The 144,179-nt window shown below is 31.8% G+C and overlaps 1 protein-coding gene across 1 annotated transcript; it reads left to right on the plus strand.

The window, feature by feature from the left end:
- Positions 1-14,909: 14,909 nt before the first annotated feature.
- On the plus strand, positions 14,910-120,183 carry LOC123659083 (lachesin). The gene is made up of 9 exons (XM_045594350.1): positions 14,910-14,982; positions 39,000-39,127; positions 53,668-53,875; positions 83,883-84,056; positions 94,382-94,510; positions 102,029-102,167; positions 112,028-112,176; positions 115,316-115,372; positions 119,576-120,183. The coding sequence occupies exons 1-9, from the start codon at positions 14,910-14,912 to the stop codon at positions 119,677-119,679; spliced, it is 1,161 nt and encodes a 386-aa protein (XP_045450306.1). The 3' UTR covers positions 119,680-120,183.
- The last annotated feature ends 23,996 nt before the right edge of the window (positions 120,184-144,179 follow it).

Below are 144,179 nucleotides of genomic sequence, written 5' to 3' on the forward strand. Positions count from 1 at the left end.
GAACTCATGTGTTTTGCCCATAGTCACCACGCTGGGCAGGCGGGTTGGTGACCGCAGTACTGGCTTTGTCGCACCGAAGACGCTGCTGCCCGTCTTCGGCCTGTGTATTTCATGTGTTATGTCCTTGAATCCTTGTAAATATTATAAACCTAAGGAAGTGCGAGTAAAACTTCCCAACTTTCCCATCATATATAGTCAATAGTAAATAAAGCAATATATATTTTTCTTAAATACTTGCTCAACTACCCGCGCTCTAATACATTATAAATATTCATAGTCATAAGTAGCTCCCGAGCCACCTAACGCTTAACTTATCTATCGTAACGTGATCTACCAAGTTTGGTAAGATTAGGGGAGAAGTGTTCCAAGTTAAATTGGTCGCGTTTACGTTCCTCGTTGGGGATTTCGATACACATTATAGGCACGATATTTCAATAGTGTATTTATATTTCCTCTGGAAATGACAAGACGCTAAATCTGGGTGTGATATTGTTTTCTGGTATATATACGTTTGCTTTGTTTGCTCTCAGAGTCTTTTATATCATAAGCGCTCAATTTATGTACTTTATAGTATTTTATATTCAGGAATACGAAACCTTCATCACACTATATTGGTAACTATTTCATAGTTCAAAATTAAAAATTGCAGAAGAATGACTAAAACGATTATAAATAGTTGGTGACGGGATTGAGGCGGATAAAGGTATTGAGGCTTCAGAATTAAATTTAGACTCTCTTGAGAATCTGTAGACATTTTTGGAATCGATCTCTATACATTAAAGTAATTTATATTTGCATAGAATATAGGTAAGTATATTAATGTTATCTTATTAAATCTGTCATTTATATATTACTAGCTGACCCGGCAATCGTTGTCTTGCCGCTAAACGCTATTAAAAATAGGGGTTGATGGTAGAGGGTTGAAAATTTAGGGTTGTATGTATTTTTTAATGTTGTATCATAAAAAAATAGAAATTAAAATTTTTGTCTAAAAAATAAAAAAAAAAATTAGGGGTGGACTACCCCTAACATTTAGGGGGATGAAAAAAAGATGTTGGCCGATTCTCATAGATACCGGATAAGCACAAAAAATTTCATCAAAATCGGTCAAGCCGTTTCGAGGGAGTATGGCAACGAAAACTGTGACACGAGAATTTTATATATTAGATGTTATTCGAGCTCTTTAAAAAAAAAACAGCTAATTTAAATGTTTTAATTATTTCGCAACACTTACACTTTGTAAGCATATAATTATTATCTACTGAAATAATTTGATAAAACGAGAAGATACTTTTAATAATACACTTTAATTAAACTTACCTTACTACTCGCATCGACAGGATTAACATCATCTGGCAGATGTACGTAAATAATATTTCCAACATTAAATTATGTCAAAGCCAATTGAACCTTATCAAAACCTTTATGAGTTCAAAGATTAAATATTCTAATAATTTCTATAAAAGCGTAGGTAGTCGCATTCGAGGGTGTATATAAATGAGATCACATCCCCTCTAGAACTCCACTTATTTTTACCCTCGAATCGAATCTGACAGAAAATTGATGAAATAAAAATTGTCATTAATATACATTCCGTCATTATACATATAATTTTTTGACTATTTTTTTTTTTCGAAATAATCTTCCCGTTTATTTTTATACATTTAAAATAATTTAGGTGATATGTGTAAAAAAAACTTAATAACTTGTACTTAAAACTTACTAACTTGTAAAAAAGACTTAATAACTTGTGGATCCCTATGTCCAGCAGTGGACTGTGATAGGCTGATATGATGATGATGATGAAATAAAGAGACATTGTTAGACAAACAGAAAGCGTTAGAGTTAGCTTTTTCTTATTCCTGATAACCATAATATTATTTTCCATTGAAATAACTAAATAACATAAATGTTTTTCTTCATATATGTATATACATATTGTATATTATGTGCACATACACAAAATACACCAGTTGTCACCTTGCAAAGTTTCATCTATCAAATGGTAGACATAACTTGCATACTAAATATTAAATACAACATTCTTAAAATCATAAAACATTGGTATTATGCGTAAATTATTTTCAATACAAAAGGAAAAAATATATTATCTATGCTAAATGTTACTAAAAGATATATAGAAAAAAACCTTTGCTTAGTAGATTCAATACACTTTTACAAAGACTCACGTAAATGTAGCCAGAGAGTGAGATAATAATAAAACAAAACACATGCAACCGGTCTGTTCGTTTATTTGAAGGTATATATAAACACAAATATTTGATTATCTAAAGACGATTTATAATGAGAGTGAACGCACCAGCGTTGATGCAAGATGTGATAAATAATAAATAAATGTCTTAATGTTTATGTCCACTTTCCCGCTAACCGTCAAAGAATAATAATAAATAAACTTCAAAAGTCTGAGAGAAGTATACAAAATAATAATAATCATATAACCTACTGAAGAGTCATCATAGGCTTTATTTGTATGTCCATTGTATACTTATGACCATTATCAGCTATACGCTAGTTATTCCATATTTATCACTACTAAATCAAATAGACCCAATAAGGCTTACACTTTAAGACTTCCATAAGTGAATACATATAACGAAAATCTCCAATGAAACTTGGTTTGACATAACAGCTGGAACTTTGGCAGTCTGCACACCAACATACTTTGATTGGTTTAATTTGTACACTCGAGCGTTGCAATAACTTTTTAACTAAATACATCAGAACATTTATCAAAATAAATACACGAGTAACCAAATTATGCGAATCTGGTGGTATCAGTATATGTCAGTCCACAGACCTTTCTATATTCCTATGTTACAAATCTGATAAACGAGCTTCCTGTAAAATATGATTAACGAGGATTTTTCTGTAATTTCGAGTTGAGAAAAACGAATAGATTAGTATATAGCAAGTATCATTGTAATGTTTGTTAACTAAATAGATAAACCACAAAATACAGATATATATATATATGCCGTTCTGAATACGAACAGGCTAACCACCTAGAGACGGTCTACGTTTTGACGACCGCTTTGGTGTAATGGTGCATATGTCGTGTCGCGGTTTCGATTCCCGCCCAAAGTGAATATTTATTGTTAGTCCTTGTGGGTTTCTCCACCGTGCCTCGAAGAGCACATTAAGCTGTTGGTCCCGGTTGTAATCATGTACACCTCATAGCGATCGTTACTCATAGTAGGGAATATGTTCGCTAACCCGCAGTGGGACAGCGTGGTGGATTAATTTCAAATTCTTCTACTACACGGGGAAAGGCCCTATGCCAGGCCTATTACAGGCTGAAGCAAGTGTTTTTCTTTATTCTTCTTAATTTATTCTTTTTTTTTCTCAATGTATATAAATATTCACAACGATGAACATCATTGGCAAATAATACATGTTATAAATTTACGTTTGACAATTGTTCTCACAAAGCTGAGGATCATAGCTAAATGACACCACTCTCAAGTAATAATATATTCCCGCGGTTAGATGACTAGAGATCCTGGGGAGGTTCGGAAATAAGGTCAGTAACGTGCATGCAATGTTCCTGTCATTACAGGCGTTCATGGGCTCCGGCATCCGCTATCATTTATAAAAATAACATTAATCCTTTAAGTAAAAGAATTATGAATACACAATAAGCTTATAACTCAAATCCAGTTGTATTCTACCTGCCCTGTTTGGTGGATATAACGGGCTTGCACACTTACCAGCCCACTCCTAATGGCCGAAGTTTTGGCAACTTTGTACATGCGTAATTACCTCACCATTTGTACTATATTGTTGTTCAATGTACGTGATTCTATTATGGGGACTCCATTACGGCCAATAATTTATGATAAAACTTAAATTTCTATCTTAAGCCTGAGGGCGTTACGTGGCGACATAGGAATCTTTATAACTTTTAGAACATTCGCGTGACTGCTGAATATATATATTTTTTTACTAGAGTTGTTGTATGGAAGATCATACTGCTTATTTAAATTACAAATATGTAAATGAAGTAAAACTGCTTTACACTCGCTTAACTTAGGGATTAAGCTGGTGATTGCTTGACGAGAGAGTTACGAAAAGTGTGACCGGGTGAGGCGATCGGAACTTGAGAGGGAAAATAAGTTAGTAAAGATAGAAAGAGAGAGATTTACGTTTCGTAAGTTTTACTTCAGTCGTGTGGTCAAAAACACTCGTTCTTTTAAATATGGCAGTATGCACACATACGTATAAATTAATGTCTTCATCAATCTAATAAAATGTTATTTATTGAAATGAAGTAGTCCATACTTACGAAATTATTAACTAATCCTTAAATAAGTCAGTTTGGTTTTTTTACATCTGTTATATACTCATACTCAACTGAACGTTAGTGAGATTCAATGAGTGACTATGATGCTCTTTGAAATTAAGCGAAATGACTTAACTATTTTCATTCCTTAGCCGAATATGTAGTGTGGACCTTCCCTATAACTAATGTGTTATAGTAAAAATTAGATTGATTACTCATAACCTGTTTACTTTTTAGCACCATAACAGATGTAGTTGAGGACATGTTAATTAAAATAAAAGTATAATTAGTCATTTGATCTTTTAAATATTTGTCTCCTCTTACCAAATTAAGGGAAATAAATTGAGCTCAATCCCCTATACTTTTGATCCGTAGATTAAGAGATGAGTTTGAACATGTCTCCCGATCGGGCTGATTTTATCAAAATGTTTTCCTTTACCAAAAGATGACGTGAATTTAAAACAAAAGCTTATATAAGGTAAACATTGGCTTAAATGAATCATTTTGGCTTATTTATCACCAGTATCAAACCGAATATCAACCAACTAGTCAATGCTTAACAACCGCTTTGCTGTAGTGGTGAGTGTAAGCGCCTAAACACCGACGGTTTGGGGGATCGAATCCCGCTCGGGATCAATGTTTGAATTTATACACTTATTTCTTTCCGGTTTGGATGTCTATCCGTATGGGTCTCCCCACAGTGCCTCGGAGAGCCCGTTAAGCTGTGGTTCCGGTTATCATAAACACTTTATACCGATTGTTATTCATAGTACGGAATATATCAGCCAAACCACTGTGGAGCAGCGTGGAGGATTAAGCAACAATCCTTATGTTACATGGAGAAAGAGGCCTTACCCAGCAGTGATATATTACAAGCAGAATCGTGATCGATCGCGAGTCAATTTTTAAATTATAATATAAAATATATTTACTTAAGTTGGATGGTAAACAAGCGTATGAATTATTAGCGGCTATCACAGCCAATAGATGCCTGAAACATCAAGAGCATCACAGGAGTACTGACTACTTTGTCTATCAAAAGAAGATATATAAATACTATAGATACGAAGATATATAAATATGTATTTACTAATTAATAATTTATATGACTGAGGTAATGTATGACTACTATAAAATATAATATATATTTCTATATTTGATTGCACGATCCTAATAGATTAGGAAATGTGGAGTCTTGCCAACAAATGACACGTCTGCTTAAGTACAATCCACAGGGTTTCTTGCGGTGGTCATAAATCAAAAACACTGGCCCCGAATCTCCGACATCCATCCAACTTTGTGTAATCTGTGTAATCTTAGCTTAAAGTCCTGAGATTTAGTTTTGTTTCGTTTTTCAATGTTTGGCCTTGAAAATATATATTTATTATTTTTAAGGATGATCTATAAAAAATATTATAGTACGTCCGGACGGATTACAATGGATTAAGTTTAAAATTTCTTCATACTAACTCTATATAACCTTAAAAAAATACTTACGCTTTTTTTAATACACAACTAGGTTGGCAAACAAGCGAACGGCTCACCTGAAGGTAAGCAATTACTGTAGCTTATAGACTTCTGCAACACCTACTTCCACTTCTAAACTGATTAGTAGGTAGATAGCTGCAGATCCAGAATAACATATAGGTTACTTTTTATCCCAACATTCCCACGGGATAAGAAATTAAATGGATGAAATCGCAAGGGGCAGCTGAGTTACATATATAAATGTGCCACTTTTTGTAAAAGGTTACTGGATTAAGGAAATGGATTAAACTATTAAATTGTAAACTGACACAATGCTCTTTAGCAGATAGGATGAACCTGATTTTTTTTTTTCAATGAAAAGCACAAAGGACCTATTATATCATTCTTTAAGGAGTAAGATCCAATAAAAATATATACCGCTTCAGCTTGTAATATCCCACTGCTATATAGGCCTCTTTCCCCATGTAGGAGAAGGATCAGAGCTTAATCCACCACGCTGTTCCAATGCGGGTTGGCGGATATATTCCCTACTCTGAATAACGAATCGCTATCAGATAAGTACATGATAACAACCGGGACACCAGGCACGGTGGGGAGACCCACAAGGAATGCACAAGTACCCAGACTACTGCAAACACCCGTATGGCCCAATAAAAATATGATAATGGCACACAATTAATTATTCGAATTAGTACTTGCTTCACCTGACACGATTGGCTGTTATTGTGTAATTAGTTATTTTGAAAAGTTACTATAAAAGTGTTTTTGACACCAATTTGCAGAAAATATATTGTTTGTAATTTTATTCGATAAACACGAAAGCCATTTTGATTACAACTGTCTATTGACTACAATTGGTGTACTATTACAGACTTCATAATACATTTGTCTGGGGGCAGGTTGCACCACTTGTGAATAACGCTATTTAACGGATGACAGTATCCAACAGTACAAAGTATTTGATTCATTATTCATTTTACCACCGAATTCTACTATATTTACGAGATACTTCTATTCGCATATATTAATCTTACGGTTATAGTTCATTAATTGAGGAGATCCTACTGACCTATTCCCCCCCCCCCCCCACTGTTAAAGTCTATTTGTATCGTCATCCGTCAAATAGCGTTGTCCACAACTGGTGACAAAGGCCCTGAGTGCATATAATATAAACATATAGTAATCGTTTTAGGTCAACGAGTTATGATGATGGATAATGTTTTTATTGACAGCAAAATTAAATATTTACTATCGATAAAAGGCCGTATCTATTACTTGTGATGTCTATCGTCAAATATAATAAGCTTCAAATGGTGTTTACTTTGGAAACTATACAATGAATTGAGGAAAATTCGTATTTCAGTATATGTTTGTATGGTGTAATTGAACCGTATTATAAAATATGGAATTACCGAGGCGGGGTTATTTCAGGTCAACAAATGAAGGTATGGAAAATTTTGAAATGGTGTCTTATTTGTTTCATATCAACTACTCAGTGTTATAAAAATAAATTTTGCTGTTCATCATCATCATTACAGCCTATACAGTCCACTGCTGGACATAGGCCTCCACAAGTTTACGCCAAAAATAACGTGAACTCATGTGTTTTGCCCATAGTCACCACGCTGGGCAGGCGGGTTGGTGACCGCAGTACTGGCTTTGTCGCACCGAAGACGCTGCTGCCCGTCTTCGGCCTGTGTATTTCAAAGCCAGCAGTTGGATGGTTATCCCGCCATCGGTCGGCTTCTTAAGTTCCAAGGTGGTTGTGGAACCTTGTTATCCCTTAGTCGCCTCTTACGACACCCACGGAAAGAGAGGGGGTGGCTAAATTCTTTAGTGCCGTAGCCACACAGCACTTTTTTCTTTTTTTTTTCAATTTTGCTGTTACTTAATATTAATTAAAATAAAAATTAAAAAATAAAATAAAATAAAAATATTGCTGTTTAATTGATTGCTTAAAATTAAAATATTGCTGCAAATTGCCGTAGTGATATAACATAATATTATTTGTTCAGTTTCAAAATAATAAAAAAACTCAATTGATGTCATGCAACATAAATTAAAAATAAAATAATGACGGGTATTGTATATCAAAATGTATCCTTTTTCCACTCTGTCACGTTAAATTTTTTAAAACTTTGTTCTGTGTACTGGTGGAATAAAAATGAAGAATGATTGTAATTGTTTTAGTGTTCCTCGCTTTCTACTCCAGGGGTTGAGGGATCGATTCCTGCTTTGAAACTGGATGTAATGTGTATTTATCGAAGTAAAACTTCTTAACGCACGCTTGACTTAGGAAGTAAGCAGGTGAATGCGTGATGGGAGCGTTACGAAAAGTGTGATCGGGCGAGGCGAACGGAAGATAACATATAGATGGAGCTAAAGAAGATTTACTTTAGTCGTGTGGTCTAAAGTACACTCTTATATTTTTCACTTACATTCATTATAAAAGATTTGTAGCTGTATAAGCCGACCATTATCTAAAAACAAGCTTTTTAAATATCCAAGCTTAGAAACAGACTACCATGTGTCTATGTTAATCATATTTATTTGTTCATTATTTTTTAATCTGTGCTTCCTATGATAAGTGATATAAGTCGAAGTATACTTTATAGCTTTTGTCGTTTTAACGTGAAATATCGTTAATACCTTTATCTTTGTTTTTTGTGTTTGAGGAATATTCCGTTGGGATCAACATTCTAGAGTTTACACACAGAAAAGTTATAGGTGTAAAGTAATTTAATTGTACAAGTATCACTTATCACATAATTTAAGCACTTAATAATTAGGAAAAAAAGATGCAAATTAAAATCTACTTTCGCAAACTACCTTTAAAATTATATGTTTACCACACACACTCACACACACACACACTTCAGTTTATCGCAGTCCACTGTTGGCCTCCACAAGTTCGCGCCAAAAATGGCGTGAACTCATGTGTTTTGCTCATATCACCATGCTGGGCAGGCGGGTTGGTGATCGCAGGGCTGGCTTTGTCGTACCGAAGACGGTGCTGCCCGTTTTTGGCCTGTATATTAAAGCCAGCAGTTGGATGGTTATCCCGCCATCGGTCGGTTTTTTAATTTCCAAAGTGGTAGTGGAAGTGTGTTATGCCTTAGTCGCCTCTTACGACTACTCTACCTTACTGCCTTAACACACAGCATGCTTACAAAAAAAAAGCTCAAATGCATGATATGGAAATAAAATCTTTTAATTCATAAAAGAAGATACTTCAATTGAATTTAGTCCACTTATGGACAAAAATTTTTGATACCTTGCTTTTACTCTCTTGAAAATGACGATTTTTGACAAGCATCACTTATTGTGATAAGTGATGCTTGTCAAAAATCGTCAGGAGGCACATAAATATTCTGACAATAAACCCTCAAAGAACTTTAATTAAATTAAAATACGAAAAACTATTTTATTATAAAGCTTTCAATAAATTGAAACGGTAAAATCTTCATAAATTTCTGATATTGAAGATATAATATGAAAAACAAAAGCGATGGACTATCCGTTATAAAATAATTAATTATAACATTACTATAGTGATGAAATCAAAAGTTCACGACTTTTACCGAATCGGGTTTTTTATTGAAGACAGTAAAACTTACATTTCAATGGCATGTTACTGCTTATTTATTACGTGACGTTACTTCTGGGTACATTTATAATAGTTAAGTCATATTGTTTTCAGTTTTTTATCACGACATTAAATAGTTATTATTTTGGACGTTTAATATTTTAATTGACAGGGCGAGATATATTTATTCTGTGTCACTGAGTTGAGTTGTCACTGAACTTTGCTCTTAGTTTTGTATCTGTGTTGCATATGCAATCGCGGGTTCAATTTACGCTTTAGGCAGATATTTATACTTATATATAAATATTTGTTTGTGCTCTGAGTGTGTGATTTTTATGGATCTTTGATCCCCTGTTTGTATTTTCTTGTAAGTCTGTCTACCGTCCCTTAGAGAAAACGTAATGATGTCGATCTCGGCTGCTATCTTAGACGGCTAATAGCGATCGTTACTCATGGTAAGAAAATTATTTGCTAATCGGCAGCCGAACAGTCCAGTAAATTAAGGTTCGATTCTCGTTCTATACGATCAAAGGCACAGAAAGTGGACAAATAGGCTGGTTCATTTCAGTTCAGTGAATGCTTCTGTGTATAATTATGTAAAATCTTAATAATATTTAAAACATAACAGCGCTCTGATGTAGTAGTGCGTGAGCCGTGTGGGCGTCTAAGCACCGGTGGTTGTAGGTTCGATTCGCTCTCGTGACGCATATTTGTATTAGTACTAATATTTATAATCCAGTTTGGTTGTCTGTGCTTGTGGATATCCTCACCGTGTCTCAGAGTATACTTTAAGTTTACTGTCCCGGTAGTCATCATGATACCATCACACCTGATAGAAATCGTTACTCTTATAAGGAATATATCCGTCATCCCGCATTGGAGCAGCGTGGGTTACGCTGTGGGCGTGTAACAACATGCTGAATCAATTAAAATATAGCGAGAATTAAGAAACAAAATTAGAATTTAATTAGAATCTAATTTTTCCTCACTATATGTCCGAGTTTTTCCTTAATCACTTTAAACCGCCGTATCTTACGTCTTTGGATTAATTTCCTTAAAGAAACCTTTCATTGACTAACAAAACATTGTATTAAGTAGACAATAGCCGGGACACTTGCTGGCTTCCTTGGCACTAATCTTTATATAATAGATAAAGTGGTTTATGTTATTTGAACGATCACAAGATGACACATAATACGTTCAGTCTTATTACGTATGTTGAACGATAATTATATATTTACAGGAAAAAAGTAATCAGCTTTCATTATACCTGTTTATTCGTTTATCCTAGATATACATTTATTATACTATACATCAGAATATATATAAGGAAATATATATAAGGAAAGTTCATTACTTGAAATTGTATATATTTTGTAAAAATATTGTATATATATACATATTATGTTCGGGGATAACTCCGTCGTTTATACCGATTTTGATAATTCTTTTTTTTTTGTTTAAAAGGATATCCCTAGTTTGGTACCACGATAAGGAAACCAGGATCTGATGATGGGATCCCAGAGAAATCGAGGGAAACTCTCGAAAATCCGCATAACTTTTTACTGGGTGTACCGATTTTAGTGATTTTTAATTTAATCGAAAGCCGATGTTTATAATGTGGTCACATTTAAATTTCATCGAGATCTGATTGCAACTTTTGGAGTAATCTTTGATAATGCGTATTTACTTGACTATTTTTTCGTCTACCTACGTTGTATTACTTGTCGATATAATTGAAGTTGGTTTTTCTTCGTTTGCCTGCAAACACAATTATAAATAATGTCTTTGTGTTAGTATTATTATATAAGACATTGTTTTTGTAGTGTTGCGTTACATGTAATTAAGAAATCAATTATTTATAAACCTAGCGTGTAATATAAATTTTATACTTGTTTTCTTCTATAATTTTAATCACTAAGTAAATTTAAAAAAAAATCACAAATATACTTATGGATATTTCACTTAAGTCGATAATAAAGAAAGATCACAGCTAAATAATACTGCTCTCAAGTAGTGTTGTGATCCTGTAATAAGGCTATAGTAATCTTTTACCAATAATTATATATATCTGTATATATAACTAAAGTTTTAATTTATATGTAAGCTCTTTCTCTACCACGATTTTTGAGTGTTCCTCTCGATTTCTCTGGAATTCCATCATAAGATCTTGATTTCCTTATCATGGTACCACGCCTGAGATATCTCCTTTCGAATAAAAAAAAGAACTATATAAATTGGTTCATTAACGACGTAGTTATCCCCGAACATACATAATATATATATATATATACGGTCAAATTCTGTAACCTCCTCCTTTTTTGAAGTCGGTTATAAATCTTGGTTAGTCAACTGGAAAATAGCTTTAAGCTTACATAACATCACAGCCGAACAATTTTCCCCTCGATTAATATTATGTCGTTGTGGTAACTAAGGCAAGAGCACCAGTAGATGAGCTATGGTGACAGCAATCGTAAGGCTAGGGTGTAGTCGGCAATGCACTTGTGGTGCTCCTAGTATTCCAGGCGTCTGTAAACTAAGGTCATCGCTTATCATCAAGTCTACCAGAGTGTGTTGACCAGAGTTTCGTTGGAATGTAAATTAAATTCGAAGTTTAAAATTAATACACTGAACTATTGTAACAGTTTCTCAGTCTTCGAACCTTTGAAACAAGATATTAATATTAAAATTTGTCCGAAAAAAAAATTGTTAACATTTTTGTCAAGTCACCTATTCCCGCGAACGGGATTCTTGTAATGCTCGAATTCAAAAAATGATAATGTAAAATAATACTCTCGAGATTTTACTTCCTGTACCAGCTTTGTTTTTAATTGTGAAGGACCTATTGATAGGTCGGAAGTTTGCAATCGACATCAAATTTTTAGTAGCTTTTGATCAAATACGTTAGTTACGTTATGTATACGCCTAAAAAATGTAAATTAATATTAAGTATGGTATTTTTCGCACATAAAAGTATATTTTAATGCATTTTATTAAAATAATTAAATTTACAATAAATTCTGGTATTTTGCAATTTTAAACTCGTGATTTATGTTAGGGATAATATCGTGTTGAATTTATTACAGCATATTCAATATTACCAGTTAAAACCAAAAAATGAAAATAAATAAAATGTTTATTTCATCAATAACCAACACATTAGAATAATAATACAAAGTTTGACTTCTTTTGGGTGCAATAAACTCCCGTACCAGAAGGAGTCACTCTTTCTTAACACACTCATACTTAATAGAAATTAATAAGACGAAGCAAACTAAGCTTTACAGAGAATACAATTAAATAAAAGAAAAAGAAAGAAAATTGTTAGTAATAACCTGTGTGAATGTGTGTGTGAGTGTATGTGAGTGTATGTGAGTGTGTGTGTGTGTGTTTGTGTTTGTGTGGTTTTTGTATATAAAGTCTAATTATTTAGATATCCGAACCTGTTAACATCATTGTGTTTGCAGGCAAACGGAGAAAAACCGCCTTCAATTATATCGACAAGTAATAAAACGTAGGTAGACAAAAAAATTGTCGAATAAATACGTATTATCAAAGATTACTCCAAAAGTTGTAATCAGGTGTCGATGAAATTTAAATGTGACCACATGATATAAACATCGGCTTTCAATTAAATTAAAAATCATCAAAATCGGTATACCCAGTAAAAACTTAAAAAGTTATGCGGCTTTTCGAGAGTTTCCCTCGATTTCTCTGGGATATATATATATATATATATATATATATATCGATGATATACGGTCGAATTGAGTAACCTCCTCCTTTTTTTGAAGTCGTTTAAAAATATGCCCAAGTAAAACAATAAATGAAAATAGATTGAGTCAAGACAGTATAAATGTCATTTCTCTCCATTTATGTAACTGTAAATTAAATTAAAAAATACTTGTATTTATTTGAAATATAATTATTTATTTTACTTGCAATATGCACTAGGATGCAATAAAACCAATCACGATTTTTTTGTGATATCAACTGCGATATTAGCCGCCTATATTTATGAATAAATATTGTTAAATGTATTACAAAAAATAAAACCGTAGTAAAAAAATTAACAATATTTAAAATTATCCGCCAACCCGCATTGGAGCAGCGTGGTGGATTAAGCCCTGATCTTTCTCCTACATGGGGAAAGAGGCTTATGCCCAGTAGTGTCATAGTGTTGAAGTATATTACAGGCTGTAGCGTAAAAAAATTAAACGTATACCTTGAATCAATTTAGAGATAAAAAATAATGAATAAAATTGTATTCAGTGTTGTAACTTGTTCAGAAAAAAGTAAGCTTTTATTCCGCTACATCTCACTCAATTATTTTTTACCTGTCGACAAAGCAAACGACAGACATCGAGCCTTAGAACAGAAGAAGACCTCCCCGCGGCGTATAAAAAAAATACAAATAGCCTTTACGTAAGGAAATCCAAACATTCTTTGTTTTCTAAAATAGAACACCAGGGAAAGGAAACAAAACACATTCGTATTCCTATTCACGCAAAAGGCGCAAGGTTTAAACGTTTGAGCGGTAACCTTTTCATGCAGCGCTACGTAGGGCTACGTAGCTGTGTGCTACGCCGTGATCAGTGTGCTACGCGACTCGGAGCGGTTCAGACGCGTCTTTGTAGCGCGATTTAACCGATTCTTGACTTGTTGCGATGTTAGTGTATAAAGAGAATTATTTAAGTGAATCTGTTTCGTGTAGGTTTTAATGGTAAATATTGAATCTAGTCAAATCATACTGTTCTTTACAAAAATGTTTAATTTGATTTCAAAACAGATGTCTATTTTTAATGATATAACATTATTGCTGATTCCCGTGTAGTCTATGCATTGTTATGAAAATTTTGGATTGCAATTATTTTAAAAATTGATATAACATTTTATTAAAGTCATTTTTAGTACAGTATTTTAAAAGTATTATTCGGAAATATATTTTAATCTTTTTATCTACCAGTGCAATCTGTATTCAAACTGTCACTGCCAATCTTTGAAAATTTATTCGAAAAATTGTATCCATATTGAAGAGATTATAAATATTGATAGCCTTTGGGAGCCAACAATGGATTGGTTATTAAAATAACGGAAATGGAAACAAACTAATTGGCTACAATCAATCCGATCGTACAGAAACAATGATTAAAATGAAATGTTTTAACAATACACGCTTCGTTTTATTCGACATTAATTTGCCGATACATTGTTTTATGCCGTTGTTCGTTCTTAAGTCTGAATCACAATAGATTAATACCGTATAATAATACTTTGTTTTTTATTTCTTTTATCAAGTATAACATTTAATTATCGTTGTGAATACTTACTGTTTTTATTGTTTTGAACTCTAATTAAACATTGTTTTGAACAATTTCCATTTTAAATGAAGTCTTGAATAATTATTTACGTATAAAATTAAATGAATCCGCAGGAAAATAAATGAACCGACAGTGAAATAAATGAACGTACTTGTGGTTGTGGACATAAAATGCACTGTTTTGGATGATACTGTGAATAGTTGATGTGGGCGGAATGAAGAGCGAGAGATCTTGTTTTTTGTATATGCTTCAAGCTCTGGCCTTGCTGCCTACGATGGCTTTAAAAGGTAAGCTATTATGGTTACGTTCATTATTGATAAATCAGTAAAAGTTGTATCGAGATTCTATATCTAAGTATCCAAATCCGGCAGATTGATTATACGATTATATTTCGTAATGACCATTAGAAAGTAATAAATAAATTAGCCGATAATTTTAACGCATACAATTTGTACTAGTACAAAATGTACAATGTCGGGCAGGGTTTTTAAAAGTTTGGTTGCTATTGAAATTATTATAAGAGAAGCTGCTTTTGTTCTGTTCAAAAATTCACTATTTATTAATAAAAAATCATAAACCTTAATTCTAAATTTAAAGATCCTTTGGTGCAGTGCTAAAGCTATCCTTCCTGTACATGACAAATATTTACATACTAGACCCATGGCATAAGATCGACATTTTGATTGAGGCCTTTGAAGCCTTAGCTTATTTAACTTAAATATTAATATTTAAAGAATTTTAAAATATTATTTCAAAAATCGAACCTGCATCTCCGACTGACCGTTTCGGTGCTTTAGCCAATTAAGCTATAGAACGATGTACGTGTTAAATCGAAATTTTTGATATCATATGAAAAATTGTTGAGAATTCCCTAATGTGTGGGTAACACAAAAACAAATCGTACGAATTAAATATTTAAGTTCCAAATCTACAAAGTGTACCTATAATATCTATCTGCACTAAATTATATGGAATTAATTCGGAATAGAATGGAATTATTAATTAATTTATTGATATAACAGTTACATAAATAAAACAACACTCGACAAAAAATAATATTTCTGTCTTATAACATTGTTGAGTAGGTCATTGAAAATTTAAAAGCACGTATTTTCGTTATTAATACTACTCTCATTTTGTAGCATTCGTTCACATACATGCATTAAATATTTCATTTAATTAATTTAAGGTACAACTTTTTCAAAGCTTTCAATTTTTTAGAGTACTATTATTTACTATACGAAACATTCCTTGAAGTATCACCTCGTTCATATCAAAGTTGAAATCATATACTATATGCTAACGCCTACTTTATTTATAGCTATATATTATATAGCCTATAGACGACTTCAAAGTACGTTTTTTATAAAGCCGAATAATTCTGAAGCACTGGATCACTGGATCCTTTATAAACAAATGAACAAAGAATCAGATATCTTTGAATAAATATTATATATGAAAGAATAATAATATCAATTTTTTTCTTAGTTTTGGGAAAATTAATTTAACAAACCTAACTTAGAAACTAATTTACAATATTAAAAATTACATATAAAAGATTTTACAGAATTTAAAATGTAATTGTAATTGGCAATTTTTGCAATTATCTAAGCTGACTTCTCAATTCGTCTCACTCATCCGTGCCATCTAAACTTTTCTCTAAACAATTATTTCATGTTTCACGACACTTATTTTCAATTAAATTAAAATGAATATCATTTTTCAAGTCCATAAGTGCTTGAAATTAATTTTATATTCTAAGAGGAAAACTTCGTGAGGAAAATTCATATTTCTGGCGAGTATAGTGAAGATACGGTGAAAATGCATTATAGTTATAAATATCCCATTAAAAGGACAATTTTACCATTAATAGGACATTCAATGCCAGTTTAGCCGGAGGTCGAGTTTTGACATTGAGTCAATAAGAACAGTGACAGAAATGTATCGTTAGTATGTGAAGTGAAGAACGGACCGATTATTTAAACTCAGACGTTGTGCAATAAATTGTTTTGTATAAATAATAATAAATAAATATCTACACAATACACACACGGTCGTCTGTTCCTAAAGTAAGCAACTTGATGCTTGTGTTATAGGTAATAGGTAACAGCCGACTGTGATAGCTACATATATTTTTTTCGATAAACATACTTATAAATAATACATATATGAATATATAAATAAATATTTATATTACACCCAGACTCAGGGTGAGAATCGAACCCACAACCCTCGGAGCAGACAGCAGGGTCGCTACAAACTGCGCCAACGGGCTAGTCTAAATGTATTTTCACACAACCGATGCTGAAGTCATCAATAATATAATCTATGTAAATAAAATTGAACGCCAAGTGTGTGAAAATTGCTTAGATCACTTCAGAAAATGTTACGATTGCTTCAACTGCACACGTTAGACAGTATGTAAAACATCGTATGTTGACATCGTCTGTCGAGTTCACAGGTCCTAAGTAAAAGTGTACGCAAATATTATAAAGCATCGGATTTTACGATTAAAATCATAACAATAACACCATTTATTTTTACTTCCGTTCCGTAGCATTCGTATACAAAAGAGGTCGTTACGTGTCGTGTTATTACATTTAAACGAAATGTAAATGAATATTTAACGTCCAAAAACCGTTTCAGAAGATTTCACGACAACGGTTATGAGAGATTATTAATTTATATATTGTAAATTTATTGTTTATGATTGTATAAATATATTTGTTGATAGCTTATGTACATAGATTTAGTAAGTATTTAAATTCAAAATAACAATAAAATGGTCACAAGATACAATATTCAGCACATTATCATCCAATTTTATTTCTTTATGTTATAATACCGATTAGTTCGTTGACGCAGCCTGCATTTATCCTATTTCTCTGGTTGTGGGTCCACTTTGCACTTATGTATATTTATATATGTATTTGTACATGTACCCTTATTACAACTAAAACATATATGTTGCCTACCATACCATGGCTGTATATTGATGAAATGTATAAAACTTATACATATTAATAACCTCATATTTAAATACAAATAATATCCTCATATTTAAATGCTTTAAATTTTAATATATAACGCATATTTCAACAGAATTTAGTAAATTTAAAAATTATAAGGATGATAATAATAATATAATTGTTTATATTTATATATGAGTATATGTGTATATTTGAATGTATGTAAGTGTGTAAGCATGTGTATGTATGTATATATGTATGTATAGTTTTATAATCTATTGTGATGTATTCTAATTTCTATAAAAATTATTTGTACACTTCCTAACCGCTTTTCTATACGCTGTCCTATACCCAGAGGTTGTCTGGAAGAAATCGCACTTTTAGCGATAAGGCCGCCTTTGTACATCTTCCTCTAATTATACTACTTTTGTTTGTATCTTTTAATAGTGTGCAATAAAGAATATTATTATTATTATTATTATTTTAAAATAAAATATAAAAAAGCTAAACATCGTAATCAATATATTTATACTTTGATGATTCTCCTGTTGACCAGGTTGCGCTTAGAAGTTTCTATGTGGCGTCATATCCGCGGTATCTTATGTACCGTAAACATTTTACGAGGAAACAATATATCAAACCATTAAGGTCTTATACATTAAGGAGAAAAGTCAGCGTAGAAATCAACACCCATAAATCACAATTCCCATAAGTTACATGTGAAATAAAAATATATTTTCGTAGGTATAAAAATATCATACATAATTTTATATTAAGGAATGGATTACGAGTAATTCACGCTTTTTTTAATTTTTAACAAAATAATAGTATGAAAAATATATCAAGGACTATTAAAAACTTTTTTATTTTAGACTTAGTCTGTTGAAATCCTTCAATGGCTGGATAGTTTAAAATTTTATATTAGCCGTAAAAACATTTATGGAATTTCAGAAAACTCATTTCACAAATTTTGATACGAAACGTAGAATAATAGATGAAATTTTTTGACAAACAATAATTACACGTAATTTACTCAAAGTAACATCTGGAAATAACTTTCATAAAAAAAAACAAAAACGCAATACGTATTACTTAAGCTGTAATTACAGTTAATCTAAAGCAGTCTTGGTAAGCTCAAAGCAAAACTCTTGCAACCAGAAACTGTAAATCCTTATAACATTAACAAGAAGTTAGAACTTAGCGTACCATTAGATTTGGCACAGTTAAATTTTTTAACAAGAGTTATCTTAGAAAGCAATAGGAATATAATTATGTTATACTAGTTATACAGACATCTGAAATAATAAAAGTAAAACAAAATATTTCTGACATCCACCGCAATTAAAACTTGCATAATAATCTGTGGCAAAAATTTACATGGTGTATATTAATATATAGGTAAAAAAATCTAATCATAACACTTTCATGGTAATCATCTGTCACTACTTCTATTAAAATAACAATATAATTTTTCTATAGTCTGTAGCACCTCTTTAAATATAAACTCTCGCCTCCATTAAGGAAAATTATTCCACGCTCAATGTAACCTTTGAGTTCACGGATGTTATATACATCCAGGATTTCCGAGACGGTAAAGGTTTGATTACGATGTCCTTGTCTCACCTTGAAATAAAATGAAGAAAGAAAAAAATGTTAGACGCACATAAATGGGCTTATTGAAATTGATTTATGTTGTCTGTTATTTTGTTTTTTTTTTGTTGTTGTCTAAGTATATAAGTATATAAAGTACATAAATTTAAGCAAATAAAGTCTTGAATATTTGAACATAATATAATACTCTAAAATTCAGGGGTGAGCAACCTTTTTTAGTGCCGAGGGGGCCGAGGGCCGCAAAATCTTGAAAAATGATATTCGGGCCAAAAGCACAGAACGATGGAAAATAATAGACTTGATGGTACAAGTATTGAATTTTAGTGTGCCTTATTATAATAAAATTGACATTTTTAAAACTTTGAAAACTAGCGGGCCGCACAAAAATCTCTATTCGGGCCGTATGCAGCCCGCGGGCCGCGGGTTTCTCACCCCTACGCTGAATAGTAGTCTATACTAATACAAAAAAAAAAGGATTAAAAGTTGGTTTATTTGAACGCTCTAATCCCTAGATTTTCAAAAAAAAATTTTTCGTTACAAAATAATATTTATATAGAGAATCAAAGATTTCGCAATAAACAAATCAACAAACAAATTTCTCACCTTATTGTTTTTAGTATACATATATTGGTACAAAAACGTAATTGTACGATTTTATTTTTGTGTTACCCACACATTAGGAATTCTAAACATTTTTGAATATCATATCAAAAATTGACCGCTCCAGCGGGATTCGAACCCGCGTCTCCGACTGACCGTGTCGGAGACGCGGGTTCGAATCCCGCTGGAGCGGTCAATTTTTGATATGATATTCAAAAATGTTTAGAAAAACGTAATTGTAACGTAATTCGTAATGTTTTTATTATATGTCACTTTGTGTCATGTCATAAAACCTCGCTTACAATGTTTTCTCTACTGAAAATACGGCGATCACTTTTGACAGTTAATTATTTATTATCTGTATCCTTTTTCAGTGAATTTGACGTAATAGATATTGTCACATGATCGTAAGCGAAAGATTGTGGATTTGAATTCTGGCAACCGATGAAAAATGCATCTCATCAACCAATGAAGAATTTTTTCCATAAAATAAGTTTCTGTTTAGTTGTGCAACATTCTCAGACCAACCTAAAATACTTCTTCTTATTTTACTTTGGCTCCCTGAAGGATTTGCCAACAACCTGAAATATCAACAACACAATTTATCAAGTGTCATCAACCATACAAAAACCACTATGCTATATCACTAGCTGTGCCCCGCGATTTCATCAGCTTTAAAAATCATACTAAAATATTTTTAAACTACTAGCTAACTTCGCAAACGTTATTTTGCCATATATGTTATTATCCCTTAATCTCCCCCCCCCTTAGGGGTATGAAAAATAGATGTTGTTCGATTCTCAGACCTACCCAATATGCACACAAAATTTCATGAGAATCGGTTAAGCCGTTTCGGACGAGTTTAACTACACGACACGAGAATTTTATATATTAGATTACTATGCAATTCGAGCGACTAACAAGCGCACGGCGTGACGCGGCATTGTTCATTTGATTTAACATTATCTTCTAAATTATGCGTTCAAATTAAATAACAAACAAACAACAAAGACAAAGTTTATCTTCATAAAATTGCCTTGTCGATGAAGTATTCTTCATTAGTAAGGATTCATATGTCTGATTAATAATAATGCAATAACATCACCTTTTCGTTTTTTGTGATCGTTGATTTGTTGCAGAGCTATTTTAAAACTGTTATATCTTCTACAAAATTATATGGTTTCAAGGACAAGTGGGTTCAAAAAGAAACACTTGTGACGAATAACATTTTTATTTGGATAATGGTTTTTATCATGTCTGTAAAACTACCTTCGCAAATAATGAATTATTTTAGAACAAACTTAATTACTGTAAAAGGTTATAATGAATTAATCTAAAAAGTTAGACATATACTGTCATGGACTTATTTTAGAACATTAAGTGGCGATCAATCCGTAATACATAATTTTAGGTAGCTTTAAGCGTTTACGCAGTGCACGCAACGTAAGTTCTCAAAACGGAATATTTTTTTCGTTTACGTAAGATTTCTTATGAATGCTCAGCTCCAATTGGCTGTAATGTAATGCTATATAGCCTACCTTCTTGGGTAAATGGACTATCACTTCACTTCAGCCTATCGCAGTCCACTGTTGGATATAGGCCTCCACAAGTTCGCACCAAAAATGACGTGAACTCATGTGTTTTGCCCATAGTCACCACGCTGGGCAGGCGGGTTGGTAACCGCAGGGCTGGCTTTGTCGCACCAAAGACGCTGCTGCCTCTCTTCGGTCTGTGTATTTCAAAGCCAGCAGTTAGATGGTTATCCCGCCATCGGTCGGCTTTTTAAGTTTCAAGAGGTCGTGGAACTGTGTTATCCCTTAGTCGCCTCTTACGACACCCACGGGAAGAGAGGGTGGCTATATTCTTATTAGCTGTCGTAACCACACAGCAACCGAATGAAATGGACTATCATACAAAAAATATTTTTTAATTCGAACTCGTAGTTTCTGAGATTACTGCGCTTAAATAAAAAAACTTTTTAGCTTTTTAATATAGATTTTATATCTACAAAAAAAGTCCAGTAATCACAAATACATCATTAAAACTTTTCAATTAAAAATAATCATTAATTCACTTAATGATTAGAGGTTATTATAATGTTCTTTTTTCCAACGCTTGGTCTGAGCTGGTGACCTAGATTAAATTGCACACTTACGGCACCAGATGTTCGATAATACAGGACTAAGGCACCGATCTGTTAGCGGACCTCATTTCCTTGAGAGCAGGAATCAATGTTATGAAGTTTCGTGTTATTATTCATTTGGAGTTCGATTGAGTTCTTTCATCGTATCTGCTTAAAGTTTTTTTTTTTACAATATTTAAACAAAAAAATATTTTATTTGATGAATATTGTTATTGTATTTGTACAAATATTCCTTTCCCGTTTAGATGTCTGTCCTTGTGGGTCTCTCCACCGTGACTCGGACAGAAGGTTAAGTTTTCGTTTCTGGTTGTTATCTTAAATACCTTTCGTACACCAATACAAAGTTGTAAGAATACATGACATTAGAAAAATACAAGTTGCATCAGTTTCAACAGGCAGCCTTACCGCTAATACAGCGATCTCTTACTGGCAACCTTTGGGCAGAGGAAGATTATTTCATTCATCACGGACGTAAAAAAAATTGTGTTATAAGTTTGACGTTAATGTCTGTCTGTGTCTGTTTGTAGTATCATAGTTCTCGAACGAAATTTTCCATGTGGTGGATCTTAGGTATATTTGGTTTAAAAAAAAAGATTTAGCAGTTTAAAGATTATCAGCTTATTTCCAAATTGAAGTAAGGCATTTTCAGTGTTACACTACTTAGAATAGAATAAAGCACAGAATTACATAACGCTGTTAAAGATGTATATATAGAGTACTTTAGTTTATCACTTCGCTTGTAAAAATAATAACAGCTTACTCTATATAAAAAATCAAAAATGTGTTCTTTACTATTATCAAGCTTACCCCACATAAAACACTTTCAAATCCCTCGCATATGTGAAAGTAAATCTTATAAAATAGGGCGACGGAACAGACGGCTTAGTATGCTGATAGCTAGCTACTATAATATTTCAACAGATTTATATATTTTCAAAAAAAGGTCTAAAAATAATTGGTATTTTCTTTCTTCAAAGTATTTAAGAAAGTTATATAAAGATTTTTTGTAACGAAAATCGTCTTAAAAGCTTCCGAGCTTGGGAAATGTTCTTGAAATAAGTTTGGCGGAAAAAGGAAAAATATGTAAATAGTTCTTCTAACTTCTTAAACTGTTGTCCATTTCCAATTGGATTCGGTTAGAAATGCATCAAGATCTTTTACGAAATACGTTTTTATTGGACTAAACTCTCACTAACTTTAAATTTTACAGATATATAAGATAAACTTTTTCTTTACTTTATTTTTCATTATATATCTCCTCGGTTTCACACGCGTTAATATGAGGAAAAAACTAGTCTATAGCCGTCCTTAGTAAATAGGCTATCCAACACAAAAAGAATCATAGAAATTATTATAAAAGCATTTTTTTTTTCTAAAAATAAATTTTAAATAACGGATGTTTTTTTAGAGTTATGCAAGTTTAAATCATCTTGAAAAATAAGAAACAATTGGAGTGTCTGTTTGTAATATTAAAATAGTAGGTTTTTACTGAATGCATATGGATATACAACACGATCATCATTTCAGCCTATTGCAGTCCACTGCTGGACACAGGCCTCCAAAGGTTCGCGCCGCGTAAACTCATGTGTGTTGCCCATAGTCACCACGCTGGGCAGGCGGGGTGGTGGTTGGTGGTACAACACGATACATATACCAAAATAACATTTATTACAATTTTTGTCTATTCGTCTGTCTGTCTGCTTGTTCCGGCTAATTTCTGAAACGGCTGGCTTGATTTTGATAGAACTTGCACTGGTAGATAGCTGACATAGTAAGGAGTAACGGCTACTTTTATTTTAGAAATTATCTATTTTATAAATCTGTGTACTGAACAAAAACTTTTTTGTTAAATTCCACATGGACGAAGTCGCGGACACAGCTAGTAATAATATAAAGAAATATTTTTTTTTAATATCAATGAAACGGGCTTTATTGGATAGAATTTTTTATTACATTAATGTCTAATTATGGTTTCGGCCATGTGGCCGCTACAGCTGGCGTGTACAATGCGCAATTTGGAAAACCAATTTTCACTAACGTTTCGCAACATTACGGTATTTTGCCAATAACTCTTCAAATGTTCATTTCCAGGTGTTCAATTTTCTCTAATTTATTGACATAGACAAGTTACTTTACATAACTTCAAAAAATAACCCAATGGGGTTAAATCACACGATCTTGGTGGCCAATTAAGTGGTCCAATACGTGAAATACTTTTTTCTTCAAGTTTCTTCGAGTAAATCAATTGCCGCGCGGACTGTATGACACGTGGTTCCGTTCTGTTGGAATCACATGTCAGCAATATTAATGCTTGCAAATGGAGGTACGAAATAGTTTGTAATCATGTCCCATCTTGTTGATTATCCTCACGCCAAATGCGACAGTTCTGATTATTTACGAATCTATTCGACTAAAAATGGGGTTGATCGAAGACCAAAATTCAATACTTATTCGCCGAAATGGCGGCGCATACGATAGTCATTTGGCTTTAATTTCTGCACAAGTTGAATCTTGAAAGCTTTCAAACCAATATCATTTCGTAAAAATTTCCACAAAGTAGAAGTTCAGCCTCAATTGCTGAGAACGGTGACGGATTAATTGATTAGGTTCTTTTTCAATGTTTTCCTGTACAGCTTCTTCAGTGCATACTGTTCAACATCTCACTGGGTGCACATTATCATTAAGTGTAAACGTGGTCCGAAAAAGATCCATTGTTATTCGAATTAGCCACTCTAAAGAGCGAACATTTACGCCATAATGGACGAAATGCGTAATAGGTTTGATGACCAGAAACATTATTTTGATGAAAAATTTCTATAATGAAAGGTAAAGGTTTTCTATAACAAGAAGCACTTGACATCTGTTAAATGAGTTGTCAAATAAAGCAGTATTGCTAACTGTAACAAGTTGTGAACCTCTAAAAAAACATCCATTATATCTCGAACAATAGGATAGCTAGCAGCTGTATAGCATGATGTGAAATTTGTAATTCATTGCAGTCTATTACTTAAAATTTACTGTAAGTAATAGAAGATCATTGATATATGTTTTTCAAAAGGTTATTTTAAAAAATCAAAAATGTATGTAAAATCACTTCAAGCTGAAGTCTGTATTCATGGTTTAGCACAATATTTATGTATTTTTTGTATTCCCTTCCGTATTATCAAGAAAAATATAACAATCTTACTTCTTCGGACAGGTGAAGTAAACAGTCCATTAGTGTCTCCATTTTGGTCATTATTTGTGATACCTTTTGTTAAGAAGCTACCTCCTACTCAATCTTAAAGTATTCATTGTATTTATCAATGAGGATTAAATAAGTTAGTGATTAATTTTGATCGACCATTTTTTTTTAATTATTCATTAATACATATGTGTATTAAATAATTGTACTTGCTTTAAAACGAAAAAAAAAACGATTTCAATTACATCGACCAATACAACAATACAACGTAAGTCAACGAAAAAATAGTCAAATACGCATTATTAGAGATAGCTTAACCTTTAATTAGGCGCGAAAAAACTCACGTTGGTAGTCGCGCGGGGTGGCCAGTTACCCCAGATAGCATTAAATAAAAACTATACGTAATACATAATAAAATTTAATAACTCCTAACTTATTTATTAGCTATTATAATTGTAGAAAATAGTGAGGGACATTTGACTATATAACAAAAAAAAGTGACCTTATATCGTCATCAAAAAAAATAAGAACTATCTATAATCTATAATCTATAATATATATAAAAGCGAAAGGTCACTCACTCATCACGAAATCTCCGAAACTAAAACACCTACAAACTTGAAATTTGGCAGGTAGGTTCCTTATAAGAAGCAGTCATCCGCTAAGAACGGATTTTACGAAACTCGACCCCTAAGGGGGTAAAACGGGGGTTGGAAGTTTGTATGAAAGTCCTATGTTTTTGAAGTAAGAGACTTGAAATTTAAAATGTAAGCTCTATAGATGGTGAAAAGGTGTCCAAATAATGTATCTTTAGAAATTAACTCCCTTTTAGGGTTAAAACGGGGTATGGTAGGCTGACTCACTCATCGCGAAATCTCCGAAACTATAACATCTACAAACTTGAAATTTGGCAGGTAGGTTCCTTATAAGACGTAGGCATCCGCTAAGAACGGATTTTACGAAACTCGACCCCTAAGGGGGTAAAACGGGGGTTGGAAGTTTGTATGAAAGTCCTATGTTTTTGAAGTAAGAGACTTGAAATTTAAAATGTAAGCTCTATAGATGGTGAAAAGGTGTCCAAATAATGTATCTTTAGAAATTACCTCCCTTTTTGGTTTAAAACGGGGGATGGTAGGCTGACTCACTCATCGTGAAATCTCCGAAACTATAATAGCTACAAACTTGAAATTTGGCAGGTAGGCTCTTTATAGGACATAAACATCCGGTAAGAACGGATTTTACGACACTCGACCCCTAAAGGGGTAAAACGGGGGTTAGAATTTTGTATGAAAGTCCTATATTTTTGAAGTAAGAGACTTGAAATTTAAAATGTATGCTCTATAGATGGTAAGAAGGTGTCCAAATAATGTACCTTTAGAAATCAACTTCCGTTTGGGGTTAAGACGGGGGATGGTACGCTGACTCACTCATCGTGAAATCTCCGAAACTATAATAGCTACAAACTTGAAATTGGGCAGGAAGGCTTCTTATAGAGCGTAGACATTTGCTAAGAACGAATTTTACAAAATTCGACCCTTAAAGGGGTAAAACGGGGGTTGAAAGTTTGTGTGAAAGTCCCATGTTTTTGAAGTAAGAGACTTTAAATTTAAAATGTATGCCTTATAGATGATGAGAAGGTGTCCAAATAATGCATTGTAATCTATATATATAAAAGAGAAAGGTAACTAACTCACTCATCACGAGAACTCAAAAACCGCTGGATGGTTTATCCATCCAAGTTGGACAAAGACAAAATTTGGCAGTGAGGTAGATTATAGTTAGCAGGCGTCCGCTAAGAACGGATTTTACGATACTCCACTGCTAAGGGGGTTTAATTGGGGTTGATAGTTTGTATGAACACATACAGCCTGAAAATAAAACTAAAAATGTGGTGTATAGAGAGGTTTTATTAAAATAACTATTAAATTATACTAAACTGTGCCTTTTAAAAAGTTACTCAGTTTGATAAGCATTTTAAGTGACTGAAATAAAAAAATAATTTGCGTTAAACATCTTAATAGTAATGCATGACTTTATAACCACGCGGACGTAGTCGCGGGCAACAGTTAGTGTATTATAAAACAAAGTCCCCAAAAGTGTATGTGATCGATTCGCTCAAAATCTTCTGAACGGATTTTCATGCGGTTACACCATTAGAGAGAAGGCTCCACCATTGGCAAGAGGAAGGTTTTCAGAACGGCTAAGCCGATTTTGATAAGAGTTTCACTGGAAGTTTGCCGCGAAAACTTTGTGACACACTAATTTCAACGCGGGCGAAGCCGCGGGCACAGCTAGTCAATTTATAATAAACTTAAAAAATAATATTAGAGTTGTGCGAATGCCACATTTCTCTAGACACCCTATCCCCCTTTATCATATCTCATCACGCTATACAAAGCCCTCCCTATCCTTGTTTATATATATATATACGTTTGCAAACGTATTTTATAGACGACCTCTCTCTCTCAGATGTATAAAAATTTAAAATAAACGCTCTATTTAATTTTATCAGAATATAACTGCCTGCATGTGGTATTAAACAGCTTACTCTATCGAAATTTATAAAATTAAGAAGACTGGTCCAAAACCATAATATACACAAATATAGTAAGTAAATTTTAACTATACTAGTAAACGAGCGGGGTCTCAAAGACCCCAAGTGGGAGAGACTATACTAAATAGCTAAACAAATATCAATAACTAAAAACCAAATGGGGTCGCAGAGCCCACGCGGCTAATTAAAGTATATAAAGTACTTGTCAGATCTTAATAAAATTGAAATAGGACTAAATGACAAGCACTACTTTTCGATTAAAAAAAGAATCATATTAAAGACTGCGGTTGAATTAAGAAACCTCCTTTTTGAGTCGGTTAAAAAACTTAAAAAAGAGCCTAAATGAATATTTAAAAAAAAAATATATATATATATATATATATATATATATATATATATATATATAATTTGACTGAATTTAGTGCTTAGAAAGTTCTAATTACGTAAAAATGCATGTAGAAACTAGAAACAGTAAGGCCCAGAATATATAGCTGGTATTTTTCAATAAAGTCCCAACAGTTCGATGGAGCGTAGTTAATACGTTCGCCATATCGGCAGGTACGAGTAAGAACCGTTAACTAGAACGAATGGTTGGCGACAAATGACGCTAGCCAAATGAATGATCGAGAGCATTCGAGGTTATGCTACTACGAAGTGTTTTATACTTGTATTTAGATGATTAGTATAGTCAATTTGTTCTGATTGATTTGTTTTGTATATTATATATAATATTAAGTTAAGTTTAAGTAGCTATTTTATGTAGAATTCATGTTTGACTCTCTATAATTACATCTCATCCGCACCTTGGACACCTTTAACGCCTTTTGTCTATGCCGTTAACACAAATATCTTACAACATTTATATGTAGTTGTATAGTTGTTACTATTGCTAAAAAATCTACAAAACTCAGCGGAGTAGTATGATACATTACAAGAGTGTCTCTACTATTATGATATTTAAGAAGAAGTATAAGATTTACAGATACAGATGTAATTTTACAATCTTCATACACGAAAAGAATTCCCATAAAAACTCTTAATGGATATTTTAGTATTGCTATTAAATTCAAAACCGGATTTAAGCTTTCAATTTGCGAGAAATTAAAAAGGAATTTTAGACTCAGTTTTAACTCTACTCGTGGATCTGATTCGATTTTTATCGGTTTTGAAAATTCGAAATAGTTAAACTAGAACGATCAATCATCTCACGTCTGAATTTTCGTCGAACACGCTTTCAACTCACATTAACTTGGATCAGGTGCACGCGAAACTGACTTTACAATGACATGCATGTCCGTTTACTTTTGCATTTACCTTCTACATCTATCTCTTTCTATAAAAAACTGAATTAAAATTTAATTGAAAAAAAATAAAAAAAAAACACGTCTGCTTTAGACCACGCGACTGAGGTGTAATATGTATATACCGCTTCAGTCTGTAATATCCCACTACTGGGCATAGATCTCTTTCCCCATGTAGGAGAAGGATCAGAGCTTAATCCAACACGCTGCTCCAATGCGGGTTGGCGGATATACTCCCTATATATGGCGGATATTATGAGTAACGATCGCTATCAGGTGTACATGATAACAACCGGGACCGACGGCTTAACGTGCTCACCGAAGCACGGTGGGAAGACCCACAAGGACTGCACAAACACCCAGACCACGGTAAACTCCTGTATGGCCAATACAAATGTTTGCAAAACTAAGGATGAGAAGGTCGAAACGAGTGAAATTTTGAGATATATCTAGAATATATTGCTTGGCTAGTAGTTTTATGAGTTTAGCATAATATTTATTTCTAATAGTAAATGCTCAAAGTTTATCTTACATAGCGGATGAAGTTTGCCTTGTGCAAATGTTTACCTGTGCAGAGGGGCGTAAGCTAAATCCTAGATGCTTAATTGAAATTTATACGATGTATAATAATGTTTTAGAAATTAATTTATTTTGAACTAGCTGACCCGGTGAATTTCATGCCGCTGGTTTATACGTGAATCGATTATAATTTGTTTTTATACGAAAGGTTTGTTACAATAATTCTTCACAATATTTAACATTAAAAAAAATATATATCCAATTTGGTATACATCAAATATGGTTATGTTATTTTAATAGTAAAAGAAAAAATTTCAATTTCGTTTTATTATTTTAATTTTTGATTTGCTGTGTGGTTGCGGCAGTAAATAATATGGTTACCCCCTCTCTTCACGTAGGTGTCGTAAGAGACGAATAAGGGATAACACAATTTCACTACAACCTTGGAACTTGAAAAGCCGACCGATGGCGGGATAACCATCAAACTGCTGGTTTTGAAATACACAGGCCGAAGACGGGCAGCAGCGTCTTCGGTGCGACAAAGCCAGCCCTGCGGTCACCAACCTGCCTGCCCGGCGTGGTGGCTATGGGCAAAACACATGAGTTAACACAGCACGCCAAAAACGGCGCGAACTTGGAGAGGAATATGTCCAGCAGTGGACTGTGATAGGCTGAAGTAATAGTAGTAATAAAAATTTTAATCGTCGATTTAGTTAAATTAACAATATTGGTTACTTTACTCCTTTACTAACAATTTAAAAAGAGATGTTAAGTTACCGCATTTTGCATTCACATAATATCACGTATTATCATTGCGCCAGCGTGAGTGAGTGTGTGAAAGTGTTTGAAGCTGCGCTGTAATGCAGTATATTCTAAAAAAAATTCTAACACAAACACGTCTGACACAAAACTTGCAACTTTATTAAAAAAATAAAATACAGCCTATAACTCAGGAATAATCTACTGACCAAAAAATTTTGAAAATCCTTTCAATGATTCCATATAAAAGCTCCTGTACACCGATAAACAACTATAACTTTTTATGATATTAATATAGACAAACAAAGCTAAAATAAGACAAGCTTCCGAGAACATTGTTCTTTGACTTTTATGAAACCAAGAAAGATATTTAATGTACTCATTTTGTACCCTTTAGTTATTTAGAATAACGACTAGGCAAATATTTTTTGGAAGAAAAAAGTTTAATAACCGTATATAGTATGATTTGCTACTTTTCTATCTTATTTTTAACAAAATGTTCGATGATGAATGTATTGTGTTATTGATGACAACTACTTGAAAAATATTTTATAGAAATAAAAAAAATGGTTTACTTTTGGCGATTATAATTATCGAATGAAACTGCTCTAAGTACAAGTACTAGTACTAGTACAAGTACATTTAGGTCGCTGTAAAACTAAGGAAAACTCCTCTGTACAGCCACGTATACAAAAACACAAAAGCAATATTAACTATAATTCACCGTCTAAACTATTATGGCTAATGTAAGTCAAAAACATTAATAGGGAATTTTAATTTATTTGACAACTTTTAGTAATAAAAGTATCGTTAACGTATTCAAAGGCTAGGTTTCGTATCGATTCGTTCAAGAGACGGTTAGCGCATTAGCATTTGGTGACAGGTGCGAGCAGCGCCGAATTGTGTGACGATGACGTTTCCCTGCAAGCGACACGTTAGCAACTTAGCAATCTATTTGTGACATTTTAAATATTTATATTTTTAGAGGGACGAAACAAAATTAATCAAAGACTAGTTATATTTATCTATTATTATTATTATTATTATTTGTTGTTTCGTGTACGAAATAATGAACCAATTATTGGTAAAAGTTAAGCTTCATAATGACTCATTACTCTCGTTATATTAATTATTTTATCCATCGAAAATGGTAGGTTTATTGATAATGATTGATAACAAATACATTGTTAAATAACGTAACGTGTATCATGTCAAATTGTAAAATATGATTTACACTTTTTAAAAGTTATTAGTGTATTAAAAGGAGTCATTAAAACTCAGTATTAGGAAAAATGTTTAAAGGTTTAACTTCTGTTTTTTTTTATACATTCAATACTTTCCCTTTTTTTATATATACGCGTCGGTATAGAAAGACGAGCAATTTGTACATATATCCACCAGGCTGCTTCAGTGTGCACGGACAGGTAAAAATGTATTTCTCAGAATTCCTTCTACCTCGCAGCTTCTTTAACTTTTCTACAATGTTCAGTATGACTTTTTTTAAAGAACACTTGAATTGAACCTTACATACACTTTGGCACGGTTTTGAACATGCAGTTTTTTTGGTTAAGATCCACCGCTCATGACGACTGGTCAATTTTATCATTTTAAGTATAAACAGATAGGTAGAGTTATAGGCTGGTAAATTTTACGCAATCATAGCCTACTTAATTAATGACCACGAAGTCTAAGAGTGACATTATTAAAAGTGATTAATGATTCAAAATAACACAAAGTAGTTTTAACGATGAAGTTTTAAGAGACAACGCTTTTCCATTACGCTACTTTGTTACAATACATTTTAGTAATAACAATATAGCAAGTTCGTCATTGTGAAGTTTTACGGACTTGTATATTGTTTTTACTTAGTAAATTATGACAGAGAACACGAAGGATAAAGTCAGTGACATTATAAGAATGATAATGTATTTTTATTTTTTTTTATATCACTAGTTCGGCAAACAAGCGTACGGCTCACCTGATGATAAGAGATTACCGTAGCTTATAGACGCCTGCAACACCAGAAGCATCGCAAGCGCGTTGCCGACCCTATACCCAATCCCCCCCAGGAGCTCTGGTCACCTTACTCACCAACAGGAACACAATACTGCTTGAAAACAGTATTATTTAGCTCTGATCTTCTGTAAGGTCGAGGTACTACCCCAGTCGGGCTGCTCCATATTTTGAGCAGGAAATTCCTGCTGTGCCCTACCTCAGTTAAAAAAATATAGTAAAAAATGTATATTTTATTTTATAAAATATAAAATGCATATGAATAAAGAAGAAGAAAACTTACTCCCAAATAATAGTGCTCTCAAGAAGTATTGCGTCCCTGTGGTAAGGTAGTCAGAACTCCTGGGGATCCTCCCCAGCACGGCAAAGTCAGTAAAGCTCTTGCTATGATGTTCTTGCTGTCCTTACTGTCCCTGTTAACACGGTATCTGCTTATCCTCAAACGGACTTTAAGCATTTATTTTATTATATTATTACTAGCTGACTCGGCAATCGTTGTGTTGCCGCTAAACGCTATTTAAAAATAGGCATTGGTGGTAGAAGAGTGAAAATTTAGGGTTGTATGTATTTTTTAACGCTCAAGCATAATAAAATAAAAAATAAATAATTTATCTAAAAATTAAAAAAAAGAAAAGGGGTGTACTATCCTTAACATTTGGGGGGATGAAAAATAGATGTTGTTCGATTCTCAGACCTACCAAATATGCACACAAAATTTCATAAGAATCGGTTAAGCCGTTTCGGAGGAGTTTAACTACAAACACCGCGACACGAGAATTTTAAATATTAGATTTTACTAAAGGGTTGTTTGCTATTTTTGCGGAATAAAAAAAATTAAAGAGGTTCTACTGTTTCTAAGTTTAGTAAGACACATCTATTAATATAATACGGTGCGCACGAGACAAAATTATAAATATTCTTTGATAAATAATGAAAATTATAAATTTCAGTAATAGAAAGGAAGTAGCGTTGCAATAATTTAAAATCGCTTAAATCCATTACCAACTCTGCTATATCAATCATCTTTATAAATTTGTTGAATATTTTATTTCTCGAGGGCGTTATGATCTGCTTAAAGTTTTATACAAATAATATATGTGTCTGATTGTGTTAGTTTTTGTATACGTAAGCATGTTCATTTATTTATTTATTTGTAATCATTGACTTACAATAATTATTTAAATTTATTTTTAACAGACTTCAAAAAGAAGGAAGTTCACAGTTCGACTGTTTTTTTTGTGTATTTGTTACCTCATAACTTTTTACTGTGTGTACTGATTTTATTAATTCATACTTTTATCACAAGCTGGTGTATATCATATAGTTTCGTTTAAATTTAAATGAAATCTAACGAGTACTTTGTGAGCTATCAACCGACCTACATAGGTTACCTATTACAACCTAGCGCTGAATCGATACATTCAAAACTTTTTTTAATTTTATTTTTTTTATTTATTTATTTAGTGTTAATAATGTTTAAATAAATAATACTTACAAAATATTAAAATCGATTGTCCACGTTTTGTTTACTTTTTTAAGAGCATAAAAATTAACGAGATTTTGCTGTATATTCAATTTATTTATAGCTCTGAGGCTACGGCAGTAAAGAATATAACTACCCCCTCTCTTCCCATGGCTGTCGTAAGAGGCGACTAAGGAATAACACAGTTCCGCTACCACCTTGGAACTTGAAAAGCCAACCGATGGCGGCATAACCATCCAACTGCTGGCTTTGTAATGCACAGGTCGATGACGGGCAGCAGCGTCCTTGGTGCGACAAAACCAACACTGCGGTCACCAACCCGCCTGCCCTAGCGTGGTGACTATGGGCAACACACATGAGTTTGCACTATTTTTGGCGCGAACTATGATGGAGACCTATGTCCAACAGTGAACTGCAATAGGCCGAAGCGATGATTCAATTTATAATATTTGCACCACTTTTAGTTACTGCAAGTAAAATATTATTATTAATAACATAAGAACATAATAAAAAACCGAGTTATTTAAGTAGATAATATTGAAACAAGAGACAATTCGATATTTCTACACATAAGTTATACATCGCTTCAAAGTAACTTTAAAACTTAGAAGCTGTAACAAAAGGGCCAAAACTTGAATACGGGCTTAGAAGCAACTTAGAAATTGAAACCTTAAACAAAGGGAAACTAAAGTTGATAATCAATTGTCAGTTCAAAATTCACTATCTTTACACAAATGTTACTATAAATATCAAAGCACGCTATGTTATAGTTTAGTGCGGAGTTCGTAATCCGTATTTGAACTTTACTTAACTATTATTAAAGATTAGCGAAATTGTGTCACCCCATAGAGGTTGTTATACTTTAAACCAGGGGTGAGCAACCTTTTTACGAGAGGGCCGTATAATTTTGAAAAATTGATATTTGGGCCAAAAGCACAGAAAGATGGAAAATAATAAGACTTGATGGTACAAGTATTGATTTTGGTGTTATTATTATTAATATTATTATTTTACACTTATTTTATACTACTAGGGTAAGCATCCTATACTCATAGCCTGTGAACTCTTGCACCACCAGAATCACGCTAGCGCGTTGCTGACTCAATACCGACCCTCCTCAGGAGTTCTAGCTACCTCACTCGCCACAGGAACAAAACATTACTTGAAAGCAGTGTTATTTCGATGCGTAAGTTTGAATTATTTACTCAATCGGGCCGCTCCAGACATTGAGCTGAATATTTCCTGCTGTGTTTTACCTTTACAATAGTACACCAACTCAACTTATCATAGTTATACATTTTGACTAGCCCGTTTGTAGTGCTTTCTGCTCTGGGGGCTGTTGGTTCGATTTTCACTATATATATATATATATATATATATATATATATCACTAGGTCGGCAAAGAGGCGTACGGCTCACCTGATGGTAAGAGATTACCGTAGCTTATAGACGCCTGCAACACCAGGAGCTCTGGTTACCTTACTCACCAACAGGAACACAATACTGCTTTAACAGTATTATTTAGCTGTGGTCTCCTGTAAAATCGAGGTACTACCCCCAGTCGGGCTGCTCCATATTTTGAGCAGGAAATTCCTGCTGTGCTCTACCTCAGTTAATTGTATAGATTACTAATATTGGTAAGAAATATTCTCCTCTAGGTGAAAAATATAAATATACCAGTCGGCTGTTACCTATAACACAAGCCTTAAGTTGCTTACTTTAGGAACAGATGACCGTGTCTGTATGTTGTATTTATTATATTATTATTATGTTATTATTATACAGATGAGCTTCTTAAAAAATACAGTAGTTAATTGCTAAATCACTACAAACAACTTAATAAATTTTACACATTATGAGCTGACAGTAGTCATTGAAACACATAATAATAAAACATTTATCGGTAGTTTACCATTGTAAAAAGAAATAACACATAATAGTCTATGGCATCGTTACTATGAGTCGGGTATTTGTATTTGAGTCCAATTTTTTAAAGAATAATAAAACTGTCTCACAAAATAAACATTTTATTTTCCCAATGAATCGAATATAATAGAATAATAATAATAATAATAATAGTCTTTATTGCACACCATTATATATTAGAAGACATTTGTATACACATAAAACACAGGTACGATTAAAAGAGATCTAGAGGTCTCAAGTTTATGACCTATTTATATCTATCCACTAAACAAATGAACAGACTGAAATAGTTGATGTATTATTAACAAAAAGCTCGTAGTGTTGTAACGTTAAATAGATGAACGCTTGTCCGCTACTCCTTATATTTCTCTGATTCGTCCCATTAGGAGATTTTTGGGTTCGTTTCCGGAATAATTTTAATTTACACTGCGAAAAACTGTATTTTTTACCAATATTAGTAATCTATACAAATAAATAAAATTGTAGTGTCTATTTGTAATATTAAAATAACCGCTTTTAACTAATCATATGGATGTACCAAAAATGTATTTATTTATGGATGGTCTGTTTGTTCTGGCTAATTTCTGAAACGTCTGGACCGATTTTGACGGGACTTTCACTGGCAGATAACTATTTTGTTAAATTACACGCGTAGGAAGTCGCGGGCACAGCTATTATATTCTAAAAAAACTGATATAAATACGTATAATGGATATCCTACAGCGTTCATGGTTTAATTTCCTAAAATATAATAAAATTCCTCATACCGAGATAATTTGATTACTTATATTAATATTTTAGGTCAAAAACATTGCCTTTTTTCTAACAGAACCGATATCTTCCATGAACAAATTTATTAATTTTACTTTCTTCTACGCCCTCCCGTCAAAGAAAATTAGGTCCCCACAATTTTTTACTGATTTCAATGTAACGAAATTAAAATATTATAATAAAATTATATTAAGAATCAATAGAAGGTTTGAAGATGATTTCGTCTTCGCGATATGTCTTAGATTCATCACATGTTCAAAAAAGTACCTTAACTAAGGTGTACAAATGAATTCAGTCCGTTTTCAAAAAATGGCTTAAACTGTTATGTATTTACCTATATATGATGATGATGAAAAGATTCCAAGTTTTTATTTTTAACCGACTTCCAAAAAAGGAGGAGGTTCTCAATTCGACTGTATTTTTTTTTTTATGTATGTTACATCAGAACTTTTGACCGGGTAGACCGATTTCGACAAATTTTGTTTTAATCGAAAGGTGGTGTGTGCCAATTGGTCCCATTTAAATTTATTTGAGATCTAACAACTACTTTTCGAGTTATATCTAATAATGCGTTTTTACTTGACGCTTTTTTCGTCAACCTACGTTGTATTATACCGCATAACTTTCTACTGGAGGTACCGATTTTGATAATTCTTTTTTTGATGAAAAGGGGATGTCCCTAGTTTGGTACCGTGATAAGGAAACCAGGATCTGATGATGGGATCCCAGAGAAATTGAGGGAAACTCTCGAAAATCCGTAATAACTTTTTACTGGGTCTACCGATTTTGATAATTTTTAATTTAATCGAAAGCTGATGTTTATCATGTGGTCACATATAATTTATTATATTTTATCGAGATCTGATAACTACTTTTTGAATAATCTTTGATAACGCGTAGTTGCTTGACTATGTTTTCGTCGATCTACGTTGTTATTACTTGTCGATGTAATTGAAGTCGGTTTTTTTTTCGTTTGCGAGCAAACACAATTATATAAAGAAAGTGTCATTGCTTATCACTGGGTCATTTAGAACATGTAACAATGTAGTAGCAAAATATTTTAAAGACAAAGGAGGCAAGGAGTTTAAGGGTGGCAAGGTTGTGGCCGAAAATAATTTATTTAATGTAACATCATCATGATGACCTATAACTATAAATTCATTCAAGCGTGACTTTTTATAGTCTATAAGGTCAATGTAAACTATGGTATAGGTCAACAAAATTTAGATATTTCTTTGTTTTATAAAGACAGGAGCTTTTAATCGAAAGAACAAAATCACACACATATTTATTATTATTTATTTATTTTACACTTTATTGTACACCAAACAAATAAAATAAGCAAGCAACATTAGCAATAATTTGTAGAAAAAAAAAATGTACAAAAGCGGCCTGATTGCTTAAGAGCAATCTCTTCCAGGCAACCTTAGGGCAAAGGAGATGATATATTGACGGTGTAGATGTAGAGTTTAATTTTATAAAAAATAATAGGAAACAACTCAATAAATAGACATACATACTTACATAGATAGTTTGTTTAGATACATACAAACATACACATACACACAGACACACATACATATACACACACATACACACAAAAGTTCATACTCGATAAATAAAAATTTTTTAAACAAGATTAATAGTGACAGAAGAAGATAATCATAAGACTGGAAACCTAAAGCAAAGAATTAAATCCCAGCTGCCAGCTGCCCACATACACACGCTTGCTCGTGAGGACACATTCATATTCTATTATTCATAGAAATGATTTAATTAGCAGCACTGTATAATTACAATAGGACGCAACACGGTGCTTTTGCGCAGCGTCTGTACGTGAGACCATTACGTTTCAACGTACAACACGCACCACATTTGTACAAGATGTCCCATATATTCGTGACCAGACTCATATAAAACAGTTAAATTATGACCTCTATTTAAAATAATCAGTCGAATACGCCCCTGTCATTATATAATTATTTGTATAAATTATAGTTACTCATGAAATAATTATGGTTATATGTACGTGGAAAACAATGAAAACAGATTATATCATTTTTATTTTTTAACTAATCAAAGGAAAATACCAGATTTCAGCGTTAATTTCAAAAACTTGCAAATTGTCGCTCCTGCAAATTATATAAATTCTTTTAAACTATCATATCAACAAACAAGACATTTTAGAATTTTCTTATCCTTTTAGGTATGGAATGGAAGTCCCGTACTTTCATTCCATACCTTTTATTAGTATATAAGAAACTTATATTACGCATTATACAATATTTGCGATATGAAAACTATGTCTTAGATGTTCTCAACTGATTATCTCGTATATGCCTAAGATAAAGTAAATTATACGATTTATGGAGAAAATGTTACCTAAATATATATTTATTATCGTTTTTTATTTTCTTATGTAACAAATTCAAAAAATGATAATAACCTTTTAATGTTATATATTGTTTTAGATTCTCAAAGTACAACAAAGAAGTTTTCAGAAGAACCAGCATTCGAGAGACCTATCGGCAACCACACTTTCTTCCTTGGTAGAGAGGCAGTCTTAGGTTGTGCTGTCACGAACCTTGGGAAACATAAAGTAAGTCTAAATTATTTAATATCGAAACCCACAAACTAAAACAGCTTATAGGTTACCTATTGATGGAAGAAAGCTTATGTCCACACAGGAAAAGCGTTGGAACTTAATCATGATTAATGGGCATGATAAAATGGGTTGCTCCATTGCAAGTTGCAGGATATATTCCACGTAACCCGGGGTAACAACCGTTATCAGATATATGTGGTTACTACCGGAACAGACGACTTTACTTGCTCTTGAATCATGATAAGAAAACCCATAAGGACATAAGCAGGCCAGAAATAAATGTAGCACGGGATCGTTTCCACGATTAAAGGTTGCTTCTTGGACAATAACACAAAATTGATTGTCAATTATAAATACTCGTAGATATAAAATTTTTAGAAACTAGTTAGATTTCTAACTATATATAGTAATATTTTAACGAGGTTATAAGTAATTTGAAAATATTTTCGTTTAATTCAAGTTCTCCATTTCTACAAAAGTTAATTAAATATTTTTAAAAGACATGGAATTGCATTCAAGACTAATTGTCACAATGAATGTTCAAATATAGACGTGTTTAAACATGTAGAGGCAATCTGACGTGAAACGGTTTTCTGGCTCGAATATAATATTTAAAACGCTACCGGAATTACGATGTTTATTTTTATTTTTAAATGAAGTATTTATGCAAATGATGATTACGTTTCGTAAGCTTTAATACAATTATTTTTTATTAATATGACAATTTTTGCTTTTTGTCCCTTTATATTTAGATGTTTTTGATTTTTTTTTCTTATTTCCACTGTGATATTCTGTCATTATTACATAATATAAATGAGCAAAGCCTGTGTTTTTTCTTAAGACTTATATCGTACATGCTGTTCCTTTGTAGGTTGAGGTTTTCTTATCGAATAGCTGTTGTACGGGTCAACGCACATTGAGCAATATGATCGCCTTACAAACTAATACCCTCCTTCATTTAGCTTCTTTGTTACGAGATTGTTATTTACTAATGCAGATTTCTCATGAAATGGTTATTTGTTTGCTGCGGATGACGTCTGTACTTCTGCCTATATACTCAAAGTAATCTTGATAAACTGTGTTAGATCGACTTTCTTTAGGTTTGCTTTCCCTCATGACCTTCTCTTACATGTCGTCTGTCACTCAACCAGAGACTGTAACATACAGCTGTAAAATAATTTCTGATTTTATTTTTTAAAGAATAGAGAGATATGGTATAACTACAATAGTATTTTATAAAAATATTAAAACGATAGTCTTGATTTTCTTACAATTAAAGTTAGGTTAAAATGTTCAAAATGTATCCTATTAGTTCAGCCTTTTTGTTCGGATTCTTTATTTTTCGTTCCCAATAAAGACTTTTTGATTTTGAAAACTGGCTCGCCTTGGATATTTACAAAGTGTAGGTAGGTTCATAGGTAGGTCATTTCATGGTATCATTACATGGAATAATTTTTATCAATAATACAATAGTAAGCAAATATCATTACAGCCTATACAGTCCACTGTTGGACATAGGCCTCCACAAGTTTACGCCAAAAAATAACGTGAACTCATGTGTTTTGCCCATAGTCACCACGCTGGGCAGGCGGGTTGGTGACCGATAGTAATATATATAGTAAGTATATAGATAGTAAGCAAATATAAAAAGTTAAAATTATTTTCAGCCAAAGTTTGTTTTTTTTTTTTTTTGGTGAATTTAATCATTTTGTATTCAATGTTCCTATTTTATAAAACAAAATTATTTGTATGTTCTGCTGAAAAAAATAAATAATTTTTGTAAATAAAAAATAAAGTATAAAAAATTTCAAGCACTTTTTATAATTATATTTTAATCTTATTAGTAAGTTTATAACTACAAAATTAATAAAAATAGGTAAAAAAACTTTTTAAGTTAAACGGTTTTATGTTAAACATACATTGCAATGTTTAAGATAAATGTACTAAAAACCAAAAAATAATAAAATAGATACAGTCGTGGGAATTATAAACATATGCATAGACTAGACTAAAATAAAACCGTGGGGCACGTCAATTGTCTACAATCGTTGATTAAAATGTTTGTTTTCTAATGTTACACTATAATTAGGCAGTTGTTCAACCGACAACGATGGACGTGTGATAAGTAGGGCTAGAATGTGGAAACAAGCTAGCAAGCTCGATTATAAGCGAGTTTTAGGGTTTCATAGTGGTGAGCGAGTAGTACTTTTATCATATGTTTTGTCGATTAAAGACAAACTACGAGCAGTGAAACGATTCCTCGCCAGCCAGCAGTGTGAATGTCCAACGATAAACTAGTTGAAACATCTCTTTTATTTACATGGAGTGTATAACTATTGGAATTTCCATGAGCAAGAAAATAGTAAGTAATTTCCTCACCGTCTGCGGGCCAACTGCCTATTTTAACGACGAATTAAACGATTCTTCTATCGCACATTAAGTCGATAATTTGTAGACAATTGACGTGCCCCACGGTTTTATTTTAGTCTAGTCTATGCATATGTTTATAATTCCCACGACTGTATCTATTTTATTATTTTTTGGTTTTTAGTACATTTATCTTAAACATTGCAATGTATGTTTAACATAAAACCGTTTAACTTAAAAAGTTTTTTTACCTATTTTTATTTTATAGTTTTTAGTTTTTATTTCGCATTCTGTTTAATTCATTTAGTGCTTCATTATTGCAAGGCCCATCTTAAATATTGAGGTTGTATAGTGCACTGTATTCTTCTTGTCAAGCCCTTTTATTTGATACCCATATTGGTGGGATTGATAAAAAATTGTTATCAGACATTTGGTAGCGGCGGCCAGCTTAGATTTCAATTTTGCATCGTAAATTGTATTCTACTTGTTGAGACCTTTCATTTGATACCCATGTTGATGGGATTGATAAAACCTAAGTTATCCGCCATTTTGTAGAGGCCCCATCTTGGATTTTAATTTTATATAGTACATTGATTATACTGGTTGAGCACTTTCATTTGATACCCATATTGATGGGATCGATAAAACCTACGTTATCCGCCATTTTGTAGCGGCCGCCATCTTGTATTTCAATTTTTTATAGTATATTGTATTCTGCTTGTTGAGCCCTTTCATTTGATACCCATATTGATGGGATTGATAAAACCTACGTTATCCGCCATTTTGTAGCGGCCGCCATCTTGGATTTCAATTTTTTATAGTATATTGTATTCTGCTTGTTGAGCCCTTTCATTTGATACCCATATTGATGGGATTAATAAAACATAAATTATCCGCCATTTTGTAGCGGCGGCCATCTTGAATTTATAATGATAATGAATAAACATAATTGTATTGTCAGCAAAATCCAAAGTGTATACAAAATTTCAGATTAATCGGTTGACAGGAAGAGGGTGAAATTTGAATTACTAAATTTGACCCAAGAATAAAAAATAAAACAAACGGGGTGAGCTAAATAAAACCGTTTAATATATGTCTGTTATCGAGAAATAAATTACATAAATAAATAAACTCATAAATTTCGTAGTAGACATAAAAATAGAATAGAAAATAAAACAAAAATAGAAAACATAAAAGTCCTAAATCACATTTTTATTTGTTCTCTACGGACTTCATTGCGTTTTGCGATTGGTCGTAAATTGAAGGAGTTTTTACTATCTGCAATTCATCGTTTACAATTTCTAACATGGATGAAAAGTTCTTTGTTTATTTATTTATTTAGAATACTAAAATTTACATATAATCACTATACATGTAAAGTTCACCGATATCAATTATTAGCGTACACAGCGTTAGTTTAAGCATGCAAATATTGTTGTTTTAATTCTTCTAAAAAAATTTTCAGTCTCCCATTTTAAAGTAGTTTTAAGTCTGTTCCTAAGATGACAACTAAATGCCTATTTAATAGGTAACAGCCGGCTTATATCTATACTTCTATACAAATAAATAAATTTGGACTGTCTGTTCGTAATATTAAAATAACCGATTCTTACTAAATGCACGATGCATATACCAAAATAACATTTTTTACAATTTTTATCTGTATATCTGTCTGTCTGTTTGTTCCGGCTAAAACGGCTGGACCAGTTTTTAAGGGGCTTTCACTGGCAGACAGCTGATGTAATAAGGAGTAACTTAGGCCACTTTTATTTCTGACATTTATTTAATTTTATATAACTGTGCGAACTGAACAAATCTTTTTTGTTAAATTCCACGTGGATGAAATCGCGGGCAAAGCCAGTAACATAAATATAAGTTTTGTATTGACAAGCTAATTGTCGCTTTTGAATATGCAGGCTTTATTTAAGTGTGATTGCAATTAAAAATACTCAGCAGTCTTAACTACCCATTACATACTCATAATATTCAAAATCACTAGCCGCTAAATCATTCCTACTCATCTTATAGTATACCAGCTGTGTCCGCGACGTCGTTTGCGTGGAACTTAACTAAAAAGTTAGTTGTTCAGTTCGCAAATTTATAAAATAAATAAATTTCTAAAATAAATAAATTTCTAAAATAAATAAATTTCTAAAATAAAAGTAGCCTAAGTTACTCCTTATTTCATCAGCTATCTGCCTGTGAAAGTCCCGTCAACATAGGTCCAGCCGTTTCAGACATTAGCCGAAACAGACAGACAGACTGACAAAAATTGTAAAAAATGTTATTTTGGTATATATACCGTGTATAAATCCATATTATATAGCAGGACTACTGGAACAGATTCCATCATGGGATAAGTAGTGCCTTTGTACCAGCATTGTTTATAAGAGCTATTTCCTTTTGCTATCCTAATGTACATAAATTGTTAAATAAATAAATTATGCATTTAGTAAAAAGCGGCTATTTTAATATTACAAACAGACACTCCAATTTTATTTAATTGTATAGATTTGCTTTAGTATGATGTCGCATATATGTGAGGGACTGTTTTTTACTCAATACGGTTTAAAATAATATATATTTTTCGTATCGTAAAAGCTTTATACGCCACCAGTCAGACTGCCTCGGGTAACTTTTAAAAGAATATTGGTTGCAAATTGACATTCCGCCTTTTCGGAAAGCGCTGTCTGTTTTCGAAATATGTCAGTTTAGGTTAAATTTACTGAAAAATAAGTTGGAAATTTGTTTTATTTTTTATAATCACAAATAAAATATTGACTTATTGATCCGTTTTAATTTTTAAATAGTGTTTAAAAAATTATTTTATATTAAATTATTTTATTTTGTTTGACATACAAAAGGTAAATCAGTTTATTTTTATTTGATTAAATACTGTTTATGATTTAAAAAAAAATGCGTCATAAAAGTGAAAGTACTTTCAATGTAAATAAAGTTAAATCTTAATCATATTTCTACCCAGCCTACAAGTTACTTTTGCATCTATATTATTTACTTTGTTAAGTATAAATTCTTAAATAACATACACATTATGGATATGTAATATTTTTTACTTCTCAATTAAACCCTCAACGCTTCAATCTCAGCGGCTCAAATTAAAATATAAATCCTCGGACATCTGTAATGTGCGGGCATCGAATCCCCAATCGCAAGCGCGTCAACCATTGGTTATGATCGCTACGATAACTTGTCCTCGTTTATTCGTATGTAAATTCTGTTTTAAATTATATCTAACAATAAAATTTGTGATGGAAACTAAGTATATATGAACTAATAATGTATTCAGTATATATTTATGAACTAATAATAAGTTAAGAAAAGTCTAAACTTATTTAACTATCCATAATTAAGAATTTGAAAAACATCCTTACATATATACTTCTTAATACAAACGTCTTAAGCTGTTCCATCTACATAGGAAGGAGAAAGCCTTAAAATCTAAATAATAGACAATTCGCGGAACATACTGCACTTGCTAACGTGTAGGTCCCATTCAATACCGATGCTTGGACAAAACAAATATTGTACGTACATCTGTGGATTTAAGTGATTCCAAGTGAATTCAAGTTAGCATTGTCTGCGTACGATACGCATGACTACCCCTGAAACAAATTAAGCCGGCAAGAGATATTTCCTAGGGACAGGTCTGTTTGTTTCGGAAATTGTCCAATGATGTGAGTAAGTTACAATTGATATGTGTATTGGGATTATTGAGACTGGAGCGAACTCGTGGATGAGATCTAAGTAAATGTTTCTCTTTTAAGTTAAGATCCTTTAATACAGGAGAAAGGTTGGAACTTTAGCCCGTTGCAATAATGAGGATTGTCGTATGTCATAGAATTTATGTCGAAATGCTTATTTCATAAGATATATCAAAATAATAGTCATAAAATTGTTTTTTTTTTTTTATATCACTAGGTCGCCAAACAAGCATACGGCTCACCTGATGGTAAGAGATTACCGTAGCTTATAGACGCCTGCAACACCAGAAGCATCGCAAGCGCGATGCCGACCCAATCCCCCCCCCCAGGAGCTCTTGTCACCTTACTCATCAATAGGAACACAATACTGCTTGAAAACAGTATTATTTAGCTGTGGTCTTCTGTAAGGTCGAGGTACTACCCCAGTCGGGCTGCTCCATATTTTGAGCAGGAAATTCCTGCTGTGCCCTACCTCAGTTAAAACCCTGATACCAGTGTTAGCCTAATTTGGACCTTCTATTGGCTAGTATCGATTCTCACCTATACCACTGAACGAGGTCGTGTCTACGAGTTTATTTTGTTCGATGAAGGAAACAATAGTATTTCCTTTGGTAGCAATACAGATTACAGCTACAACTATACTTTACTTTTAAATCTATCATATAATATTGCGATTTTTTTTCTAAAATTTTTCAACAGTATATGTCATCGTCATATGTCTGAGTTTTACGGCGTTCAAAATCAACTAAGAAATCACCTAAATTACATTTAGACATATAATACTCACTGTTACACTTGTAGATATATTATTCTGAAGTAAATTAATAAAATAAATAATAAATATAATAGGATTTACTCAGGAGCGGTTCCACCGTTGTGGGTACGGTGGGTATGCCCAGAACGTTGAGACGAAACATTTACGAGTTATTTTCCCTTGACTCCATTATATTATAGAATTAAAGAATGACTGGCATAAAAAAGGGCAGCCGAATAATTTTATTTTATTTGCCCTTATTTCATGGGGCAGCAAATCGAAATGACCCGGGTTTGCCCACGTACAATGATTATTTCCATACCTAAGATTCGCGGTATCTCTTACTATCACATGTATCATTATTTGTTTTATTAAGCAGATCTCAATATTACTGGACAGATTTTTCACCATGAAATTGCTCCGTTATTACTGAGTGACACAAGCTTTATTTTTTGGGCGAAAATAGAACAGACAAAATTATGTAACGCGGACGAAGCCGCGGGTAAAAATATAGTGTTATATATAAGACATTATAAATAAATATATATTGTTATATAAAAATCTTATATAAACCATTCTAAAAAGTTTCACGGGTAAGAATAAACAAAACAATAGCAATTTTTAACCGACTTCCAAAAAAGGAGGAGGTTCTCAATTCGACTGTACTTTTTTTTAGGTATGTTACATCAGAACTTTTGACCGTGTGGACCGATTTCGACAAATTTTTTTTAATCGAAAGGTGGTGTGTGTCAATAGGTCCCATTTAAATTTATTTGAGATCTAACGACTACTTTTCGAGTTATATCTAATAATGCGTTTTTACTTGACGCTTTTTTCGTCGACCTACGTTGTATTATACTGCATAACTTTCTACTGGATTTACCAATTCAAACAATACGGGCTATTCATACTCGTAACGCAAACTCACTAAAGAAAAAACTAACCCGAAATAAAATAAAAACAGGCCAAATAACGAGTTAAGTGGATTGAAATAATAAATTATAATTTAGAATATTCATATCGATACTTTTTAGTTTATAGGTACTCGTAGTTTGAGTGGAAGCTAAAAAATAATGCTACGACATATTTTAAAATTTTTCTCTTAATTAAAATTATTATATAAAAAAATATTTTATTGCATTTCGTATCCACAAGTCTCTTCAGAATATGAATTGTGTACTATAAAATTCTTATTTTGCATTCAAAATTATTTTCGGATGCTTCATTTAATTGATGGTAACAACAAGCCTTGTTAAAATAACGATTTTTATTAAAATGCATAACATAATTTTTAGAAAGGATTACGTGAACTTATTAATATAGTAACTTTTTAAAGGTGCATATACATTTTAACTTTGTTTTTCGTTATCTCGCGAGAACCTCTTTCTAAAAGAAAATCTTAATATATATAAATTACGCATCTTGCTGTAAGTCCGCGATGGATTCCTAAACTACTAAACCGATTTTAATCTAATTTGCACACCGTGTGCAGTTTGATTCAACTTGAAAGATAGGCTATATTTTATTTTGATATATTTAATTATTATATTCAAGAAAAAAAAATAAGGCAGGAACAAATTCGCCAGGTCAGTTAGTTAATAAAAATATCAACGAACCTACATAAGTTTTACATATAGTTAAATATTGCCGTCGCTAAACTATTTTCAACTTATACAGGTCACACACTACCTTGTTACAAAGTTAAATTATATTGACACAAAAATGTTATGACCGAGGAGCAAAGCGACAAAATTTCGACCAAACTTCAAAATCAAACAATGAACTATTTCACGCCGGTACAGAAGTTTCGTACGGAGTTTGACCGCCATTGTAAACAGTGCTCCGGTCCTGTCCTTGTGGGAACAAACATTTGCGTCCCACATCGACACCGTTACTACGTTTCCGTTTGTGTTTGTACGTTTTGTAGGTTGTTAGGATATTTGACACGAATTTGAAATTTGATAAATTATTTTATTCGTATAAATACACAATACTTAAGCTCTTTCTGATCTACTGTAGACTGCTGGTCTTGTAATAACAGTGAAGATTTATAAGGTAGGTTACAGTAGGAAATATCCAGCTCAAAAGTACGTTGACCTTACAGAAGATCACAGATAAATAATACTGCTCTCAAGCACTGTTGTGTTCTTATAGTGAGTAAGGCGACCAGAACTCCTGGGGCTCAACACAAATGGGCATTTTTTAATATTCTGTCTAGATACTCTTCGCTTTTAAAATCCAGACCGTCGCAGGTGAAGCAAAGAAGAAGCAGATAAAAGCTAGTTACAAATATATTTATATAGAATCGAAATCAAACCCATAACCGCCATCGTTCAGGCTAATACTCGTAGAGCCTTACACTACTCGTCCCGCTACATTTAAGCTGTTAACATAACATTTATAAAATAAAATTAAATTTTTTATTTTATTTGAATGCGTCAATCCTATTTCTGTTAAATGATTTTCTGTAAAAGGTATACCCTATAAAAGTTTTACGCTACAAGCTATCATTTTAGAATAGAGGTTATAAAACTAAACAAAAAAGTGAAAAATATTTATTGATATAGATATTCAATCTGCAAGGATGATGAGATGTCTAGTCTAAGTCGTCAATATAATATCAGTATTATGATTTTATATCTAAAATGGTAATATAATTAGATCTTCGTTAATATAGGTACTCCTACATGAAGACAACCGCTTATGGGCTATACCCAGAAGTCGGATGTCACAGAATGAATCAATAATATCGTAAATATAAATAGAGTTCTAAAATAATTTTAGTTTTTTTATTAGTAACTAGCTGCCCGGACAGACTTCGTTTTGGCAAAAGTTAATAGGTAGTTTTTTTTTTTTTTTTGTTGTATTAAAACTTTCCGAGGGCCTTAAGAAATATACCAAAAAAAAATTAATTATCCGAATTGGTCGAGCCACCTTAGCAACATTCATTTTTATTTATACAGTTAAAAGGTCTATAGGGATAAAATGAATGAAATTAGACAAAACTGAAAACAATTCGGCTCAAATTCCATTACTATCCACAAATAGTTTTAATAAATCTCGTATAATACTCGTATATCCATACAAATAAAAAATATTGGAGTGTCTGTTTGTAATATTAAAATAACCGCTTTTTAACCGACTTCAAAAAAAAGGAGGAGGTTACTCAATTCGACCGTATATATTTTTTTTTTTTTTATGTATGTTCGGAGATAACTTCTTCGTTTATGAACCGATTTTGATAATTCTTTTTTTGTTGGAAAGGAGATATTCATAGTTTGGTACCATGATAAGAAAACCAGGATCTGATGATGGGATCCCAGAGAAATCGAGGGGAACTTTCAAAAATCGTAAGGGTGACTAGTAAATTTAATCATGTTTTCATTAAGTACTATAAAGCACTACTATTTGATAAAGGTCTGGAGTCGATCTGATGATGGAGAAGAAAGATAATCGAGGGAACTCTTCAACAATTTATAGCAATTACCTGCTTTTTGAACTTAATTCGTTTCTATTGGTGAGAACTTTGCACCTGTATGAGTTATAAGTGCCATTACAGTCTGATGATGGAGACAAAAGTTAGTCGAGGGAACTCTTTAACGATTTATAGCAATTACCTGCTGTTTGAACTTAATTCGTTTCTATTGATGAGAACTTTGCAAATATATGAGTTATAAGTGCCATTTCAGTCTGATGATGGAGACGAAAGATAGTCGAGGGTACTCTTCAACGACTTATAGCAATTACCTGCTGTTTGAACTTAATTCGTTTCTATTGATGAGAACTTTGCACCTATATGAGTTACAAGTGCCATTAAAGTCTGATGATGGAGACGAAAGATAGTCGAGGGAACTTTTCAACGATTTATAGCAATTACCCGCTGTGTGATCATCTGTGTCGCAGGATCAGGTTTGATGTTGGAGCCCATAAAAACTCGAGGGAATTTCTCAACAATTTACAGCAGTTACCTTTTGCTGTTTGACGACCGCTTTGATATAATGGTGCATGTGCCGTCTCGGCGGCGCCTAAACACCGCCGGTCGCGGGTTCTATTCCCGCTCGGAGTGGATATTTATGTTTATATAAATATTTATTTTTGGTCTAGTTGTTAATCCTTGTGGTTCTCTCAACCTAGCCTCGGAGAACACGCTAGGCTGTCAGTCCCGGTTGTTATTACCTACACCTGATAGCGAACTTTACTCATGGTATGTCGACGCGTTAGCGCAGCGGTCACAGCACCGGCTGTTGCGCTGGCGTTAGTGGGTTCAATCCCCGCGCACGCTAGACATTTGTATTGGCCATATAGATGTTTGTCATGATCTGGGTGTTTGTGCTTGTGTATTGTGTATGTTTCCGAACCCCCGACATAAGAGAAAAAGCATCCTTGTTAGGTCTACCTATCACTAAAAATTGTAAAATAAAATAATTTTTAACAAAAAAAAAACCGACTTCAAAAAGGAAACTAAAAAGTGAAAAATAAATTTACTTAGTACAAAGTAATTCGTATTTTGATTTAGTTAATCAGAAATTATTAAATAAATATTTTATAATTTTGAAGTTGGTGCCAAGTGAATACTACAACAATCTGGCTACAATAACAAATACAAACAACACACACACAACAAACAAGTACAAAAAATATTATTAGATATGTCAAAACAATAACAGAATAATAACAGTATTCAAACTAATAGTCAATGAAACAAATTATGAAAGAAAACTGAATACAACTTATGAGTAGATACTAGAGTAGTTATTGTTTTACTTGGCACCGACTTCAAAATTATAAAATATTTATTTAATCATTTCTGATTAACTAAATCAAAATACGAATTACTTTGTACTAAGTAAATTTATTTTTCACTTTTTAGTTTCCTTTTTGAAGTCGGTTTTTTTTTTGTTAAAAATTATTTTATTACTAAATGTATTTGGATGTATACACGGTGCATATACCAAAATAACATTTTTTACAATTTTTGTCTGTCTGTTTGTCTCTCTATTTTTTTCCGGCTAATATCTGAAACGGTTGGGCCGATTTTGACGGGACTTTTAGTGGCAGATAACTGATGTAATAAGGAGTAACTTAGGCTACTTTTATTTTAGAAATTTATTTTTGAACTGCGACCTGAATTTTTTTTTCGCGGGCACAGCTAGTATATAAATATATATACAAATATATATATATATATATATATGTATGTATACAAATAAATATAAACATACATATGGATATTATATCTATATAGCTTAAAATGAATCAAAATTAATCATCCAAAAGCAATCAGAAAATTAATTACTCGAAAACAATAAAGAGAACATTGTCAACCGTCTCGTCCCGAGCCTCAATCAAGGTGTCGAATTAGGTTTCATAATACACAATAAGAACTTTGAGACAAAAGCGACTAATCGGAGAAAAAACAAAAGAAATCAGCAGGCGAAAAAGAAACAAAAGAGAGCCTAACTACGACCGTGTACATGAGTTTGCTTTGACACAGACTATCTGTGAACAGCATGTTAATTGATATTTTCTGTATTATCAAATGTAGTGAGAACCAATATCCACTGATCAACATTAATTACTAACAAAAAAAAAAATTGCTATATTGACAGATATGGTAAAAAGTAAATTTTATATGTAAAAATCGATATTTTATAATGTGGCTTCACCTAAAATTGTTATTTATACACCGCGGATTGATTGATAGACTTAATTTATTTGAGCCTTTGTGCTTTTTTAATAGATAATTATTATTTAAATGAACAATTGAACTAGTCAGCGTCATCATAAATAAATGTAAATACATTTTTAATAAATAATTATTATTTAAATGAACGATTGAACTAGTCAGCTTCATCATAAATAAATGTAAATAAATTAGAACTGAATGTAAATTACTTTTAAGCTCAAAACAATTATTGACATTGGTTCTAGATGTAGTGGGGAGAATTGCAACTCGATATTGGCTAATTGTTATTTATTTATTTAATTCTGATTCTTATACATTCGCCTCAATGTCACGTCATTGTTTTTTGTACGTCAACAGACAATAGCGGCCATCATGAATCCTACAAGTATATGAAGCCTACAGGTTTTAGTTCTTTAATCTGTGGCAACCACTAAAGGTCCGTATGAGGTATTAAAATTCACGAGGCGTTTCGTAAACCAAAGAAGGTGCACCTTGATTTTTGTGCATTGTTATACTGTAGGCATCCAGCCAATCCGCTGCTTAGGCTGACTCGAAATGAATGATAATCAACTACAAATTACTCGTTTAAATTTAGGAAAATGTATTTTCAAGTTTTTCCTTGACATTCAGTGTTAGATTAAGTGGAGTGAGAAGTCACCTTAAGGTCACAAAGACAAGGTAGGTAAGGTGACACTTGGTGTCAGAGATTCAACTTTGGCTTGCTGGTTTCTAGATCAATGGATTTATACAAATATTCATTCGGTTCTGATCTTGTTAATTTTGTCCTTGAGAATCTTACTACCGTTACAGGTAAACCTGCACTAAATCAGCATGAAAAATTAAATTGTAATACTTCACTTTAACCGTGGAGAGGAATCAAAGAGCAACGTTCAGTGTGATGTTTACAGACAGATTCATTTCAATTTAATTTCATCAACAATTTACTACTATTTTAGTATAATAGCTTATTTATTAAGGATATATTCGAATAATTATAAATGTTTTCAATGTCAAATAATAAAAAAATCATCGTTTTATTCTCGACATACATTTAAAAAAAAAATCAAAGTAACTACACTATGTAGTACTAGAAATACTGTACCAATTGACTAACTATTGACCAATCGAGCCAGTCAAAACTAAGTAATTTACACTTTACAGCTCAACTCATTTTTATACTAACTCGATCAATGAGAACAATATTCATGATTATTGCTGGCCGTATCTATGGCCTTTTATTCTCATCCACTCGATTCTCGTTAACACGTCACTTCTAACATAGTGGTGATTTCAAAACTATTTAGATTCAGTGGAGGGAAAGGAAAAAGTCAGTCATTCCACTAGTCTCAGTTAGACTAACATTTATTTTTAGACACTAACAAACCCTTACTCCCACGTCCAAAGTTCAGTTCGAATACATTCGGGTAATATTAAATTTACATAAACGAGATCCTAAGCAAACTACCTTGATTATGATTTAAATTTACCTTTCCATTTGAATTAAGTACTATAAATTATACAAAATATCGTCTCTTAAAAATTATATTCATTATTATAACGAACTTAGACGAACTTACGCTCTAATGACTTTAATTTTGATTGCGCCTAATTTACACACACATACTATATTTAGAACGACATTTTATTTTTACTGACTAAAATTCTAAGCCCAAAAAGGTTTTCTCGTGCCTCTCCCAAGCACGAAAGTCAAAACTCATCCGATTTTTCGTTAAATTAGAAAGTAAATATTTTGTTTATTGGTCTATTAGTTCAGCAATTTCAGACACCTATAATCCTTATGAAAAAGTCGTAATAAAAGTGATGTCAATTGTGATCAAAGTAGCAGGCGCTGATATCTTATAAAACTTATTACAAAACATTTTATAATAAAAATACTTATATAGAGATGCGTATAAGGCAATAATCTTAACAATTGGGTAATTAGAACAGATCATATCCGTACTGTGTAGTCAAACAAAAAATATCTAAAAGTTTTGTTTTACAGGTGGGTTGGCTTCGAGCGGAAGACCAGACAGTACTAACAATGCATGAAAGAGCAGTTCTGGGCTCAAGATATGCGGTAAGCCTGGACGCGCCAAGGACTTGGCAGCTTCGTATACGCCCATTACGAGCTGAAGATCGCGGCTGCTACATGTGCCAGATCAACACTCAACCAACTATGACCTGGCAGATAGGCTGTATCGATGTCTTTGGTAAGTACCATTTACAAGCAGATTTAAAAGTTCGTTAGGATCTAATGTTATGCAAAGTATTGATTATAAAAATTTATATTACTGTAAGGAAATTGTAATAAATAAAACATTGGGTGTCATTCTAAAAAAAATTATAACTTTTTCAAACATTTAAAAGAAAATTATGTCATCATAGAGCTTATTAATAACAAAAAAAACTAATATTTCTATAGATTAATTGCCTAAATTTCAATAATTAAAACAAGAATACTTGTCACTTAGTAGTAATTTCGACTAGTGTTGCCGCAAAATCGATAGTTTGTCTCTTAAATCATTATTGCATGTCCATAAAAATATCGATAATTGCCAATAATATCAAATAAAGCAATGTCATTACTTTAACACGTATACAAACTAAATAATTATTTTATACAATTCCATTTGATACATTTGGGCTTGATATTCAATTAGGGCTAATAGGTTTTTATCGTTCGAAATTTCAATAAAAATCTTTTTCACTTAAAAATAAATTTTAAAAAATAAGGTTTATTTTATAAAAATGTATTTCATTTTTTTTTTTTTGATATATATCAGCCTAAAACCGCAAACACGCTAGGTTATAATAAATTTCATTTTTTAGCCGTTGGCGTAGAAAATAAAATATTTAATTATATTTCCAATATCAAACACTGAAACTAACGCTAAAATGGCGTTTTTATCTAATGAAATCATTATATAGCGTTATCACTCACATTAGTCCTTAATACATCGCTCCTTAAATACAAAAGGCCATATTCCAAAAAAAAAAATGAAAATTTAATTTATTGTAAACGTGTAATCTTAAGCCATGATATTTTATAGTGTAGCGAAGACACCCGTAATTTTGGCGTAAAATATAGCCAAAACTTTTATCTGTTTCCATTTGTTTTTTTATGTTAATTTTATTAAAAAGCTTTTACTAAATCATTTTTGATTAAAAACTCTTTAATTTTTTCCGATAATTCATATAATAGTAACCCAATTTTTCAGTGCAAAAAGCCCACTAACGCTATTTTCTCAACAGGATTAACATCTTTAAAAAAGTTACAAGTCCAAAAAATGTAGCAATACCGTTCTATTTATATATACATTATGTATATTACTCTGAAAAAAAAATATAAGCAAACATGTTCGGTAGTCTAGACATACGCTGTAGTACGTAAGTATCCACAGCTTATGTTTAGAACTGGGTTTATATAAAAATCATAACCCTGCAGCAATAACTGCAGAAATTACAGCCATTGTTAAAAGTTTTTTCTCTCTCTCTGTAAAGTATGTTTTTACTCTGTGGTTGTCTATTGAAACGCAACAATACTGTCGCTAGATAGTATCGGTAATATGAAACCTTAATATTAAATGTAATATCAATAATATCCTGGACTCTTGTTATTTACTCTGCCGACGCATTGGCAAACATCCGCCCATGCAATACATTGCGTTAGGTCATACAGGTGTTTTCTGAGGTTTAGGGGTTTGTGCTTGTGTATTGTGTGTGTTGTTGAACTAGCGACACAGCAGTACCTAAATCCTACTATAATTTTCCTTTGAATGAGAATAATATATTAATACAAAATCGTATGAAAATTAACAATTGATAAAATTTTAAAGATTTAAGAAAAAATAATAAATTTATTGATTTTATAACTCTACAAACTTAAAAATAACATTTTTGGTAAATTTCACGCGGAAGAAGTCGCGGGCACAGCTAGTGGCCAAATAAAATTTATTTTATACGTTTGAGTTAGCATTCTAGAAATTTCCAGTCCAAGATCCATCCGTTACTAGATTCTGATCTTCTGCAAGCTGCTGAGTGTATGATATTTTTTTTATCAATATTTATCAAATGGTTTACAATAACTGTACAGACTATCCATATGATACAATGTGTATTTGCGAAAGCTGTTGATATTATGCATTACTTTGCTTTGATCTTAGATATAATTATGATCTTATCTTATCTTTATAGTCTAATTTTTATTAATCGATCAACAAAACTACTAGACAAACGACTCTATCAAGCTTGCATCTCAGAGGTAGAGTGGTTTACATTGCTAAACTTCAGTCTACGAGCGACTTCAGACTACGGAAGGCGTCGACTATCGAAGCCTTTTCGAGCTCAGTCAGATAAATCGAACAGTCGACTGAGTCAAATGACTTGTCGTTCACACCGGGCGCCTAAAGCCTTGGCAAGCGATTCCTCTTAAATCTTGATTTTCTAAGAAATTCTAAATTTCGTATCAGGCTAAAATAATTTCAGTTCAAAGGTTTGCTAAGTTTTTGTTCCCTATCAACAAGAAGGATTAGATATTAATCAGTCACGCTTCAACGCTGCAGGTTTGTTTACGTATAAGGGTTATTTATTTATCCGATAAATCCGGGTTATTTACTTACATTAGGTATTCATAAATTAATATGAAGAGCTGGTGAATGTTTTTGAAGTTTTTTATTTTTTATTTTTATTAAGTGATATATCCACAGGCTTATTATGCCTGTGATTTTGTTATTCCATATATTATATTTTTTTTTTTTTTTTAACATGCATCGGTACTTCACCGCAACTTTAGAATCCTAGCAGCCTTAGTAACTAGTCTTAAAATTTCTAAAAGTCGACGCGAGTCCACTGATCAAGAGTATTCTACATATTGCTTTTTTATATTTTTATATAGTAATTATTTTTATTATATTTACACCTATTTGCTAACTACAGTATATGTACACTTATTTTCTAGCTACAATATATTTACACTTATTTGCTACTTACAATGTACACTTAACCTATGTTATTGTAGTTAGGTACTTTTTTTTGTGTGCTTAGAAATCGTTTTATCCATTTAAATTCCTTTTTTTTTTAATTTTTATTAATATATTATATGACTAATCCTATCTTATTAAGTACATATATAAAGCCTTATCATTACAATTACATTATCCTATACCTATACTATTACATTTAATTTTATTATTTATATTACTTACATTACACTTTGATCTACGCACAATTTATACTTACAATACAATGATGTCTTCACACCACTGCATTTTCCAACATGTTGAGCACATTCTCAATGACGGCAGCATCTCTATGGTGAATGGCCATCTTGAGACTATGCTCAAGGATTTTCTTGTCCGTCATCTCCGCTGCCCTCGCCACAAAGCGACCAATTGCGTCGTCACGGTCGTCGGTGTAATAGACACAGGTGTTGGTGTGTCTAGTCACCGCGACTACAGCGTGCGAAACGCTGTCGTGGATCTTGAGCCAGCCTCCTTGTATTTGTCCGGAGGACGATGACGTCCTCATAGGTCTGGCCCTGCGCCTCATGAATGGTTAAGACGCGCAATCCCTCACCGGACCCGTATCCCTGGTCAGTCAGCAATCTCTTCTCCTCTTGCGTAAATACCAGGTACAGGGTTCAGTCCCTTCCTACAGGAATGCGCGCGCCTGTGAGACTCTCTACTCGCAAAGATCTCGGATCTTTGTGCTTGAGCTGTACACGGTCTTGTAAACCTCACTGATGGCAATGACGACGTCTTTGGGGTTACGGTGCGTGCACGACAACTCGCACGAAATAGTCGTTATAAGGGTTGGTCTACAATACCGCATTTCGAACAGGTTATCCCTGTTGATGTACGGCAGTTGGTTTATGTTTCCGATGAGGACTACCTTCTCAGCTCCCGATAGTCGGGCGGCCATTACTATGGCTCCGAAATGGTTCATGATGGCTTCGTCCACCGTTAGGCGGTTGATTTTTGAACCCTCACGGAAGCCATTTACCAGAACGGAGGCCATAGTACGCACCCTTTGCTTGACCTTGTTGCCATAGCGGTGCACCAGTTTTTCTTTTAGATCTTTAGCCGCCTCGACTGTGGTCGTAATCACGACCTCCGTGTCCCCATTGAAGTCCCCGACTATTCGGGTTGTCTTGCCGCATCCTGGTACCCCGTTTGTCCACTCCAGTGATGGTAGTTCCCAGGTCACGTACGGTAAGCCGGCTTCGGCCCGGTCGCCTGTGAAGTTTAGTAAGGCAGAACTTTGTACCAAAGTAGATAAAAATATCCGAATTGGACTATGACCAATCAGTAGAGAGCTCAGTGTTTCATTTGATTATAAATTAATTTATATTATAAAATATTTGCCTGATATTATACAACAAACACCTTTTGTGTTGAAAAACTGAGTTAGTCTCTAAATGAATGATGTTATCTTTTCCTATAGAAATTATCATCAAGTAAATAGGTTACCTTGATTTTATCATCATGATTTTTAGCTATATCTATACAAATAAATAAAAATGGAGTGTCTGTTTGTAATATCGAAATAACAGCTTTTTACTAAATGCATATGGATGTATCAGTCAGTCAGTTCAGTCTATTGCAGTCCACTGCTGGACATAGGCCTCCCCAAGTTCACGCCAGACATTCCGGTTTTCCACAATCCTCATCACCTCAGCCTACACCGGCAATCTTACGTAGATCGTCGGTCCAACGGGCCGGAGGACGTCCCACGCTGCGTTTGCGCGTATGGATGCATACCCGGCACATATACCAAAATATTTTTTTTTACAATTTTTGTCTGTTTGTTTGTTCTGGCTAATCTCTGAAAAGGCTGAACGGATTTTGACGGGACTTTCACTAACAGATAGCGGACGTAGTAAAAAGTAACTTAGGCTACTTTTATTTTTGAAATTATTTTATAAGTCTGCGAACAATAACTTTTTGTTAAGTTCCACGCGGACGAAGTCGTGGGCACATCTAGTATTAATAAATATTTCATTTGTTAAAAGGTATTGTTTTAGAATATCGAAATAACAACAAAGACAAGTTCGTTCGAAGTAAATGTAGTCAAAATAAATAAACAAAACACTGTCCAGACTCAGGTAAATTATGATACTATTAGGGCGCGGTGGATTGAACGTATCTTTGAGGCCCCATAAATTAATGCCCCACCCCGTTACACGCGGGGATAAATAAGGGATTACTTATATAAACACTCGAGTACAGTTCCGATTTTTTTAGAGATAAATACCTAGTTTTTTAAGGAACATTTATACCAGCATGTACTCGCCGACCTTGTTGATATTATTTTTCCTAAAAATAAAATTACAAGCTGATTTTATCTTCAAATTATATCCTATCTTCAAATTAATCCAAGTTGATTAAAGTATTAGGTAGGCCTTAGAAGCTTCGAATGTATTGAAAAATGATAAATAAATAAATAAATAAACAATAATAAAATAAATAATAATATATAATTAAATAAAATTATTTAAAAAATATGATGAGAAAATTATCCTTGTGAGCCCTTGCTACAAGTAGAGTATTATGAAATAAATGATTGGTATCATATTAGTGGATTATAATTATTAAGAAATCCGAAAGTAATTTTAATGTAGTGACATAAGACGGTTATTCAGTGGCATAATGATAACAATCGATATCGACACAATTCTAAGCGAAATTGACAGTTTAAGTAAACCTTCACCTGAAATCCGTCGAATTAACCAAGCAATCAATTAACAAAACCTCTGTTTATGTCGATAAATTAAACAAGTAATTAATATTGTATTTGAGATTGTTCAGAGCATCGTTCATCCGTGATAAATAAGGTTTGAATAATTCTAACAGGACATGGATCTTTGTTCCGCCAATTAATCTATTAATAGTCAAATTTATTTGGTTCATGATTTCATTCACAAGTAGATAACTGAAAATGGATGAAAATTTCATTTATTAGTACTATTGAAATATGAAAAGTTTTTAAAAATAAATTGAAAAATATGAAATATTATCTACTAAAACTAATTGCCTTTTCTTTAGAGTTCCGTACTAACTAACTAAGAAAGTAAACTGAGCGCTAAAACTGACCCGTCAAACATTAATTAATCGACTTCAAAAAAGGAGGAGACTACTCACTTCGACCGTGTATATATATTTTTTTATGTATGTTCGGGGATAACTTCGTCGTTTATGAACCAATTTTGATAATTCTTTATTTTATGGAAAGGAGATATCTTAAGTGTGGTACCGTGGTAAAGAAACCAGGATCTGATGATGGACCCCAGAGAAATCGAGGAAAACCCTCGAAAATCGTAATGACGACTAGTGCGTTTGTTAATTTTTTTCGTCTACTTACGTTACGTTATGTTACGTATTACTTGTCGATATAATTGAGGTCGATTTTTTTTTCGTTTGCGAGCAAACACAATTATTATTGTCAATACAACAATAAATTTGCAGAATTTTTTTAATAATTAACCTTACCCTGATCTATATCGTTACCTATAATCAATCATCAGCGGACATGACCGCTCTGGTGTAATGGTGTGTGTGTGTGCCCTATCAGCGGCGTCATAACACCGACTGTCGCGGATTCGATTCCCGCTCGGCGTGGATATTTTATGTGTATTGAAATATTTATTTCCGCTCTGGTTATTAGTTCTTGTGGGTCTTTCAACAATGTTGAGCTATCGGTCCCGGTTGTTATCATGTACACCTGATAGCGATCGTTACTCGTAGTAGGGAATATATCCGCCAACCCGCATTGGAGCAGCGTGGTGGATTAAGCTCTGATCCTTCTTGGTTACTCTGCTGGGCTATACCCAGCAGTCGAATTTTACAAACTGAACGTAAGCGTATGTATCTATAGAGTTTATGAGAGAGTATTTAGGATCATAGCAAAGGTCTTAAGCTAGACTTTGACGAGACTATGGATAGCTTGGGTTTAAAGCTACTTTTACTTGTTCAATCAATACAGAATATTAATACATGACAAAATAACGACTATAGTGAAATGGTGTATGATGTATCTTTATTAATTACTAGCCGACCCGTGCCCACTTCGTTGTTAACCAAGTAACATACTTTAAAGAACAAATTTTATAGCACTTAAATAAATAATATGTTGCTCCCATGTATTTATTATTTTAAATTACAGAACCAAATAATATACTTTAAAGAACAAATTTTATAGCACTTAAATAAATAATATGTAGCTCCAAGGCCATCTATCAAAAATCAAGAAAACGTCGTCGATAGACTAAATTAATAACGTCGAAAGACTAATAAATCGTTTTCTAATAGCGATAGATGGCGCTAGTTTATATACCATTGTGATATTATATTTTAAAATTTTTCTTATTTACTGAATTTTTTGTTCAATTACAATAAAATATAGCCTATGTCACTCCTAAACAGTGTAGCTTTCTGTTAGTGAAAGAATTTTCACGATCGGATCAGTATTTGGGAAGATTACCCCCTACATACAAACAAAGTCCAAACTTTACCTCTTTATAATATCAATATAGAAAATGCATATCATTTATACTGTGAACAGAATCTAGTGAAAAACATTTGTATCTGGTCCTAGAAATTGTTATTGATAATATTAAGTAGACGATAGTCAATATGCTATAAAAATAATTGCTTTTTAATTCAAATCCCAATTAAATTTTATAAAATGTAATCAGGACAGTTAAAGTTATGAATAGAACCTTGTATTAATATTTTTAAATGATTTAATAAAACACTTTTTTCGGATTTTATCGCGGTTTATTATTAACTTTTGATTCCCGACGTTTCGGATACTTTACAGCAACCATGGTCACGGGAGGACTGAGGTGTCAGACGTCCTAACGTTACAAAGTTATTCGAAACTACCCGACATACATCAATATTTATTTAGTCCTATCTACGCAGAATGTGCTAATTGAGTCTTTAATCTGTGGTAAATTATGCTTGGTTTTTGATTTAATTATATTAATAATGGGGTCCCAAGCAGGTGGTAATTGCCAGCCATCTTCTCTATTGAAATTTGGATGTTTTTTAATTTCAATAGCCTCACGGATCATCCTTGGTTGGAATCGGTGTTCTTTTGCGAGGATCTGTGGTTTATCGAATCTAATATAAAAATGATAAAAAAATACTATGAGTATTTTTAAGTGTTATTATTGATACTTTCATTCTTTGCTTCAGGTATTAAATCTTTTTTTATTCGGAAGGTACATTAATACGTTTAAGGCTTCTTTGAATAGTACAAATTAATTGTGTCAGGTTAATAATGCTTCTTACCAAAATACAATCAAAGCAAACAAAACATTTCACTTTAATTAATCATCCATCATAATCTACATACAGGTAGAAAATATACTAAAATCAAGTGAACAATCCTCCCGACCCATTTCTGGGTCGTGCGGGGCTGATCGATCGTTCAAAAGGTGAACTTCCAATTCAAAATTAACTATGTCTTAAATATCGCGAAGCACCTTATAGATTTCTTACTGATTGTTGTTGAATATTTGATTTTAAATTTAGAATTATATATATGTATTGTAGTTAGATTTTGTAAAGCCGTGTTAGCATTTAAAGTTGTAATTCTAACCATTATGAAAATATTGGATTTTATATTGATATTACTCTTATTGTTTATTCGTTTAGTACCGGAACAGTACAAAGATGTCGACACAATCTGCCGAATGGTTAATATTAATTTACGAATAGTCAGTTGCCATTTTTATTATCTGTTTTGTAGGGTAGTTGCCTAATAAGTACTGTTATCATTCAAATTTATGCTTCTAATAATTTTAAAGGATTGTATTGATTGTAATTTCATTAGATTGCAGTGTTCTTAGTGTGATTATTATTTGTTGAAGTACCAGTAGAGCATAAAGATGGAGACACCATCTTCCTTTTTCTGATTGGTCAGTCGCCATCTTTGTCATGTAGTTTGCGGGATTGTTGTCCTATAAATATGATAATTTGTAAACTTATGCTAGCACAGCCTATTTTTGTTACTTAAATTATTGTTTTGTCTGCTTGTGAAAGCAAGTTCGATTTGTCTTGATTATACAATAAAAATGGTAGCGGACTGGAAAGCGGGACTGTCTCGTCCAAGATTTTAACCATAACATTTCCTAATTTAAGTAACTCTGTGATACTGCACTGAAGTTATAAAGATATTGTGTTTGTTTTAATTTACTTTTCATGGTGTAAGAATGTATCAAATAAATTTTTCTATATTTTAGTCAAAATGCAAAATAACTATTTTTAACTCACTGATTTAACTCTGATTTAAATAAAGATAAACTTTTAAAACTGACATAGAATACGTCATGATACAGGGGGGTTGAGGTTATACAAAACCGTGTCATGATTTATAAGAACGGAACCAAAAACGCAGATAAAACCACGCGACTCATCTACTTCATAACCAATTTAACGAAATGAAATATTAAGCCGATACACTTATATTTATAAATATTTATCTTCTTTATGAAGCATTCATTGAAACATTATTTCGTTATGTTCCAGTTGAAATTAATTTAAATATCAATTCATTAGAGCATTTATACACTAATTGGTCTCTTTCAGACATTAAAGAACCATAAATATTCTCGTAAATTAAAAGAATAAAAAATTAAAAATGAACCAGATCGTTTTAATCAATGAAAAATTATTGCGAAATAAAAAATGTATCATTAGGCGAGTAAATTAATTAAATATGAAATGAGAATTACGTAACTAACGTCATTTGTGACGTCTTCAATTTTTAAAACTGGTAATTAATTATGATAAATAACAACTCGCGCCTTCGTTCATTAGAATTTTATATCAGTAACTTTATAATGTTACGAATATTCCCAAAAACATATAAATGTACCAGATATATAGTTACAATATTTAGTTACGTACTTCGTCTCTGTTTGCTATGACACAATATGTTTTTAGAGATTGATTGATTCAGCTTGTAACATCCCACTGGGCAATGGCCTCTTTCTATATGTAGGAGCTTAATCTACCAGGCTGCTCCACTGTGGATTCGCGGATATATAACTTACTGTGAGTACCAGTTGCTAGTGTCTGTGATAATAAAGGGACTAACAGCTTATCAAGAGGTAATTGAGGAAGTGTGCTTTTCGAGGCACGTTGGTGAGACTTAAAATTACAGACACAAATTTCTTTGTAAGTGCACGTGCATAAAGCAATTCAAAACTGTTATTTTGAATGTTAAATAGAGATAGTCGAGCATATTTTATAAACAAGTGTCCAAGAAATAAAATTGAAAATATTAATAAAGTCTATCGTATAGTTTTTTCTTGCCGCTCGCACAAAGGCCAACCTCTATCATTTCATTTATATAGATTTTGACAAAAACAGTGACAAGCTTTGTTTGAACGAGAACAAATGATAAAATCGTCACTCCGAGTTTCCGACTTCGCAAAGTAAATATTTCCTTTTAGGACGCGTCATTCGTGTATATTATGATTTTACAGTAGTCTTTTAATTAATTTTATATTTATACTAGCTGTGCCCGCGGCTTCGCCCGCATTGAAATCAGTGTGTCACAAAAATTTTCCGGCAAACTCTCATCAAAATCGGCTTAGCCGCTCCGTAAACCTTCCTCTTGAAGCCCTCTCTCTATTGGTGAAACCACATGAAAATCCGTTCAGTAGATTTTGAGGGAATCGATTAGATACACTTTTGGGGACTTTGTTTTATTATACACTAACTGTTCCCTGCGACTACGTCCGCGTGGTTATAAAGATATGCGTTTCTATTAAGATGTTTAACGCAAATTACTTTTTTATTTTAGTCACTTGAAATGCTTATCAGACTGAGTAACTTTTTAAAAGGCACAATTTAGTATAATTTAATAGTTGTTTTTATAAAACCTCTCTATACACCACATTTTTAGTTTTATTTTCCAGCTGCAGTATAAATACCCTATCAGGCGAACATATAGCTGCTGCATATTTTTCATACAAACTATCAACCCCAATTACTACCTTAGTGGTGGAATATCGCAAAATCCGCTCTTAGCGGACGTCTACTAACAATGATCTACCTCTCTACCAAATTTCATCTTTGTCCATCCTTGATGGATCGACCATCCAGCGGCTTTTGAGTTCTCGTGATGAGTGAGTCAGTAACCTTTCTCTTATATATATATATATATATATATATATATATATATATTACGATGCATTATTTGGATATCTCCTTACCAAGTTTGTAGCTGTTATAGTTTCGGAGATTTCGTGATGAGTGAGTCAACCTGCCATCTCCCGCTTTAACCCCAAAAGGGAGTTGATTTCTAAATATACATTATTTGGACACCTTTTCACCATCTATAGAGCTTACATTTTAAATTTCAAGTCTCTTACTTCAAAAACATAGGACATTCATACAAACTTCCAACCCCCAAACCTACCTGCCAGATTCAGAGTTTGTGTTATAGTTTCGGAGATTTCGTGATGAGTGTCCTTTCGTTGTTATATATATATATATATATATATATATATATTATTTAACATATTATATTATATATTATTTATATATATTTTATATATTATTTTTTATATTACATTGTATATATATGTTATCTGTATATGATATGTAATAATAAATTCTGTTCTATTTTATTCTGTTCTGATCTTTTCTTTTCAATTCTGTTCTATTCTGTTCTTATTCTGTTCTATTCTATTCTATTGTCATCTATGATGTTATATTCATTTCTTATTCTGTTCTATTCTAGTCTGTTCTTATTCCTTTCTATTCTGTTCTGTTTTGTTGTTTTGTTCTATTCTATTCTCTTCTTATTTTGTTCAATTCCATTTTATTCTATTCTATTCTATTCCGTCCTATTCTATTCTGTTCTTATTCTTTTTTATTATGTTCTATTCTGTTCTATTCTATTCTGTTCTATTCCGTTTTGTTTCGTTCGTTTCTATTCTGTTCTATTCTTATTCTGTCCTATTCTGTTCTGTTCTATTCTAATCTGTTCTATTCATTTCTTATTCTGTTCTATTCTATTCTGTTCTGTTCTATTCTGTTCTGTTCTTGTTCTGCTCTATTCTATTGTATTCTGTTCTATTCTCTTCTGTTCTATTCTGTTCTGTTCTTATTCTGTTCTATTCTATTCTATTCTGTTCTATTCTATTCTGGTCTTATTCTGTTCTATTCTTTTCTATTCTGTTCTATTCTGTTTTTTTCTATTCGTTTCTATTCTGTTCTATTCTATTCTGTTCTGTTCTTAGTCTGTTCTATTCTTTTCTATTCTGTTCTATTCTATTCTGGTCTTATTCTGTTCTATTCTATTCTGTTCTATTCTGATCAACCCCAATTAAACCCCCATAGCGGTGGAATATCGCAAAATCCGTTCTTAGCGGACGTCTACTAACTATAATCTACCTCCCTGCCAAATTTCATCTTTGTCCATCTTGGATGGATGGACCACCCAGCGGTTTTTGAGTTCTCGTGATGAGTGAGTCAGTGACCTTTCTCTTTTTATATATAGATTACGATGTATTATTTGGACACTTCCTCACCATCTATGGAGCATACATTTAAATTTCAAATCTCTTACCTTAATAACATAGCACTTTCGTACAAACTTCCAACCCCCGTTTTATCCCCTTAAAGGTCGATTTTCGTAAAATCCGTTCTGAACGAATGTTTACGCCCTATAAGGAACCTACTCGGCAAATTTTAAGTTTGTGCTGTTATAGCTTCGGAGATTTCGCGATGAATGAGTCAACTTACCATACCCCGTTTTAACCCTAAAAGGGAGTTGATTTCTAAAGATGCATTATTTGAACACCTTATCACTTTATATAGAGCATACATTTTCGGAGATTTCGCGATGAGTAAGTCAACTTACCATACCCCGTTTTAACCCTAAAAGGGAGTTGATTTCTAAAGATGCATTATTTGAACACCTTATCACTATATATAGAGCATACATTTTAAATTTCAAGTCTCTTACTTCAAAAACATAGGACTTTCATACAAATTTCCATCCCCCGTTTTATCTTCTTAAGGGTCGATTTTCGTAAAATCAGATCTTAGCGGATATCTACGCCCTATAAGGAACCTACTTGCCAAATTTCAAGTTTGTAGGTGTTATAGTTTCAGAGATTTTGTGATGAGTGAGTCAGCCTACCCTCCCCCGCTTTAACCCGAAAAGGGAGTTGATTTCTTAAGACAAATTATATGGACAACTTCTCACTATCTATAGAGCATACATTTAAATTTCAAGTCTCTTACTTCAAAAACATAAAACTTTCATACAAACTTCCGACCCCCGTTTTATCCTCTTAGGTGTCGAGTTTCGTAAAATTCGTTCTTAGTGGATGTTTACGTCCTATACAAAACCTACCTGCCAAATTTCAAGTATGTAGGTGTTATAGTTTCGGAGATTTCGTGATGAGTGAGTCAACCTACGATCCCCCGTTTTAACCCCAAAAAGGAGTTGATTTCTAAAGATACATTATTCGGACACCTTTTCACCATCTATAGAGCTTACATTTTAAATTTCAAGTTCCTTACTTCAAAAACATAGGACTTTCATACAAACTTCCAACCCCCGTTTTACCCCCTTAGGGGTCGAGTTTCGTAAAATCCGTTCTTAGCGGATGCCCACGTCCTATAAGAAGCCTACTTGCCAAATTTCAAGTTTGTAAGTGTTATAGTTTCGGAGATTTCGTGATGAATGACCTTTCGCTTTTATATATATTATTATAGATAGATTTAAAAGTTTTTAATATTTAATTATAATATTTAATACTACAACGTTATAAGTGATGAAATTGTGTGAGTCAAGTAGTTGGCTTAGTTTTATGTACATTTTCTTAAAATATTAAAAAAAGAAACTATCGTCACTGATTAATATGAAATGAACTACTTGAGATTTACTTGAAATAATTATTATAGAGTAATAATAGTATAACTATTCAAGAGTTCTTCTTTCAAACCTTATAAAAAAAAATACCTGACTATTTTTAACTAGCCTGTTGGCGCAATTTGTAGCTATGTGTAATTATCAAAACAAAAAAAAAAAAAAAACTAGCTATATCAGTCGTCTGTTACCTATAACAAAGCATTAAATTGCTTACTTTATGAACAGACGACCGTGTGTGTGCGTTATAAGATATTTATTTATTATTTATTATTATTCGATTATGGGGAGATCGTTCAACTTACCAAAATGTCACAGTGAAATAATACTCAAGTAGTGTTGTGTTTCTGTGGTGAGTAAATTGTGAACAAAATGGGTGGCGTCGCAATACACTTGTGATTCTCCTGGTTTTGTAGGTGTCCATAGGCTGTGGTTGCTTTTCATCTGGCAGTCCGTACGCTTGCTTGTCACCTGATTGGTATAAAAGTAAAACTTAGATTCAAAAACATTTTATTAAATTTCACGTTCAAATTGAATTCAATTTTTATGAAATCGTTTCACGTTTTTCTATCTGTCATTCATAAGCATCGTCTTTGATCCATTGTAACTTTTAGAGTAGTATAATAGATAATATATAGAAAATAATATAATATATATAGGATAATATCGACTATCCCTACGTACAGTATCGAAACTGAAAATTTTCTATTTTTTTATTGCATGAATAAACTACTTTTTATGTATATTTTCAAAGAAAAACGAGAAGAAAATGCTATAAAATACATAAAATCACATTTTTCATGAGCTTATACCGAATATCGATACTTAACAAATCATTCAGCGTAAAAAATGTAAAGTGCCTTTTTTCAATTTCGATATTATACGGAGGGACAGTCGATATATAGAAATGTTTACATTATAATGTTGTCGAACCCTTAGTATGTTTTTATTACATACAATTGCGTAGAGGACATAAAACCGTTGAGGACATTTACTGTGAAATTATGGAACAATAAAACGTTATAACTGATATTCGTAAAATTTACACCCCGACAAACACCCAATTAAAGTCATAACTTTTCAAACTCAAATATACGTTCGGAGGGTTTTTTAACTGCTATACAATTTCATCGCTTAAAATATAATAAAACGCCGTCCCTCCGAGACGCTTGGAATAGTTCTGTAATATTGTATTATTTGCATGTGGTCCCGATTTCTTTTTCAATTTCAACTTGTTCGCCACTTTATTGAGGCTGGTGTCACGAGGAGTAATGGATAAATTTCCTTTTTAAATAAAATATTTAGTTTAGAATATATTCTCGATATTTTTGAATTTGATATGATTGTATAGTTTAACTACGAAAATTATGGCCGAGATGGACTAGTGATTGGAATATATAAATACAGAATAATTATTTATAAAGTAATTAATTGTGTTCTCTTTTGAACTATCTATTTTACGAAGAAACTTCAAAAAGAAGGCGCTGACACCGCTGACAACGAGAAATAGCGAAATATCCTTCAACGAACTAAACTTTTTCTGACTTTTATTTAATATGAGTAAAATTCTTTTATTTAAAGTACACTTCCAGAAATGTTAGTTTGTTAAGTTTATAAATCAAAGTTATATAAAGTTATACAAACAACAAATTAGCAAAACAAACAAAACATCAAACTGTCAAAATCGCATAAATTTACTTTTATATATTTTATACGATTTAATTAAAAAATACGTTATAAATTGTTTGAAAAACGTTGGTAAAGTGTTATAAAAATACCTAAGGTTTAGATTATATATTTGTCTGTGTTAAAAGAGAGATTTGGAATGTCTGATTTAATCAGAAAAACACGAACAAATTATATTTCTTGACATAACCGAAAATCAACTTGAATAATTAAAAATTAGCAAATATATTCTTACTTGTAATATCTATAGTAATATTATAAAGCTGAAGAGATTGTCTCTTTGTTTGTCTGAACGCGCTAATCTCAAAAACTACTGGTCCGATTCGAAAAATTCGTTCAGTATTAGATAGCCCATTTATCGAGAAAGGCTATGAGTTATATGTCATTAAGCTAGCACAAATAGGAGCGCAGCACCAATAAAAAATGTTACAAAATAGGGGTTTCCTTTTTCCTTTTGAGAGCTTCCGCTGCGTGCGCTGCGTAAACAGTTAAAGTTTCGCAAAAATCATGTATGACAGAATTGTTCTTATTCCACGCGGACGAAGTGGCGTGCAGAAGCTAGTATACACATATTAATGAATTAATGATTAAATCAGGTTTCTAAATGTCCTACTTGTCAAAAAGTTATGGTCTATAAGATAATGTTCCCGTGATACAAGTAAGATTTATATGTTAGTAAGTACAATAGTGATGTATAAAGATATTTGTATCGCATTATATGAATATTTATATTTAAAAGGACACAAACACACCTCGTTTAAATCACGCGTCATGTCAATTTAATTGACATGTACATATCAGATCTGATAACAAACATTTTCATCGCTGTACTTCTAAAAATCATAGTATTATTATTATTATTGGTTCTTGGAATTATTACTTTCTAAAAAATATTACAGTGCAAAATAAATATTAAAGTAGGTCGTGGTATCTATTACTGAAAATAGCTCCCTTATTTGATTCTAAATTTTAAACTGAACTAAATATATAATTGACAAATACAATTATACATTCGAGTACATAATAAGTGATTTTATATATGTTTCAATCATGAATTAGCTTAAATAGGAACTATGATATTAAGTTGGATTTGTTTGAATCCAAAGCTTACAATAATGCTAACGAGTCATGGCTTTCGCTTTCTAATAATAAAAAATGTAGTGAAAAGCGTCGCACTAAAAGATATATAGACGTCGAACATTAAATATTTCTCGGAAAAGTTTAATAAAAAGTTGTGAAACTCTGTCTTTTATATCTCGTGCGGGATGTTTGTTTTCTTCTTAAGATTTCCAATACATTTCTCGCACAATGAACTGTTAAAAGAAATATCATTTCCTTGAAAAGGAAGCTTAAACTGATGTACTGATGTAAACATTTTTTAAGTTACATCCTTTATGACAATGTATGCGAAGATGTTTGAATGTAAAGTACTTCTTAGACGTTGTTCATGCTGACATATTTACATACATAATACAGAAATACGGTCGGTTTACGCGTAAAATTGCTGTCAAAAATATATAAACGGCTTTCGCGTATTTAACACACGTCAACTTAAACTATACTTCTAATCTAATCTAATAATCTAATCTATTTTCTTCCATATCTTTGAATTTCCTAATTATTTCTCGCCTAAATCAGGTTACTGGCTAGCCTAATTTCTTTCCGATTTAATAACAACGAGAGATGTCATCATAAGAAATCATATTTAATACAGATTTAATATACATAGATTTTGGTTGTTCGAATTATTTCTGATATTTCACATTTCCTATGGTGAATATTGTTATAACACAAACTTCCTCCGGTTTTAAGTAACAACAAACTTTCCAAACTTCAAGACGTCACAAATTACTTTTTCTCATTAGTGCGACACGTTAATACAGCAAACGGGGCCGTTCGAAAACTGACGTATTTCTAGCCTCAAATATCGGAAGTTTGACAATTTACTTTTATTTGTACTCGCGATTTGCATGGCGAAACTCGCGATTCCTTTTCCAATTTCGAACTTGTTCCATATTCGAACACGACCTGACTTTGTGACTCGATTAGTTTTTTACAGCCATTTTTCTTTGGCCAGTTGTGTCGAATGGAAATTTCTTTTGAATCTGTGCGAAGTGAACGCCGTTCTTATTCTGAGTTGGTTTATTAGTTTTGTTTGAATGTTCCTAAGTTTTTCCGAAGAGTTATTGAAAAAGTACTTAGTAGGTAAGGGACTAGTCTTATTTTCGACGTTCTAAAAACTGCTTCTTTGTAGTTCACAAAAATAATTGTAGAAATATTTCAAGAGAGAAATATAAAATAAAATTTGATAAAAGTGTAAAGAACTGGTAATATGGCCAGTACTTTGATGCCAACACATATTTAACAACACCTTCATCTATAAATTCATTTTGTTTATTTTAAGATAAGCGATAGCATTGAAAGAAAAAACAAGGAAAGAGTTGAATGAAGATAATAGCAGTGTTTAAGAATACATATTTCATATCTTCATAATAATGAAAACTTCAAGTGTTGGTCTTAGTAAAGCAAACGGTTTTCTTAAGAACTCAGTTATTACTGAAAAAGTTGAGGATTATTTCCCAGTTTTTTGCCATTTGACAGTTTTAGAGGGATCAATTTCAAGTCAAAATTAACAGGGCTTAAAAAAAGTTTTCCTTTGCTTTGAGTCTTATAGTCACAATGATACTGTATATGATACACAATTAAAGTTTTTTTTTTTATATCACTAGGTCGGCAAACAAGCGTACGGCTCACCTGATGGTGAGAGATTACCGTAGCTTATAGATGCCTACAATACCAGAAGCATCGAAAGCGCGTTGCCGACCCAATCCCCAAAGCCCCCAGGAGCTCTGGTCACCTTACTCACCAACAGGAACACAATACTGCTTAAAAACAGTATTATTTAGCTGTGGTTTTCTGTAAGGTCGAGGTACTACCCCAGTCGGGCTGCTCCATATTTTGAGCAGGAAATTCCTGCTGTGCCCTACCTCAGTTGTCAGTTTTGAATATCGTTATTTTAACAACATGGTTATTTCTTCATTATATAGTCTTTTGTAAAATTAAGTGTGTATAGCAAACCTAAAATTCTATATAATAATTAATATGATGTAAATAAACATAAGTAAAAAGTTAAGAGTAATTAGATCTTAATTTAGCTAAGCTTGTCATCAAGTGGATATTTTTTGTGCATTAATAATTTCAATTTGTTATTTGGTTATATTTTATCTGTAATTTTGAAAGAGTTGCGTCCATTGTGGTTACGAGCTTGCCACGCATAGGAATAACGTAGGTCACAGTTTTAAATCACATCTTTTTATTTTCATACTTATTAAATTATAAATATATACTAACCAAAACTCTTTAAAGTATATTTTACATATTCACACAAAACTCTCTCTTGCCCCTACAGTTATATACGAAACGTAACTCACACTATCTCTATCTTAACTAACTTCTACCTCCCTCTTAACTCCCGTTCGTCTAAAAAATAGTTAAAACAAAACAAACCAATTAGCGAGATATCGATTAATAATCGATTATGTGAATTATTTTTTACGTAAAGACAATTTCAATACATACTCAATAAGACAAGGTTCAGAAATATTTAAATGGGATCAATCCGAAACAAGCTCGTTTCATACAGGGGGATGTTTCAAAACACATTATGTCAGCAAACTGTCGCGCCGGGTATACTATCTATAAAGGCTTAAATTCTTCGTCATGTAAAGCCTTCCTGATTGATTGATACACGTTTGATACTTTCGTATAAATAAAGCCTCAATGTGGTTAAAGGGATTATTTATCGATATTCTAAATATGCATAGTGCAATTTAGCTGTTTATGAATAAAGATGAGACCGATAAATAATATATACATATCATCATTGGCCTTAATCTGTCTATTGCAGGCGATTTAGATAGTGTCAGACAGACACTGTGTCGCCTAGGACACTCTTCAGGAAAACGCAGAGTTACCTAAGCTCTGCGCCACGCTCTCGACCTCACTGGCTAAGCCCACAGGAACGATGAATCGATACGTGTGGAGCCAGTTCGGCTGCAGGAGTATTCCGCATTTTACAGCTATGCCACGAATACTTGACGGAGACCCCATTCCGTGTTTCAAATGAAGTTTTCCTTCTCCAGAACCCTGATGATTTTGAGCCAAGTTTATCCCTCGGTCGCCTTTTATGACCCCCACGGGAAGAAAGGGGGTGATGCTATTCTACTCAGCCGACACCACAAGGCATATACATGACATTATTTTTATTAAATTTCTGTATCCAAAGGTATATAAGAGTAGTGAAAATAGCAAAAGTTTAGAGTATACAGCTAAGAGCCGTGAGAGCCGTGAGCCGTCGATCATTATAGTGCTCATACGGTCTTCCATTGTAAGCTTTAACTACTGATTTTAAAAAGCAAGTCTATTTTCTTTAAAACAATATATGCTCGTATATATAATAATGACAGCAGTTATTTTTTTTATTTTTTTTATAACATACACACACGGTCGTCTGTTCCTATGGTAATCAACTTAATGCTTGTGTTACAGGTAACAGCCGACTGTTTTTTTTTTTTTTTTTGATAAATATACATAGAAATAATACATATATAAATATATAAATACTAATATTATATTACACCCAAGGCAGGGCCACTACAAACTACGCCAACGGGCTAGTCAAAGTTGTCTGGTATTCAGTTCCGAATTTAAGTTTGACAGCAATTATTTCACAATTTTTGCTATCGCTTAGTTATCGCAAGTAGCAAAATGAATAAGTACTCGGAGTTTCCGATCACGGATTATTATTGTTATGAAAACGAATATCTGTCAGTTCCAGATGGGATAGGTCGGAGGTTAAGATGGATATTCGGATCGAATCTATGTTATTAACTGCAACTTTATTAGTGGTTTATTTATATCAATGAGTCTTTAAATGGAGATAGACTTTTTAGGACTATGAACAAAAATTCTTAGGCCTAATGTTAATATATTTTTATGTTATCAAGTGCTTTTTCACGATATCGTTAGAATAGTTAAGAAGTATCATTTTATATTTATACTGTAAAACTTAATTTTATTTTATGTAATATGAAAATTTAATTTACCTTTCAAAGTTAATATTATTGCTTTGCATATCTTCCAAAGTCATAAAACAAAAATAAATATGAAATCTTTTTATTGAGAAAGATTACTAGTCGGAATAAAATTACGCTAGAAATAGGTAAAATGAAGAATCTATAGAAATATAATAAATTGGTTTGAATTAAAGATACTTAGAAAGAAAAGTGTCGTTGTATTATCCTGTACTGTTTTTCTATTAATATCCTTGAAAATTAGTAAAAACTAAAGTTATACAGTAATAGTAAAAGCAAAAGCAACAGTACAGGATACCTAGTATTTATACAGATAAATGGTGCACATCCGTAATATGGTGTACTAGCTGCTGCCTGCGACGTCGTCTGCGTGAACGCTATACAACAACAAAAATACCTACGATTATACGTTTTAAAATTATTTCATTTACCTGTTTCTACTTTACATTTCATATCTACAGAAAGTGCAGTAACAGAGGGAGAATGTCTTTAGTAAAATTGACCTTCATAAAGTGCTTATTTTCAGCCTGCTTTGAATATATTACTTTATGGTGATTCTGCTAAATTAAGTCATAAGTTGTGACTGAAGCAGATGGAGAAAATAATGAATAAGGTATCGAATAGGGTAAAAATACATACTTATAGGACTTCTTGAAGACATAGATGAAGCAATTTAAAACATATATAAACACATTTTTTTTAATTGGTTTGCTGATCTCTGAAACGAATTATCGATACAATTGTTAAGAAGAAAATGCACAACTCCATCTATGACTTTTAAAAATAACTATTAAACTCGCCAACATGATCAAATTTAGATTATTTATATCCAAAAAGGGATCGATGATGATATTTTTGAAATCTCATAGATGGCGCTGCTTTAAAATTGTACTGATACTACTTATATTTATTTCATTATGTTTATCGGCCTAAGTTACTTATATTGCGTGATTTTTATAGTGTGAAGCTAGCTTATAGCATGGCGTTCAAATATGTGTCGTTAGATTACACGTTGTTATAGAATGCGTTGAAGAAATAAAGGTTCACTACTCGTTCCCTGTAGGTGATAGTGTGATAATCTGTAGCCTATATGTTGACCCGACTTCTTAATAATATTCGTGCCAAATTTGAAGTAAATCCTTGCAGTACTTTTTGAGTTTGTCCCGGACATACATACAGACAAACAGATAAAATTTCTAAAAACCATATTTTTGACTTCGGTATCGATTGTAGATCACACTCCAAGTATTCTTTTAAAAAAATATTCAATGTGCAGTTTTGACTTCCCTACCATTTTATTACATGTTTATGATATTTTTGTATTCCTGTCCTAACTTTTGAATAAATCCTAACACGATTTTATATTTAAACGATTTTTTAATTCATGGTTAATAATAATAATTGTGATTGCTCTCAAATGAAAAAATACCGACTTCAAGGCTTAAAGACTACATGACAAACACCAGCTTTCGAATAAAGTAAGAATCATCAAAATCAGTACACCCAGTAAAAATTTATGAGGTAAAAAAAATTGGAATGCGAACTGCTCCTTTTATGTAGTCGGTTAAAATAATAAATATTTAAAATTTCTCTTTTTAAGGCAAACACAGATATAAAAAAATATGTTTTTTAAGCAGAGGGCAATCAGCGGAAAAATTGAATTTCTTAGGATCGGAATAATATTTAAATTATTAAAACTCCTCTCCCTTTTCTCACTTTATGTAGTCATGAGGGTACAATCTATTTTATCAAAGAAAAGCGGCAAAGTTTGTACGTTTTGTCTTTCACTTCAGTCATTAGACTGTTCATTTATTTATTTTTAAATGTCTTAGTCTCGAATTCTTCTAGAGGGATGCGAAAAATATTTTTAATTTTATAGAGCCCATTTACCGAAGGACATTTGTATTAACTGAAACACCAAGGTACGATTTCTAGAAAAATCTTTTAATGTCATATTTATTAGTTTGTTATTTAAATAAAAGAAATAATTTAAAAATAATAGTAATATATATATCTATATATATAATTTTTTTTCTAGAAAAAAGTGTTGAATCTTCGTTTTTATATAAATATTTAAAATCAAATAAACTTCTTATTTTTGTATAGATACGTAGAAAATATTTAGGGGAAGTTTGAAAGTAGCACCCGTGACGGAGAAAATGAGGAGCAATAGGTTAGCGTGGTATGGGCATGTAATGAGGAGGGATGAACGCTATATTGGTAAAAAAATGTTAGAGATGAATGTCGAAGGACGAAGAGCGATCGGCAGACCAAAAAAGCGATGGATGGATTGTGTGAGTGAGGATATGAGAAAGAAAGGACTAAGCGCTGAAGTGACGAATAATAGAGAGGAATGGAAGAGTAAAACATGTTGTGCCGACCCTACATAAGTGGGATAGCGGCAGGAAGATGATGATACATAAAAAATATTTAACGCATTTTCAATACTTGTTTGAAAGAGAAAGCCTCTCATGAATTTGGTGTTTTTTTTATTGTTATATTCTTAATTGTTACGGCATATAAAGCCTAAAAGTAGACGCCTTTATAAAAATCTCTCAAATAGCTTTTCAATTTGACAGTTTTGACGGTACTGGTATTTATAACTGAATTTTAAACTGTGGAGGAGAGTCTTAATTCGACTGTATTTTTTTGTGTATGTTTCCTCAGAAATTTTTACTGGGTAGACCGACGCTTATGATTTTTTTAAATCGAAAGTTTGTGCCTGTCATGTGGTCTTATGTAACCTTGAAGTCCTAATAGAGAAGATTAAATAGAGCTATGACAAGTAATTTGATTCATTGACTTATTGACTAGCCCGTTGGTGCAGTTTGTAGTGGCCCTGCTTTCTGTGCCACGGGTTGCGGTTTCGTTTCCCGCTTGAGTCTGGGTGTAATATTTGTATTTATATATTTATATATGTATTATTTCTATGTATATTTATAAAAAAAAATACTTATAACAGTCAGCTGTTACCTGTAACACAAGCATTAAGTTGCTTATATATTATAAGATATTTGCTTGTTATAAGATATTTATTTATTTATTTATTTATTTATCACTAATAATGCGTATTCACTTCACTATTTTTTCGTCGATCTGCGTTGTATTATCATAACTTTTTACTAGTTCGACCGATTTCGACAATTTTTTACAATGAAACAAATACATATACATCGATTATTCTTTTTTTGTTATCGTACGGTCCCATTTGAATTTGATCGAGATCTGTTGAGTAATTTCTAAGTAATCTTTGATAACGCGTATTTACTTTACTATTTTTGAGTAATCTTTGATAACGCGTATTTACTTTACTATTTTTAAGTAATCTTTGATAACGCGTATTTACTATTTTTTCGTCTTCCTACGTCGTATTACTTGTTGATGTAATTCGGTTTTTCTCTTCGTTTGCGAGCAAAAACAAATATATATTCACAACTAGTTGATTCAAAATAAATTGTACTGTCTTGCGAACTGTCAAACACGCGTGTAAACACTTTATCTAGAAAAAATAAGAAACAATGGTTACAATTTCTAAGAGTTTTCAATGTTCAGCTTGATTTTCCAATATTTTTGTTCATAAAAACTTTTTGCAAAGTACGAGAAAACTTTACCAAAAAATTATAGCATTTACCGATTAATTTTTATTTAAATGGATAACTTACTTTGCAATTTTTAAATTAAGTGCTATTTTCGTTTTATTTTTCTCAATACACTCATTTAGATCATTAGCGAGGAGTAAAAAACAAGGAAACCTCTTTTTATCTCATTATCGTTATCCTTATTAGAATTTGTTTGCTTTTCTCTTCATTATTCAAGCAATTTTCATCCTGCATATTAAAATCGATTGATCAGCTTAGATAGCAACCTTTAAAGGTTTTACTTAAGCTTGTAGTACTAGACCTACTTTTCATTTTATTGTTTTGATTAGATATTTGTTTTAAGATAAATACTTGCTTCTGATCTATAGCTGTTCTTGTGGTCCTCTTTTTTATACATCGTAGAACATATATATGTATTTAGAAAATAGATGATCATTTTTTTAAATAGAACTCATGAATTCGCAGTTGATCAGTGATGGTGGCTTGGTTAAGTTTTAATCTTCTGAGAAGAGGTCTATAGCCTAGTAGGTGGTACATTCTAAAGCTGTTCCAATGAAGTTGTTGCTACCATTTTTATACTTATTTCATTTTATTAATGGCTAATTTTTTCATATTAAATCACATGAGATCAAGATTAACACTTTAAAAATATAGGATAAAGCTAGTGTATATATGTAGCAGAGTTACACAAAAATAAATATAGCTGTGTGTATAATATTACGAAAGTGTTTTATGATGTATCCGCGACGTAGGCCAGCAGTGAGGCTCAGCTTGCATATTAACGTGACTTATGTAACTTTTTTTTACGTTTTAGGCGTAAATAAAATGATAAATTTCATGTTAAAATATAGGGATCATGTATTTTTCTTGCATATTTTTCGACTTTTTAGCCGACTTCCAAATAAGGAGGAGGTTAAGAAATTCGATTGATTTATTTATGTTATATATTACTTACCTCCGTATTTATGACTATTATGGGTGGACCGATTTCGATGTTTTTTTTTTTATCGAAAGGTGATACGTGTCATATGGTATCATTTAAATTTAACAGAGATCTGACTAGAAATTTTTGAGTTCTATCTAATAATGCATATTTACTTGACTATTTTGTCGTTGACCTACGTTGAATTATACTGTATAACTTTTCACTAGGTTTTCCAATTTTGATTATTCTTATTATATTTTAATCGAAATATGATGCTTGTCATAAAGACTCATTTAAATTTGATTGAAATCTGATGACTACTTTTTGAATAATATTTGATAACGCGTATTTATTTGACTATTTTTTCGTGTACCTGCGTTGTATTACTTGTCAATGTCATTGAACTTTTTTTTTATTTGTGAGCAAACAATTATTATTCATTGAAGTTTCCTTATAATAGTTTTATTCTGTGCCGAATACTGATATTTTATATAATCTCAGCTGCTAGATATGCATGTAAATATAATATCAAGATGTGATCTGTGAGGCAACTTATTACAATAAATAAATAACAAAAACATTTCAACAAAAATAAGGACTGAGACAACAAGAATAAGAGAAAAAATGTTATTCTAATAATCATATTGCTTAAATTTTAGTAAATTTGTTTTCCTTTTTATAAAGTAAAGCAAACATTATATTTATTTTGTTTATTTATTTTATTTATTTATTTTATTTATTTATTTTATTTATTTATTTTATTTATTTATTTTATTTATTTGTTACTTCTTGCATAAATATCATCAAACACTTTTACGCAGTTAAAAAAAAAGAAAAAAAAACAGCAGTACAGAAATAAAATTAAACAAAAAGTAGTTACAATGATAGCATGCAAAGGCGGTCTTATTACTTAGAGCAATTTCTTCCAGACAACCTCAGGTAAAAGGAGATTATTAGTAACAAAGTGCGGGATTATGCAAAAGTAGATAAATATAAATAGAATTATAAATACATAAAAGCATATTATATATATGTACTGTGTGGCTACGGTACTAAAGAATATAGCCACCCCCTCTCTTCCCGTGGGCGTCGTAAAAGGCGACTAAGGGATAACACAGTTCCGCTACCACCTTGGAACTTAAAAGCCGACCGGTGGCGGGATAACCATCCAACTGCTGGCTTTGAAATACACAGGCCGAAGACGGGCAGCAGCGTCTTTGGTGCGACAAAAACAAAACCAACCCGCCTGCCCAGCCTGGTGACTACGGGCAAAACACATGAGTTCACGTTATTTTTGGCGTAAACTTGTGGATGCCTATGTCCAGCAGTGGACTGTATAGGCTGTAATGATGAAATAAATAACCTGTTGTATTACTGCTGTTTAGAATAGTGGTGGGGGGCGCTTTGTGCTGTCAACAGATATTTTTGCGAGCTCCGCAATAAAAGTGAAAAATAAAAATAGTAAAAAGTGCTGATAAGATCTAAAAATATAATAATTAGGATAAATAGTGCTGCAAAATAACATAACTAAATATAAATTAGTGAAAAACAATAAATACCCGGCCGGAGAACAAAAATAAGTGACAATAAACAGGCAATTAAATAGTGCGAAATATCGGAAAGAAACAAGTATTTTACCAAAAATAAGACAACAAGAACGAAAATCTATCAAGTAGAAAGTCTGAAGCAACACAAATAGTAAGGAAAACCTTTTAAAAATTTTCTACAAAAACTAAATAATAAAACAAAATAAAGTAGGTAGTCATACCACAACTTAACTAACAATAAAACGTCAAAGTCAGCGCCATCCAGTATTGAGCAAAGAAAGCACACACAATCCAGATAAGAACCACCAATAAATTTAAAGCAGTTATAAAATCAGCGACATTTACTGGCAGATAGTGAGCAACATGGAGGACATAAAGAAAATTTTACAATCAATACAAATCGATATAGCAGAACAAAAAAGAGAAAGAAAAGAAATGGCAGCAAATATTACAAGCAGTATAAACAAAAACATAAGCGAAAAATTTGAAAAAATGGAACAGAACTGTAGCAAATTATACGAACAAATACAAAAACAAGAAAATATTTTAGATCGCATGGAGAGATATATCAGGAAGAAAAACTTGGTATTTTTTGGAATCGAGGAAGGAGAAAAATCATATCAAGAGCTAGAAAATAAAATTTTAACATTTATTCAGGGAATTAATATATCTTGTGAGTGGAACGAAATTGAATCACTAAAACGAATAGGAAAGAAAAGGGAAGTTGCTAGGCCAGTTACAGTCACCTTCACAACTATAGGGAAAAAAATTGCATTACTACAAAACAAGAAAAATATTAAAAATAGTGATACATATTATAAAGAGGATTACCCACGGAAAGTTTCAGAGAAGAGAAAACAACTGCAACCAGAACTATTAAAATGTAAAGCAGAAGGCAAAAAAGCAATAATTAAATACGACAAAATAATACTATTAAACGATCCTAAACCCAAAAAAGTACCTACCAGCCAGCAACAAACAAAGAAACGTAATCTAGAAATTTCCCCAAAGCAAGACGGAACAACCCTCGAAAACCAAGCTCTCAAAAAGAGTAAAATCACAGACTTTATAAGACAAAAAAGAGATTCCGAACATTCTACCAAAACTGTAACTCATACATTCAGTTCATAGCAATTAAAGGATGTCCCTCTACCATTCAAAAACCCAACACGGCTGGTCACCGCGGGGGAGAAGAAAGAAATGTGTTCTTCTCTTGACTACAACCTTCCAACATATCAGAAAGACAGTTTAAAGAATCAGAAAAATAAAATCGATCTCCACATCGGCACATACAATGTAAGAAGACGACATCAAAGATACAGCAGGAGACGAGTGGCAATCAAAGGCGAAAGATAGAAAACAAAGGACAAAGTTGGAAGAGGCCTTTACCCGCTAAAGGGGTTCTCATTTAAAAACTTGAAAATAAAAAATCTTAAATAAAAGTATAGAAATGTATTCATAAAATGAATAATGTAATTAGAAACAAAACTATATAATTATAATATATACTTATACAAATATTGTAAAAAATAAAGTAAAAAAAAAAATACTAGTAATAATTAAACAACTCTAAAATTTAACCATTTAATTGCATGAAAAAATGCGAATATTGTAAAAAATAAATTTATAAAAAGTAATGATAATTATATAGGTCTAGAAGTTAGCCATTGTAATTGTATGGAAAAAATATAAATATTGTAAAAAATACATTTATTAAAAGTACCTAATAATAATTATATAGGTCTAGGATTTAACCATTGTAATTGCATGTAAAAATAGAAATATTGTAAAAAATTAATTTATAAAAACTAATAATAATTATATAGGTCTAAAATTTAACTATTATAATTGTATGAAAAAATGAGAAAGAAATAAAGGCTTATTTATTTATTTATTTATTACTGCTGTTTAAGTAGGTATCGATAGAAGACTACATTATTAAACACTATTATACGAGTTATATACGGTTATTTATTTAGTATTTATTTATTTTACACTTTATACACCAACTTTATAACCTAACAAATAAAATAAACAAGCAACATTAACAATAATTTGTAGAAAAAAAAATGTAAAAAAGGCGGCCTTATTGAGATGATATATTGACGATGTAGGTTTTGGTTTTTTGTAATATAGGTGATTACGATTTACGTATTTTTTGTAGTAGAAGTAGTAAAGTAGCATAAAAGCTTCAAAACTATTTAGTGTAAAAGGGTCATAAAAAAAAGATAATGTTTTTCAATTACAGCTTTAAAAAGTTTTTATAATTTGCCCCTCATAAATTACACACATGTGCAAAATTCTCATTTGTCCGTGTTTTGTTTATATATATTCATACGTATTTCGAATCGTAATTGAATCGGTCCAGTCTAATTTCAAAGTTGATTGGCCGTCATAGGAGAACAGATATAAGAACGTATTCAAAAATTATTAATACTAGCTCAGAATTAAATCTATAATATTTAGCTTTTTGGTTCTAATCGTAAGAGATATATTGCTATGGAATGTAGGTACTAAGTTATAATTATAACCTCTCTTTAAATGTATACGATTTGAAATTATTTTAAGCAAGTTTTTGTTTTTTTTTTAATTATATTTCACAGTATCCACGGGCTCTTTGTTGTATTGTTGTTTGTTGTATTGTACTATCGCCGTGAGTTTTCTTTTAGAATAATTTTCTTCAGACCAGCAGAAGAAGGTATTAGCGTGTAATAAATTATACCCATACACCAATAATTTTTAATAACGATCTTCCCTAAGAAGGGATTAAAAATTCTTAGCAAAAATATTGACATAATTATTAAGTTTTTGAAATATTAAAAGAAACCAATATCAGAAATTAGACTTTTTAAATACTAGTAAAAAACACAAGTGAGAATACATTACGAATTATAATATTATTTTCATTACAAAAAATTGAAACTTGTACTGATGGTCTATAGAAATATAATTTCTATTATGAATATTTCCTTTGAAACAAAATATTCAAACTGGTTTGCGAATGCTCGATTGATGTTGTAAATTTAAATATTTTATTCTTTCATATTTTTTAATATATTCATCAAATTTCACAAGCGTATTGAATCATGTATGACTTATCAAAACTTACATGTGGCGTTTTTAATATACTAATCTTAATATTACTTTAATTAAAAAATAATATATATATACGCGTTCAGGTAAAGATAATATATTTAGTTTTTATAATAATGTAAAAAATGGGAAGATTCGATTTTCTGTTTGTTTGTAATGAAACTTAAAACTACTGGTCCGAGTTATAAAATTCTTTCTCGGTAGAATGCTACGTTACCGTTGAGCGATAAAAGCTATATCCACAATCGCGTAATCCATATAATAAATAAAGTATATCATATAATAAATTATATATATCCACAACTGTAGACGAAGACTGATATAACGAATACCTCTACCAAGAAAATAAATAATTAAAAAAAAAATTTGTTTCACAGTTCCACCAGACATCGTCAGCGATGACACATCAGGAGATGTGTCAGTCCAGGAATTAGAAAACGCGACCCTCACATGCAAAGCAACTGGACACCCTCCTCCAAAGATTACCTGGAGAAGAGAAGATCATGAACCTATTCTACTGAAGAAACTTTTATCGAGGGATTTTGAAAAAGGTAAACTTAATTTTACTTTTAGACATTGTTCTCACAGGGTGCATAAATTTACAAAGATACCTTCCATATATTCTCCATAAATTTGCAAAGATATATTCCATATCTTCTCCACAAGAATTTCTTAGTTATTGTTGTTTTTAGGATACACCAAATAAACACAGATCCAATTTTGTAATGTTGGAATATAAGGTCATACGTCATACAAATCACTGTCAAATTTAATATTTCAAGTTGAGGCTTTAACATGACATAAATCGTAAACAATTATATAATTTTGATGCCTAATTTTGTCACAATTCACTTAAACACGAATGTAATCTCAAATTAATTAATGTGATTTGTTTCAATAATGTTTATCATTAAATTGTTTAAAAATAAGTGTAACTTTCTATTTACTAAAGTACGCTTCATATAAATCTAATATATAAAATTCTCGTGTCGCGATGTTTGGAGTTAAACTCCTCCGAAACGGCTTGACCGATTCTCATGAAATTTTGTTTGCATATTGGGTAGGTCTGAGAATCGAAAAAAATTTATTTTTCATCCCCCTAAATGTTAAGGGTAGTCCACCCCTAATGTTTTTTTTTTAATTTTTAGATAAATTATTTATTTTTTATTTTTTTATGGTACAACATTAAAAAATACACAAAAACCTAAATTTTCAACCCTCTACCACCAACCCCTATTTTTAATAGCATTTAGCGACGAGACGACGATTGTCGGGTCAGCTAGTAGTAGTATATTATTTTAAAAGTATTATCGTATATCTACAGATTATACCGTACTTAAGATCTTTGTTGCCATTGTTCAGAAATTACAGACATTTATAGCTCTTAGTAATAAGTCCAAATAACTAAGAATAGAAACTTTGAAAGTACAAAATTCTTTTAACCGAAAGCTTATCTCGAGGATTATGTACCTAGTCTTATAGGTATTGAAATGGGAAACGAAATCGCAGACACTAGCGTTAAGATAAATCTGTACACAGTCCCGAAATGTCTGTTATCGGGGTTCTCTGTCATACGTATGTTCCAACTGATATTGATTACTATCGAAGACATACACAACTACATAAAAACTCGTATCACGACAGTTACACACATTCAAAAAGTGTTTGGAGGGTCATGTCAGTAATCGCAGATGATTTATTCAGGGTCACGTACTGGACTGTCGCTGTTATCACTTGTAAGTACGGATAGAAAAAATATATCTCGTTATATACATCTAAGTACCTGGTGTAGATAAACTTGTGTAAAATATGCATAATAATAACAATAAATGAAACACTGTGATTGAAATATGTGTGATGATGATAGTCGACCTCACTTCCTGTTGTTGTTGCAACTTAGTTTATTCTTTATTGTTGTTTTAAAAAGTAAAGATTACATTTTTTGTTTATTTATAATAGATAAACAAAAAAAACTATTGAATGATATGCCCAATCCCTAAGTTTGTTTGTTACGCTTTCACGCAAAAAATCACTTAACCGATCAACATGAAACTATGTACACATATTCTCGGAGGTATTAGAAGTAACATAGAATATTTTTAATTTAAAACAAAAGTCAATATGAGCGAAGCCGCTGGTTAGTAGGCTTTATTCTAATGGGAGAAAATGGAATAGCCTAAAGCATGTAATCCACATGGGGGAAGACGCAGACTAAAATATGTTTAAGATAAATAAAAAAGTATTCAATAAAGAATGACGATCTCAACTTCAATTATTACACACGTGATTTTCTTTTAAAGTATTCGATTTTTGGAGTAGTAAAGCGAGCATCTTCAGGTTTATGCAAAGTAAAATGAATTTTATTTTATTTTTGTAGTGTAATATGCAAAGCTTTACTCGGACATTTTCTGTCGAGCTTGAAACATTTTTAAGATATTTTTCATTTGTTGTGAAACCGTATGTTAGACTTATCAACAAAACAACAATATCTAAACAATTTTGAAAAATAAAAAGGAATGAATAGTATAGTCTGCTATGTTTATTAAAAGTTAGATACGTTGAAATCAGTACTCAAATTTACGATAACAGTTTTTATTTAATTCTAGCTGTGCTTGCGACTTCGTCCGCGTGGAATTTAACAAAAAAGTTATTGTTCAGTTCGCAGAGTTATAAAATAAATAAATTTCTAAAATTTTCTAAAAAGTAGCTTAAGTTACTTCTTACTATACCAGCTATCTTCTAGTGAAAGTACCCTCAAAATCGGTCCAGCCACTTCAGAGATTAGTCAGAACAAACAGACAGACAGACAAAATTGTAAAAATGTTATTTTGGTATATGTACCTTGTATACATCCGTATACTCGTACATTTAATAAAAAGCGGTTATTTTAATATTACAAACAGACACTCCAATTTTATTTATTTGTATAGAGTATAGATTATTTTCATACACTCGATTTTCAGACAAGCTGTTAGCCAATTAATTGCCTTTTGAAGAGTATGACACGTTCGTGGACAAATTAACTAGGTGACAATTTTGTGCCGATACTGCAGTAATTTTGATAAATATCGCATTGTGTGCTATACTATCTGCGTAATAATAACGGATGATGCGAAATACAGAAAATTGTTAGCAAATAAGTTTAAACTAAGTTCTGTTATGTTAATAATTGTATCAGTTTTAATACAAAACATACGTATGGATAGTAGGATATAGTTAGACTGTTTAAAACTATAATTGAAATTTCTCATATAAATACAGACGAGCTTACCACACGCGGTTTTGTCCGCGCGGATTATACGATTTTAACTATTCGGTTTCCTCTTTTAAAAAATAAACTATATAACTTTGTGATAACGACTTAAATCAAACATTTTCATCAATAATTTTGAAGTAAAACTTCTTTACGCAGCTTGACTTGGGGAGTAAGCTGGTGAATACGTGACGAGAGCGTTACGAAAAGTGTGTACGCGCGAGGCAAATGGAGCAAAAGAGAGAGGTGCAAGCACATATTCTCTTTCTCTCACCACCACGCTTCGTATATCTAAGACACAGTGCAGGCCTATTGTGCAGGCCTTATTGTGCAGAAGTTTTACTTCAGTCGTGTGGTCTAAAGCACACTCGTTTTTTTAATAAATCGTTTCACTAGTTTTTGATTTTATCCATTGCTAAGCGACCCGTGCCCACTTCTTTGGGTGTTAATTATTTTTGTGATGTAAATATATAGTAAAGTTTTCATCTCGCTCTAACATCTCCGACTTGATTAACATATAATAATATTTCATTTTCACTAAATTGTTTTTGTTCAATAACAATAAAATATAGCCTATATCACTCCTGAATAGTGTAGTTTTCTGGTAGTGAAAGAATTTTCATGATCGAATCAATATTTGCGAAGATTACCCCCCACAAATAAACAGCTAAAAACTTTACCTCTTTATAATATTTATTTAATTTATTTATTTATTTATTTACTTACTATTTAATAAACAAAGAAAAATTTTCTCAATAATATAAGCATTATATTATGTTTGTATTCAATGAACAAGCATACAACACGAAAAATCAAAAGTTTCTGATACACATACTAGTACTTACGTTGTGTATAACGCTTATAACAAGACGTGTTAGGAATGGCTACGGGATTGCCGCTCGAGAAGCTGGCGTATAAAAGAATTTATTAAAAGGAAAAATATTATAATTCGAAATTTCTCCTTTCCTTTTTTCGCTCTCGCAGAAATGGTTCATATAAACGTTTGAAATAATAGAATTATAGAAAAATATTATTTCCTTTTTATTCCTGAAGGAGTAAAATTAAATGAATAACGCAGCCAATTTTAAAATAGAGTGTTAATAACAACCAGCCATCATATAAAATAAAGGAACTTAAAAATGGCAGACCCTTAATTTAAACTTTTAGGCTCTATTCCATATCAGAGTGAAATCATCGAAAACTTTGAAATATATGTTTAGTAGATTTTGCACGACACTCTTAATTGATACTAAGAGCATTTTTTTTTAGTTTATCTGTCTGTCTATCGCTATTAACGTAAATGCTACTAAGTCAAAAGAACCTGCTTTAAGATTTAAAACCTGGTGTACATTCTTAATATTACGTTTGAAATAAGAAACGAAGCCATTTAGCGTACAAATATTTTTATAAGACCTTTATATACAAACAAGAAATCTAGATAAGGTCATGTTCTTAACAAAAGAATGGATCCATCCGATTCATAAAATATAGAAAATAAACGTTAATAACACTTTATGACATGTTTGCATAAAACGTAACGATTTTCACACTTTACTGAATCTATTTCCAAAGGTTTCGAATCCACTAATGTGATCTAAGCTTTACATGTATACGCGTGGCCCAGGTGCCTTCTGAAATTGCCGGGAAGATTGGAGCGTGATTCTTGCCCTTATTTCTATTTTCTGCTCCGTAGGTGGCGCTTGCGTCGCATTTATTAAATGTCTGTTTGCTTATCCCATCCCCGGTTTGTTGGTGTACCGTTAAGCTCCAGAAATTTCAATTTTTTTATTGTAACTTCTTTTTCAAGATCCACGTTACTTTTCTGTTACGTTTTTCGTAAAATTGTTTAGGTTTGTTAAAATTTTATTTTAACTTTAATAATAAATTATAATCTCAAATATACACGTATAAGGTCGTCTGTTCCTAAGTACGTTAATGTTTGTTTTACAGGCAACAGCCGACTGATATAAATAATAATATTTTTCGATAAATATATAATGTTTAATATATATATATATATATATATATAACACGCACTTCAGTCTAAAATATCCCACTGCTGGGCATAGGCCTCTTTCTCCTGTAGAAGAAGGATCAGAGCTTAATCCACCACGCTGCTCCAATGCGGGTTGGCGGATATATTCCCTACTATGAGTAACGATCGCTATCAGGTGTGCACGATAACAAGTGGGACCAACGACTTAAAGTGCTCTCCAAGGCGCGCTGGGGAGACCCACAAGGACTGCACAAACACCCAGACTACGACAAACACCTGTATGGCCAATGACAAATGTTTGTTATGTGCGGGGTTCGAGCCCGCAACCGCCAGGGCAACAGCCTCAAAACATTATTGTAACCATCGCGCTAACGCTTCGAATATATAGCAAATATATATTAATAATATATATAACAACCAAACTTTTGGCGGGAATCGAACCCAAGACTCCCGGAGCAGAAAGTGGTTCACTGTATACTGCGTCAATGTGCTACAGAAAATAAAAATAAATTTCAGCTCGATAATATTAATTGACACCTATAAACACTAGCGTAAATAATAAAATCGTGTAAATAAATGATCTTCAAACTCTCTTCGTTTTGAGTTTCCAAAGTATTTTACGATTTACTTATTTCGTCGGTTTAGATTCCAATACACAGGTGTGTTTCGAAATTGCCGATAAGATTGAAGGAAGTTTCTTATTCTATTTGTACTTTATTTCGTGAGTGTGGCACCGTTGTATATCTATATAGTACCTTTGTCCTAGTACATAGTGGAAAACCTTTACTTAGTGACCTGGTGAACTGTGTAATGCATTTTTTATTGCGAATATATAATATTTTATCACTAGCCTTCGAGATTTTACTCCCCGATCATGGCAGATGTTTGTGTGGGCTATACGGCTGTTTGTCGTAGTCTGGGCGTTTGTTCTTGTGCTTGTTTATTGTGTGTTTCCAGACTCCCGGCACAAGAGTAAGCCCTGATTTGCTTTGTTATTTTATTTTATACAACTTGTTCTTTACAATAATGAACAAAAACAAACGAATAATCCAATTTGCTACAGTGGTTTATCATTAATTTTTAGCACACACTCAAAGCTGTTAAGTTTTAAAGTGAAATAAAAATGTAGAATAATTGTGTTTGCTAGCAAACGAAAACACCGACTTCAATTACGTCGATAAGTAATACAACGTAAGTAGACGAAAAAATATATAACAAACGCACTAGTCGTCACTACGATTTTCGAGGGCTTCCCTCGATTTCTCTAGGATTCCATCATTAGATCCTGGTTTCCTTATCATGGTACTGGGATATCTTCTTTTCAACAAAAAAAGAATTATCAAAATCGAACGACGAAGTTATCCCCGAACATACATAAAAAATATATGCGGTCGAATTAAGTAACCTCCTGCTTTATTGAAGTCGGTTAGAAAGACATTTGATACTTCAAGTAATAAGTTAATTAAATCAGGATTATTATTTTATTTAGCATAATCTTATTTTCTACGCAATATATTATGTTTTCTCTATTTCATGTGACATTGACGGAGTAATTTATGTCGAGTTGACTCAAACTTGGCTTGACCTTTAAACGCATTAATAATTTCATATACAGGAGATGATTATAAATTTATAGTGAGCGTATAGTCTATGTATAATTCTATGTCTGTATTAATGACTTACATCTATAATTTAAAATTCTCGTGTCATGGTGTTAAACATTGAACTCCACCGAAACGGCTCGACCGATTTTAATAAAATTTTGTGGGCATATCGGGTAGGTCTGAGAATCGGCCAACATCTATTTTGCATACCCCTAAGTTATAGGGGGGGGGGGATTAAGCGGGGTAATAACATATATGGCAAAGAAACGTTTGCGGGGTCAGCTAGTATTTTTATAATAATGCGATTACTAGACACAAATTGGTTGCGTAATGCAACATAATTTTTTTTTTTTTAATTTAACTTGTGATATTTTTTCACCACAGCGCTTTAATTCGAAGATTTAAATTTATAATTAATTTTAATTTTGTATATTTTAGTCTTATTTTAATTAGTAGATATAAAAATAGTACTTCGACCTTAGTTATAACGTCTGTAATTAATTAACTATTCAATTTCCTTTATTTTAATATAATTATATTTACCTGCAATAAACGCCAATTTCTCACCAATCACTTAAAAATTATGTAATATTTGAATTTAAATCTAAAGAATATAATATTCGTAATGAAAAAATTATCTACATCTAATTCCATTTATAGATTCGCCATTAGAACTGCGTGCAATATTTCTCAAAATAAAGTTACGCAGCGAATACACATTTAGTAAAATACAACCACATGAAACGACTCCTCTATCATAATTATACTTTCGTAAAATATTTTCAAGAAAAATATTCATTAAACACAGACCGACTTTTCACGCTGAGCGAAAACGTCTTTCTTTTTATTTACAAAACATAAATAGCTCTGCAATGGGTCGGCGGTTAAAAAATAGGATTAAACATCTGTCTGTATAACCTAGATCCAGCTTCAAAATAAAGAAAATTCCCGACTTAATCATTCGCTTCGACTGCTTCTGAAATTGAACTTTCATGTCCGATAAATTGATGAGGTTCAATCTCTCATCAGATGTAAAATAATATTGAGATTTTTCTTAAAAAATAAGTCAATCAGTTAAAAATTTAGCAAGAGTATTTTTAGTTCCGAATTTCAAAATAAGTTTGTCTAAAAATATTTTTAATAATAGCATTTATTAATTTGAAAAAAAGCTGTTCTATTTTTTAAATTGTGTTTCCATTGATGTTTTAAATACCTCAATTGAGGATTTGATTACACCATAACGTTAAAATTGACTAACAACTATTAAACGGTTGATTAATTTTGATTATTGATATCTGTGCATATTTTGTGTTATAATTGGATCTTTATATTTTCATATAAATGTCATACTAAGTTTTAACAATTACGAAAGTGTACTATGATATTGCATACTTTTGGGAAAAGACCTATTCTTTGAAGGTTTTAACTGATGAAGGACACAGCAGGATCCTGCTCAAAATTTGGAGCAGCACGACTGGGGAAGTACCTTGAAGTTACAGAAGATTACAGCTTAATAGCACTGCTTTTAAGCAGTGTTGTGTTCCTGTAGTAAGGTGACCAGAGCTCCTAAGAAGGGTCCGAAAGGTGATTGTTCTGGTACTACAGGGGTCTATAAGCTACGGTAATCGCTTACCATAACGAGAACCGTACGCTTGTTTGCCAAACAATTTGTATAAAAAAAGATAGTTAAGTGAATATATAATTATATCTCAAGTTTGAGTCTAAGACAGTGGATAATTTGTAGTAAGTGAATAATTTTCTATACACTAAAAGTCCTATTGCTTTACCAGAGTTGTTTCGTTTATAAAGTTTATAATATGTATTTTTGTATGTATGTATGTTATGGACTATTATACTACGCACTATAAATCATACATTTTACTAATACAACACAGAGAAAAATGCTTTAAAAAATAATATTTTCGAAATCACAGAATTTTCAGTCGAATGTTATTAAATAAATTGAAAGATCCGTTTGTTAAGAGCTGTCGTATAATTTGTTTTACCATCAATATCGAGCGAGGTAACAACAACGCTATGATAATTATCTAAATTAATATTTCTGTATCAAATTTGAATTATTGGTACAAAACCTTCATAAAATATGTTTAACCTCCTTTACGAAAATGTCTTAATAATTTTCGTTAATGTCACGTCGCTACATCGACCTTGATTGTATCTGTGTATAATATGACATATTTGTGTTTATTAACACTCGATATCTTTTTCGGTTTCACTAGTCTTTCAGCATAGCTTTTTTTTCAATTATTTCTAATTATAATAACGATATCTAATACAGAATAGAAATCATAGCAGTTAATAACAAGCTACCACAAATTGATACTAAACAAAACACAACAATGTTTAATATTTCTAAATCAATATTCTATATAACACTAGCTGATCCCGCAAACGTTGTTTTGCCATATATGTTATTAACCCCCCTTAACCCCCCCCCCCCCCTTATAACTTAGGAGTATCAAAAATAGATTTTGGCCGATTCTCAGACCTTCCTGATATGCATGCAATTTTATAAAAATTGCTCCACCCGTTTCGGAGAAGTATTTTAACTAACAATGTGACACGGGCATTTTATATATAAGATAAGCTGTGGCTACAGCAGTAAGGAATATAGCCACCCTATCTCTTCCCGTGGCTGTCGTAAGAGGCGACTAAGGAATAACACAGTTTTACTACCACCTTGGAACTTAAAAAGCCGACCGATGGTGGGATAACGTCCAACTTCCTCTTCAACGGCTTTGGTGCGACAAAGCCAGCCCTGTGGTCACCAACCCACTTATCCAGCGTATTGACTATGGGTAACACATATGACTTCACGCCATTTTTGGCACGAACTTGTGGAAGCCTATGTCCAGCAGTAGACTGCGACAGGCTGATATGATGATGATGATGTGATGATTTAATTTTAAACAAGACTCGTTAAAGGTGTGCATGGATCATAGATCTAAAAATTCCCATTTTTGTGGTACGTACTAATGCTATCATGAAACAAATCGATATCAACATTAATATTATTACATGCCCGACAGCTTTAATAAATATACTATTCTGTCGACAGTAAACGCCTTGGATTAACAAACGAATTGTAAATAATGTTACGAGATGCATGTGACGTTTATCTTGATTTAATTTGTCCTTATCTTGATTTAATTTGTCCTGATTTTAATTGACTTAGTTTTCTATTGAATTTGTTGTTGTTTGTTTTAATAATTAAATTTTAACTTGACATTATTTAATCTATTGTACATTAACTGTAATTGTTATTATTATTATTATTTTTGATAATTATTGTGATTTTGTAATTGTGTAACTTGACATTGTTTAATCTAATGTATCTTAATTGTAACTATTTTACTATTGTTTTTATTATTATTGTCATTATTATTTTATTTTTTTTAGATAATTATTGTGATGTTGTAATTTTGTCACTTAATTGTAAATAATATGACTAAGAATTGATGAACTTATGATTTGATAATGATGGTTGCTTGTGTATGTGTGTATGTATGTGTGTGTGTGTGTATGTATGTTTTGAATAATAATTATAATAATGTATCTTAACGGGATAACTTTGCATGTCGTGTTTGCTTTAATATGGTTGTACGTTTGTAAATGTGGTCTATTGTAAAATTAATATTGTCAAGTGTAATAAATGTAACAACTGCTAGCAAACCAATTTAAATAAAATAAAATAAAATGTGACGATATTTTCAATAATGTTTTATTTATGTAGCAAAAGAAAGAAGAAGGTTTAAAATTATAATTATAATAAGACTTTTATATATTATTTTAATAGACATATTCCGTTTTATGGCTTCTTTTAATCGTCTATCGTTTCTCGTTGTCCTTCTTCTTTATACATTTAGTTTAAAATTTTGTTACCTAGTTTTTCAGAAGGTTTTAAAGCTATTTTAACAGTTAACTAACTGGCCGGTTTATATAAAACATAATGTAAAATGCGAATTTTTTAGAATATTGTTTGATATATTTAATTTTCTACAGTTGAAAGCTACGTGGGTAGCTCAATGCAGCTATGGCGCGTGGATCGACGGCAGATGGGCGCGTTCCTCTGCATCGCTTCAAACGACGTACCGCCAGCTGTCAGCAAACGGATCACGTTGAACGTTAACTGTAAGTAAAGAGCTGTAATCGCTTTGTTTTAAATTTTAAACTACCGCTACTGTACACAGTGAGATTGCAATATATACATATTTACAACATACAAACACGATCACACGGTCATCTGTTCCTAAAGTAAGCAATTTAATGCTTGAGTTATAGGTAACAGCCGACTGGTATAGCTACATTTTTTTTTTTGCTAAACTCACAAATAAATAATATGTATATAAATAAATATATATATTACGCCTAGACTCGGGGTAGGAATCGAACCCACAACCCCCGGAGCAGAAAGCAGGGTGACTACAAATTGCGCCAACGGGCTAGTCAGCAGTCAAATTGCAATAATGAGGCGGTAGAGAAACTTGACTGTGGGGATAGACTTTGAAACCATTAAAGGCAACAATTATTAGAAATAAAGTAAATTTAAAGACTTAAGTAAAGAAAACGTGTTTTCATAAGTTTCAAAACCCGATTTTAACACGTTGTGTTTTATGTGTTTAATTAAGAATAATTAAAGAAAGGCACAAACACGTACTATGGAAGTCTGACTCATTTTTCGTACATCTATATATTCGCCGTCTAGTAATTGATTTTTAAGGTAAATAAATTTTTAAATAGATTAGTTTAATAATATTATATTATATACAGTAGGCTTGAATTGAACTGAATCAAGGTTGTTTAACCATTAACATATGTACGATCCCAACATTTACTAGTATTAGTATTAGATTTGATATTAATTCATTATTTGTCACCGCCCTCGACTGAAGCAGGTGTTTCAGTTCAGTTTAGTTTAGTTTATGTGTATTGCTTTTTTATGTTTTAGTTTAGCATTATTTGCTATTTTTTTTTATAATAAGCTTTATGAATTAAAAAATATACTTTAGAAAAAAAAGTAAAAACAATTGAAGTAAAACTTACGAAACGTAACTCTGCCTCTATCTTCACTAACTTATATCTCCCTCTCAACTTTCGCCTCGCCCGATCACACTTTTCATAACACTCTCATCACGCATTCATCAAAAAGGAAGATAAAAATACACAAGTGGAAAGAGATACAATAAAAGAGTCGGAAAATGATGAAACAAGTGTAGCAGAAAGTGAAGATGAAGAGCAAGATAGAAGAACAAAAAGACAAGTCAAACGTCCACTTCGTTTTGATGAAGAATTCAACCTAGTCCCTAAGTCAAGCATGCGTAAAGAAGTGTTATTTCAAAAATTTCATATTTCTCAATATGAAATTTTTGAAATAACACAACAATTTCAATAAAATAAGTCCATCGGCCAATCCCGAGATACGCTCGTTAGAAATAAACTCGCTCAACTCGCAATCTTGTAACATTACTGTAAATATTTCAGTTATTTTATATTTTAATAATAACTTATTATTTCTACGAGAATTCCTTTTAGTACTAATGTTGCAAAACCGAGCTACTATTTCAATTTAAACTAGAAGTTTGATGAAATGTTCATCTTAATTACTCACACACGTATGTGTGCCATTTCATTAAAAGTTACGTAAAACGTAAGTAAAATAAACACGAACTGAAATCATACTAATCATATATAATTAACCTCCTATAAATGTAAAATAAATGCACATCATTTTTACATAAACTGGGAGAATTTTCAAACTATAAAAAATGTATTAATCAGCTGCAAAATACCTTATACGATGCGAGACTATATAATATAGCTGCACTGTTTAATATTTTTTACTTGTCTGTAATGTTTTTCTTATATTATCTTTGTTTTTCGTATAAATGCATTTTTTTGTGATTTTATATATTGAATTTAATTTACACTGAGCAGTATAGCATGTAGTGACTGCCTATAAAAAGAAGAACAGTGATCATTGTTTACCTATTAAGTACGTATTAAAACATTTATATTGTATATTCTGTTGGTTGTCCTTAATAAATAAATAAATGAATATGAAATGAATAAATATTTCTAAAGTGCTTATTATAATAGATCTAATTGACTCTTTAATATGCTAGACATATAAGACTTTAAAAGTGTAATTTTCATGTCAAATTATACATAGTAAAAATATTAGCTGTAACCGAAGTATTAACTGCGTTATTAGTTTTTGAGTAGTTCGAAATTTGCAGAGGACTGGTCTGGTAGGTCTAGCGAAAACGACGTGACCTGAAATTTAATTATAACCAGATAATTAGTGTGAATACGAGCATCATTGTGATTTAGGCCTTATTAACTTCAATATAAATTCGGCCCGTTTAAATACGTACCTTTATGACCCTCATTACAAGGAAAAATCATTACATGTTTGGAATATTTAATGACTAGTTACCTTACCATAATTATTTAAATGATAATATATTTGGTGCATTATAATTCAGTTTTATAGTTAATTTTTATTTGCTGCGTTGTAATATATGAAAATATGATTATTATTTTCGTAAATTTTTAAACAATATTGATATGACCTGCTTCTTTCATACTAGTTACAAAGATTAAAAACGTTTTTATTTGCTTTTCCGAATAATCAATAGTACTATCAGTCTAACGCCGAATTGCACGAAAAGAAATTAAAATTTAAGTAGTGATTAAACTAATTTAATCGCAAGATTTGTATGAAATTCTTGTGATTAAATTAGTTTAATCTCTACTTAAATTTTAATTTTGTTTCGTGCAACTTGGCGTAAGCTTTCTTTATAAAATATTTAAGTCAAAGAGCCAGTTTTTTTAATACAAATAACAGACAATATTGCAAAGCGCTATGGTGACATAATGAACAAAATAGCGTCACTAATAGTTTGATGTAGGTTGAACCTAAAGAGTAATTTACTATTCTTACCAAAGTATGATTTATTTGTTTCCTTATTACGAATGGTAATAGCATTTCTTGGAACTTACTCTGTTACTACACTCGTCTATTAAATGTTCGTGACAAAGACAAGTAAATGAAATAAATAATTTGATTTGCCATTTGATTTTGGAAATACAGCTGATTGGAAAATGTTGCTCATAAACAGACCCAGACACTTTTCACTTTGATGTATTCAACTTAAATTTATAATTAATTATACGTAAAATTATATTTGCGCTTTATCAACGATTCCCTATTTGTATCATCTAATATTAATTTGTTTGGTAAAGCAAACTCTCTGTGCTTGATACGACGAACATAAATTAATGAAAATTTTAATATTATTATAGAAACCGAGGGTTTCCAATTAAGTTTTCTTATAACCAAATATTAACATCTATTAATGAAAATTATTATCTAATTGATAAACGCGATTTTGTACTTAAGCTAAAAAAAATATTTACTTGTTATATCTAAATCTATAATTACTATGCTCGATTCCAGCTCGAGATGATATATCATTTATAGAAATATTTGATTCCGGTCTAAGTGTCTCGAAGAGCACGGCATTGGTTGTTATCATAGACACCAAACAGCTCGATCGTTACTCATAGTAGGAAATATATCCGCAAAACCGCAGTAAATAAGCGTGGTGGATAAAGCTCCGACACTTTTCCTACGTCGAAAAAGAGGCCTATGATCAGCAGTGGAACACTACAAACTAAATCATCATCAGGGCATTTCTAATTTATGTAACATTGGTTGGTATCTCAGAGTTCTATTGTATATAAAATTAGTTTTATTTTATTTTTTAAATTATTCACGAATGAGTGAAGAAGAAGCCGCGTAAAATGTATTTACATAGCTTAGTGGCGCAGGTGTACCGATCCCTAAACGGTCGTACATCACAATTTATGACTGTAATACGTATTTCAAACACGTGTTTTGTACAAACGACCATTTTCACTTTTATTTATTATTAGTGAATTAAACGAAATATAATACCGGTTTTAGTAAAATTTAATGTAATTGTTTGTTTCATTGTTTAATTGTTTTAATGGAAACGTTAAATGTGTTTGTTCATTTTAATGACTTATGGAATAAGGTACTAATTATGAAGGTACTGTAATTAAGGTGCTATAAATGTTTTCCAACTGGCCATAAATCTGTTGGCACAGGAGATGGAGCTCTAGTTGCAATTTAGTACCATTTAAGCGTCTATAAACATAATATGTGTAAGATTTTTTCAACGCCGAGGAATATTAATTTGAGAAATAATTTGGAAAACCGGTTTGATTCGGTTACTATGTAGGGTCAATTTATATAGATATTCAGGTCTGCCTTAGATTGTGACAATCTGTTTTTTTTTTTTTTAATATATCTTAATCATTAATTAGCGTGCAGTCAAAGGTATTTGTTAGAAACCACTTAGGCCCACTAGTATTTACTCCTGTGTTAGTGAACTGGACGCACACAATAGACAAATATAAACTCTCAGACACAGGCTAATATTTTTATGACCTATACAAGTGCCATAAGTGGAGGCTATACCCGCAATTGCCAGCATAACAGTCAATGCCTTGACCGCTGCGCTAGCATGTTATCAGCAACATAAAATTATAACTTACCTAATAAATACATTACAATGAACATTTTTTTTAATAATATGAATTCCATATAAAAATAGGAAAAGCATTGTGTTTCTCGTTTGAGAAATACACAAATATATTTTCCTTTTTCATGAAACCCTGCGTTACTAATTCAGTTGCTTATTTGAATTTGATTTTTTGGGAAATAAAATTCCAGTCATAATTCTAGTATAATAGACGAAAATGTCTATTTCAATTTAGATTTGAGTCTATTTCCAAGAAGGCCACAGTACATAAATTGTATTTATCAAAGTATATTCAAGTACTCCTATGGTATCACGTGTTTATCATGGATAGTACGTAATATTTTATAATCTACAATATTTCTCAGTACATTTCTTTAGTGACTTTCAAGCGGAAGAATAAATTTTAAAAGTGGACAAGAAGATCCTTAGATTAGAGCGTTAAAATATAAAGACTAAAAATAAACACCAAGAAAAAAAAACAAATCTACATCTTTATAACATTAATATAGATTACTAAAAGGCTGAATCTTTGCGATTACCATCATTTTGACGTGACACGCTATTTTTTATATTTGAAATATCGTATTTTGACTAATGAAGTAAAAACTTAGAACACGTCATTATTAGCTTTTAACTTGCAATGTATGTGCGTATGTATGTACACATGTTTGTTAGGGGGAAATCTCGCAACTCAATTTGAAGCATACGAGTATATACGCCGCGGTTACAAAAAGTGTTCCTCACTATATTATGCATGCACTATAAATATAAAACTCTCTCTGGAATCACTCTATTTACTAAAGATAACCGCATCAAAACCTGTTGCGTACTTTTAAAGATCTAAGCATACAGACAGCGGGAAGCGACTTTGTTTTATACTATGTAATGATAAAAACTTATCGCGAGATTGACCTATGTAGATAAACAAGCATATTAAATGAGTTGATCTGATTGATTTTAATTTTTAATATTTTTAAAGTAATTAAGCACGCCTACTTAAATTTCTCTTGTTTCTTAAAAAGTTTTTTTACCTTTATATTATTTTATTAATTGTGTGATAAATGGTATAGGAAATTTACGTGAAAATATTTTTAAAGCAAAAATAACATTTTCATCAAAGTGTTTTACACTGAAAGGCATTAAAAGCTACCTAAAGGGTTTATAGAAGATAATATATTAAATAAAGCTATATACAGATATGCCCTGTTTCACTTTGGACAGCATCCAGCGCCGTGACAGGCGGCTCGGCTGAACGGATTATAGTGTTTTTCAAAATAAACTTTACCTACATTCTTGGCAAATAATGAAAAATCACGTGCAATAATAATGTCTAAATTAAATCGAAGTGGGATTGTTTTAATCTTAGTTTTGTTTTACCTCTATTGTTTTAATTTAATTAGAAAAAAATATATTTTTTTATAAATATTAATGTTTTAATGACTAGCCCGTTGGCGCAGTTTGTAATGACCCTGCTTTCTGCTCCGAGGGTTGTGGGTTCGATTCCCACCCCGAGTCTGGGCGTAATATAAATATTTATTTATATATTTATATATGTATTATTTATAAGTATGTTTATCGAAAAAAAAATATGTAGCTATATACCAGTCGGCTGTTACCTATAACACAAGCATCAAGTTCTTACTTTAGGAACAGACGACCGTGTGTGTATTGTGTAAATATTTATTTATTTATTTGTTTATTTATTTAATAATTAATAAATAGTATTTTATAAATTAATTTTAAAGCCATAGCTTTTATACTTTTTAGTAACTGATATACATATCTCAGAAATAAATAATAAAAATATATATATAAGTTGTTTAAATATCCATGTATAGAAATGTATTTTTTTCGACAAACCTAATTTTTAGTCTTTTATCGAAAGTTTTATTTCTTATGAACAAGGAAGAAAAATCCATTTTGACGTTAATTATTTTTTTTAATTGTCTCGATAACTCCTTGATTGAACTTAAACTTTTTCCTTCCAATTATTTTTCATCGTCACCAATGTATTAAAACTGTGATTCAAGACACTTTATTTTTGAAAACTTTCCTCGTTATTTCCATTAAGTTTTCCGTAGTTCATTTATACCTGCTGGAACCTAGGAATGCGAGCTGGCGACCTGCCAATGGCGTATTCATCTGTCACTCCGGAATAGAAATCTCTGAGTGCACTTTACAACGACAAATTATGTTGAAGTTACAATTTAAGCAAAACACTATAAATGGAAAATAATAACAATTTAAAGCTAACGTTTTTTGTAACAAAACAGTGTGATTAATCATGTTTTCCATTCTCATATTACAAAGAAAATTAATTTGTTTGAAATTAGTTTTAATCTTTATTTCTCATAATAGATTAATGTGTATTAAAGAATATTTATTGGAAGACACGTTTGGGCAACAACAAAAACATTTGTGTTGGCCATACAGATGTTTACCGTGATCGAGGTGTTTGTGCAATTACTGTGGGTCTCTCCAAGGTGCCTCGGAGAGCACGTTATACGTCGGTCGCGGTTTTTATCATATACATCTGATAGCGATCATTACTCATAGTAGGGAATATATCCACCCGCATTGGAGTAGCGTGGTGGATTAAGCTCTGATCCTTTTCCTACAAGGGGAAGGAGGCCTATACCCAGCAGTGGGATATTACAAGCTGAAGCGTAGAATATTTATTGGTAAGACTTGGCCATAAAACGTAACATCAGTGCATTTTTAGCTCATACCCAAAATTAGATTCAGAACATTGAGAATTTTTCGTGTTCCGTTTCTAATTAATTTCCTACGCCAACAAAATGTACATGTTTGTTAATGTAATATTTAACAAGTACAGACTATTTTTATACACATTCCAAATATATTTTTATGTATTTAACACCTTAAACATAGATTAAATCTTATTTCTAGACAAATGCATATTTTTTTTAATATTTATAATGACCCAAGAAGACAAAACTACAACATTTTATTAACGCTCATGAATAATGCGATTAATATAAAGACTCCATTATTAATTGAATGTAAACTGCAGTTGATAAAACAATAAATTATATAAATTTAAATTTTCTTTCAACAGTTGCGCCAACAGTGAAAGTGCCAAATCAACTGCTCGGTGCGCCGCTGGGCACGGATGTGAAACTCAAATGCTACGTGGAGGCCTATCCTAATACCATCAACTATTGGATCAAGAACCGGGGAGAAATGCTGTTAGATGGGTAAGATACTTACAAACGTTATGTTTTTTCAACTGGCTTTAATTATATTTTAATGTCTATACGTATTTAAAGGCTTACCGTAAAAGTAAAAGTTAAAAAAGTACAAGGCATTTTATCAATCGTATTACGTGACTTAGTTCTTGTGACTTTATTCCTATCTTACGTTCTCTTGTCTTTGATACTACTATATCAGATAAGTCTCTTTTAACAAGGCAATTCATCATACCAAACTCTTCGCTGTTTTTTTTTTTTCGATAGTACAAGGTTGTTATACCTAGTCGTATTTGCGCGCATTTTTCTGAAATTGACATCTCCTTACAATTATTATTAGATTATTTAATTCCTGCAAAATTTCTTATCTAATTTCTTCTATCTTATGTGCAGATTTATTTATCTGTGATATTTTGTACCTATATACAATGCCCTTGTGTTTGGAAGCTATAAATTGATACTGACTATGCTGATAGTATATAGTGATCGTTTGGTATTATCCATCAAATAGGTACATCTTAAATATTATCGGATGATTAATTTAGAGAATGAGCATGTAAAATGTATGATAGTGAAAACTAATCTATATAAATAAATAAAATTGGAGTGTCTATTTGTAATATTAAAACAACCGCTTTTTACTAAATTCATATGTATGTATACACGGTACATATACCAAAATAATATTAATATGTTATAATTTTTATCTGTCAGTCTGTTTGTTACGGATAGTTTCTGAAACAGCTGGACCGATTTTGATGGGACTTTTACTGATAAAAAGCTAATGTAATAAGGAGTAACTTCATTCATTTTATTTTAGAAATTTATTTACTTTCTAACTGCGAATTGAACAATAACTTTTTGTTAAATTTCATGCGGATGAAGTCGTGAGCACAGCTAGTTATTAATAAAAATTAGCTTTATATATTTACAATATTGATACAGTAACTAACTAACTTTAGAAAACAGGAACAAACAATAAGCGCCATCTACTCATGACTTGTGACTCAATAAAATATGTAAGTATTAACTTCTCAAACATTTTTTTTACAACCAGCCTTACTAATAATTCTGAATGAGTCGGAAGTAAACTCGAGAATTATCGAGACAAATGCACATTTTCATGATTTTCACGTCTGAAGTCATATTCTTTTATATGTGTAAACAACAAGTGTTAATTCCATAGACTAGACCAAATGGCGAAAACATTACAGCAGCTGTATCTAAACAGACGAGGAAGTAAATAGAATTTTCTAGAACGTTAAATGAAATGAAAATAACGCTGGTCAACAGCAATCGAATCCACGTAAGGTAGCGCAGAGGAACAATTTTCTCTAGACTCGTATTGAATGGACGCGACAGAAATTGCTTGAAAATCTTACAAATGGAGCAAAACTGTGACATTCATCGGAGATTGGAAACTGAATGAGTTTAATTAGACAGATATTCCCAAAAGACAACTCGAAATAAAAATGTATGCATACACGTACTCTTAAATGGCAAAATACTCAGATCGAAGAGTAATTACATAATTTTTTTATTCTGGACCATAGTTCAACTTTGGAATCAAACTAACGTCTTCAAATTCATACAAAGTTGTGAGATAGTAATAAATATTAATGCAAACGACTTACTAGGTTTGTTAAACTAGAGTTTGATTATATATCTAATTTAGTGTCTAATATGGTATTAAAGCCTAAATATAATTTTTAACTGAGGTAGGGCAGGGTAGTTAGGAATAGGGACAACAGAAAATATCCCACTCAAAATCGGGAGCAGCCCGACTGGGGAAGTACCTCGGCCTTCACACAAAACAGAAAGAAGATCTCAGCTAAATAATACTGCTTTCAAGCAATGTTGTGTTTCTGTGGTGAATAAGGAGACCAGAGCTCCTAGGGGGGAATTGGGATTGGGTTAGCAACTTGCAGGCGTCTATAGGCCATGGTAATCCCTTACCATCAGTTGAGTCGTACGCTTGTTTGTTGACCTAATGTATAAATAAAATCGGCCAAGTGCGAGTCGGACTCACGCACGAAGTGTTCCGTACCATTGACTAAACTAAATATAAATAAATGTTCTGTAAAATATTTAATTGTTAAATAAAACTAAATATTTTGTGAATATTTCAGGCGTTTACCTGGTGCTGGTTTTAATATCGGGCAAAAAGCGGAAAAAAATCACTTGTGTTGTATGAGAGCTAAATATTTTTTTAATTATATTTTTTTTATTTATTATCAAAATAAATATACAATTAAGTATTTTGTGAATATCCCAAGTGCCTACCTGTTACCATTTATTGATATCGAGCAAAAATAGACTAAAAATCACGTTTGTAGTATGGGAGCCCCCCTTGAATTTTATTTTATTTTGTTTGTAGTATTTGTTGTTATAGCGGCAACAGAAATACATAATTTGTGAAAATTTCAACACTCTAGCTATCGCAATTCTTAAGATACGGCCTGGTGACAGACGGACGGACGGACAGTGAAGTCTCAATAATAGGGTCACGATTTTACCCTTTGGGTATAAAAAATCCTTTTTTAAAATATCTCAGTTCTGTTGTAGAAAACGCACGTGGTCACGGATTCGATTTCCGTTTGGCCATATTATCCAAATACCTTTTCTGGTCTGTGTGTACATACATATACCCTACCGTGCCTCGAAGTGATATAAAGCCGCAGGTCAAATTTTTATATTAAACACCTATTAGCGATCATTACTCGTAGTAGGAAAATCATTTGCTACCTGTAGTATAGCAGTGTGGTGCATTAAACTCCTTCTTCTATATAAATTCTAATTTGTTTAAGCTTAATAAATTATAAAATATTAAACTTAATACATAAATACATTTATTTTTGCAACTGTTATATTATATTTGTATTATATTTTATAAATGTTATGAAATGTTTGAGATTGTAAAATGCGGACAAAAAAATCTGAGTGATTTTGGAAGTGGATGTCATTCATGCTTTTCTTAATATGGTATTTAATAAATAAGTATATACGAAGTACAGTCATTTTCCAAGCAATGGAATATTTATTGACTTATTAAGTTCATTCAATACAAATACACACTTTTTAAATCAATTTTATTACAAAGTATCTTGTTTACAAGATACATTTAAATATAAGGAAATCATTCGCTTAATATTATAAATGTTAAACTTCTAAAAGAAGTCTTAGGGACGTATATATCGCACAACGTACAAATAATTTTGGTATAAACCCGGAGCTTTGAAGAAATATTAATTTTCACTCTACTGTGATATGAATATTCAAAACAAAATGTGCTTCATCCGTTGTTAATTTCGTGTCCAAAGTTATACGAAACTTTCGTCATTCCCTTTAAATTTATATATTACAATATTATATTGAAATAGGATGGTTTTTTTTTTACTTCAATTTAGTCGCCATACCTAAATAGGTCTTGATAAAGAAAGTGCCTTTTTTAGATGAAGTTCAAAACTATTTGGAACGTAATGACTATAAAATCTAGCAGTAATAAAAACGTAACGAATTCGTCAAGATGTTTTTGTTTACAAAATAAATCCAATGATTAATTTTTTTAACCGACTTCAAAAAAAGGAGGAGGTTACTCAATTCGATAATATAAATTTTCAAAATTCATATAATACAGCTTAAAACGTAACTTAAAAAATAATATATAATGTTTTTGGATTTGGAATCTTACATAATGAAAGAACTTTAATGAGGAGATATCTATTGACTGCTACATGTAAAGGTACTGAGGGTTTGGTTCTCTTTGTTTTGTTGTTGTATGGATTAATTAGTTGTACAACTTTCTTCAATGTTTGTATGTATTTTAGATGCCTGATGATGGTCTAATAAAGGATCGAAACGTCGCATGAATTTGCAATTAGTGGTTTGATTGGCACCTTATGTCCACTTTCCTGCGAACCATCAAAGAATAATTATTATTTAATGTATTATAATAATTAATTAATTAATCTGTATGTACAATTATCAGTTTTGTCCGCCTGTCCTTCATTTCAAATTTAATTCAAAAAAGTAAAATACATATACACTGAATAAGCTGAAACTCTCGCTACGCTCGGATTACAGTTACAACTTTAAATTTCCTGTTACCAGCTCAATATCACTGTTTATTTATTCAACTCTTTGTTTCGTTTCCGAGTGTACTGTTGAAATGATTTACATTCTATTTTTGAATCATAATTAAAGTTGCCAAATGCGATAGTAGCAAGACCCATTTTAAAATTGCGCTCTACAAACCCTACAGGTGAATTTATCCACTATGATGATCTACTAAATTTTAGCTGGTATTCTTACAAAAAATTGCTTGTAGTCCCGGGACTGATTGTAGATAAGGAGAGAAAAAACAATTGCTATTATTATTATTTTTTTTAACAATTTATTACACGAATTACATAAATGATAAAGATGTGTGGACTTATCGACGCTGTATTTCATGCAAGATATTACCAAATTTGAATAAAGAACACAGTTCATATATTATTTTTAAAGTAACTACGGAGTTTCTTGCTAGTTCTTCTCATTAGAATCACCATTCTAAACCGGTGGCAGATTTTTTGGCCAGGTTCTCACAGTCTCACATTTTACTCCTCACATTTTTTTTTTCATACCGGGGGCCTTATATAAAATCGATTTTTAAGGAGTAAACTCCAGTTATATTGCTTACTGCTAGTGTAAGTGCTGTAGTACGACCATATCAGGTTTATTAGACAAGTTGTTTAGAGAGAAGAGTTGTTGGTCCTTCACAATATTGCCAAATGAACCAAAAAATAAAGTTATTGAAGTAAAACTTCTTTACACATGCTTGACTTGGGGAATAAGCTGGTGAATATGTGATGAGATCGTTACTAAAAGTGTGATCGGGTGAGGCGAACGGAGCAAGAAAAAGAGGTGCGAGCACACGTTTTATTTCTGTCTTTCTCTCAAAGTCAGTTACGTTTCGTATATCTAAGACACAGTGCAGGCATATTGTGCAGAAGTTTTACTTTAGTCGTGTGGTCTGATGCACATTCGTTTTTATTTTTATTTTTTTAACAGTCAAGTCGTGTATCACTGTAGTAATCAAGACGGCTCATTAACAGTCTTTGCACAAATTTTGCAATTTTCATTTTGGTTGAAGCATAAAGAATATAGATATACAATTGGACTAAATTATGTATACAGACGGTTTTAATAATAAGACGTATTATGACTGATTTGAAAGATAAAATAATATAATACCAAGGTCTTTCCGGTAAAGTTATTATGTTAGTGCCTACGAGGTAAGTAAACATTTTAGGTAAATGTATTAAATATTTATCGTACATACAAAAGTACATGCCAAAGAATTTTCTTTATGTTCTCGAATAAAATAAAGAAACAGTATGAGATACGTTATAGAATTACAAATGAGATTGTGCTTAAAGAAAAGTTTATGGCCGCCATTACCCTCGAATGAGTACTTAAAATCGTAACATTGATTAAAAAAGTTTGTTCAAAAATTAATTTTGTATTACTTTATTTTCTTGAGAATTTTGAAGAAAATTTTCATTTCAATAAAAGCAACGCTATATAAAGTGTTTGTAGTTATGTAACTAGCAACACTTGTCCGGTATTTCTGTGGAATTCTACCAAGAATATTAAGATTATTCCGATCTTGATAAATATTTAATACGTTTAATGTTCGTTATTACATCAAAATGTATAAATATTTCAATTGGAGTACCAATAATCCTAACGTTTTTAACCAACAAAGAAGAGTATGAATTCCTAATTAAAAAAAAATCTATAATGATGCATGGAAATATTTTAACTTATCTGTGGTTCGGTGTGTTTTGAGTTATACTTATTTCTTTAAAAAAATATATCAAGTTATGTTAAAAATATCGTTTCACTAAACACACTTTACCATCGCAGTCAATTAGAGCAATCGAAGTCCATTGCTGGACATAGGCCTCCTCGAATTCGCGCCAAACATATCAGTTTTCTATAATCCTCATCCAGCTTCTGCCGGCGACCTTACCTAGATTTTTGGTCCAGCACGCTGGAGGACGTTCCATACTACGTTTCCCAATTATTATTAATTATGATTAATTACTTTCAACAGCACTAAGAAATAAATATCAGAAAAGAGGTAAATACTTTTCATCGACTTATATAATCAGCAAGACAAGGACTCATTTATTTTTATATACCTACATAAAAGTAAAAAATGAATGCTGATTAAATAGACAAAAGTTTTCGGTTGTTTTCTTATTTCACGTCTAAGTTATCCTATAAGGGCTCATCGTCTTCCCATTGAATTATATTTTCTTGTTTATTGTATGTGTAATGGTCTTATCTCAAACAATAATAGGCTCTTTTTATTTCTTCGGATTGATATTTCGACACTGTTGCTTCTGCTGCGGCCTTGAACTAACTCTCCGCATCCTTCTAAGACAAATCTGCGAATTTGCTTTCTAATAAACCTTATTTTATAACCAACTAGCTGACCCGGCGAACTTCGTATCGCCTAACACAAACTTTATCGTATGGTATTAAAGTTCAAATTGACTTTTAAGTATTATCACAAATCTTTTTTATGTTAGTATAGAAAAGTGTTGTTTTTAGACTTTTTCAGGAAATTAAAAATTTTTTTTTTTTGAATTTTTCTCTCCGTAAGAACCATCCTCGTACTTCAAGGAATATTTAAAAAAAAAATTAGCGAAATCGGTCCAACCGTTCTCGAGTTTTGTGCTTAGCAACACATTCAGCGACTCATTTTTATATTATAGATATGTTACCGGCCAAACCCGATTTCAGGACAAACTAGTTTTGCCTAGGCTAAACTAGTTCTTCCTATACGTGTTAGGATTAACTAGTATAGCCTAGGCAAAACTAGTTTGTCCTTAGCCCGATAGGATAAACCAGTTTAGGCTAGTCCAAACTAATTTGTCCTAAGCCCGATAGGATAGACCAGTTTAGGCCAGGCCAAACTAGTTGATCCTGATATAAATACGCACACTTTAGGATAAACTGGTATGGCCTAGACTAAACAGTCTAAAAAATTTTTGCAGAATCGAAAGTAATTCACACATGTACAAACATTTTTTTTTATGTCACTAGGTCGGCAAACAAGCGTACGGCTCACCTGATGGTAAGCGATTACCGTAGCTTATAGACAAACAGGAACACAATACTGCTTGAAAACAGTATTATTTCAATATGATGGGGTCTTGGATAAAGGACAACGCTTCAACGAAATGGTCAGAAGGTTTGATATACGTTCAATTCATGAAAAACCGCGCCGCGGGATAAAACAATCACCATACAAGGCATTATTTGGAATAGAACCCAGAGTAGGACTTTTGACTTCCTCTTTGCCGCAAGAAATCATAAATGATATTCAGGATAAAGATGATTTAAGGAAGGTAATAGAAGATGATCGTAATGTTAACCTAACAGAAGATAGTGATGATAACGTTATGGAAGTTAGTAATCGAGAAAAAGTTTCTTCATCTGAAAATGACATTCATAAAGCTAAAACAACTGCAGCAGAAAATCTTGTGAAACAGGCTAAGAAAATGAAAGCTACCTCTGACAAGTCTCATCCACCTGCCAACATTGGAGATAATGTGACTATACCGATTCCACATATTGCTAAAGGCAAAGGTGATCTCAGAAACATTATTGGAGTTATTCTTCAGAAAAATGACGAGGGTTTTTACAAATTTGGCACCAAACATGGAGTACTTCGGAAACAATATTGCAGTTTTTATTTTTTTGTTACTTAATTACTTATCTATCTTTCTGAAGCATTAATGATATTTTAAAGTAGCTAATATGTTTTTACTTAATTTTTTCAGATCAGAATTCGGCATTTGCAATCAAACTTTTTTAGAGGTAGCAGATGTAAACCAAGGCTCTGAAATATCGTTAAGGACTGCAGCTACGAAACATTCAGTTGGATCAGGCCAAGGTTTTATGAGATGCAGCTGCTACATAAACTGTTCCACAAACAGATGCCAGTGCAAGAAGGCACTCATACTCTGCAATTCTAAGTGCCACCAAAGTAAACCATGTAAAAATAAATAACAATTTTAATAATTGAGATATGATTATTGCTTCTATTAAAAACACTTATTATTTGTTATAGCATGATTGTTTGTATTACCAATTATCCATAATTTTTAACGACGAATCATTATGGTTTTAATAAAATGATTATTTTTCTAATTACAGAGTATTTTATTCACTTTATCCATTTATTTTGACTTTCTTGATATACTATAATGTTTAGACTAGGCCATACCAGTTTATCCTAAAGTGTGCGTATTTATATCAGGATCAACTAGTTTAGCCTGGCCTAAACTGGTCTGACCTATCGGGCTTAGGACAAATTAGTTTGGACTGGCCTAAACTGGTTTATCCTATCGGGCTTAGGACAAATTAGTTTGGACTAGGCTATACTAGTTAATCCTAACACGTATAGGAAGAACTAGTTTAGCCTAGGCAAAACTAGTTTGTCCTAAAATCGGGTTTGGCCGGTAACAGATCTGGGGGCACGGTAGTGCCCCCGCCAAGACGAGAAAAAAAAAAAAAAAAAAAAAAAAAAAAAAACGAAAAGCACTACCTATCTTTTCTCGAAGCGCTCTCGGCGCCGTTACTACCGGCTGCCGATGTTGTAGATGACGACTTTCCTGTCTCATTTATATATATGCATATTTTTTTTTTATTTTTTATTACATGTATATCATTTCTTCTTTTTAATTTTTCTTTAATAGAACTATTGTATAACAGAAAAGTAATAAACAGTGAATAAATTTTTCACCTTACGCCCACGTGACGGTAGCGAAACGGCCAAGCCACATATTTTGACTAAGGTGTAGAGTTTGTAAAGTTAGGGTTTGCAGAGTTAGGGCGTGTAGAGTTAGAAGCTTGGCTCTACATGAGATCTGATAACTTTTTGACAGTGCGAGCCATATGACCTCGTCTTGGCAACATTTTACATGAAAATGTTTTTGGTGGTATATACTATATTATAACTTTTATTTTTATCAACCACGTGTTACGATACGATGAAAAAATTTACGATTTATGGTGTAAGTATCATAAGCTCAAAGCTTCTGTTCGGGGATAACATTACTCAAAATTTATATATAAGTTTTAAAAAAAATGTTGTTAAAACTTTTAATCCTGGTTATTAATTAACATTTGCATGTAATAAAATAAGGAGAGAGTATATTCTCTCAGCACTTAGTAACACGTGTTTTTTTTTTAAATAATAATTGAAAAAAAGTGTACAGGGTTCATAGGACTCAATTTGAAGGTGTTACCTTGCATTGTATACCCACTTTATATAGTCTGGTGCTGCACTGTCCTTTTATTTACTTGTTAAAAGGAAAAAAAAGGACTTTGCATAGCCTTTTATTTACTTGTTAAAAGGAAAATCTTAAAAAGATACCAGATATTATATACCCGTATTTCTAGAGACAAAACTAGATTTGCCAGGATTTTCGCTCACTCTAGCGATGATCACCCACAACTTGGATTCGGAGTAGCTGCGGAACGAGTTGCATTTATGCTTTCACCTTTTCCATGACAAATTCTACTTATTGCTTGTGGAGTCAAATCAAAGAATTTACTGTTGTCACCTTTAAACCCTTTTCTGCTGTGTATGACATAATAAGGAAATTCAATATGGGATCATCGTCTGAATAGTACAGAAATAGTTGCGCGAATATTTATTGGATTAATAGGAATCTATTAAAATAGACAAACAGACAATTTCTGTCGAATAACAATTATCAGAATGATAAAAGAAATCTTAACAGTATCCGTTGATTAAATCCAACCTGTTGTTGTTTCCTTTTATACAATACTTTTTCCTTTTTCAGGCCCAAGTACACAATTAGAGAGGAGAAGACATCATACAAGGTGTCAATGTGGTTGACAATCAGGCAGTTTTCGAAAAGTGATATTGGTACTTACAATTGCGTGAGTACCAACTCACTGGGCAAGAGTGAAGGAACACTGAGACTGTATGGTATGATAATTAGTTATATATCTTTATTTTCCTATTTAAATTAAAAAAAGTTTGTGAGACTGGATGGATGGCCATTTGTTACTTATGCAAAAACTACTGAACTGATTGTTATCAAACTTCTTGTACGTAGGCTAACACATGGGATACTTTTTATCGGAATATATGCACGGGTACGAAAATTCCCCGGGCGATATTGCGATGTAGATTTTAATTTTGAAGAGGATTGAAAGATTTTCCGATCCAGTTATGGCTTACAATAATGTTTAACAATTATTATTATTTACTTTTGTGTTACCCACACATTAGGGAATTCTAAACATATTTTTAATATCATATCAAAAATCGACCGGGTTCTCTCAAATAACTCACTATAGACGGCGTCACGGTCATTTAGAACCATAAAATCATCATATCTAAAATTTCGACCTAAGGGATACATGGTTCCGTAGCTTAATTGGCTAGAGCACTGACATGGTTAATCGGAGATGCAGATTCGATCCTCGCTGGAAGGGTCGATTTGTGATATGATATTAAAAATATTTAATAATGTTCCAGTTACTTTCATCACGAGGTGAATTATTAATTATATTCGTATTCTGTAATTATAATATAAATAGAAATGAATTATTTAAGTCCGTCTTTAGTTCTAATCTTTCAGCCACATTCGTTGATAGACTTTACGTAAAATGTATAACTAAAATAACACTAATCTATGACTCATAGTAATACAGTAGCCGCAAATTTAATCAAAGTCAATTAATAGCAGAAAATAGAACGTATTAAAGTTATTTTGAAATCATGAACTTCGAAAGAAAAATAGTCAAAGTATACGCGAGTGATTATTTTATAGAAATTCGACAATAGCCGTACATTATATAAATCAAGCTATGTTATCCCTTCCCCTTAAAAAGATAAGGGGCATTTGTCCAGCAATGCGACATATCAGGATGTTTCAGGAAACTATAGTACATAAATTTTTCAATGTCTGCAGAGTTAAATACGACGATAAGTTGCAGCTAAGTCTAGATTTATTTGAGTCCATACACTCAACAGATTGATTACTAATATCTAGCTAAAGTTATCGAGTTTGATCATTTATTTTGAGTGAATGGTAAAATGAGATAAAATTTTACTCATATCTACATGTAATTTCTAAGCAACAAACACGTATCTGCCAAAAAATAGAACAGTGTGATGTATTAGGTTTTGCTTCCGTAACAATAGAGACGTTTGTGCACCTGTGAAACATTTACAGGAAGAAATAGAATTCACAGTTCAAGATGAAGTACAAAATTACTTATGAATCGGAAACTACGATTACATAATATATTTCTTACATAGGTAAATAAAGCTTATTTGTAAATAAAAATATTAGAACCTTAGAATAAAAAATGTCCTGTAAAATATGTAGTATTAAATTAAATATTAAACAATACTATAAGCCTACTACTACTCCCAGCATTTGTTTGAATTTAATTTAGTATATATGTAACTTGAACAAAAAATCTTCATTTTTGCTTGACGATACTTTACTTTGTTTTAAAAAAAAAACTTTCATGGAATAAAAGGTATCTTACTCGTAATTGTCACATCAGAATTATTTCACATTGTGGTGTTATTTCGTAACAATTAGAATTATATTTTCATCAACATCGTTCGTAACGTAATTGGTACAATACGTCTTTCCCGAAAATTTTATTCTGTTAACTTTTTATTACATTAGCCTTTATGTTTCCATCCAGGATGAATATCATAAAAGATGTATTTAAGTCTTGTTCTTTACATCATTCAACATACATTAAATAATAATACATACAAAAAAATCCATTTAATTTATAATTTCAAAAATTTCCACTCATATTTATTATTTCAATTTATTTCCTTCGCACATTTTCCGATCAAATAGCATTGAATGCAATATTTCAAGCGCAATAACGCTAGATATACGGAAACGGTATTGGACGTTTATAAAATACACATCGAAACATTTTCACGCGAAGTAAGATGGCGGAATTTAGAAGCGGCTTGATATTGAATACGTATGGGATGGCCCACTGTTGGCACGCGACTTCGTTATCTCCTTTGGCAAAGTTCCAGATAAACACACCGATTTGATGACATTTGGATATCATTAAATACTTCGTGTAGTTCTTACCGACTATAGTCAACAATTCGGGCTGATTTATTTTGTAGATATTCTACATGCGTTGATATGTGCTGCTTTATTATAACTGTATACGTATATTGAACGAATGGTAAATAGTGTAAGTGGTAATAATATTTACCATTAGTGTAATGTATATAAATAAATGAATATCTTATAACATACACTTACGGTCGTCTGTTCCTATGATAAGCAACTTCATGCTTGTTTTACAGGTAACAGCCGACTGTTATAACCATATTATTTTTTAACCGACTTCCAAAAAAAGGAGGAGGTTCTCAATTTGACTGTATTTTTTTTATGTATGTTACATCAGAACTTTTGACCGGGTGGACCGATTTCGGCAATTTTTTTTTTTAATCGAAAGGTGGTGTGTGCCAATTGGTCCTATTTAAATTTGTTTGAGATCTAACAACTAGTTTTCGAGTTATATCTAATAATGCGTTTTTACTTGACGCTTTTTTCGTCGACCTACGTTGTATTATACTGCATAACTTTCTACTGGATGTACCGATTTTGATATTTCTTTTTTTGTTGGAAAGGAGATATCTCTAGTTTGATACCATGATAAGGAAACCAGGGTCTGATGATGGGATCCCAGAGAAATCGAGGGAAGCTCTCGAAAATCCGCAATAACTTTTTTGGGTGTACCGATTTTGATAATTTTTAATTTTATCGAAAGCGGATGTTTATCATGTGGTCACATTTAAATTTTATCGAGATCTGATAACTACTTTTTGAGTAATCTTTGAAAACGCGTAATTACTTGACTATTTTTTCGTCGATCTACGTTGTATTACTCGTCGATGTAATTGAAGTCGGTTTTTTTTTTCGTTTGCGAGCAAACACAATTATTTGGATAAATATACACAAAAATAATACATTTACTATTTAATAAAATCTTTCGAAGGAAATAAAATTGAATTTGTCCTCTACAAAAATTAATCTAACATTAAATATTTACATTTTTTACAGAAATAAAGCTGAATTCATATTCGGAGGATTTCAGCAATCAAATAAGCGTCGCTGGAGGTACGGTATCAACTTTTTTTTTCTACCAAAACTTAATGTCGGAATCCATATAATTTGTAAAACTTCTCAGGTAACTCAGCGGAATTAAGTTTTAGAACACCGAGGAACTGCCAGTCACAAACGTTACGTTTTATTAAATTTTTGGTACGACTCGGTTATTACGGAGGAAAATTTTAATTTTTAATCGCCTTACTTAGCTCTGCTTTCTTGACGTTCATTAGGTAAAAATTAACGTGTTTATTTTGTAATGAGAGTTGAAAAATTAAATTTTATTTTATTTTACGCGTAGAATAAATTTAATAAAATAAAATAAATTTACACGATTAAATTAATACTTAATTTTAAAATTGAAACTAAGTCAAAGTAAATAATTTAAGGCATAAAGAACATTAAAAAATATATAAAGAAAAAGTACAATTAACTCGTCGATTTTTCGACTCAGTTGAAATTTAATCCTTATTTATAAATGGTAAGCAAGAAAAGAAAATGAAATGTTTTTGTTGATCGTTAAGAAGTTCTTCGTCTCTTACATTTACTTTATAAATATTAATCAAATGGGAATATTTTTGACGATTTTACTCGATTTATTTTAGTCCAAATATATAAAAAATCACAAACGAATATTAACAAACAGACGATTTGTTGAAATTTTAGAATATTTTTAGAAAATGTGTAATAAGTAGAAGTAATATTAAATAATGAAATACCTATTACAATACATAATAATCTCTCATAATTTCTTGGAAAAAAGATTTCATACAAACGTGAACTTATACATTACAGGAAAATGTGTTACAAATAAAACAATGATGCGTGTTTGACAAAACAAAATATATTACAATAAAACTTAGAAATATAAACAATAACGTGTATGTAAACAAATATATTTTTACTCATTTTTTTAAAATATAATGTGGATTATTTATGAGATGATAAGATAGATATAAATGTATAACACACATTACAACAAGACACACACGGATTAACACATTTACGCGAGCTTCAATTTCATATTTTCGTCACGTAAACGTAATTTTTGTTTTAATTTTGAATAAACAACTTATCTCCAACATTACTTACATTGTTTTTTGTTTGAGACGTTTTAGTTATAATATTATTAATAATATTATTATATTATTAAAATTATGATAAAATAATAAAATGTATTTGTTCAACTGAATGCTATAGAAAATATAAGGACTGATATAGAAAAATCTATTTGAAGTCCCAGCCCATCTGATAATTCAACTTTTAAGAGATATCTTATAGAGATCTCTTTATAGAACCATTGTTGTTTTATATTTAATGTAGACAGGTAAGTTTAGTCTCAACGAAGATATCTCTCCAAATAAATATATTAAAATGCTATCAAATATCACGGTATAATTTATAAAACGCGAGCGATGTAAGTGTTTAAAAATTCTGACGAAAATGCAATCTCGATGAAGTTGCAACACTATGAATTATTCTTTGACGATTAGCAGGAAAGTGGACATAGGGTGCCAATCAAACCACCAATTGCAAATTCATGCGACGTTTCGATCCTTTATTGGACCATCATCAGGCATCTATAAAATATAAAATCATTGAAGAAAGCTGTATACATAAACCAATCCATAACAACAAACAAACAAAAAGAAACCAAATCCTCAGTACCTTTACATACGGTAGTCAAAAGACATCTCCCCGTCAAAGTTCTTTAAGTAAGATTCTAAATTCCAAACATTATATACTATTTTTTAAGTTATATTCTAAACTTTAATCTCTAAATTTTGAAAATTTAAACTACAACATTTGAATTTATTAGGTAACAATATGCACACTTTTAAGTTATTAAGTTTTTAATTTTACAATTTCAAGGCATCAAATTCTCCGAACTTGACTATTGAACTGCATCTAAAACATCAATCATATATGTACACACAAATAACCATCAAAGACTGACAATATCTACATAACGATCAACAACCAACATTTTATATTACCTTTACATATGTTAATTAAATTTATAATTTTTTTCCTCCTATTTTTGGTTCCTTTAATTTATATTATTTCTACCCACATGTATTTTTCTTCAATTTTATATATTAATTTTTATTATTCATTATTTAAATTGTTAAGATTTACAAAATATTAGTCATTTCTTATCAAATTGTCATTAAAATTAAGTCATTTAAAATTGGCTAGTTAAAATTCACATTAATATTTCTATTTTGTAGTTATTGCTCTTTAAATTTACATTTTGTTCTCCAACCTCTTGTATTTTCATGTCTAAAACAACAAATTATACATAAGCCACAGCCGAACACGTTACATTGTACAAGAAACAAACTACCCACTACAAGTGTACTAAATACGGATTATGAACTATAATCATTATAATACAGGCTTTTACTTTCTATAATGATTATAGTTCATAATCCGTATTTAGTACACTTGTAGTGGGTAGTTTGTTTCTTGTACAATGTAACGTGTTCGGCTGTGGCTTATGTATAATTTGTTGTTTTAGACATGAAAATACAAGAGGTTGGAGAACAAAATGTAAATTTAAAGAGCAATAACTACAAAATAGAAATATTAATGTGAATTTTAACTAGCCAATTTTAAATGACTTAATTTTAATGACAATTTGATAAGAAATGACTAATATTTTGTAAATCTTAACAATTTAAATAATGAATAATAAAAATTAATATATAAAATTGAAGAAAAATACATGTGGGTAGAAATAATATAAATTAAAGGAACCAAAAATAGGAGGAAAAAAATTATAAATTTAATTAACATATGTAAAGGTAATATAAAATGTTGGTTGTTGATCGTTATGTAGATATTGTCAGTCTTTGATGGTTATTTGTGTGTACATATATGATTGATGTTTTAGATGCAGTTCAATAGTCAAGTTCGGAGAATTTGATGCCTTGAAATTGTAAAATTAAAAACTTAATAACTTAAAAGTGTGCATATTGTTACCTAATAAATTCAAATGTTGTAGTTTAAATTTTCAAAATTTAGAGATTAAAGTTTAGAATATAACTTAAAAAATAGTATATAATGTTTGGAATTTAGAATCTTACTTAAAGAACTTTGACGGGGAGATGTCTTTTGACTACCGTATGTAAAGGTACTGAGGATTTGGTTTCTTTTTGTTTGTTTGTTGTTATGGATTGGTTTATGTATACAGCTTTCTTCAATGATTTTATATTTTATAGATGCCTGATGATGGTCCAATAAAGGATCGAAACGTCGCATGAATTTGCAATTGGTGGTTTGATTGGCACCCTATGTCCACTTTCCTGCTAATCGTCAAAGAATATTTATAATAAATGGACACAACGATAGATAATGACTATGAATTATTTTTTATCGAATATTGGTACTGAATATTTGCGATATAAACTGGAGACCAGACGTCTGCACACCAAGTCATCACACATTTTGACTATATTGCATGAAATATCAATTTTATATTAGGAGCCACTGAATACAAATTCCATTGTAATTTCATTAATTAATTTATTGTTATTTACACTTTCGCACACAAATACAAGGTTTTAACAGTATTACAAATGATATGTAAAAATATAATTTGCATCAGTTGCAACAGGCGACCTTATCGCTAATACAGCGATCTTTTCCAGGCAACCTTTGGGCAGAGGACTAAGTAAGGAGTGTGGGATGGGGCGCAAAAATGTTATGTAACATACACATGAACATATTATGCCCATATACGTACATATACACCACATACATATACATACATATACATACATATACATATACGTACACATAGATATATACATATACATACACAAATACATATATAAAATTATAAAAAACTTGATAAATTTTATTTTTCATTAATGTATAAAACGCGGTTAGAGCTTACAGCAGTTCAATCGGTTTATTCAAGTTCTTATGCGGGTTTGGCAGGTATTCTTCTATGTGAATTATTTTAATTAAATTTGATAAAATGTCCTTTAAATTGTTTTGAATTCACAAACGTTGTATAGAGAAGAATTGTGTATTTGATCACAGATACAGGGTGGCGCACGTATATATTTAAAAAATACACTAAAAAAATAAACACAAGAGGTAGTGTTAAAATAAAACCAACATACTACAAAAATCATTACAGTAATTTAAGTAACAAAAAAAAAAAAAAATTACAAAAATAACTAAAATCTAATTCCTATTTGACAGGTCTAACCGAGGCAGCCAAGGGAAATTCTGAGAACAAAACACGTGTAGAGAGAACATTATTGATACTGTTATTTTGTATTATTTACCCTTTCATGTTAACATAGTTATTATTATGTAAATAAAATCGTTGAATCATTTTTATGCTTAATTAATAGTAAAGTATGTATTTAAATATCTCTGTAAATATTATTGTATAAGGTGTAATAATAAATGTAAAGTGACAACGATAATGTAATTTTGAGGTAGATTTATACGCAATCACTTGTACAAGTTACTGATGCCAGCTACTGACAGTAATGTTTACCTGAGTCTTCGTGTAAATACTATTTCCTCCAGTTTACTATCGCCAGTAAGTATACACGAAACTACTGCTGATAGCTTGATATAATTTTTAAATTAATTCCAATATTTTTGGTAACGATATGTCATCCTTTTTTGTTACTAATTCTTTTTATGTGAATACGTATAAATCTATCTCTACAGATTAAATCTCTTGTAACCGAAGTTTCGCTTAGATTCGCCAAATTGAAGTATTGTTTACTATTCATTGTAAACTCATCGCTCGATTATAAGACTGTTTAAAAACAAATAAACTGAAATCATAATCAGCTGTTGTTTTTTTTTTTACCAAACTTTTTTAAATACAATTGGATCGATAAACAAGCCTACGGCTGAACTGATGGTAAGCAATTTCCGTAGCTTAGCTAAAAGCTGCAAAACCAGAAGCATCTCAACCTCGTTGCCGATCCTAACCCGAATCCCCCTGCAGGAGTACTGGACTCCTTATCACAGGAACTCAACACTGCTTGAAAGAAATATTATTAAGTGGTTATCTTCTGTAAATTCGAGGTACTTTCCCAGACGTTCTGTTCCAGATTTCAGCAGGCTTTTTCCTGCTAGGCCCTACCTCAGTAAAAACACAGACTACAAAGAAGGTTATATATATTATTTGTCTTTATTTTTTCTGTCTAAATAAATATGTATTTATTATATTGTAGATTTCGGCTATTTTTTTTTTTGTACAATACATGAATAATATATTTTTACGGAAAAGTTTTTGTTTATAGAAACTTCTCATTAGACACTTTTTTAATATCATATCAAAAATCAACCATTCCAGTGGCGACCGTGGCTTGGGCGTGGCTCGCTTAGACCGAATATAAAATCATAATATCAAAAATTTCGATCTAGCAAGTACATCGTTCCATAGCTTAATTATCTAAAGCTCCGACACGGTAAGTCGGAGATGCAGGTTCGATCCCCGTTGGAACGGTCGATTTTTGATATGATATTAAAAAATTGTTTAAAATTTCCTAATGTATTGGGTAACACAAAAATAAATCGAATGTCGTGAATTCTCATTAGACATCTTTTATTTACGAAATTTGGAACGCAGCGTAGAGCAGAGAAGCTGTAATGAAAATAAATCCGGGTTGCTGACTGAAAATCAAACGTAAATAGATGATAAATTTTTTATTTCTATTAAGAAAAAAAACTTAAAGAAAGCTAAGAGATCTGAAAATTACAGGTTTTATATTTTGTGATAAGAAAAACAAAAATATTGATGCGGCATAGTTAGATACATTACAGCTCACAATCAGAAGAATACGTTTTTTACACGTTGACTAGCCCGTTAGCGCAGTTTGTGGTGACCTTGCTTTCTTCTCCGTAGGTTGCGGGCTGAGTCTCAGTATATATATATATATATGTATTATCTATCAAAAAATGTAGCTATAACAGTCGGCTGTTACCTATAACAAGCATTAAGTTACTTACCGTAGGAACAGACGACCTTGAGTGTATGTCATCAGATATTACTTGTTTATTTTTGTCTAGTTATTTTATACTGACTGAGACTGAGAAGATAACTGAGCAAAAAGAAAATATGTTAATAGCTTATTATTATCTCAATATACAAGGTTTTGAAGCAAACATATTTTTAATCTGACTATAACCTTATCTAAAATTAAAATACTTCTCCACTTTGTAATATTAGTGGGTAATTATATAAATGTTTCTGACGTCAATCGTCGCTGTGATCAAACATGTTAATTTATTGAACAGCACTTTCCTCAAAATAGAAATCGTAACTATCGAATAAATAAATAATTATTGACGTCTTTAAACTAAAATAGATTTCATAAAACTTGATTTAGTCACAACACAAATGTCATTGACTTGTAGACCGATATCAAATTATATAATATGTGAATTGAAGTAAACTTGATATAACTGTATTTTAGTTACAAAAAAGTTCTATACGAGGATTCTATTGTAGGAAATTTTGAGATTTTTCCTGCATCGTGTAGAGAAATAATTTATTGTGTAAACCTATCACGTTCCTTCACTGCGTGTTATCAGTAACTATTCACATGACAATTAGGACTTGATGATAAAAACTAAAATCCGAAGCGTACGTTCTATATGAGGTATGCTGGACATTCGACAACAAATAAACGTCATAAAATAATAGTCATAATGAATTTGCTTTGTCTCTAATATAATATTATAAATGTGAATGTAAGTTTGTTTATCACACTTACTTTTTATTTAAAAAAAAAATTCAATGTGGGCGAAGCCGCGGGTAAAAGCTAGTAAGCTTCAAAAGGGTACCCGTTACTTAAATGAGGACAATTTAAACACATGATATTTCAATAATCAATCAATTCAAGCTATCAGTTGTTACGTGTCTCAGGCATCCCTATTTTAACAAATCGGGTCTGTCGAAAACATCGAGTTCAGTTATTGCTCGTATCACAGACTGACGGTTAACGCCTTGTTCACTATCACTTCAGCTTATTGCAGTCAGGCGCTGCGTTGCGATCTGACGACAGTCCTCGGTGGGGACTTGTCACTGCCGAGCGTCATCACCGCGATGCTCGGCGACGACGAGTCCTAGAAGGCGATGGTCTCCTTCTGCGAGACAGTAATGTCTCAGAAGGAGAATGACGAGCGGATGAGAGAGGAGGCCACCGACGAGGCCTCCGTCTGCAGGTCCGCACGAACGGGGGTGCGTAGGAGGCGCTACCTAATGCACCTCCAGTAAAGCCCCTGTGCCCGTGTCGGGCCGGGATGGGAATCCGGTACTGCTAGACACGGCATCGTCGAGATTGTTCAGAGGTGAGCCGGACAGTCCCCATGGAGGAGAAGTCGGGCCTTTTCGCCTAAGCCAGCCTGTCACTGAAATGATCCTGTGGCCTGCAGATCCAGGACCCTCCAATTAAAGCGGCTGAAGGCTCCCGCAGGGATTTTGGTCGGTATTGTACCCTCAGATGCAGAAGCCGACATACGGTCTAGGAATGTCTACTCGTGCATCCTGGATATCACCCGTAAATAGGTTCCCCTGCGATACCAAAAAAAAAGCCTATTGCAGTCCACTGCTGAACATAGGCCTGCCTAAGTTCGCGCCAAACATCATGTCACTTAATACAATTTATCGTTAATTAGAATATAAAACGCTGACGTTACTTTAAACGGAAACGACAAAAAAAAATTACCGAAAATTCATTTTAATTTAGCGTTAAAGTACACGGTACAGGTATATTCGATTCAACGACTGAATGTAAAAAAACACTCTTAACTTTCCATACGGGGAATACTTTTTCTATCTACGTGAAAAGTTGAGGATGAATTTTTCATGAAACGAACCGAAATGAGCCGCAGCGGAAGGGAACGCATAATGATATAATATACTACAACGAGAGATAAAATAAACTACAACGAGAAGTATAAAACTTCTTCAAACATAAAAATGTACTAAATTTAATACACTAAATAAGCCACAACAGGACAGATTATATACAGATGATGAACAAAATATGAGTCTGTTAAGAATCTTTTTACTCTATTTCAACTGTTACTTTTAAAATATTTGCGAGAGAAAATTTCATTTTAAGCAAAAATTAAGAAATATCTGATAAAATTTAGTGCGTATTTTAAAATACTTATAATTAAAATTGAAATCAAGTTTATTTTTTCATATCTCAAAATGTAAATCGTGCTTTTAATTTTTCAGTACGATGGGCTATAGTGAATATCGATACAATTCAAAATAAGCTTTAATTATTTACTAAATACAGTTCGCAGTAATTAATTTTATTTCCCAGACTCTCTTGACTAAAAGGCTCCAGGCTCAGGCTTGGCTAAAGGTTCCAGGCTCTTTTGACTAAAATTGAAACTTTTTTCAATTTTATCAAAACCTAACATCGATAATAGTTAACACCGGTCACACTATTCAAGTAAACGGAAATTTTATAGGATTAATTTTCTCACATCTGTTACAATGTTATGTGGTCTGGAAAGTTTTTTGTTGACCGTTTCCTTTCAATTTAATTATTTACTTGATACAGCAAATAAATACAGTTTCAAAGTCTTACCCGTGTAAAATAAGTTCAAGCTGCTAATAACAGTAAATAAAGAGTCCAAAGCGTGTTTTCGTAAACCCTATTATCGTCTCTCTACGTCACGCTGAACTGATTAAATTTTCATTAACCAGACACGGTGATGGTTTAGATCGATACGAATGTTCTTAAATCTGAATAAAACATTATAAGGAAAAAATGTACAGATATATTTTCGATAAAATTGAAAAAAGAAGGAAAATCTGGGTATCAAGGGAATTAAGTGCATTCAAACCTGTATATCTAAACAAAAAATATATATAAATACCAATTCTAGTAAAATCTATTCAGTTACGTTGCTGATAGGTATGTAGAATCTGGTTTCACCTACAAATGCATCGAGGTAATACAAAATAGGATTAATTTACGGAAATTGATTGGTACAATAGTCATAGTGCCAGCGGTTTCGGCCTCTTTCCCCGATTATATAAATACTTATATGAACTATACAGATGCTAGCTGTAGCCGGCGTGCTTGTATTTAGACTGTTTTTGGAACTCGAAAGAGGATTCTAATCCTAGTGGTTGGTTTAAGTTTAAAGTGTTTAACTGTAGACTCTATGGAGCATGTTGCTTAAGATATTTTGTGGTAAAAATTCCTACCTTACTTTTCTCGTTAAAAATTTGTCAAAAGACTGAAATAAAATTTATTTTTAAATAACGTATCCGTTTTTTTCATGTAGGCCTATCAATTTTAAAATTAATCCGATATTTTAATTTATATTATCTAAAGAAATAAAAATTATGTTGCTAAGCGCATAAACTCGAGAATGGCTTGACCAATTCGGCTAATTTTTTTTTTTTTTTTTGTATGTTCTTTAAGGCCCACGGAAGGTTTTAACATTCAAAAATATATTTTAATATTAACTTTTGACAGAACGAAGTCCGTTCGGGCAGCTAGTTTGTTCACAATTCGAAATTTATAGTTTTAAGTTTCTCAGTGAGTAGTGTTGTACTATTCTGTACGAGCTATCTATAACTTGTATAAATTACTTACGACTTGCCTTTTCCCTCAGCAAGATCAAATAACAGACATCGACAGATTTCGAGAAATATTAACCAACTAAGTTACAATCTTATTAAGCTATTACTTTGAATTAACTAAATTAAATAAAAACAAATGAAGCGCTGAAAGGACTTAACAAATGTTCTGCTATGTACATAATGGGAAACAAATCAATGTCTTACGTTAGTATCAAATATTCCATCAGCAGTACTTGACTAAAACATCCAGTATCGACGCGTTCCCGGAGGGTTTGAATGAAATATCACCTACGTTGCGTCTATAACTGCCGCATTATTTTACCGTGAATTTGCGTTTGTGTAGTGAATACGATTACCTTTTTTTACAACCTTTTTATACCTTTATTTACAATAAAATAAAGTATAATATCGTTTAAATATCAAAGGCTTTGTTTAATACATAAATTTGATAATTATGTTCATAGACACTTTAAACAATTCTTATCTAGAGTACACACGACACATACCTCTGAATTTTTAGTGATTTCTGTTTAAAAACGTTTGCACAAGAGTTTAAACGAATATTTGCCATTCGGTTCTTTGAAGTAATTTTTCAGTGACTACAGTTGAGGAGTAAGGTAGGTTTTAGTTTCTGGCGCGAACTTGGAGAGGCCTATGTCCAGCAGTGGACTGCGATAGACTAAAGTGATGATAATGATGATGATAAGATAGTAGTAGAGAGTAATTTTGTGTTTTTAGGGTTCCCATAAAGACGATTTTAAAGATATACCTATAAAGTTAATACTGTTTTTTTGTTTCCAGAAGCTGTTTGGATCCGGAACGAAAGTTAAACGTTCTGAATTGAGACTACCAAAAAATTTAAATGGTTAACCTAACCTAACAAAATAATTATGTGGTTAAAAATATTGCACGTCTTCTGGGAAATTATATTTTAAATATAAAATATATTTTATGTTGTGATATATTTGGAGCAACAATTTATTTACAGAGTACTTATTAAAAGTTTTTGATCAGTATCGGAGGGTAAAGTAAAGACTCTAATTGGAAAATAATTTGCCCAGAAGTGGGTGATTTCGAGCCTGTTACAGTAAAAAAAAAAGTTACAAATTTTTTTATATTTTATATATTCTATAAGAATTTCCGATATAATGAAAATTTCTAATTCAAATAAGCGACTATATTGAGATAATCTCCTACATTATGTCAATCTGAAATTAGGAAAGTTGGAGAAAACCTTTCACAAGATCGAGGTCGGCTGTCTCGTTAAATCAACTCTTATCGTCTTATATATAAATATCTTATCCGATATCTATTCAAAAATTTCTTAGATGTTTTCGTTAATGATGACAATTTTTATACATCGTTTATTTTACATAGAACTAGCTGCGCCTTGTGATTTCACTCGAATAATTTCGATCCGGTTGAATTATCGTGATAAAAGCAATCTATGTAATATTTTTGGTTGTCCAGTTATATACTTACTAGGTTTAATTACTATAATGTCAGTAGTTTTTGAGTGAAAGAGTTACAATCATATTCATTAAGTTATTTATTTATTTATTGCCATAAATATCATCATCATCATTTGCCTTAGTCCGTCTATTGTAGACGATTTAGACAGTGTCAGACAGACACTGTGCCGCCACTGTTAAGGAAAACACAGAGTTGCCTAAGCTCTCCGCCATCCTCTCGACCTCACTGGCTAGGCCCACAGGAACGACGAGTCGATACGTGTGAAGCCAGTTCGGCTTCAGGAGTCTTTCGCATTTTAGAGCTATGTCACGAATGCTTGACGGAGACCCCATTCCGGCTTTCAAATGAAGTTTTCCTTCTCAAAGACCTTGATGATTTTGAGCCAGGTTTATCCCTCGGTCGCCTTTTACGACCCCCACACGAAGAAAGGGGGTGGTGCTATTCTACTCGGCTGGCACCATACGGCAATCCATACTACCATATATATAATATACTACCATATTTATTCATTATTAGAAACTTCCGTGTTTATAATATTAATATGTCAAATATTTAATATCTTTTATTTGAAGTGACGAACGGAAATGTTGAGTATCTCAAAATGATAAATGGAATTTGCATATTAATGAAAATATATAACGGTGACAGCTTAAAAACTTACAATAATGCTTTACAAAATGAAAGTTATTCTTCGTGATAAAATAATACAAAATATAATTTGCACACAAATATATCTTTATACATTAATTATATCAGTTAAAACGTGACATTTAAATATAAACCATCGCCCGAATAAATCACATGAAAATTTAAAAAATTGCAAGATTTAAATGTAAATTTTAAAACTCTTCCTAGAAGTTTTTAAGATTTTCTAACATACGTTTGAGCAAATTTGACGAAACATTGGTGCAGTGATGTTAGCAACTGACTGACGCGCTAGCGGTTGCGGGAACATCCTCGCATATGACAAATATTTGTATCATATAGATTTATAGTAGTATCGATATATAGTAGTTTGGTGTGGTTTGGGAGTTTTTATTGTTATATACAATTTTTAATCGACCAGTCGATTTCGATGATGATGTAAAAAATTGTTCAGATTTCCCTAATGTGTTGGTAACACAAAAATAAATCTTATGATTTTATTTTTATGTGTTGCCCGAGACCCTAACATAGGATTTCCGAAAAAAAAAAAACAATATTTTAACCAATTATAAGTAAAACACTTCCCTGTTGTGTAACAATTATATTTGTTGAAAATTACCAAAATGTAAATATACCGTTGTTTTGGTAAACATATTTATAGTCCAGTTTAGGTTTAATGGCGTGAAACGGCATAACGGTAATTATCATAACTTTAATCGCAATTGTTTGCGTAGGTCATACAAATATTTGTTTTGGTCTGTTTGTTGTCCCTATACGTCTTCTAAAGTCCTTGTTCTATGTGAGGAAGAGAGGCATGTCTGTTATCTTAAGCATAGTATTACAATACAATATAAGATTACCTAACATTTATTAATTTAATTACTATCAGGTCTATCAGTGACTGCTTGACTTAATGGATATAACTTAGTAATGAAAAAAATCGTAAGGCACTTAAAAAAATCAAGAAACTAAATGTAAGTTACATGTGAGTGTCGCGTTTTTTTTTCTTGAATATTTGCCTAAGCTTATTTTTAGATACGAATCTTAATTAATAAACTATAAGTACAGTAAAAATCTAATCCATCAAACTTGACCACTCGTGTCCGATAGACTATAGACTTTGAAACATGCAAAAAGTATTTTATATTTCACATTTGCGTGTAACTTGTAAGTCATTAAGCGAGTTACGTGATATCTAACTATGTTCTCGTTGTGAGTCAGCTAGCCCGACTCGCGAATCACATGAATGTAAACTGTTAAAAAAACCCTTTAATGACGCGAGTTTCGTCCTTACACTTTATTATTTACTTATATTTGTTATTACGGATCTTTTAGTATTGGTGTCGCTATGCTCTTGTGCGGCTTTAATTAATATAATTTATATTTCAAAGTGATGGTTGAATGATGATTTTTAATTATTTTTTTTTTTTTTTATAAATAATTGTGGAGATTAGCAAATGTATTTGGTTTTAGTAAATATGCTATGATTACATAATAATTGCATAATTATTTTGACTATAATATTTTTCTTTACCTCTACATGCATGATATATATATATATATATATATATATATATATATATATATATATATATATTGTGAGAGTTTAGATATATTCAACATGAAAATTAGTAATTATAAGAATAGTCTACATAAATTGTTATTTTGTGAACAATTATTTTAACTGTTAATTACTGTGTTTACTTTATGTTTAGTTTTTTTTTTTTTTTTATCATGGATTGTCAAGTGTTTGTTATAATTTTCTGTGGAAACTTGATTGATTTGTGTTATTTTTGTATTATTTTTATTGAATAGTGTTGTGATAATTGTTTGTTTCCCAAGTAAAATAAAATAATATATATATATATATATATATATATACATATATATATATATATAAATACAATATATATATATATATATATATATAAATACAATAATTAGTTTAGACAATGTTATTCTTACATTTGGGCTTAAACTACTGCTATTATTGGACTATTTTTTGTGTTTAGATTCTAAAGCTAAACTTACTTAAGCTCAGAAATAATTCAGCTTAGAAATTGTATGTAGTACAAGTGGTTGAATTTTACGCTTTTCCATTGCATACACTCCATATAAAGTCTAACCAACGTCTGATCCACAATTGTGCCAACGAAACATCAAATAACACAATGTGTCACCAAATCCAGCTCACCGAACATTAAATACAATATTAATCAAATAAAGCGCAGCATCCATCTTGTAAGATGTATGGACGTATAAGAATGTGTCCATCAACAATTAGCGAATAGAGCCCAAAACGAATAGACGAAATGAATGAACGAATGAATTGAATGATGAAGCAACATTCGTTGATTTATGACCGCGAATTCTGTACCTCTGTTTCTGTTTATTTCGTATCTTTTGTTTGTTTGAGTGATTTCAGCAATGTTGAAAGATAGATAGATATAAATAGATGAATAGACATTTTCAATTGTTATGTTTTTTTTTCTAACCGTCCACAAAAAAATCTCTGTACTTCGCGGCTATTTTTAATTCTGCAAATTTGTTAAATCCACCTTCACCCTTCGCCCAAATTTCTCAGTTTTTATTTAGTCTGACATTATATTTATTGCCAAATACCAAATACTTGAAATTTTATGTTAGCTATGCTTCCGAGTAAAAAGTATTTATAAAAATACTTTCTATATTAAAATGAATGTTTTATGTTTTATTCTAAACTAGCAGTGCCCGCGACTTCGTCCGCGTGGAATTTAACATAGAAGTTATTGTTCAGTTCGCAGAGCTATAAAATAAATAAATTTATAAAATAAAAGGTAGCCTAAGTAACTTCTCATTACATCAGCTATCTACCGGTGAAAGTACCGTCAAAATCAGTCTAGCCGTTTCAGAGATTAGCCGGAACAAACAGACAGATAGACAGACAAAAATTGTAATAAATGTTATTTTGGTATATGAACCTGTATACATCCATATACATTTAGTAAAAAGCGGTTATTTTAATATTACAAACAGACACTCCAATTTTAATTATTTGTATAGTCATCAATGTTTATCTATCGATTTATAGATTTTGGGAAAACAGTTACACAAGTGCGGAGTTCTTGTGTATGAATTGTTACTATTATTTTGTTTTTAAATTACACAAGAAAATATCACTAATTGAAAAGAAAATGCGTTACGGTAAATAAACAAACAAACACATAAATGTAAGTCTGCTAGAGAATAAGATGAAATACGTTACACATTTATTTATTTATTTATTTATTATATTATATTCTTTTACAACGAAAAAAAAAACACTCGTAGTCTACTTTTCAGAGGTTTCGCTTCTGTCGTCTGTAAATTGCACAAGCACACAGTTTTTTTGCATTAAAACTGATAAAAGTATTTATAAGTATATATTAAATTGTTGACCCATATGGTTCTTTTTTAAAAATACCTACCTCCAGGTCTAAGTAATCTAAGGAACTTGGGCAAAATATTAGCAAATGACATCTTGGAGAGCAGACAAGTTTACTTTAGCAGCCAAAAGTAGCTTATATTTGTTTATTTAGTACCTATAAGTTCTTTATACATTTTTCCTAATCATAATTCGTTTTTGCATTTTTTTATACAACTAGGTCGGAAAACAAGCGTACGGCTCACCTTATGGTAAGCGATTACTGTAGCTTATAGACGCTTGAAACACTACAAGCATCGCAAGCGCATTGCTAACCTACGACCCCCAATCCACATTCTCCCAGGAGCTCTGGTTACCTTACTCACCACAGAAACGCAACACTGCTTGAAAGCAGTATTAGTAAGCTGTGAGTTCCTGTTAGGTGACGAGGCCAATCCTCAGTAGGGCTGCTCTAGATTTTGAACAGCATATTTTCTGCTTTACCCTACCTCAATGAAATTTTAATATTAATTTACATAATAGGCTTTTATACAATGAAAATTATTTACAAACACATGATGGAAGAATTTTAAATTGTAACACTAAATATTCACAACGTTCAACACTAAATAAAAAAAAAATAATACGTTTATCAATAGTTTAAAATTTCTTTATTTAAGCAAATTTATACGTATAAAAGAGGAAACGATTAACATTTTTAAATAACAAGCGATACAAAAACACAATCGACTTTTTAATAGCATGTAAAATCGCTACAATAAATTTTGCTTTGACCCTCTTTCTCAGCGACGCTCACTTAAAAAATTAATGAGCTTTCGTTTCAAGTAAAATATGCAATTTTCATGCACGTTTTATTTTGCCATGCATATAATAAATCTTTTAACGCGAGGTGTGTTCATTGAAAAAGACTTTTTGAGATTGAGAATAAAACATTAGGAATGAATTTTTGAATTTTTTGTATGTGAAATGGAACGAGCTATTTAAATGAAATTTATTTGCAGAAAAAATATGTTTTTTTTTAGTGTCATATTAGTGTTAAATACAAATGTTCTCATCACATATATGAGAATATAATTCTTTGAAATGGCATACTTCGGATACTTAACGTAAGAAGCCATTTTGTAAAAGATAAAACCGTGTGCATAAATAGTATTAAATAAAACATGCACAACGACATGACTAATACTCTTATAACATGAAAGTTAATTAAAGGAAAATAACAATAAAGATTAAAAAATATATCAATGAATAATAATATATATAGGTCATTAATGATTATTATTACTCGATAGTCGATAGTATTTTTTTAATTGACTAGAGCGGCAAACAAGAGTACGGCCCACATTCTCGTAAGCGGTTACCATTGCCTATAGACGCCTGCAAGACCAGAAGCATCGCAAGCTCATTACCGATCTCACCCCTGACACTCCCCAGGAGTTCTAATTACCTCACCATAGGAACACAACATTACTATAGAGCGGTATCATTTAGCTGTGATCTTCTGTAGGGTGGACGTATTACCACAGATTGAGCAGCATATTTCTTGCTGTGCTCTATCTTAATAAAACATACATATTGTAATTTACCATGTTTTAAATTGAAACTCATACATATCAATCACATTAATATGCCATTTCGATAATTAAAATAAATAAAAACTTGTACATTATCATTGACCTACATTCATTCAGTGTAATCGTATCGTGTGTCAACTTTTACTTTTATTTTTCTCTGAAAGGAACAGAACCAGCTGGTAAATATTCAATTTCTGAACCAAAGATACCATATAAAATAATTACTGGAGTTTAATCCACCATGCTAATCAGATAAACTGAATACCATGAGAAACGATGGCTGTTAGGCGCCTATGTATCTGCGACTGCTAATGTTTTTAAGGCAACCACTAGCACCAATACGCTTATTTACTACGTAAATGTTACCGATCGATTTTTTTTTTAATTTTATGGTTTATGAAAGTTTTTACTATACAAATTAATATACTATTTGTATGTATCTTAAGTACAACCAAACATATATATGTATGTTCAGGTACATTCAAACGACTGCTCGGCCGATGGACACATGCGGCCATAAAGCCTTATCTTTACCTGAAAAATGTCATATTCTGACAAACTGATTCATCATCGCATAACCAGAACCACTACAACTATAGGCATGAAATCCAGACATGTTTCTTTTTTTACTTATATACCTTTAAAAAGTAATTTCTAGAATAAAAACCGGAAGGGGTTAAAATAAATATAAATGTTTATAAGGTCCACTTCAAATAGAAGGCAATTGTTTTTTTGTGATTTTGGATCTCTCAGACCATTAGTGAACACGGAGCTTGTTTTAGTTTTATGTTGCTTTCCAGCATGTTCCAAATGTCATCAATAGAAATTGATTTAATTGATTTGACTCTCCTTAATCAAATGATGACTTTATTTACCTATTCTGTATTTTATTTATCTTTAACTAACTAGTATAGTTACATTAATTTTACGCTTAACGGGAGACGAACCTCAAAGTTGAAAGGTGGTTACAGTTACAATACAATACAATACTTTATTGTACAACCAGAAACAATACATGTAACATAAAAGAAAACGAAACAAGCAAGAAATAATAATAATAATAAGTTGAGCACAATAACGGTTTTTGTAGAAAAATGTAAGTCACTTCGCTACATGGAGTTCTTAGGATTACTACACCTGACCTGCTCTTGATCAGGTTGCTAATTCTTATTTAACCTTAAACACCCTTTAAAGATGAACTTGTAATAGAAAGGCTAATCTTCTTAACATCTTTATCCACTTAGTTTTTTTTTCTTCAAAGAAATTTAAGTAACTGATAGGATATGTGGGGGAAAGGTTGAATTTACCATTACTGCACTATGCTGAGCATTTAATATTTTTTTTCTGGTTTAGATTTGATAAATTAAATACTGATGTTGTTTTTTTGTCACCAGAGTAAATACTTCGTGTACGAAAGTAAGTTAGGTTTTAAAAACTTATGCCATAACTCCAGTACTAATTGCGAAAAAAAAAACGTTATTATTAATTTAACCTATAATCGAGATAAGATAGAGATAAATGTAACTTTGTACCCCTTTTTACGAAAATTGCGCGGATGGAGGAGTATAAAATTTCGCACACTTATACTCGTAGTTTATATATATAAGGAGTGTAGAATGCTTAAACTTTTTATTTAATAATAATTATGCATAAAATACATTAAATCAATTAAAAAATATATTACACACACTTCCATGTTTTTGACAGCCACATGTATAAATACTCTTTTGTTTATTATTATATTCTCCATTCTACTTGACATTGGCGAAATCATCTGTGTTCATTTGGCACTATTGAAAGCCATTAATCAAAAAGAAGAAGAAGTTTATTATTATACAAGTATAGTCTTTGACAACAGAACCTTAATAATGTTCAAACTTATAATTTAAATGAATTATGATCGCATTTCGATTACTGGACAACCACCTGTATTTCTTATTAGTTATAACTAAGATTAAAATAAAATATTGTTTTTATAATGTCTATTTACTTAATGTTATATTTTTACACAATACATTGCAAAATTGTAACTCCACGTATCGACAGCGCGAAGTAAACGTCTCCTTTCTGGGTTATGGTATTCGCACATATTATAAAATTCCACACACAATATTGAAATTATTTGAGTATAAATTTAAAATTTGTATGAAAAATAAATAAATTATAAGCTAAAGCTTATTATTCAGTGCAGGATTACGTAGATGATAAATATATGTGGACTTAGTGACGCTGTATTTCATGCAAGATATTAATTACCAAATTTGTATAAAAACAGAGTTTATATAATTTTTAAAGAGTAAAAGCGGAGTATTTTACTGGTTTTTCTCTGCAAAATCTACATTCTGAACCGATGGTAGCTGCACTTTTAAAAATATTCAAAATATTGTAAATTGACGATTTGAAGCCTATATAAATAAAGATATTTTTGATTTTGATTTATTTTCAACGTAACGAAATTGGGAAGCATAAAGGGATACTACGATCCGACAGCTTGGTTGGCAAAGACTGTAACAACATCAAAGTTCTTCAAGTTTATGTTGCTTCTTCTATACTTGTTAATAGTCGGGATGGAACGCGCTACAGTTAAAGCAACGTCCACTATGAACTATCGTCATTCTTCGGTCAGGAGTTAGTTCAAACTTCTGACCTGCATAATAAATGGACGTACATTAGAACTTATACTATGAACGAAAATTGTTTCCTTAGAAGCCTATCGAGGAAAAGAGCATGGGGATTATTAATCACCCCGTCTACTGCAATTTGGGTGGGTCCTTTGTGCAATTTACATGTCGCTGTAATCGCTGATTTAAGTTTCTCATTCAAATATAATGTAAATTTTCTTAAATAGCCAAACAAAAAAATAAATTTGAGCTATACTTTCTTGCATTAGTGAAATCATAGTATTATTAAAATAATGAAAGGCTCAACTTTTATAGTAGACGTTAAAATATTTTCCTTTCTTGATGCATATAACTACACAAAGTATATTAAACTTTATATAAATTATCCTCACTTACGTATGCATTTGAATGTCATATGTATCTTCATTAGAAATATATTTTAGTATGGCAAAGTACAGTAGCTTCCTAATACATAAATTCAAGCGAATCTCAAGTAAAGTCCGCATTATTCGTATAGTGTCACTATTTCCTCTAAGAGTAAACTAGAGAGGAGTTATTATTTAAGTCATCGCTTGCCTCTGACGGCTTTATTACCAGTCTAATATATAAAATAAAGGCGATTTGGCGAAATGAAATTCTTGAATAACTAGGCAAGGCATTTTGTATTTAATGACAGCAATTGCTCTTGAATTCATGCTGATTCAGCTCAAAATAATTGTGTTTGCACGCAAACGAAAAAAACCAACTTCAATTACATCGACAAGTAATACAATGTAAGTAGACGAAAAAAATTTAACGAACACACTAGTCGTCACTACGATTTTTGAGTGTTTCCCTGGATTTCTCTGAGATTCCATCATCAAATCCTGGTTTCTTTAACATGGTACCTTACTTGGAATATCTCTTTCCCAATAAAAATAAAAAGAATTATAAAAATCGGTTCATAAACGACGAAGTTATCCCCGAAGTTTTAACTGAGGTAGGGCACAGCAGGAATTTCCTGCTCAAAATCTGGAGCAGCCCGACTGGGGTAGTACCTTACAGAAGATCACAGCTAAATAATACTGTTTTCAAGCAGTATTGTGTTCCTGTTGGTGAGTAAGGTGACCAGAGCTCCTGGGGGGATTGGGGATTGGGTCGGCAAGGCGCTTGCGATGCTTCTGATGTTGCAGGCGTCAATAAGCTACGGTAAACTCTTACCATCAGGCGAGCCGTACGCTTGTTTGCCGACCTAGTGATATAAAAAAAAAAGTAAGGAGCGACCTCCGCCTTTTTTTGAAGCTGATAAAAATACTGCTCAAAGTGATAAAGGATTTGAAATAGGAGAGAAGAATGGTGACACATACTGTAAATCAAATCAAAAAATTTGTTATTCATTCACATTGAAATTGCTAATATAATCGTTACTTACCATTAATTGTTCGGAATAGAATGGTACAAGGTTTGCAACAATTGTATAAATAGTAGCAGCCAAGGGAAGCCAAATATGTATTTTAAGCAAACATATAGGAATGTTTTATTCGTATAGTCATATGGGCGACGCGTTAGCGCAGCGGTCAGAGCACTGACCCATGGCTGTTGATTCCCTCACTCGGCATACATTTGTATTGGCCATACAGACGTTTGATGTTATATATTTTTTTCTCAATGAACAATTAAATATAATGGAACAATCTCTTTTAACTTAGAGTGGCTGTAATAAGAACAGCGACAAATTCCCTCAGAGAGCTACACTATGATAAAAATATTCTAGAGCGTACGTATATTGAATTACAAAATATTACGTTGTTTATGTGTGACGAACTCTAAATATATTTTGCAACGTAGATCATCAAATTTAAAATATAAAATTTTAAACGGCAAACAACATTATTATTAAGTGTATAATATTATTCAATAATCATCATCAACGGTGATTTCGACAATTGGATTTTCTTTCAGATTTTTTAATTTCTATTTAAGAATGCAAAAATTTATTTTCCTATTTATTTCAGATTTGAACGGGGACTTGCTTATAGAAATAGGACAATAATTCTATGTAGATACACACAAATTTTTACAAAGAACCATTATTAACTATCATTTCATCATCATTGGTCATTTGGGGAGATAAGTCAACTAAACTAGTTTGTTTTCATATTACTAAAGTTTACCAAGTATTTACAATAATAATTTAGAGCCACACCTTATTTAATTTCCAATAAGCCAAACGTTATTTATAAAAATACAAATAATTGAACAATAATAAACACGTTATGACTCACAAAATAATGAACTAAGCAAAGAAAATAAAGAAAATTAACTAAGTTTCATTGAAGTCCGTTTATTCAACATTAACATTTTATTCAATATGACGGTCATTTAGTCTTGTTATCTCAGACGCTCTAAAAGAACGAGGGCTGTAAACAAACAACGCATAAAGGGTCCTTACCGACTAGAATCATGAGATGAAACTACCGTAAGAGTTTCTTCGTCGCTATTTTATATTTTATACATCCTTTTTTTATTTAAAGGTTAACATTTTATTGCTACAAATCAAATAGGTACTATGCTTGCTCGGAGGGTGCATGGTGTTCAAACTTTTTGTATATTAGTAACTAGTTATAGAAGTGTCGTTTGTATTATGACAATCCCTTTCCTTACTCCTTTTATATCTTTTATAAATAAAAATAAATTGAAAAATGTATGTGCACACACTACTTCCAAATGACTGCACTATTTTGTAACTTACTGTACACAAGTAAATCCCACTAAGTAAATTTTACCTAAAAGCTAATACGCCATCCCTGCAGACAAAGTTGCCTCGCTCGCTTATTACTCACTCGTGTATTGAGCCAGGAAGAGGTGCATATTTCTGTGAACCTCTTGATGAAACCGACACTGTTAAGTACTCAGGAGTACCGATGGATCAACAACTAAGATTGCACGATATAGACAGTTGCAGTAACAGATTACGCAATTATGTATTCATCTTCAAAACCTTGAAGAATATAGATGACAGTAGTTTGATAACATTGGCGTACTTCTCTTTTGCTCAGTCATTGATATATTATTGTATCGGCTCTTAGAGCGGTGAACCAAAAACCACGCTATCGCATTTGGAGAGAGCACAGCGGACCGTATTGAAAGTGTCGTCTTTTAGACCGTTTTACTACCTCACAGAACAATTATATAAGGAGCATGAAGTATTAACGGTACGTCAATTGTTCAAACACACTTACATTCTTACACTGTTGAGACAACATGTACTTTTAACTTTTAACCCAACCTTGTCCAGTGACCAAAGTCGATACTGTCTAGTTGATCGACATTGCACACACCTTAGTACTAACTTTTGAAAACGTTTTTTTTTTCCATTAGAGCGGCTTACTGTACAAAAAAGTTAATACCAAATAACAAATTATACAAACTCACAAAGACCAAATACAAACAACAAGTAACTGTATGCTGCGTGGTTACGGCGTTAAAGAATATAGCCACCCCGTTTCCGGTGCGACAAAGCCAGCCCTGCGGTCACCAACTCGCCTGCCCAGCGTGGTGACTATGGAAACGCCAAAAATGGCGCGAACTTGTGGAGGCCTATGTCCAGCAGTGAACTGCAATAGGCTGAAATGATGATGCTGATGATGAATTGTATAGGATTGGGATCCTAGTGTCCTGAAACACAGGCTTCACAAATACTCCCTTTCTCCCACTCTACTCAAAATGACCAGCAACAAACATCATAATTTAATTATAAGTAAGTTTTGCTCCTTGTATATGAATTTGTATAATACATATTGAGTATTATTCATAATTAAACATCATGATATAACAAAATAATAACATAGGTAGCAATAAAGTAATTATAAGTATCATGTTCTATGTAATTGTACATAATATTCCATTAACATTTAATGTCACGCTGTAGCTTACGAATATAACACTTTTTATTTATAAATAACCTCGCACACAAAGTTGCAGCGCCCGCATCGCAATAAAGTCTCACTATTCGTCGATAAACTAACACTCCTTTAAAAATGTATTTACCTTGTACGTAAAAGAACTTTTACAACACTTGAAGCGACCACCTATAAAGTTGACCTTTAAATAATGGCGTACATATATATATTTTTTTCTTTTAATGCATATAATGAATATGTTAAGAATTGTTATACATTAAGGATTTGGCGATGATTCATCAATGCAGTAACTGACGAAATAAGTAAAAAAATATGCATGCATATTGCTGTCGTTAATTTAGTTCCTCTCTATTTTATTTTACTCCTTAAGGCATTTGTGCCTTCCTATCTAGAGCAAGTTTTTACGCGCAAGCATTATTGCTCAAAATTTAATTACTTTAAGAAAACCGCTTACAATTTCCATACAGTACAGTAATAACTATGAAACAGAGTCCAAGTACGGTAAAACATCTCCACTTACAAAATATAATAACAGTTGTTTTGATATATCACAGACTCAGTCATATAATGTTATAGTTTTCAATAAAATTGTGAGATAATTTCACACACGCATACACTCACACATACAAGTACACGTCAAAACTCACACATGGTGCATTTGTGTTACGAAGCGACGATGTTAATGTCAGGTGAAATAGCTGTCAGTGTGTTGTGTTTATTTTGTAGATACCTAAAATGATCTGACTCAGCTTGTGTGATAACGTCGTACTGTTGTACAGAGCTTCTTCATCTTAATATTTTTGATATATAATATGATAATAATTAGTACCTTAAGCTTAGGCTTTAGGTACTCTGTGAGGTACGGTTGGGAGACCCACATGTGCCTACAGTACCTACAACCAAACCTGATATTATTTATACAGTACAATTGTCCGCCTTTGTTAAGGAGAATACTTACACCACTGCAGCAGAACGGCTTTCCTGTTCCTATCGTGATAGAAATAATTATAACAAACTTCAACTGAGGTAGGGCACAGCAGGAATTTCCTGCTCAAATTGTGGAGCAGCCCGACTAGGGTAGATAGAGTACCTCGACCTTACAGAAGATCACAGCAAAATAATACTGTTTTCAAGCAATATTGTGTTCCTGTTAGTGAGTAAGGTGACAACAGCTCCTGGGGGGGATTGGGGATAAGGTCGGCAACGCGCTTGCGATGCTTCTGGTGTTGCAGCCGTCTATAAGCTACGGTAATCTCTTACCATCAGGTGAGCCCTACGCTTGTTTGCCGACCTAGTGATATATAAAAAAAAAAAACATGAGTATATTATACAAGAGAAATTGTCGAAGCTTTTATTTATATTTTGTTATAAGCACTTTATTTTTTGGAGTACTAATAACGTTAAGTAAAACGGCTAATGCGTTAGGGATTTCTATTAAGTATATAGTTTCAGTAAACGGCATTATTATTATTATCTTAGTTAATCATTAAAAAGCTAAGTAAAAAAAATTTAAAGAAAAAAAAGTTTAAAGTTTCATAATAAATATAAATAATATTTCGAATTTTAAATTTTTAAACGAGATGCATAGATTTTATACATTTCTCATACAAATCTCTTACATGTTTGGACAATAGCGCTGTACCGAATTACGCCGTGAAGCCTTTATAAAAACGATCAACACGCCAGATAACTGCATTAGGTGACTCAGTAGCGAGTACTCTGCAGTTTTTATTACAAAAACTTCATTTTCATTGTAAAGAGAAGCGCTTTTTGCTTTCGAGTCGCTGAATTTTAGATCTCTTAGTAAATAAGTTGACGTACTATTGCTGTATATGTTTTCACTAACCGTGTATCGCGGATGAAACTACGTTTATTTGATGAAAATATTATATATCCTACATAGCCATGATTGTGCAGTCCCAGTGGGTCTGCCCACCGAGCCTCGGAGAGCACGTAAAGCCGTCGGTCCCGGTTGTTACCATATACACCTGATAGCGATCGCATACTCAGGCAATATATCGCATCGCACTAGAGTAGCGTGGTGGATTAAGCTCTAGTCCTTCTCCTACATGGGACATTACTTGCTGAAGCGTACATAGCCATTATCGGTAGATGGAATATTCAACACAAAAAGGATTTTTCAATTCGATCCATGAGTTCCTGAAATTAGCACCTTCAAACAAACCAACAAAATCTTCGGCTTTATGATATAGCGTAGATCATGCCTCTGCTCGCTGAAGTATATGGTTGAGTTGGTTCAAACTCAGCTAGAATGAACTGATATAGTAAAGACTCAGTAACATGTCAACAATGTATACATCAACTACCTAGTTACTTAAACATCCAGCCACTGTAGTTATGTGAATAAATTAAAACTTCATTTGTTCAGCAGAGCATAATGCGATAATTGCAATGTTTATTACATAAAATTGTTATTAGGTGCAACACATGCTCACTACCAAATAGTTATATCGGTACATTTTTAAGAATATTGACTCATACGTGGCGTATGTTCTCCATAACAATAGCCTATTTAACTGACTTCAATAAAATGAGGTTTTCGATTCGAGTATATATTTTTTGTGTGATTTTTAGGTGTACAGATTTTGATAGTTCTTTTTTTAATTTGTAAGTGGTTTGTCGCGGGGTCCATGTAGGTTATTCTTAATAATGTGTATTGTATGATGTAAATTGAAGTTAATTTTCTTTGTTGAATGACAAACACAATTATATTATACACATAAGTGTTTCATTTGAATAATTGGCTTTGATGGCTGCTTTTATTTTTAATACTACTCGGTCGATAAACAAGCGTACGTAAAAAAATAAATAAACGTGACGACAGCATTAAATATAATCTATACAAATAAATATAATTGGAGTGTCTGTTTGTAATATTAAAATAACCGCTTTTTACTAAATGTATATGGATGTATACAGGTACATATACCAAATTAACATTTTATACAATTTTTGTTTGTCTTTCTATCTGCCTGTCTGTCTGCCTGTTTATCTGTCTATCTGTCTACCTGATTGTTTGTTCCAGCTAATCTCTGAAACGGCTGGACCGATTTTGATGGGACTTTCACTAGCAGATAGCTGATGTAGTAAGGAATAACTTAGGCTACTTTTATTTTAGAAATTTATTTATTTTATAATCTACGAACTGAACAATAGCTTTTTTGTTAAATTCCACGCGGACGAAGTCGCGAGCATTGCTAGTATTTAAAATAAAGTAAAAGCAAGTAATGAAAAGTAGTAATTTTATAAAATTTTATAATAAAAACATTGTTGTTTTATTCTTATAAATTCTAAGACCTAATCGACCCTTTAAGGGTGGAATTCTCTGAGAATGAATATAAATACCCGCAAGAGCTAATATATACGGGGAAAACACATATTTGTCTTAAGCGGGAATTGCAACCACAACCCTTGACTTGGGGGAGGCACGCTGACCATTGCTTGTAAATCTGTGCCATATATATTTCAATCCGACTGCGTCGTTTAGTTCATTTTATTTACATCTTTGTATTTTTTTTTTGTTATGTTAATCAATATTACTTTTAAATAATAATTATATAAAAAAAAATTTATTGACAAAAACTGTGATATTTACCAGTCCTGGAGGGTTCAGTACAAAATACTGTTTATTGATGATATTATAGGCTGTAACTATTAAATGAATGACATACATATTATGTACGCTTATAATTCTCTAAATACATACACGTATTATATCAGTACTCTGTATGTAATAACGGTAAATCTGTTTGATTTTCTGTTACTTTATAAATATAAACTAGTCCTAAACAATTTTTAATATCATATCAAAAATCGTCCGTCCGGCGGGGATCGAACCTGCATGCTTCCGTGTCGGTGCTTAGATCGAATCTAAAATCATCATATCAAAAATTTCGATCTAGCGAGTACATCGTTCCATAGCTTAATTGGCTAAAACACCGACACGGTAAGTCGGAGATGCCGGTTCGATCCCCGCTGGAACGGACGATTTTTGGTATGATATTAAAAATTGTTAAGAATTTCCTAATGTGTGGGTGGGTAACACAAAAAATAAATCATACGAAATAAACTAGTTCATTTAATCGATAAAACGGCATTTGATATATATATTTACAATGCAAATCGTTTCAAATATCAAAATTTAGACTCATTCGTTTGAAAAATTATACGCTACTAATCGAAATAGTCCTATTTCCAGAGGCGACTAAAATGAAGTTTTAGAAATGTCGGACTTAATTTGTTTTGTGTGAAAGACTAATATTAGATCATCAAATAAAGGCCAAAATAAAATTAAATTATTATCAACGAATTAGTAAAACTGTGACTATTTCTGTTTTGGATATTGTATATTATAGTTACGGTTCGAATACTAAAAAATCAATATTTAAAATAATACTTATAACAGGTCCAATTCCTTTAAAAAATATTTAGATCGAACAATAAGACAAATTACACATTCTACTCAATACAGAAAACTACATAAGCAGTGATTTCTGAAAAAAACAATTGTACTTAATGTACATTCAAGGAGAGATCGATACAGAATATCCGTGTCGGGGCAACAAAACACAACGTTTAACTGTTAACGGCGTAATAGTACTCAAGGGGATCGTTCCGAAACATCATTAATGATGAACCTTTGAGGCTGTTTGTGAGAACGGGATAATTTATGGATTGTGTAACCAATTTATGTTTCCCTGATAAAGTGTTTTTATTTACGTGATTTCATGCATTTCACGGATTTACATGGGCTATCTTTAATGCGTTTCTATATCTTGAGTTGTATAGATTATATAATATATAAAATTCTCGTGTCGCGGTGTTTGTAGTTAAACTCCTTCGAAAGGGCTTGACCGATTCTCATGAAATTTTGTGTGCATTGGGTTATTTGGGTAGGTCTGAGAATCGAACAACATCTAGTTTTCATCCCCCTAAATGTTAAGGGTAGTCCACATCTAAATATTTTTTTTACTTTTTAGATAAATAATTTATTTTTTATTTTATTATGATTTGGCGTTGAAAAATACATACAACCCTAAATTTTCACCCTTCTACCACCAACCTCTATTTTTAAATAGCGTTTAGCGGAAAGACAGCGTTTGCCGAGTCAGCTAGTCTAATATATAAAATTCTCGTGTCGCGGTGTTTGTAGTTGAACTCCTTCGAAACGGCTTGACCGATTCTCATGAAATTTTGTGTGTATATTGGGTAGGTCTGAGAATCGAACAACATCTATTTTTCATCCCCCTAAATGTTAAGAGAAGTCCACCCTTAAATTTTTTTAATTTTTAGATAAATTATTTTTTTAATAAATAAACTCTAAATTTTGACCCTTATACCACCAACCCCTATTTTTAAATAGCGTTTAGCGGCAATACAACGTTTGGCGAGTCAGCTAGTTATTTATATAAAATGAATGGCTAGACATCTATAAATTATTAGAATATTTTTTAGAAGGGTTTTTTACGGAGTGACAAATAAAAAATGAAAATCGTGAAACTTCAGAAATGATGACGATTATTATTTAAAAGTCGTGCGTTTATCAGTTCGCAAGACAGGACAACGTGTTTTGAGACAGCTAG

The sequence above is a fragment of the Melitaea cinxia genome, chromosome 13, assembly GCF_905220565.1.
Source record: "Melitaea cinxia chromosome 13, ilMelCinx1.1, whole genome shotgun sequence".
Lineage (NCBI taxonomy): Eukaryota > Metazoa > Arthropoda > Insecta > Lepidoptera > Nymphalidae > Melitaea > Melitaea cinxia.

Excerpts from the sequence above, each read along its gene's own strand:
- LOC123659083 (XM_045594350.1), top strand. The coding sequence starts at position 14,910 with ATGAAGAGCGAGAGATCTTGTTTTTTGTATATGCTTCAAGCTCTGGCC. Across the intron at positions 14,983-38,999 it reads GCCTACGATGGCTTTAAAAG|ATTCTCAAAGTACAACAAAG; the intron begins GTAAGCTATTAT and ends ATATTGTTTTAG. Across the intron at positions 39,128-53,667 it reads CGAACCTTGGGAAACATAAA|GTGGGTTGGCTTCGAGCGGA; the intron begins GTAAGTCTAAAT and ends TTTGTTTTACAG.